This window comes from Peromyscus leucopus, chromosome 1, assembly GCF_004664715.2.
Source record: "Peromyscus leucopus breed LL Stock chromosome 1, UCI_PerLeu_2.1, whole genome shotgun sequence".
NCBI lineage: Eukaryota > Metazoa > Chordata > Mammalia > Rodentia > Cricetidae > Peromyscus > Peromyscus leucopus.
The window spans coordinates 8,661,908-8,806,086 of NC_051063.1; the positions used below are offsets into that span (position 1 = coordinate 8,661,908).

General features: G+C 39.1%; 1 protein-coding gene across 1 annotated transcript; it reads right to left on the reverse strand.

Annotated features, from left to right (window-relative positions):
- Positions 1-6,199: 6,199 nt before the first annotated feature.
- LOC114696894 (amyloid-like protein 2) lies at positions 6,200-80,275 on the reverse strand. The gene is given in 8 exon segments (XM_028874849.2): positions 6,200-6,393; positions 6,630-6,811; positions 13,640-13,706; positions 63,118-63,694; positions 63,697-64,455; positions 64,457-64,566; positions 64,569-64,614; positions 80,207-80,275. Coding segments are annotated over 8 exon segments (2,004 nt in total).
- Between the last annotated feature and the right edge of the window lie 63,904 nt (positions 80,276-144,179).

The window sequence follows — 144,179 nt, forward strand, 5'->3', positions numbered from 1 at the left end:
TTAACCAAAAATATAACATATAATCAAAATGTCAAAAGACTACATCTTACTTAAAAGATACATTATTAGTCATCATCATTCTATGAGAATAAGGCTCAGAAGGGAGCAATCCTTATGTCTAAAAAAGGGAGGACAAGGTGAAGAAAATCAAATCAACCTAGGATAGTATACGTGTGTCATGGACATGTATGTGTGTTTGTGTGTGTCTTGGACATGTATGTGTGTTTGTGGTGTCTGTGGATATATATATATATATATATATATATATATATATATACATATATATATGTATGTATGTATGTTTAGGACATGTATGTGTGTTTGTGCTTGGTTGGGTGGGCAGAATATAACATGATTAGTGCTTTCCTTGACTTATGATGTGAAAGTTTGGGTCTGTTGAGGAGCAAATGTCAGATGTCAAGATGGGATTAGAAGGTCAGTAGATTTGTGGGTCCAGGGTTAACAGAAGGTGAGGATAGAGAGGTTAAGATGGTTGAGAGAGACATCTGTGAGACTATGACACAGGTCTGCTACCTAAAAGCCCAACCTTCAAAGAGGGAATGGAAGATGTCAGGATGAGGAGCACCATGCTCTTAGAATCACTTAATTCCAGAAGCTGTTCCACCAAGCAACTCCCTGAGCCAGAGATGCTGAGTTTTGAGTTTCAGTGAAGCAAGCTTTCCTTCCTACCTCAAGAGTTAGCTTACTATACCCCCTCCAAAACTGCACCAAGCACAAGGGAAGTGATATAGTCCACATGTGGTACCTGGCTGCTAGTGAAACATAGTATGATGATCAATACTTGTCAACTTGACTGGATCTAGAATCCCTGGAGACAAATTCCTGGGCATATCTATGAGGGAGTTTCTAGATTGGGTTAATTGAGGTGGGAGGATCCACCCTAATTGTGTTTAGCATAATTCCAGGGACTGGGTTCTGGAATGAATAAAACCTAGAAAGAAGCTGAGCACCAGGATTCTTCACTTTGTTTCCTGACTGCAGAGGCAGGGTGATGAAATGTCTCACACTCCTGAGATGGTGCCTTCCCCACTGTGAAAACTGTAAGCCAAAATACACCATTTCTTAAACCAAACCAAAACAAAAATTGTGTGTGTGTGTGTGTGTGTGTGTGTGTGTCTGTGCCTGAGAGACTTTTATGTATACCACCTGCATAGAGTTGGCTAATAAAGCCAGAAGAGGGTGTCAGAATCCAACTTATAGGCAATTGTGAGGCACTTGATGGGTTTCTAGGAACTGTACTCAGATCCTCTAGAAGAGCAGTCATTGCTGTTATCTCCTGATCCATCTCTCCAGCCCCTTTCTACACCTTTTGTTTTGTACTTTGTCACAGCTGAAAGGAAACCAATACAGAAAGCTGGTACCAGGAGCCAGAGGTTGCTCTGACCCACCTGATGCCATGGTCTTGAAGTCTTCAGAGCTGGTTTGCAGGGGAATGTGGACAGTTTAGGAACTTAGGGCTGGAAAAGCCCTAGAATGCTATAAGCAGACATTAACAAGCTGTTCCAGTTGGAGTTTGGAAGAGAATGCCAAGAGAAACATGGATAGTGAACTGAATAAAAGGTAAGAGGAGTTACTGATTTATTATTGTGTGAGAAAGTGCATGATGCCGGGGCTTGCGAAGGTGCACACATGGAGGTCAGAGGACAACAAAATTGTGAAGTCGGTTCTCTCTTTCTACCTTTATGTGGGTTCTGGGGATCAAACTTATATCAACCACTTGTGTGGAAGGGATCTTTAACACTGATCCACCTTGGTGGTCCAAATAAACTTTTTTTTAAAATAAAGATTACATTAAAATAGTAACCAAATACAACATAGTACACACAACCAGTAACATAGTCATTGACTTTCATGATCATGTATTATGAGTATGCTTGTACCGCCATCACTACAAATACGCAAGAGCTGTGCTGCGATATCACAGTGGCCTTGGCACCAATAGGCAACTCTGCTATAGTTTTATGGGACTATAATCATATACATAATCTGTCCTTGACCAAACTGTGTGTATTATATGATTGTATATCTACACACACACACACACACACACACACACACACACACACACACACGTATGCTTGGTACTGTTTTGCATATAACATATTAGCTATATGTATTCATTATAGAAAAGTAAAGAGATATGATTTTTGAGCAACAACGTACGTTCAATTATATTATTAGCAAAAGTATAGCTCCACACTTTCTGTTCTTATAAAACTGAATTCAGCTCCCAGCAAGGTGGTGGAGGCATAGCCCTTTAAACTCAGCATTTGTGGGCACAGAGACAGGAGGATTTCTGAATCTGAGGCCAGATTGGTCTACATGGAGAGTTCCAGGAAAGCCAGGGCTATGCTGCAGAGAAACCTTGTCTCAAAAAACCAAAGGGGAAAAAGGGTACTATTTTATTCTTCAAGGTTTCATGCTATAAATAAAATATGAGATCAAGATGGGAAGTAGAGGCCAGAAAATAAATGACAAACTACTTGGCTGCTGGAATAAGGTAATTTTACTTTTTACTTTGTATAGTACTCAAAATCACCTTTTACAACCACTAATTCAGACTGTAATGCCATCTATGTGCTGTGTGATGAAGACGTCCCTCTGTTGCTGCACCTCTTGGCTTGTGTCCTGCTGTCATCATCCAGCCAATATGACGATGACATTTTGACACTGCATTGTGACACAGTGACCTAGTGCTTAAAGCATCATGGAAGGACAAGTTGGGGACGACATGTGGCACATTAGGAAGCAGGGAAGTGGTTCATTACTGTGTAGAGAGAAAGGCTGCTCGGGAATTCTTATTGACAGTACTAGAGAGTCTGCAACTGATTGATCATGAGATCAGTAACAAATACTTCTAACTGGTGACTCAGCTTTTCTTGCTATAAAATGGAAATTATTCCATATATGTAATAATTTCATCCCACAGTGGTTATTAAACTCTGGACCAACAGAAGTCGTGGAAGCACACTTGGAAGAACAAAACTGCATGCTGATCACAAGTGACTCACTGGCTTGCTCCCTCCTATGCCCTGTCCTAAAGGTCTTCATGATAGTTGAGTCAAGCTATATCTAACTCGGTATAGTCCTACACATGCTGTTCAGCCGCAAATCCCATCCAACAAATCTCAATTTTGAGAATAATAATTTGTTGGTTCTGGTAAGTCAGGTTCTTGGGGAGAACATGTTCCAGACCCCAAAGGAAGAAATATCTTGTAAAGTCATGCCTTTCTCAGGTACCTGCTGGTCAACTCTATGGTGTATTTTGTATATTCAGCTTCTCCACATATAAAACACAGTCACAGACTTTCTTGACTTGAAGTCCATGTCTTCTCAGGTCATCTTGATCAGGACCATTTTGGAGCCAATTTTTTTTTCAGGAAGCAAATGGTCTCCCTAGAATAAAGCTTGTCTGGCAAGAAAATGGCATCTATTCTGCATTGGGTGGCAGGGCAGAATCTTGCACTGTGTGACAGGTGTGAGTAATGTAATGAGCCTAGGGGATGACTACAGCAGGAATTTTGCAATCAGACCATAAGGGGGTGGAGAAACATGCTTGCTTACCACCTCAGCCAGGGGAACTTATTGTGATTTGTATTTTTTTAGCCTTGTTTATTTTCTCAGCTATCTCAAGAGTATACTGATAAGTATTGTCACCAAAGAGGGTAAGATGGGATTAAGTACCAGGAAAAACCATTAAAATGAATGAATGGGATAAAATTCATAACTATTCCTGAAGCTCAGATATTTCCTGTCCAAAATAAATGAAGACTAAGATCAGTCAAGGCCATGATTCCTCCCTGGGCCCCAGTGTTGGCCAACTACACCAAGAGAGGCTGTGACGAGATGAATGACAGATGTCTCAGGAACTTGTTGTTTTTAGCATGTAAACCTCACCTAGTTATTTTTAATGGCATTCTGTGCATATTTCCTTTTCTTTTTTTCAGACAAAATCTTATATAGCTAATGTTGGCCTAGACTGCACCATTGCTGTGGGATGGTATGTATGTCAAATTACTCTGATTGGTCAATAAATAAAACACTGATTGGCCAGTGGCTAGGCAGGAAGTATAGGCGGGACTAACAGAGAGGAGAAAAGAAAGAACAGGAAGGCAGAAGGAGCCAATGACAAACAGCATGTGAAGATGCCTGTAAGCCATGAGCCACGTGGCAAGGTATAGATTTATGGAAATGGATTAATTTAAGCTATAAGAACAGTTAGCAAGAAGCCTGCCTGCCACGGCTATACAGTTTGTAAGGAATATAAGTCTCTGTGTTTACTTGGTTGGGTCTGAGCGGCTGTGGAACTGGCAGGTGACAGAGATTTGTCCTGACTGTGGGCAAGGCAGGAAAACTCTAGCTACAAACCATATAGGCATTCTGGCCTTGAACATATAGGCTTCACCTGCTTCTGCTTCCAGGAGCTAAGACAGAGGCCTGTGCCACCACACCAGCCTCAGCACACAGCACTCCTTTTTAACCTTCACAACAAAAACAAAAAGAGGAGGAAAATGCACTTAGACTCTCACAGGAAAACCCGGCAAAAAAGAGTTCTTGATGAAGAAATGGTAGTTACCATAGAATCTGACTCTCAACTTTCTATTCCCCAATTAATTAGCTTATGTCTCAAAGATCTTACCTCGGAAAAATTAATTACTAATGAAATATTCAAAAGAACAAAATCAGTTCTGCTGGTAAACACTATACATTCCAGGATAGGAATATGCTCATTAACGTTTTTGTATGTATTTATTTTTATATTTGAATTTTAAAATAATAAGATAATGTAAAGTAGAATATTAAAATAATGAGAAGTCATTAATTTCTCACCAAGAATTAATAAACAGATGTTAACATTTGCTAGATGCATTGCTCCTGAGCCCCAAAGAAAAGAAAAAAGAAAGAAAGATCAAGAAATATCCCTGCCTATTTCTGTTTCCTCCCGACCTCTCTCCTTCCCTCCTGAGTGGAGAACGTTTCCTACTTGGTGAATTTCATTCCTAGTCAATGGAATTGCACACACATTGTTGCAGCAAAACCCAGCCCAGGAAACACCATGTTTCAAGATAGCAGGCCATTTGCTTATGAAATGAAATAAAATTTACTGGTTAAATAACGGTAAATATAGCTGTACTAGTAAATGAAAGCAGAAAAGCAAATTGTGAAACCAAACAAAAACTCATATAAATCTTTGAAACATACATTCAAATAAGATGATGGCTACAAGTACCTAAGATATCATGGTGCAGTTGGTAATTCCCTTATCATGTACTGTGATAGGCATGGCAGAAGATCAAATGCATGTGATTTAAGATCCTGCCCTCAAAGATTAATTAGAGAGTAACAAGGAGAGAGATTAGATACTGCCTCCTAGGATGGCAGCTCACAGTGGCTTATGCTCCCTCGGCAAGTAGTCAGTACTACCTGTACAAATAATTGCTGCAGACCATTGCCTTGGCAGTTAGGGGATGAGATAGTAGGTTTAAGTGAGTGACAGTGTCTTCCAAGTCATCAGGAGCCTGGAGGCAGAGCTGGATCAGAACCTGTGCTTGCCTGCTGTATTCGGCCCTCTCCCTCTGACTATGCTAACTGATCTCTGTTCCGGGTCCTGGGAAAGAAGAAAGGCTGTAAAAATAAGTAAACCTAAGAACTCAAGATAACACTTTGGGGACAGAAAAGAGACGGGCTGGGAGTTGAGGTGAGAGATGGCTGTAAGGGGGAGCAATTGATGTTAGGGATAAGCAAGAGTGTTCTAGATTTTCATCACTGTGGTGCTTGCTTATCGAAGCTCATAGAATTGTGTATTAAAACACGTGAACTTCATTGCATGGAAGTAAAATCAATTGCAATAAGCCTGATTTTAAAAACAAAGAAAACATGGTTAAAAGCCCCCCACCCCCAGAACACCTCATTCTCCAGCTCACTGCGGCCTCATGTGTTCCTACTTAAAAGCTAGGAAGGAGGAAGGAGGACTTGGGGTGCGGGTGCGGCCACGACTCAAAACAAAAGAAAATCGCATATTTCTGCTGCAGTTTCTTTTCTAAATGGAGAAGGCTGGACCTGTGGGCTTCATTCCTATCTTTCTGCTTCAGGAGGAAAGGAGAGGTAACTGACACACCCTGCTGTGTCATCCAGGAAGTCCTTCCTGCTCCTGGCCTGTGGGCCTCAGGTGTCCACTCTAAGTGTGCAGCAGGGGTGGGTGCTCCCTGTCAGCAGCCATCCAGGAGGCACACAAGTTGCGCCAGCCTCTGAGCCTGCCTCTTCCACAGCCCACAGTCTGCACACAGGCAGCTATAAGCCACTCTTGTTTGTTGCCTAAGGATTTCAGCTCACGGCTTGCAAAGCCTGGCAGCTTAGATCCTTTGATTATTCCTGGCACAGAGGCAGGAAGACAACGTGGGGTGCAGTTTATCCAAGGCGGTGGGGCTGTCTACACAGAACCTCGCTATCCGCTGTGTAGCAGGGAAGATTTTGTCTTCAGTCCTTGAAAGCTGCATTTCTCTATAACATGGGGCTGAGGATGTGTAGCGATTTCTGAGTCCATCACAGAGCCCGGCAGCACAAGACTTTAACAAGATTAGAAGATGGTTTTACCTGTCTGGCCTCACCAAACGCTTCGCGTAGCTCTTGTACTCCCTCAAGGGAATTAGTTGCAATTGGCAAGCTGGGAAGTATTTGATTTAGACTAATCTCACTTGCCAAGGTGGAGAGCCTCGTCACTCTGACAGGCTGACTTAGTCCACACTGCCCTTCTTGCTCCAGGAACGTGGGAGAGGCTTCTGGTTTATAGCTTTTGATGGGTAAGAAAACGGGTCATTATCATTTTTTCATGAGACCCATAAAAGGCATGCAGTAAAGTGGACAGAAGAGCCATGACAGGGTGGTGACCCCGGGAGCTCACTCTCAGCAGGGCCACCCGCAGAAAGTAAATCTTCAAGAGCTTGTTGTAGGTGGCATTCATCCTTCCAGGATTCTCTTGAAGTTAGGAAAGGCCAGTGTGTTAGGTCCAGCTGGAAAAACAAATCCATTAGATTTTCAAATGTTTTGTTTGTCACAACGTGGGAAACAGCAGCAATTGGCACACACACACACACATACACACACACCACACACACACACACACACACACACACACACACACACACACACGCTTAACAACACAAAACTTCCTTTAATTAATTGCAAATGAGTGAGGTGAGGTTTTATGAGCCATTCCTATATTAAAGTGGTGGGAAATAAACCTTGGTGAGAAATTAAACTATAGATGTAAGATCCAACATAGTGCTCTTCAAATTTGAGGGTGCAACTATATCCTTTGCAGACTTGTTAGGATGCAGATTCCTATCTAGAAGGGGGAAAGGTACCCCAGCTGGCCTCAGGAAACACTATGAGAAGCCAGATCCTGAATAATAGAAAAATGAAAACTCGGTTGGAAACCTAAGGGTCTGAGTCACATAGATCATTAAGCTGACAGATACTCACAGCCAATTCCTATTTATATTTTTGTTACTACCAAGCATCAAATTTCTCTCCCCTTGGCTTGTGTGGTGATGCACGGATAGCTTCCAAGCTGCAAGGCACAGTACCCAACCCAGTCTTGGCTGGTCCTTGACTTTTCATCTTCCCTGAGATGTCTGTTGTACTTCATGGTTATGAGGTTAGTTTGACAATGACATTACCTGTCTAAATGCATGCACAGTTGAATCATCATTTTTCTTTCCAGAAAACCAGCCTGGCCCTTTCCAGGTTTGCACATTTTTGCCTCAACTGAAATCCTCATTTTTTTTGTTTGTTTGTTTTTCAAGAAAATGCCATAAAAACAGTCCTTTAGAACTCTGACCTGTATATAATTTGAGCGTGTATTACTCATTTAAAGTCACTGATGTGCTCTATTAAAGAAATCACAATGCTAAAGTCACCAATCTGTTGTTTATTTGGTTTAAAAGAGACAGGCTATGAAAACAGATAAGTCTAAAAATTTAAAAAATATTGTATATAATTGTTAATAGGTACTATTTCTAGGCATAATTATATATTTTAAATCTAGAGATGAGGAGGTGTTTCCTGAAATCTGGAGCAACAACTGGGCCCTTTTTAGTGGCTTAAACACACATAATTAGCAGTTTAATTTCCTCTGTGGCTAAGTTAGCCGTAAGATTTCATTTAATAATAAGCACAATTTTATAGCCCCAAGTAAGTGCCTGAGCCAGCTTCAGCTCAGCACTGCCCTCTGCTGGTCCTCAGCTGACTCATGCCACCCTGCTCAGGGCAAAAGCATCTTACTTGCAAATTACAATTGGGCTGCATAAAAATTAATTGCAAGAGAAATGTAGAAATATAATTCACTTAAAACTCTCTAATGAGGCTTTTATTTTTAACTGAACAAAACCAAAAAAAGTCAGAAAGTATGTTCCTAGTTGCCTTTCCTCCAGTCTCTCATGCAGCCATTATCATATTAGCCTCAAAGCAGGTGTCTCCTCCCTGCTCAGCACAATATAGATGATACTCAATATTTCCATTCATGGAATGTCCCCCAAATAACTGCTTTTCAAAACAGCAGTTGTTACCCCTTAAGTAACCTAAGCATGGCTTGTCTTACATTTGGCCAGTCCAACTTGGCTTTACTTCTCAGTCTCTTTATTTGATTATTTTTAACACAGTAATGAAATTTCCTCTATGCCCAGACTGCAGTCACTTTTTGTTAGCACCAATGAGGGCTGACTACAGAAATAAAGATGTGTCCTGAAGACTCCTGCTAACAAGCTGACAAACGTCAAAGCTGCTATGTTCTTCCAGCTTTCTCTTTTCATCAGAAGGGGGAGGATTGGCCATTACTTCAGCCCTTCCATTCTACATTCCAAAAGAGAAATATGCTGTCATCATATTGTAGCAAATAACTGTCTGAAATGGGAGTCAGAAGAATTCACTAGGGCTTAAATATAGCAAACGCTCCCATTGGAAATGCAAGCAGGCTGAAAATCCAAGTGGCTATGCTGTTTGGTGCACTGAGCTCTGTTGGCAGTGTCCTCTCTGTGGCCTGCCAGTTACCTCAGACAAGACTGGCAGGCTCAAAGGCCATGGATAAGGAATTATTGCCATCAAAGCTTTTTAAACCATAATGTATCAAGTTTTGACTTGGGTTAAAACTAGGGTTCAAATGTCAGCTCTCTGTAGCTGAAGATCAAATACATCTCTTCTACTTCCTAATTCTTGTCTACTTAAGGTGATAATATGACTCATGTAGCATTGCATGAGGTTTAAACTGGATACCTTGTGAAAACACTTGGAGCCAGGCACCTTACATAGTGTGGCTCCTGAACTGGATACACAGCCAGATTCAAGGTATGACACAACAGGAGAAAGAGGAAAGGGATTGTTGCTAGGAGCCTGGTTCCTTAGTTGCATCACTATCAAGGGCCCTGGAAAAGACACTTTAATTTGGTTAAACCTCAGTTCTTTCACCTACAAAAGAATATTGGCAATTCCTGCTCACAGCACTATGGGAACTATAGGAGAAAGGGTATCAACATAGAGCTTTGTATAGCAAATGCGCCTAAACAGTGCATGCTAATAGGGGAAGAGAGCTGATATGGCGATGACCCATTTGAAGTGTTGAATTTATCATTTTGGCTGCCCTATGTCCTTGCACACTACATAGCTAATCATGATTGCTCTTTTTTAGTTCACCATAAGTTTAAGGTTGATAGTGGTACTACTATGGGAAAAATAGTTGATCTGAAGTTCTAGAAAATAGCTAGCATCTTGTCTGTGGAGCTTCCATAGGCTTTGTGTGCACTAGTTAAGAAAGAACTTTGACAGCTGGCTTATGGAATTCATGGGCTGCACAAAGATGACCTTGACTAGTATCACTTCATAGAGGGCACCAATGCCACTAAACTAAAGCCATATTCTAAGTGCATCATTTCTGACATTTTTTGTCATCTAGTACCAGTACTATTTGAGGAACAATTAAGAAACCTCCTGAGTGGAAATATATTGCTTTGCCTGGCTCTAACCTACCCAGAAGAAAAACAAGATGTAAAGACAGGTTTCAGAAAAGCTTCAAAAAAGCCCAAGCAGGTTGCTGATCTGTGCTGCCTGGGTTTGAAACAATTAAGAAACAAATATGAGCCAGATGTGATGGGACATGCCTGTAGCTAGAGTTTTCCTGCCTTGCCCGCAGTCAGGACAAATCTCTGTCACCTGCCAGTCCCACAGCCGCTCAGACCCAACCAAGTAAACACAGAGACTTATATTGCTTACAAACTGTGTGGCCATGGCAGGCTTCTTGTTAACTGTTCTCATAGCTTAAATTAATCCATTTCCATAAATCTATACCTTGCCATGGGGCTCGTGGCTTACAGGCATCTTCACTTGCTGCTTGTCGTGGTGGCGGCTGGCAGTGTCTCCCTCCACCTTCCTGTTCTTTCTTTTCTCCTCTCTGTTAGTCCCGCCTATACTTCCTGCCTAGCCACTGGCCAATCAGTGTTTTATTTATTGACCAATCAGAGTAATTTGACATACAGACCATCCCACAGCACATGCCTATATTCTCAGCTGTACTCAAGGCTGAGGAGGACTAAGTCCATAAGTTCAAGGCCAGCTTGGATAACATAGTAAGATCATTGTGCCTTAAAGAAAAGCCAAGAGAAACACACAGAGCATAAAGGGAGATCAAGGGTCAAATAGCTTTGTGATTGTCAAGATGAACTGAATAAGGTGTGATTCCAGAGCATTTTCTGGTCCTCTGGTTCAGAAACAGTCAGATACTCACAGGACAGAGCTGGACCATCCTGGAGCCTACTATACCAGGAATGCTTGCTTCAAAAAAGAGAAGGATGCTTGCTCTGCTTCTAGGCAGATGCAGGGGGAGAGTTGGTGACTTAAGACTTTGTTGGCAGCTTCTAGAACTCTTTCTTTTCAGATAATTTCTCCTCCTTCTGATTGGAACAATGAAGTAAGAGACAGAGTTGTAGACAGTACTACTCCCAAGGCAGAGCCTTGGATGAGCCAAGACTTTCTCCAGAGGCCCGGTGGAGCCTGGGGCCTTCATCCTGGGATTAGTAATTCAACACATAAAACAAAATATGTAGATTTGCAAAGGAAATACTTCATATTTAAATATAGGTATCAACATAATTAAAATTTTAAATATAGCAATGCACGTTTCTTTCGACTTTTTAATATTAGCTTCTGGTTAACATGCAAAGAAATGGGCTTCACTGTGACATTTTCATACATAGGTATCATTCTGCTTTCTTCCTGTTTGCTCTTCCCCTTCAATTGCCTCCTTTGTCACCAAGAATGAGACAAGGGTGCCTACTTTTTTTAATTCTCACTCAACATAGTACTTCAAATCTTAACTAGAGCAGTAAGACATTAGAAAAAATAAAAAGGATAAAAATAGCAAAGGAGAGTCAAATTATCCCTACTTACAGAAGACATGATTTTATACTTGAAAGACCTTAATAACTTCTCCAGAAAATTCTTAGATCTGATGAACATTTTCAGCAAAGTAGAAGAACACAAAATCAACATGCAAAAAATCAGTAGCTCTTCTATATTCTAATCACAAACTTACCAAGAAAGAAGTCAAGAAAAAAAAATCACATTTACAATAGCTTTGAAATATAAAATACCTAGAAATAAATCTAACCAAAGAATGAAATTCCTGTTCAATGAAAACTTTTAAACCTAAAGAAATAAATTGAAAAACACACTAGAAGTGTTCATTAATTCGTATCTGGCTCTGAAAAAAAAGAAATTCAAAATGGGTCAAAGACTTTAAAGTAATATCCCCAAATGCCAGAAGAAAATAAATACGATGTGTAAAAGTAATAATTAATGAAGAGTCATGAACTTGAAAGGGAATGTGGAAGACACAAGAGGAATTGAAGAGGGCAGAGGGAAGGGTGGAGATAATGCAAATACAGTATTAATATATGAAATTCTCAAACATAGAAAATTTAAATTAACAATAAATTGATAGTTCCAGGAAAATGGATGAAACTAAAGATCATTACATTGAGTGAGATAAGATAGACTTAACAAATATTACACACCCTGATGTCAACATATGCAGCAGAATCTAGATTTAAATGGTGTGTGTGTGTGTGTGTGTGTGTGTGTGTGTATGAAGAAAGCAGAAAGAGAATTACGAGAGCTGGAGAGATAGCTCAGAGTTTAAGAGCATTGATTGTTCTTCCAGAGGTCCTGAGTTTAATTCCCGGCAACCACATGGTGACTCACAACCACCGGTAATGAGACCTGGTGCCCTCTTCTGGTGTGCAGGCAAACATGCAGACAGAACACTACATACATAATAAATAAATAAATCTTTAAAAAAAAAAAGAGAATTATGAAAGATGAGGAAGGGGATCATCAAGAGAAGAATATGATCATATGATTTCTGTTCATCTGTTTATCTGCAGTATTTCAATTTATTGATTTGCATATATTAAACCATCTTTGCATCTCTGTGATGAAACAAACATGATGATAGTGTATGAACTTAATCTATTAAATTCAATTTTAAATATTTTATTGAGACCTTTCATATCTATGTTGATTATGGAAATTCATTTATCATTTTTTTTCTGTTGTTGTGTTGTATCATTATCCTTTTTGGTTTTTAGTCTTCCAATATTTGTGTAGTTTCTGTTGCTATGATTTAGCATTTGTTTTATAGGGTGGAGGAATCTAAATGTTCAATACATATGTATTTACAACTATATCTTATTGATGAGTTGTTCCCTTTACTAGTGTGTAGAGACCTTCTTTATCTATAATAACTAATTTTGGCTGAAGTCTGTTTTATCAGATATCAAAATATTCATGTTAACTTGCTTTGTTTTCCATTTACTTGATAAAATGACTTGTATCGTTTGATTCCATCAGTGGTGTCTTTGCCAGTGTGGTATGTTTCTCAGAAGTAACAGATTATTGGATATAGTTTCTCTTATTTATTTATTTATTTATTTATTTATTTATTTATTTATCCTCTCATACAACACATCCTGACTGCAGCTTTCCCTCTTTCTACTCCTCCCAGTGTCCCCACTTTTCTATTCCCCCAGATCCACTGACCTCCCATTTTCCTTCAGAAAAGAGCAGGTCTCCCAGGGATACCAACCAAACATGACATAACAAGATGCAATAAGACTAGACACAAACCCTCATATCAAGATTCGAAAAGTCAACCCAGTAGGAGGGAAAGGATCCCAAGAGCAGGCAAAAGAGTCAGAGACACCCCTGTTCCCACTATTAGGAGTCCCACAAAAACCCATGCTAAACAAACACAAAGTATATGCAGAAGACCTAGTACAGACTCATGCAGGTTCTGTGATTGCCAATTTAGTTTCTCCGAGCCCCTCTGAACTCTGTTTAGTTGGTTCCATGGGCATGTGCTCCTGATGTCCTGAACCCCTCTGGCTCCCCCTCTTAATTCAGTCAGCTGGTCTGAGTCTTTTTATGGTGTGCTGAGCTTATATTTAGGTTATTATTGAAAGAAGTTTGCTGATTCCTGTAATTTTACTGATTGATTTTCTGGTTAGTTATACTGTGGTATGCTCTCTATCCCCAACATAATATTTTTATTGATTATTTGGGAATTTCATACAATGAACCCTGGTCACACTCACTTTCCATTCTTCCCAGGTTCATCCTCCCATCCTTGCTCCCTCTCCCTGCAAAACAAAAAACAAAACAACAACAACAACAAATAAACCACACCAAGTCCAATTCATGTTGCCTGTATACTCATGTTGCCTGTATACTCACTGAAGCATGCTCAAACTTCCAATGGCCAGACCCTTAAGGATAATTGACTCCCCCTCCACAAACCATCAATGGTGAAGAGCTACACTTCAGCATCATTAACACAATTTTTAAGGACTCTCTTCAGTAGCTTTCTGTCTGAACTGTTTCTGTTTTGGGGAGGGGAGTCACAGAAGTCTTCTATGTCTCTCATTTTCAGTTATGAGTCTGCAGTCATTTGACATCCCTGCCAAAGAAGCTTCCTTGCTCATAGCAGTCAGTCACAGCACAGATCATGGGCTTCCACGTGGTTTCTAGAGGCAGCACACACCTTTCTCCTTATTGCTATCAGAGGTTTGATAGTTTGCTGTGCTGGACATGATGGAGTCACTCTTAACTTTCTTTTGTTCATCTATCTGTTCCTCTCAGGAAATTCATTCTTTCCTGTGTTCTTGCAATTGAGACTGTCTTTCTTCCTCCTCTGTGTGATGTATTCCTTTAAGAAATTTCTGTAGTGTTTGCTAGGTGGCCATTAATTACCTCATTTTGTTCATATCTTGAAATGTCACATTTCTCTATCAATTTTAAACGCAAGTTTTGTTGGGTATAACTACCACTGTTGGTAGTTATTTACTTCCAGGGCTTGAAATATATCATTCCATGCTTTCCTGGCTTGCTAATCGATGATCTGATGTTTGTTCAATGATCTTGCCTTTGTAAGTGAGTTTGTATTTTTTTTTATTTTAGCTTTTAATATTGTGTAATCACTTTGTATTTTTAACAAATTGCTTTCAATAATTCAGAGGGAGGTTCATTTCTGGACATGTCTATTAGAGATTTTTAATGCCCCTTTATTTGATTTCCAGTTCTTACTCTGTATTTTGAAGTTTTTCTGCTGTTATTGCATTGAACAGATTCTCTGTGCCTTTAGTTTTTATCTTAGCTCCTTATCTTACTTTGTGGATTCTTGGATTTGGTGCCATGACCTTACCCCAGAGTTTTGGATGTTTTTGTTATGCTAAATTAAGTTTCTCTGGTACTGATGCTTGGCTGTAGTATTGCCTCAGCTTAGCCCTTCACACCTGATGTTCTTTCTCATATTTGAATCTGTTGGCAATACTCTCTGTTAGGCTTCTTATTCAAGTTACTGAGTTTCCATTTATAACAACTCTGCATTTTTTTCATATGTATCATGTTTATTTATTCATTGCCTCTGTCTATATGTGACCCTTTCTTTTATTGTTGGGATTCCTCCCTATGCCCTGGGTTGATTTCTTTATGCAATTTACTTATTTGTTAGTATCTCCTTTGAGATGGTTGATGGTTTCTTGCTAGCAAATCTTTGAAATCTTGTCTGGCCTTACCCATTTCCTTATCTTTGTCTTCAGTAGCTGGAAGTTGTGATCTTTGTAAGGGTCATACCACCTTGCTTTTCCATGATTTTTATGTTTCTCTGTTGTGGTTTGTGCATCTGTTCATTTGGCCATTTCTTCCAGTTTTATTTGTGAATCTCTTTGTTGTGAATAATCTACTCTAGAAGGTTCAATGATTAGTACCTCTTGGGAAGGAGAAAATAAACTAATTATAACAGCCATAGTACCAAATCAAGCAAGGTATGGAAATACAATTACAATAAGTTAAAGCCTGTGATACATCACCAATTACCATAAAACAGAACATGGAAAATTTAATATATAGTGTGAAAAATTCTTCAATATACTGAGGGAATGGAAACAAATGAAGGGAGAGAGGGAGAGGAAAAATAGAAGAGAAGCAAGGTTAAATTAGCAAAAAGGGGGAAAGTGGAGAAAAATATGACCAAGGTGAGAAAAAGGGGGATTAGAAAAATTAAAGACAAAATTTTAAAAGAATAAACAACAATAAGGAAGATGTCCTAATCATGAGAAAATTCATAACCAAAAGTAGATTAGGAGACTTTTAAAAATTACAACATGAAAAATTTAAAAGCCACTGAGTCGCTGTTACTGCTCAGATTCTCCATCAAGTCACTGGGCCATCCATAAACGCTTTGGCTGCCTGGTGCCTTCAGGTAAACACTTTGGCCCTTCTGTAGCTTGCAGATGAGGAATCAGCAAGGACTGTAGAATAGCTTGTTCTGGCCTCTTCAGACATCAGGCACATATATGTCGCATAGACATACATGCAGGCAAAACACCCATTCATATTAAAATAAAAATAAGAAAGAAGTAAAATAAAAAAAAACATTATAAACTAAAAATAAATGCTAAAGGTATAGTAAGAGGAGAAAAAGGGAGCACAAGGATGAAAAAGCATAAAGGCAGGAACAAAGATAAGGAAAGGGAGGGACAAGGAAAGAGAAGACAAAGGAAGACAAGGCACAGGAAGAAGACAGAGACAAAGCACTAGACCTCTTTTTGAGGTGCTACTCGTGTTCTGACACACAGACTGGGGGAGGGGTTGGCAGTCAAGCTAGTGGACTCCTGACTTTGCTGTGACTCATGCTAGCAGTGGACATGCACTAGACCAGTGCCTTGTGTCTACCAGAGCCATCCTCATTTCAGTAGCTTCTCTTCTTGGCTCCCAGATGCTTGTGCTGGCCACAGTTGGCTTTGTCCTGTGTAGTCTGGCAGGCCCCCTCCCCTCCCCGAGACTCCTTACATCATATTCCCTGGAGTGGCTGGGTGCTGTCTCCCAAGTATGTTGAGAGGAGGGGAAGCCCTAGCACTGAGGGCTGTGAAGGCAGAGAACTGCCTCTCTACTTTGACAGCTCACTAAGCATTGGTCACCCCGCTGGACGGATCCATCTGTGAATACTTCTCTATCCGATAGCAGTGAATCGTAGCTGGCTCCAGACACTGGTCTACCTGCTGACCTCCAGCTCAGGGTTATCAAACTCCAGAATTACCTCAGATGACATGGCCCGATATCAGGTTCCCTTTACTATGCACTCTACTGTCCCAGCTGAGCCTTCTGCCTTCAGCTCTTTGAGACTTGTTTATGTGGCCCTTCCCCTGTCTACAGCTGTCTCTTACTTCATTCTTAGGACTGAAGAAGGTTGAATTCAGGCTTGGACCTACTCCCCGCTCTCAGGCCCTATAGGGCAGCTCAGTTTTAAACAATGAGCTCTTCTTTAGATGGCACTTGGCCACAGCCCTGTGAGCTGGGAGAACTCTTCCACTTGCTGACCCAGATGACCTGCTGTCTCCCCAATAGATTTGAGGCATGTGGGACCTGTGGGCTTGTTCTGAGGGAAAGACTGCCACTTTCTTTTCACTAGGGCAACCTGGCTTCCTTTTGATGAGGTTTCTGTTTACTGTCTGCCCCCAGGGAGCTACCTTTAATCTTGTCCCTGCTCTGCCTGGTGTTTCTCTTCACTTGTCAACTGCCCAAACCCTTCTTTTGTGGATCCCGAAAGTAAGCACTTCCTCCCTTTACAACAGAATACTTTCTCTTATCCAGACACTGCACCATCTTCTCTAAAAGTGCTTCAAACAAACAAACAGAAAACAAACAAACAAATGCAGTAACAACCACAACTAGCAACCCGCCACGTATTTACCATAATTTCAAGACAGCAATGATGTTTTACCATAACTGCAACCCCCCAAATGTGATCCGAGAATACCTCTCTGTTCAGTTGGAGAACAGGCAAGTTCTGGGTCCCTGCCCATGCTCAAAACACAAATACTAAACTTTGGCTAGAGGTTAGTGAAAATAAACATGTAATTTGTTCCCAATTCAAACTTGTGAATATCTAATATGTTAGTCTATTCAGTCTGCCACAAGAAAAATACCAAAGATTAGATGGTTTATGAACAGCAGGAATTACCTCCTCACACTCAGAGACTAACTAGAACAGGACAGTGATGAGTGAATTGTGGAGTGGGGACCACTTCCTGGTGGCTCACAGATAGCAGTGACCTTCGGTTTTCACCTGGCGAAATCGGTGAGTGATCTCTCTGAAGTCTATAAGGACTCCACACTCATGATTTGGTACCACCCAGAGACCCCAGCTACTAATACTATCAAACTAGGGGTTAAGGTTTCAACATACATATTTGTTGAACATCTAGGTTTAAGAACATCTAAGAAACCCTTAAGACCAGGAATCTTCACATTAGAATATGAAAGAGAATTACCCACAAATCTTGTTAAAACACAGACTTCTGGGACTCATCTCCAGTGTCTGAATTAGGAGGTCTAGGTGGGGCCAGAAAAAAAAAAAAAGTACATTTTGTACAAGTTACCAGTGCTGATGCTGCTGTTAGGTCAACTTTGAGCAAATTATTCTGGAAGAAAGTTTTTCCCTAAAACTAGGGAATCCTGGCATCAGGTATCATTCAGCAGCTAGGGGTGCTCCTTTCTAGAATGCCAGACTTGCTTAACCTCCCTCAAACCATCCCCACACAATTAGTTAGCATAATCACACACCAAGCTAACTTTGGATTCAGTATTCCATACTGTTCTCTTCCATATTCTTGTCTATGTTCTTCTTATATGCTTGGAGATCTAGGAGAATTTGTCTTTTGAACAATTCCTTTCCCAATCTCAAGTAATTCAAACTGAGTTATTTCAACTATTTTCAGCCTATTGTAAACTTCGACATAAAGCTTGAAGTGAGATGTAGGAGGATAAGTTGACGATTCTAGTGCAGAATCCAGTCATTTTCATCAGGTGAGAGAGGTGCCCTCTAATGTTTAGCTATATGATGTCCTGTCACATCAGCATCACCCACTGAGCACCCCTATCCTTTCCTATCCCAAACATGTTTGAGGAACAAGGAAATTACCTCACTGTTATTGATAAGGTGACACCCTGTTGACAACCCCTTCCAAATGAAGAAGCAAAGGTTAGCTTTCCTCCCCAGGGGCTGCTAAGAAAGACTCATACAAGATTCATGACAGCATTGCCCTTTTTTCTCCTCCATTTTTCCTCCTTTGGGCTTCTGGTAACGCCCTCCTGAGTACAATCGTGAAATGTGCTCATTTGCTTTGACTTGCTTATAAGAATGCCATGGGGCTGGGGATTCAGCTCAGTGGTAGAGCGCTTGCCTAGCAAACACAAGACCCTGGGTTCGGTCCTCAGCTCTGGGGAAAAACAGACTTAATTAAAAAAAAATAAGAATGCCATGGAAAATGAGATCAGCATCAGAGCTGTATTGAGGTCCAGGCTGATCACAATTTCACCCTCCTTTGTCACCTTGGACTGTTGATCCATTACAGGAAGGAATGAAATTAGTTTATGCCATCTGATCTTTGGGAAGCTGTTGAAGTAGCAACTCAGGATCTTTTTGGTCACAGAAGGCTGAAAATTGATAGATGATTTCCTCAAGTACCTTTCCAGGCCTTGCAGTAAGACACAGAGCTTTAGAATCACCAAGGGTAATTCCTTTCTTCTTTATTACATTTTGCAGTTCGTTTGTTTGTGCCAGTTTTCAGAGGTTTGCTTTGTGTTCTACAAACTTTTATAACATGGTGGAAAACTCAGTTATCCTCAGCCACTTCTTGTCCCCAATGCACAAACGTCAAAATGTTACAAGATATGTGAGCCCTACCTTTTTACATGTCTTTCCACATGTTCGCATTTTTTTTATTTTAATACCTTAGTTTAGATCTTTGCTGTCTCTCTCTATATATTTTCTTAATAGACAATGACTGATCTTCTTTCCATAAAATTCTTTTTAACTCAGTGTGTCCACTAAACAACAGCAAAATAGAAAAAAAAAGTGTGAGTAAGCAAACAAACAAATAAAACCCCCAAAGAAAATTCACAAATCAAAACATGAACGGAACTAGAATTAAAACAAAACAAAACAAAAAAACCATATGTTTATAAAGTGAGGACATGAATGCTCCAAGGTATGGTTGAGAGGAGAACAGCCAAAGGTACCTGAAAGAGTCTAGAAAAGGGAGAAAAAGTAGTAGACTGAACATGGCCAGCAGACTGAGTAGGGCCATGGCAGGCAGAGTGGGGTCAGTGAGAAAGGAAGTGAAAAGAGAGAGGTCAAAAAGGAGACAGGGTCAAGGGAGAAGATGACAGAGAGACAGGGGAGGGTGTAGGAGAGAGAGAGAGAGAGAGAGAGAGAGAGAGAGAGAGAGAGAGAGAGAGAGAGAAGAGAGCGAGCGAGCAAAAGGCAGAGGACCACAGAAGACAGAACAAAAAGAGAAGGGACCAAGAAAGTGCAAGGCCAGTAGAGTGGAGTTACACCAGAGTGAGCAGCTGAGGGAAGGGAAGCCCTTGAGCTGGAGAAGTCTAAGTTAAGGGGTATGGTGAGAAGAGCTGAGAAGAGTGAGTGACAGGTATGGAATGAGCTAGGAGCAGCCCCCATTTCCCTCCAGTATGCTGTGGTATGCTAATAGGCACTACAGATAGCCATTTGTTTCTTTTGGATCTGACACTAGCAAGGACTCAAAATCAGTCACATGACCAGTCACATGACCACATTGTAAGTTTCCCTTGTCCCCCTTGTGGCTATTGGGTAAGAAGAAAACTTGCCCTCAACATCCAATCCGTGGCTTCTCACCAGCATTCCATCAATTGTCTTCCCATTCACAAAGATAGACTAGTGCCCAGATACTTATTTTTACAAGTCTTTAGTACAAAAACAACAAATAAAACAAAGTACTAGGAGCTATTCTACTGGATTCCCTGGCCTAGTGACTCTCCAATGCTTGCAAACCAAGCTAGATAAATTATGTACTTTGGCCCAATCAGCTGAACCTATTCATTCCATTTTTAAAGATTTACTCATTTAGAAGTCTCTCTTAAGACAGGAATTCTTGTTGCCACAGCTCTGTGCCATTACTGGGTTCTGTTTAATTTGATGGGACTGACGGATGGTGGGGAGATAGGCACTGGCTGAGGACCAGTGAAAATACACAATAAATTTCAGTTGCTCCACAATTTCACTCTAGATTCATTCGAGGACTTGGGCTTTGGCATTTGATCTATGGAACATGACATTTAATGAACACAAGAAAAATCTAGGTCAGTGAGCTAGAATAGAGGTTGAACATGGCCTCTTTCTGCCTGCCAATTTAGGAGTGGCAGCGGCTGCCGTCTGCCCAATGTGCTGTAGCCATACGTGTCTCAGCTAGTCTGACTGCAGATGGTGTGCCCGGTTTGGCTGTTGAGGTCAGCTCAGGGTAAAGAGATCTCATGACACAAGTTCATACTCAGAATCTAACTACTGCACAGCACTGGCTCCCACAGACTCAGATGGAAATTGGTTAAACAGGTGCATGTCAAAGTTGGTATTAAGCAGCTTAGCCCTTTGTTTAATGAGCGGGTGACCTCATTTTATATTGCCTCATTAATCCTTTCAGATTTTAACATGGTTCTACTTTGAATGTGATGAAGGCGAAGGTCGCTATGAACACGATAAACACAAACCCCATCCCATAAGGGCTGGAAGAAGGAAGCCTCAGAGATGCCAAGGGCCTACAGCCAGGCCAACTCTTCATTAAACTTCATCTTGCCATCTCCTTGCCACTGCTGCCATAAACACCCTGTTTAGCAGCAAGCTGGGAGGGGAATTCTCAGTGGGGCCCGGCCTGCATCCAAGGGAATGGCCTTGGGCTATTTGGTCCTGAGTCCTTTCCTTCCCTTCTGGCTCTGTTTCACTTAGAAATGCACAGAACTGCTTTTATTCCCAGTAGTGACCCCACAAGCTACAGCTGCAGACTTTTGTCCTGTTCCTCTTAGGCCCCCTAACCTGCTTAAGTCCCCTTTCCTCGGGGTCCCTGTTGCACCCTCAGTTTGAAGAATCTTTGGATCCTCTCTCAAGAACTCAGGCACAAAGTAACCAATCAAGGGCTTCGCAAAGGTGTTCAGCACTCTGTGACTCGGGTGAGAGGGAGAAAAGAATGGCCAAAAGCAAACACGAGCTTATGGGCTGCCTGTCATGCCAGCCTTCTGCTATGCCACAGCCCCGCTGTGGACCCTAGCCCTTCGGACATCCACTCGACACGGCTCAGCTCCAGGCTGCTTGGGTCTTTGCGGCACTCTCTCCAGGTGCAAGCTGGGAGGTGCCATTAAGTCATTTTCCTATTGCCTTTCAGAGCAGCTTTGAATTATAAATAACCAAGCGCTCTAGAGCAGCCCTAGTGCTTGCTGGAAGGTTGTTTGCATCCCAGCCTCTGTCCCGATTCCCCTATGGTGACTTTCCCTTTTAGAAAGCCCACAGGTTGCCAGGTGCCCCTCTCCTGCTGCCAGTGCCCAGGCATTAGCACTTAGTGTAAGGGAAACCCATGGCCTCCCCTCTCCTTTTCTAACAGAAACGGCATAGATAAAGAATGACAGGCTAATCTATTGCATATACTTATTGTGCGGGTGCCGTTTTACATCACTGGTCTTTGAAAATGTAACTGTATCACTTTGGGCAAACGACTAGAATAGCATGTAGCTGTGGTGGAAACAAGATGAGGACTGAGTGACAGTAGCTGTGAGAGAGACAGGAAGACCATCTCTGTGTGAACTGCCCATTTGCTCATTGGTTAACTATCAGCTGGGCACAGCTGGTCTCATGCACGGTGTATTATTTACAGTCACCACAAGTCAGAGTTTCATCTTTATCCAATGAAGAAAAAAATGGAGGGTTAGGGCAATTAAATTATTTGACCAAAGGCCCATGGCAGGCAAGTAGGACTTCTGTCTTAGTCCACTGTCAAAGCCTCATTTCATGCTTCTCACATGACAAAGAATTTCACATGACAAAGAAAGTCAGGAGGGTTTAAACTTTAAATTCTTAAAAAAAATTTTTTAAAGGAGCCTCACATCTTAAATTTCATGGGAAAGCTGTGGAGCCAATAATCTTCTAAATGTGAAGTAGCAAGGCTGACTTCTCTAGCAGATGAAGGGCTTTTCCACCGACATGACATTCTAAAAATAGAACATTTACTGTTCTCTCAGCTACATCATAAGGATATTTACTTCCCATCTCGCTTCTTGTAAGTCTAGAGGTGTTGTTGGTAATATAAAGAAGGCAACACTCCTGGGGTTCACATGAGCTTAAAGCTCCATTTCTTTCTTCCTCACAATACGGTTTTCACTGTAGAAAGAACTGAGTTCATTTCCTTGGCTTCATGGATTTGGAAATCTGGGAAGCGGGTCATTGGTAAAACAGAAAAGAAAGAAAAAACATTTGAACATTTTTAGGATCTCTGTGACCTTGAAAATATCATCTTCCACATTTTAACCAGATACAAGTACATGAGTACAAGAACAGAGCAGTAACTGAGGTACTAGCTAAGACTTCTTAATCATGCACAGTCCATGGACTGTTGTGCAATATTACATCACCTTAGTGTAAGATAGACTTATGGATCTCTAAGTCTTGATAAGATGGTCAGTTCCCAGAGAAGTTAGGAACCATAGACCCTCTTATGTTTGAAGAAGAAAAACTGACATGAAAACATTTCCCCAAGCTTGCCTTAACAATAAGCATATTGATCACGTGATTGCTCATTTGATTTTGTTATGAAAGACATCTAAAAGTATTATATGGAAAGGAAATAACCAGAACATATCAAACATGTTTGTCAATTAATGTTTGTTGTGTGCAGGCTTTCTTTTAAGTGGCATATATTTGTTTCCATGGGGTCCTGACAAAAAAGTCATGAACTGTTGCATCATTATCCCTACTGTTCCAGAATATACAGTTATGCAAGGCTTAAAAGGGGGGGGGAGTAGATTCTGAGAAGTACAATTTCATCATACTTTGGACACCAGGGTGCCTTAGACACACTTCCATAGTATACACTAGTCACACTATGTGGCCTCCTGATTCGATCAGCAGACAGGGCAAATATCTTGGATGGGCTGCTGCTAGTGTAACTTACAACACTATTTTATAGCAAGCATTCTTTTACACATAGGAATATAATCTAAATTAATAGGAGTATAGTACAGTATATAGGCACATGACATAGTCAGTTCTCATCATTTTTGAGTGACTGCATGCCATGTACTTTGAGTATAACTGGCAATGCTCCAGGTGTGTATACACCAATCTCACCACAAACACATGAGTAATGGTTGTCTATGACATATGATGGCTTAAGACATAATTAGGTAATGGGAATTTTCGCCTTCATTATATTCTCATGGGACCACTGCTGTGTATATGTATGTTCCATTGTTGACCTAAATGCCATTATGTGGCTCTTGACTATGTATTACATGCAACTGAATTCTGCATAATTAGGTCCATTACTTAAGTGAGAGGGGTTCAGGAACAAGATCAAACCAGGGCTAATCTCCAGATATTTGGCCTTCAGGTGTCTACAGATCAGAATATGAATTTAGGGCCATGTATCATGTGGAGAAGGTTGATCTGCTGAACTGAAGGTAGTGAATTACCTTTTTTTTTTTCTTCCTTGTGTGGCACCAATAAGAGTGCTACTATCTCAGACATCATTGACCTATCCCTTGGGGCCCCAGGCTCTATGAATAGCTGCCAACTTCTTCCCAAGTAGTTGTTTGCTTGCTTGCTCTACTGGGTAGAGTCTTTCTGATCCTACTATGATCTTAGGATGACTGAACCATCCCTGGAATCCAGAGTTTCCCAGTACCTCTTCTTTTCAATAGATCATGATAAGAACCTAGATCTTTGATTTCATGAAACCTGACTGAGAAGACAATGTCTGAGTTGGCAGACATGGGCAATGGAGCCCTATCTGTGTGTGGCCTACTCTCTCCTTAGAAGAGCCAACAGTCCCTCATGCCCTTTCCTTGGTATATAATTACACATGATATGAACATGGACACATCTCAGAGGCAGGTGGTTTACTTGAGGTCTAGGGTTATCTGACCCTACCAGTGTCTTTTCTCTCTGAAGTCACCTGTGTCTAACTCCATGTTATACTACAATAGTATTAAGAAGAGAGCTCAATTTAACCCCACCCACAATCACAAAAGAAACTTTTAACATCAGTTTATGCATTTTAGATTTTGATAACAGTCTCCTTAAAATCCCTTTTTGAAGTGTTTGTGTGCTAATTCCCCAAGGCATGAGAGAATTACCCATGACACACTCACATCCAAGAGTAAGTACTACACTGAGAACCTTCAAAGAACTGGCAAGGTGTCTTCTAATCAGGGCTGTGCTATGGTCATCAATAGGTAGAAAAACCCTGAGAAATGCAGTCACATAGGATTTCCAGCATCATTTTGCCATGGTATCTGTCCTCTTTTTCTCCTGGTTTTGTCCCCCCACACTCATGGCATTATACTCATGAGATGCTTTCTTCCAATTTCTTTTCCCACAAGTTCGTGTTATGTCTTGTTACACATAATAATGTTTGATGCAACTTGTCTTGGGTGCTCTCTTACTCAAGCCAATTAATAGTAACACCCAGAACTGCCTGGGTAAAATCCTGGATGTAGAGCTGTAATTTGATAACCAGCAAATGACAAAGGGAGAGATAACTTCATGAAATGTGAGAATGTTCTATTTGTTTTCCCTGCTACTGATTACCTGGTCAGGAAAGCTGTACATGAATCTTTCATTTGAAGACATTTTAAATAGCTGTGTTTTATGCCTCTGGTATTAACAAGATCTACAACAAGATGAAATGTATAGCTCCTGGTTCATAATTATGAGGAGTTTTAATTTCAAGTTGACAACACCATGGCATTTGATGAAGCATGAGGTCTATCTAATAGTGGGGCCCTGTGTGATTGGACAAGTCACATGCTGGTGAAGCTGGCCCTATGTCTGCACCTCAGGCACACAGATTGCTCTCAGGCTTGGAATCATATGCAGGGGTGTTCTTGTCTTTAGAAAATGTACCCTGCATGATGGTGCACATTTCTGATGATGGCTTATCTTGCCAGACACAAGAGGGAGAAGAGGAACGTCATTATAGCTGCATTCAGGGATATTTCAATCGGTGCTGATTGCTACTTCTCCTTAAAGCACAGCAATTTGCTGCGCAGATTCTGTAGTGGCAAGAACAGCACCCACTGCTATTTCCTACCTCTGTCTACCTCCCTCTCCTCCCTGCAACAGTGCTTTTATTCCTTTCCTTCTGTTTTGGATTGGCACATAACGCTCGGGGCAAAAGATTGCCTCCCTTACATTTTTACATCCCTGCTTTTATTCTGAAATGAATCTCCTGGCTTCATTTTCTTTTATTGGTCTTCTGTACAATGACAGCAGCAGCGTACTGCCCAATTAATTGGTAGAATTTATGAACTCCAAGAACTGACCTCTTTTCTTTGAGCTGTGAGGTATGCGTGCATTGATGTGTGTGTGTGTGTGTCTTTATGTACAACTCCATCCAAACAGATTTTGTAAGCTACAAATGAACTAGAACAAAGTCATTTGCTACATAAACACATGGCTTTGCAATTTGCTGAAATTTCCAAAAGTGCAGTGTGCATAAAACAGAAAAAAAAGAAAGAAAATGGAAACAAAAGAGACCTTGCAGACCAAATATTTTCCTCTTCAGATTGAAATAATGGATTCAGATTTCCAGTTTCAAAACAAGTTAAGTAAAAGTGCTTTACATCCTAAAATTCTGTCCATGAATGGGGTTCCAGGTCCTCTCAGAATTGACAACATTTTAACAGCAGCTGGCACCAGACGCCTTGCACTGCACTGCCTTTGATGCAGCAACCCTGCCTCTGGATATCTAAAAAAGAAATTACCCAATTAAGATGTAATGGGTCTCCAGCCTTCCCAGGCTGGGAATGAGAGGAGACATATTTACAGTCACAGCACACAATAATTTTATCCAGTTACATCAAATCAGCATGGCTATGTTAGCCCTATCCTGATGAAGAGAGCTGCATATGCGCATGAAGACAAGGAACAGGAATAAGGGCCAGATAGAACCTAGGGCTGGGGAGATTTAGGGAGATGTTCATTAGACACAGGTTTAGGGTAAAGAGGTCTGGGGTGGAGTGGTGATGTAGAGAGTCTACCCAAGCTCATAATCACCTGCCCCCAAGACAGGTGATTCTGCTACAAAAGTAATGTAGTTCTAAGGGGGAGCATCTTCTAGGCCACAGAACAGATATTTTCAAGCAAAATTAATGCATACTAAATTTAAGAGATTAAAATGTTTGGGATGATTCTCAGGTACTTGCTTCTACTCACTTTTAATTTTAATGCACTTTCCTGGAGAAATCCATTTCTTTTTCAAAACATGAGTACTCTTCATGTATATAAATGCTAAAGGACTCTGGTGCTACTGAGGCTGGGCTTTCTATTGCTCCAAAGAGCAGGCATGATGTGGGCATGTGGGCAGGTGTGTAGGCAGAGTTTTTCATCAGGACCACCTGTGGTGGTATTGTGTTCCCCAAAATATTGTGCACCCTAATAAACTTATCTGGGGTCAGAGAACAGGACAGCCACAATATTAAACATAGAGGATAGGCAGTGGTAGCACACACCTTTAATCCCAGCATTCCAGAGGCAGAAATCCCTCTGGATCTCTTTAAGTTCAAGGCCACATTGGAAACAGCCAGGTATGGTGACACACGCCTTTAATCCCAAGAAGTGAGCCTTTAATCCAGGGAGTGATGCCAAAAACAGAAAGATATATAAGGCGTGGAGACCAGAAACTAGAAGCATTTGGCTGGTTAAGCGTTTAGCTGGTTAAGCTTCAGGCTTTCGAGAAGCAGTTCAGCTGAGAGCCATTGGGATGAAGACACAGAAGCTTCCAGTCTGAGGAAACAGGATCAGCTGAGGAACTAGCAAGGTGAGGTTGGCTGTGGCTTGTTCTGCTTCTCTTACCTTCCAGCATTCACCCCAATAACTGGCCTTGGGTTTGATTCATTAATAAGACTATTTAAGATTCGTGCAACAACCACCGGTCAGCTCTGTCCTGCATCTGCTCCCAAATAACCATATAGAGACTCTTATTAATCGTGAAAGCTCAGCCAATAGCTTAGACTTATTTTTAGCTAGCTGTTATAACTTAAATTAACCCATTTCTATTAATCTATGTGCTGCCCCAAGGCTTGTTTACTTCATCTATATACTTTCCATGCTGCTTCTTCTGTGTCTGGCTAGCAGCTCCTCAGACTCTGCCCTTCTTCTTCCCAGCATTCTATCTGCCCTGAAAATCCTGCCTAACTACTGGCCTTTTAGCTAATTTTTGTTGTTGTTTTGTTTTTCATTAAACCAATCACAATGACATGTATTCACACAGTATAAAGGAATATTCCATACAGGTGGGCTGAAGATTTCAGGTCCTCTTCTCTCCTTACTTTTCTTATTCACCTGCCTTAAGAGGATTGCAGAACTGGTAACTAGAAGGAACTTGAAGTCTCCTGTACACAGGAGATTTTCAGTCTTTTACATTTGGTAAGAACAAGAGCAAACATTACTGAGAATGCAAAGCATCCTCTAATCTATGTCCTATGCCCCCTACCTTGTTCAGGAAACAGAGAAGGTCCCCCTCTGCCAAGATGGACAGAAGCAAAAAGCCTCTGAAATGTAGAGGGAGAAAAGAAGTTTGCTCTGGGGACTGAGCCTCGCTGGAGCAGGAATGTGTCTGCTGCAGGTAGATGTCAGGGAGAGACGGGTTCAGCCTAGCAGACGCTGCCTCACCAGCACAGCCCACAGTGGCAGGGAGTTGGGGAGGGTGTTGACTCCTGTCTGACTGCCTTGCAAGCCTACATTTTAAAATTAAAATTTTCTGAATCTTCTCTGTCCAATGAGAAGCCGCATTAGTCACATGTGACTGTCAGTGGAAGGTATACACCAGGTTACAGAGGTTTACTTTGAAAGAGAGAGAGATAACGTGGTTGACATCAATTACAAGTTGACATCTTAATATTTCCAGTAAATTGGGTAAATAAGATGAGTTTATAAAATTAATTACACCTTTAAAAATGTTCTAATGAGGTTATAAGGGAAAAAAAAAACTTGAATGCACACATAGCTTGCGTTATTTCTCTTGAACAGTATTTCCCTCTAAATATTTCAGTCTCTAAAGTATGTGAACAAGGAAAAACTAGGAAGAGGTGTTCTCTCTATGTGTATAATTATTTGATCTTGCTGTAGCAATTGCCCCCACACCTCTCATTCAATTACACCAACCCGGAAAGAAATGACACGTTCTAGAAAGGACTATCTACAGTTGTCAGTTCCTCTGTGTCCTGTAATCCTGCAAAGGAAATATATTTACAAGGCACTGACACCAGGCAGCTAGCTCTCTCATCTTTCTTAAAATATGGGGGAGGAACTGGTTCTGTGACTGAGTACAAAATGAGAGCTCCTCTCCTTCACCACCTTCCAAGCAGGTAGTATCGTGTGCCAGGCTATTTATGGAGGGAGGACAGAGCAGAAACAGGAGAAAGGAGAAAAAGAGAAAGAAAAAAAGACCTCTGTCTCTAAAGTCCTTGATTTCTTTGGGAACACAAAGAGCAGAACAAAGCATTCCATGTCAGTGTGTGTTCATTTTCTAAACCCTCTCAAAGCTCTTACTAAAGATAAAACTTGATGCTATTAGTAAATATCCTCTTGAATGTGTTCATTTTCATCATGTATAAAGCCAGGGAAAGGTGTGTCCTCAGCTTCCAAAGCTTCCTCAGCATTCTTTCAATGCTTCTGTGACTTTAGATTTATTTCCATTTAGGAATGGGGAAACTGACCTTCTTCTCGTGCTATCACAGAACACAAAGTTATGGCCCAGCAGGGACTGGGCTCCATTCCCAAGACTATGGCCAGGCAAGATGTGACCTCTGCTCACTCCAGCTTAGCACTTGGTTGTTCTCTCTCAAAGCTACTTAGAGGCATTTGTCCCCCAAATTCTTGAAGAGGCATCAGAACACTTTTGGGAGCGAGCACTGACATGACTATGGCACTGTCACGTGAAATCAGCTGGGTTTACTCCTGGAAATGGATGCAATGTGGATTAGGGCCACCATGTCATGTTGTGAACCAACTGAGGTCCTACAGCAGGTCACTGGGCTGTTTCCACAAGAGCTGATGTTCCAGATCTGAGATAGGCTGAGAATCATCATTTCTTACTAGTTTTTTGATGGTTTCTGTTGCTACTGGTTCAGGTGCCACAGTGTGGCGTCAGAGTTCACTACAGGTCAGAGTCATAAAAACAGAGGGCATATAAATGCAGGAGTAAGAGCAGTTCTATAGAAGCTGCATGTTTAGAAGTTGAGCATTTAATCAAAGGGATCAATGAGTCTGTGGGATATAGAGAATTTAAAAAACAGAGGAAGTTAAAGACTGTGGGGAGGAAAGGGAGGAGAGAGGAGAGAGAGAGAGAGAGAGAGAGAGAGAGAGAGAGAGAGAGAGAGAGAAAGAGAGAGAGAGAGAGAGAGAGAGAGTTAAAACAAAGAACCTTTAACAGCCGGTTTTCCAGAGAAGAGTGACAGAGTGAATCGATACCAGTCTCCTGTTGTATACATATTAAGAATCATCAAACAATAAAAAGGTCATTAGTTAGCTATTTAAATGTTTGCAGTGTTTCCACGATAAAGGGCAATGATTGTTGATCATCATGGTTGAAGTCATTTAAAAATGTCTAAATACACAATTACCCAAATTGGCAATGTGGGCGGAATCTTGTGCCTACCCATGCTGTGACCAAGCAGTAGGACTTCACAACAGCCTTTATAAAATTCTGAGAGAGAGCCAGGATGTTCAGGGGAAGCAATTAACTAGAGAGACTTTTCCCATGACATAAATTCTAATAAAGTGGATCACCTGCTGCCCCCAACCCAGCAGAGGAAGGGAGTTTCTCATTCTACTGAAATGTCCTCGGCGATCTCCATTTCTTCTGTATACTCTCATTATCTTTATGTGATCCCAAGTTTAAAAAAAAAGTCACAGGATTATGAGTGTTATGTGGCAATGGTCAAAATTTAAATTACCCCAAACACATTATCAAAAACTTTTGCTTAAGAAAAAATCACTCCCTTGTTTCAAATGCAGGACAAATGAACATTTCAAACAAATGGGTTTTTGAGGCATTAAGTTGTTCAGTATGAGACAGTGAAACCGTTTGGTAATTACAAAGCAGCTTGCCACTGGGGAGAGTGATTTCCCACAAAGAAGAGAGCAAGAGTCAGTTAGAGAGGCAAGACTCTGCAATGGCTGGCTGTGGGCAGGGAAGCAAGGTGGTACCTTCATACTCACTGCCCACATGTGCTCTTGCACAGCCTCAGCAGGATTTTGGAATGAGGCTCTTTCTGCCCTGCTCAGTTAAAAGTTGGAAGGAGTGCAGCAGTAGAAAGCTATGGCTAGCACTTTTTTTTATATGAGCAAAATTTATAGAGTAATGTATCTACTTTTAGCATGACTATTGTTAAACTTGAAGATCAAGCGAAGTGACACCAAGTATATTGCTTTATCAATTGGATTCGTTCGAATGAAAAATGCTGATCGGGCCCTGTCTATCCCTTGGGTGCCAAAACCCTACTTCAACTCTTGAATGGCCGATACATAAAAGTCAAATTCATTATAATTTGTAGCTTTTTTTTCTCGAAGAAGCACAGGCTTCTCAGTACATCAATATCAACTCTTAAATCCACATCGAATGGAGAGGGTACAGCACAGTAATTCAATCTCTTTACACTTAATATGGTCAGGAAGGGAGAATGAAAACAGCCTCTTGTAAAATGATGGAAAAAACAGGATGCAATCACTCTGATGGAGCAGTGCAAAGGAGTCATTTTACACCAGCCGTTACCAGGGCAACAAAATACAGTGAGCCCTATACATCTAACAGGTGACATTTTAGCTAAGAAATTGCTTCTTTGGTATTTTTTCTGTCTATGAAAAACAATGTTACTGGCGTTTTCACTTGTCATGTACTATAGGGCAACATGTTCCTGCTGACAGACCCATAATGGAAAAATAGAGCAGTTAAATAGTATTTGAGTCTAACTTTTTGGATATATGCTAATATGCCCCTTACAGGGGCTTCAGAGACTTTCAAGGGATGAAAATCTTTTCATATAATCGTGAAAGTAAATTGGGATTTAGATAAGGAAAAAATACTTAACACTGGTTCTAAAGTATGGCATGAAATCCTAAACACACTTTAAAGAAAAAGATCATTATTACCATTTCATATCTTAAGATCCACTTCTGTGAAAACTTTGTATTATATCTATATGTTCTTAAGGGGGAACAAAACCAGCAGTAGTGATTCACACCTGTAATAGTAACACCTGAGATGCCAAGTCAGGAGGATTGCTGTGAGTTCAGAGTTAGTCTGGACTATATACTAAGTTCCAGGCCAGCACAAGTTATAGAATGAGATCCTGTCTCAGAAAAACAAAAAGTAAGCAAACAAAAACACACAACACATCAGAGTGGTATTTTATTTCTAGTTTACTTCAGCAGTAATCTAGCATTGAAAAAAACATGTAAGAAATAAAGTTTTTTTTTCTTTCTTTCTTTCTTTTTTTTTTGGTTTTTCGAGACAGGGTTTCTCTGTGTAGCTTTGTGCCTCCCCTGGAACTCACTTGTAGCCAGCTGCCTCGAACTCACAGAGATTCACCTGCTCTGCTCCTCCGAGTCTGGATTAAAGGCGTGCACCACCACCGCCCGGCCTTTTTTTTTTTTTTTTCTTAAGAAACCTTGTTAGGAAACACCAAAATAAGGAAAAAGATCAGATATAATAAGGAGAATCTCAGAGAAAGAGAAAAGTACAAAGAAGCACACATGTGTTTGCACTTGTATGTTCATGTGTGTCTAGATAGAGAGGTGAAATAGGACGCCAATAAAATGGCTTTTAAAATAGCACTCTGGGTTCTTCCCTGCCCCTTCTTTTGGTCATACTTCTAGCCCACCTCCATTCCTTTGTGACTCCCCATCAACTGCAGAACCACTCTCTACCCACAGCTGCCACACTTGGCTGAGACTCAGGGACCCTACAGCCACTACATGTGGCTGGAACTCAGAGCTGCTCTACCAGGGACCTCTCAGCCTCCACATTTGACTAGGGCCCAGATTATGAGAACAGCAACCAAAGAAAGGAATACTCACCAATAAAGGCAAGATCAGATATCTATATCCAAAAAAACATACGTCATACCTCAGTTGAGAATACCCTAGCAAAGAAAGCATAAGCATGACTAATCAGACAATATGTCTCCTCCAGAAGCCAGCAACTCTATTGTAATAGGCCTGGAGAAAAACTACTTAGATGGACCTTAAAGTAGCAATTATGAATGTATTCAAGGATCTTAAATAAAATATGAAAAATGCCATTACGATGAGTCTGAAAACACAGTTGAATGAAATAATGTAAACAATTCAAGACGTGAAAGTAGAATTTAACAAAGAAATAGAATCACTAAAGGAAAGACAAACTGACAGACATGAACTTAAAATGAAAAACTCAGAAATTCAAGCAGAAAGCACAGAGCTTAGTCACACCAACAGATCAACTGAAGTAGAAGAGAGAACTTCAGGTCTTGAAGGCAAGCTAGAAGAAACTGTTAGTCAAAGAAAAAAAAATTCAGGCACAAAGTATCCAGGAAACCTGGGACACTATGAAAAGACCAAACTTAAAAATAATGAGTATAGAGGAAAGAGAAGAAACCCAGGTCAATGGCATATAAAATATTTTTTAACAAAATCATAGAAGAAAAATTCTCCAATCTAAAGGAAAAGATGCTTGTCAAAGGTGTGAGGCTGGCCTGAAGCTAAGAAGTATGCCTAAAACCCCTGGATTTTCTGAGAGTGGCAGGAGTTTGGCTCCCCCACCTTTCCAGGCAGACCCCAGCAGTTAGGCTTCCCTAATGTGAAGATGTACCACAATGCATGTAGCAACTTATAAGTTCATGCTTCTCCAAGGCTACAGAGACTGGCTCCTTCATATCTGACTGCTGAAACATCCCAAGCTGGACTTCCTACATGATCTTATAAGATTCCTTCTCCTGGCCGCTGTAGCCTCTGAGTAGACAAATGAAGCATTCTTGATGTTCTTTCCCCAATCAATGACATACCACCATATGGACCCAACGGGCCATTCTTCTTAGGGTATAAATGTCCCTTGCTCACTCCCAATAAATGAGCTGTCCACTGACACAGCCAACCAGGTGTCTTTTTAAAGTCATACTATTGGTAGCTGCTCAGGATCTGCCTTTGGCCCTGCCCTGCTGGGCCCGGTTTCACCTCCTAGGGTCATGCCCTGGACAAAGGTGGACTTGAGTCAGGCATCAAGGTACAAGAGACATACAGAACCCCAAACAGAGAGGGCCAGAAAGGAAGCTCCCCAGGATATATAGTAATCAAAACGCTAAATGTATAGAACAAAGAAAGGATACTAAAGCTTTAAGGGGAAAAGACCAAGTTACATATAAATATAGGCTCATTATAATAATACCTGATTTTTCAGTGGAGACTCTGAAAGTGAGAAAGACCTGAATGGATGTTCTACAAACTCTGAGAGACCACGAATGCCAACCCAGACTACTATACCCAACAAAACTATCAATCACAATTGATGAGAAATAAAAACATTTGATGATTAAAAACAAACTAAAGCATTTCTGTCCACCAATCCAGCTCTTCAGAAGCCACTAAAAGGAAAACTTCAGTCTGAAGAGCTTAATTACACCAACGTTGATTCAAAGATTAAATAATCCCAAAACAATTAATAAAATCATCACAACAAAATAACAGGAATTAATAATCAATATGTAATAATAATTCTCATTAACTGATGAATGGATAATGAAAATGTGGTATATTTATGTAGTGGAATATATTCAGCTGTTAGGGAAAATGGAATTTTGAAATTTATAGGTAAATGAATGGAACTTTCCTGTGGTAACCAGAGACAGAAAGACAAACACTGAATGTTTTATATGTGGATAGAAACTTTTTTTATTATTATTTTATTTTATTTTACAATACTATTCAGTTCTACATAATAGCCACAGATTCCTTTGTTCTCACCCTTCCTGCCCCCTCCCCTTTCCCCCAGCCCACCCCCCATTCCCACCTCCTCCAGAGCAAGGCCTCCCCTGAGGACTGAGATCAACCTGATAGACTCAGTTCAGGCAGGTCCAGTCCCCTCCTCCCAGATTGAGCCAAGCGTCCCTGCATAAGTCCCAGGTTTCAAACAGCTAACTCATGCAATGAGCCCAGGACCTGGTACCACTGCCTAGATGCCTCCCAAACAGATCAAGCCAATCAACTTTACTATTCAGAGGGCCTGATCCAGTCGGGGCCCCTCAGCCTTTGATTCATAGTTCATGTGTTTCCATTCGATTGGCTATTTGTCCCTGTGCTTTATCCAACCTTGGTTTCAACAATTCTTGCTCATATAAATCCTCCTCTTTCTCGCTAATTAGACTCCCGGTGCTCCAGCCAGGGCCTAGCTGTGGATGTCTGCATCCAGATTCCTCAGTCCTTGGATGGGGTTTCTGGCACAACTATTAGGGTGTTTGGCCATCCCATCACCAGAGTAGGTCAGTCCCAGCTGTCTCTCGACCATTGCCAGCAGTCTTTTGTGGGGGTATCTTTGTGGATTTCTGTGGGCCTCTTTAGCTCTTTGTTTCTTCTTTTATTCATGTGGTCTTCATTTACCATGGTCTCCTATTCCTTGTTCTCCCTCTCTGTTTTTGATCCAGCTGGGATCTCCCACTCTCTTTCCCTTGACCCTCGCCCTTCATTGCTCCCACTTATGTCCAGGTTGTTTATGTAGATCTGAGCCGTTTCTCCATCATTGGGCGATCCTCATGTCTTTCTTGGCGTCCTGTTTTCCAGGTAGCCTCACTGGTGATGTGAGTAGCAGTCCAGTCAGTGGATGGAAACTTTTAAGCTTTATGTGTGCATGTTTCAATTAGAATAACCACAAAGTTTAAGTAACTAGTAATGGACCAGAGTGGGAGAAGGGGATCTTCCAATGAAGAGGAAATAGAATATAGTGTTATAAAGAGAAAAAGTGGAAATTAGATTTGGAGGATTGAATGGGGAGGGAATGAGAGATCATGGTAAAGGAGGGAATATGGAGAGGGGCAACTAACACTGAAGGTTTTTCAAAAAGCCGTATGAAAACATACTACTGTAGAAACTTCCTAAAATGTATACATATATGAAAAGAGTTTGAATTTAATTGGACTCAATTTAATTGGAGACAATGCCCAATTAGATATTTTATGCCAAAAAGTAAAAACCTCCAGTGCAAGGAATGTTGTATCTTCAGGACTTATTGGACATTTCAGACCCCATCCCCAATATCACAGGCTAATGCCAAGGGTATTGGTTACCTTCTATAAGCAACAGTAAGGCCACTATTGCTGAAGACACCATATTTATGTCATCAAGTATGGAGAAATTGACCTGGTGCCCAGCTAGAAGCACTACCTCTACTGACTGGCATTCATGGTGCTGGAAGTTACTATGTGCACTACTAGAGGAGAAAAACAATCATCAGCTACACACCCTGTGATTTATAACAACTACCTGCCTGCAAGATATACAGGTGTCATAATGGCACAAATGTTAGAGGACTAAGCGACAACTTTATGATTGGATTTAAGACTGACACCATGAGAGGCAACCCATACACAGCACTGCTGAAGTGGCCAAGATCTTGAGACTAGATAGGTTATGAGCCTCACTAGAAGACCTACTACTCTTATTCTGCTAAATGAACATAGCAAAAAATGACTTCTAGGCTGGGCAGTGGTGGCACACGTCTTTAATCCCAGCACTTGGAGGCAGAGGCAGGGGGATCTCTGTGATTTCCAGGCCAGCCTGGTCTCCAAAGAGAGTTCCAGGAAAGACGCAAAGCTACACAGAGAAACCCTGTCTCAAAAAAAAAAAAAAAAAAAAAAAAATGACTTCTAACAACATACTGCTATACCCATAGATCAGCACATTGCTCAGCCCTCATTAGAAAAGCTTCTTCTTGCAATAAATGGTAACTAACAGAGACATGTACTGGAAAAAGTGCAGACAGGGAAAACATTTAGAGCACTCAGTCCTAAATGGGATGTTTTGATCAAACCCTAACCTCAAGACTCAGGGGTCTGTGCAGAAGAGGAAGAAAAAAGGAAAGAAAGGAAGGAAAGAAAAAAAGGAAGGAAGGAAGGAAAGAAGAAAGGAAGGAAGAAAAAGAAAGAAGGAAAGAAAAAATTATAAAAACCAGAGGTGATGGATGACTCCAAAGAAACAGTACATCCAGGTACAACAGGACTGATGCATATATGAACTCACAGAGACTGTGACATTACACACAAGACCTGCACAAGGTCAAACTAGACATAATCCCAAGATAGAACAAGGCAAATGTACACAGAGTCTCACCCCTAGACAAGAAACTATTTGCAATTGAAAACTGCTAGAAAGGTAAAATTAGGTTTCTACAATAGAGTGCCACTGGGTATATCAACCGCTCTAGAATAGGCCTCATGCCCAGGAGTAGCAAGATAATACAAAGCAGATTCAATGTTTTTTGTGTGCTCTTTGTTTTGATATTTTTAATCTTATTGTGTTATCTTAATTTGTTGATTTTTTTTTTGAGAGAGAGAAAGAACATGATATTTGGTGTGTAGGGAGATTGAAAAGATCTAGAAAGAGGAAAATATGATCAAAATACATTGTGTGAAAAAATATAAAGAATGAAAAAATTAGCAAATGAAAATAGTTCTCCAATTTCAAATGCATAATAAATCAAATTATCTGGATTTCTAGCACCTTTGTCCTATAAAAGTAAATGTTAAAAAAATCAAGGTAGAAATAGTTAGCAAATTAACCCGAATCAAATTGGAAAAAGAAAAAAGGTTTTCTCTTGTAATTTATGCTAATCAATAAAAAGGAGAAAAGAACCAAATGATGGAGTGGCAAAATGCCAGAGACAAAGTGAAAGTCTAGGAAATTGTGATCTGATGGAAGGCTAAAAACAAAACAAAAACCCACATGCCAAACATCTCTCCTACAAAGTGAAATGTCTTAGATAAAATGAATATATGCATGCTAACATTTGTATATCTGAAAAACAAGAGAAGAGAAAGTAAATGGATTCAATCATGTATTATAAAGTTATAATTACACACAGAGAGAGAAAGAGAAAGAGAACTCACCCAAGAAACACACAATAACAAATGAGAATGGCTATAATAAGGCTTAATTAGACAAAACAACAAATTTCTTTTTGAGACCAGAAATAATTAGATACAGCTAGAAGAAGAAATTAGACAGCTTTGTGCTGTTTCCATGTTGTGTTTCCCTCGTCCTCTGGGACGTCCTTTGCCACCTCTGTGCTTTGATTTGCAGTGACTCACCTCACACAGGAAATCTTCTCAGTATATTGAGATGTGCCATGCCATCTGGAGACACATTCTGTGACCCTTGCCCAGAGTGGGGGTTCTAAGAGGACCAGGAGGTGGTAGCATGCATGGATCAGAGTGTGTGTAGCTTAGCAGTGTGTTTAGAACCACAGTGTGAAAGCTAGGATTGATAAGCACTTGAGAAGCTAAAGAATTAAAATATTTAGAAATTTAAAATGTTAAAGAGTATGTAAGGACAAATGAAAGGTAGTTTTCCTTCAGAACTGTAAGCAGGTTGGAAGATGGGTGTTTGTGTTTCCTTAAGTTTAACTGTCTGCCATTGACTCTTTGATCAGTGTACTCGATTTAGAACCATTGGGTAGTTTCAAATTTGAGCTTAAAAATGTGAGGGATTTCATAAAGAAAAAAAAAACCCACAAAGTAATCTAAATAATAGCATAAAGCTGTCCTGAGAAAAAACTTCTTAATCAGAACTTTGGAGCAAATACAAATGCTAAAATAGCTCCTAACACATAACAGAAAAACTCAAATGTATTAAATTAAAAATTTGCAAGCAGATTTTCATGTTAGCACAGACCTTGGCATCTCTTGCTTCTCATCCAATAGTGTCTCTTAGATTGAAGTGAACATGATTTTTATTTCAAATAGTACTATCATATCCACAATATCCCATTACCTGGATAGATTGCCATTGTTTATATGATTGACACTTAGGCTAACTTTCTTACATTTCTCCTACTAAGAATAAAATTCTGACTGGATATGAGCTTGATCAATTTACTTTGATTTTTGATAGCAAGCAGAAGCTATCAGCATCAGGGAGTTAAACCTGCCAGCACTTTCCACGGGGACTCACACCTTGGTTCTGAGAAGCTCTCAACATTTCTGCAACTATGATATGAACTCACAGCTTTTCCATCTCAGTTTTGCTTTAGTTCCTGATTCTTCCCCATCTGTAACTTGTCTATAAATCATTATGTACTCAGTAAGGTATACATTTAGAAAACGAATTTTAGAAAATAAATATAAAATTAGTTTTCTTTCTTTTTGATTGTTTTTTCCATGTCCTTTTCTGTTTTTCATTTTTTGGTTGGTGTTTGTGAGATGGTGTCACTATGTAGGCCAGAGTAGTCTGAAAGTGTCAATCCTCCTCTTTGTAACTCCTGAGAGCTAGGGTCACAGGTGTGAGCCACCACACCCAAAGTGAATCATAACAAATTCTTCTGATAATTGATTTATTAAACAATTAGTTTTTCTATTGGTTTTGATGTCACTGCATTAGATGGTAGTGCAGTATAAGATATTTTCTAAACAAAACAGCTATACTCAGTACAGTCACCAACATATTAAATGCATCAGTGGGAAGAAATCTCAGAGTGAGAAGACCCGTTTTCTTTTATATGCTGAGCTGAAACCCCTACTGAATCAGAACATAAAGATCACGCATTTAGGTGTTCTTTTCTTTCTTTCTTTTTCTTTTGTTTCTTTGTTTCTTTGTTTCTTTCTTTCTTTCTTTTTTTTTTTGGTGTTTTCCTGAAAAAACATTAATTTCACAAATCTCAGTTTAGGTTTATTTGTGAAGTCTGGTGGGCTGCAGTCTGCCTTATGTTTATTTTTAAACCTTTGAAAATGTAATTCATTCATAATTCTTTCAGGTTCTTCATAATTATAGATTAAACATTAATCACATATTTTAAGTAAAATGATGTAGAAAATAAGTATAAAATACCTGCATTAACTCTTTGATGAGATGTAGATTAATATGACCACTGCTAACTGGGATAAGCCACCAACACTTCCAGTGTAGGGAGAATAGTGCTGCTTGATTATGATTCTTAAGTGTGTCTGAAATGGAATGTGTGAGAGTGAAATGCACAGCCATCAGAAGCAAGAATACGCAAAGAGAAGGTGGGTACTCAGGGAAAAATAATTCAGCGCCTAAAAACCATTAACGTTTAGGAATGGGTTTTCTGACTTTTCATTTTCAGAGAGGAGAAGGCAGCAATGTTCGTGAGGGGAAATGAAAGCAGAAATATGTAACCTTTAGTCTGGACTCAGAAATATATGAAATAGGCCCTCCATATACAAGCTCCACATCTGTGGATTCAAACAATCAAGGACTGTAAATATTTCTAAAATTCTAGAATGTTCCAAAGGGTAAACTTCCCCTTGCTTGACACTGAATGTTCATGAATGGAGGCATGGGACACCCTACAAAAGGCTCACCATTTTCAGACTCTTACTGTCTCAACATTACACAGTATAACTGTAATTTCCATAGCTTGCACATTATATAGTGTAAGTAACACAGGGATGATTAAAGCATATAAAAGATGTAAATTATAGGCATATATAGTTTCATTTATATAAGATACTTGAGTATTAGCTAATTTTTGTATCCACAGGAGGTCTTGAAGCTCATGCCCCACAGATAAAATGAAGACAGCTGTACAAATAAAATATGTGCCAGTAAAAAATATGCTTTCATGTTGACAATTTAATTCCAGTAAAATATGTGAAGGATACAAGTTTTACTTTTCAATTTGATAACAATATATAACTATATACTTTTATATAGTCATACTAATGAGTAAAAAGAACAAGGAACAATTATTTAAAATTTGATCAAATTTTCATCCCTTTCTGTCCATTTCCGCTATTTCAACAAGTCCTTCCACAACAGATTCTGAGTGAGATAGTCAGCTCTGATGACTGTCCCTGTCACTTGTTCTGGTATGCTAATGAAGTGATCATATGATTGGCAGATCAGCCACTACCCCATGTATTCTACGGACTGTAGTGTAATTTCTTTAATACTCTGTTCCTTTATCTCCTGGTTATGCAGAAAGGCTTCTCAAGCCCAAGTGCTTATCCTTATTCTTGCACTGCTATTCTGAAAACTCAAACTCATGGAAAACTATTGATTGGATATATGTTATCTTTCTAAGTTATCTAATAGTGTGTTGGAAATAAACATGAGCAAAGAAAGAAAAAAAAAGAGCCTTGAAAAATACGTTGAACTCCAATGACAAGGAAAATGAAAAAGAAAATCCAAGTCACTTTTAAAATTCACTGACATTTGTAAGATTAATAAAATGGTTTGAAGTATAATTGGAAAGAAACAAACCAAATTAAGACAAGCAAGTCTCTCATCCAGGAAGGCCAGGCACCTGCAAAATAAGGTTGTCTCTAGAACAACCAAGTCCCTCTTTTTCTTCCAATGACAGAAAACACAAAGAACTCAAGGGAGTGTAGCTTCAAAAGTGTCATGTCCTAATTCTGATTGAGGGAGAGCTCAAATTGGATAAGAGAACAATCGAGATGAAATATACATGGGTGACTGATTGCCTTCAGTACTAGAATATATACAAGAATTATCTTGAGTACTCAAGGTCTTTACACTCTCCCTTTTCTAGTTCTTGTCAAACTAGTACAAGCAGCACACCATGTATCTGTCTGTTTGTACTGCTTTGCTTTTTCTACACACACACAAAAAAAAACTAAAAAAAAAAAACCCACAAAAAAACAAACAAACAAACAAACAAACAAAACACCAATAGACCAAGAACAAAGTGAGCTTGCTTTTCTGGACTGAGAACTGACTACCAAACTTTGCCAAGGCAAGATAGGACAGTCCTTCAAAATTCCCTGCCTCTTGAAAATGTCTATCAGATATACTAGACCTATAAGCAAAAGATGGATGTCCCAGCATTGCAGAGGAATGTTGTGTAATTGTTCAGGCAGCCAGATGTCCTTGTTGTTAGGTAATATTACATCCTTCTGGGGTCTTTGATGGAGTTAAAGACTAAATAATTAGATTTATAGTTTTTCTTAGTTATGATTAAAAAGTAAATTAGGTATAAAAGTTTAGACTTACAAAAATAAGATAGATAATAGAATTATTTTCTCTAAACTTGCCCAATACAAATGGTCTGGGTATTGTAACTGTAATTTTTACTTGATAACTGTTTTTGTTGTATATAATTTTACTATGTTAAAGTTAAAACCTTCCTTTTTAATTAGACATTAAAAGGGTATAATTCTGTGCAATAATATTTTTGCACATTATGAATATTTATTGCTCTCATTGGTTTTAAAAAAGGTCTAAATGGCAAATAGCTAGACACATAGAAGTTAGGCAGGACTTGTGGACAAAAAGAGAGCACAGAGATGAAGAAGGGCAGAGTCATCAGTCATATGCCGAGGAAGCAGAAGATGTACATGCCATTCTGAAAAAAGGTACCACCACATGGTAGACAGTTGATAAGAAATATGGGTTAATTTGAGTTGTAAGAGCTAGTTAGTAACAAACCTGAACTGTCAGCTGAGCATTTATAATTAATAAAATGTCTCAGTGTTGGTTACTGGGGAGCCAGTGGTTCCAATGAAAAATCCACCTACAGTAGAATGTAGATTTTTATTGCAATTACTAGCAAAATTAAAATATCCCACCTTTGGGAACTTTGAGCAAACCTTTAAGTTGTTTACTATTTATTTCACTTAACACTCTGCCAACAGGAAAATAAATGTAAATGGAGGCTATTGGGAAGAGATGAGCATTCATTTACTTAAATAATTTCTATTATCTAAGAAAATAGAAAATAATAATGGATAGAATTTCCAGACTTCATCTTTTCATAAAAATAATGATAAAAAATATTGGCATGTTTTATGAATCAATTTCTCAGGACTCTGAAAACAAAATTATATAGTAATGTATCCTAGTTTATTGCTCTGATGAACACCATGACCAAAGGCATCTTGGGGTGGAAAAGGGTTATTTCATCTTATACATCAGAGTTGATCATGAAGGGAAGTCAGAACAGGTGAATCAAAAAAGAACCCTGGAGGCAGGAGCTGACTCAAAGGCCATGGAGGAATGCTGCTTTTTTATTTGTTCCCCATGGCTTCCTCAGCTTGCTTTCCTATACATCCCAGGACTACATTCCCAGGGATGAAACTGCCCACAGAGGGCTAGGACCAGCCACACCAATCACTAATCAGGTAAGTGCCCACACAAACTTACCTACAGGCCAATGTGATTGAGGCAAGCTCTCACTTGAGGTCATTCTTCCAAGATGACTCTAGCTTGTGTCAAGTTGACAAAATAATAACCAGCATACAGTGAAAGAATAATTTATTTAAGAAAAGTAGTTAAACATCAGTAAGAAGAGGAATTTTTGTTCCATTTCCTCTTGCTATCATCCTGTCCTCTTATAGACTATATGGACATATATTACAACCCATACTCCTTGCATCTGTTATGAGGTAGCAGATGCTACCTGAGTCAATGGACAGCTGTGCAAACAAAACAGAGACTAATCAAGAAGCTTGGGAAGAAAGGCAGAGGAATGAGAAAGTTTGAGGAATAAAAGCTTGGGAAAACTCTGATCTAAAACTTAGGAGCTAGAAGCCACAGGCAGGTCCAGGCCATTCATATCCTCCATAAGTATCTGCCAGAGCCATAAAGCTCTCACATCTGGCTGCCTTACGGTCTCTACTTAAACAAAAATGATGGATAACTAGCTCTTTGGTGAATGCTGAAGACATTCCCTAAAGCACACAGAGCTTCCTTTTGAGAATGGGATCATTTGCTTTGTTTGCTTTGTTTCCTCAAAAGCATTTAAGGAAATTAACTTCTTTTGGGGGTATGCGTGAGAATAATCAAAACTTATTTTATACGTGTACACAATTGTCAAAAAATAAAATTAAACAATATTTTAAGAGAGGTCATGAAAAACTCAGATGTCTTTGTTAACAGGTAGTGTGACCCTGCCATTTACCTTTATTGAAAACCCATAATTTCAAGGATATTGCTGTGTTCCTCTCAAATTAGAGTTCCATATTGCATACTATTACTGCTCTGTGAGTTCGAGGCCAGCCTGAGGGCTACAGAATGAGTTCCAAGAAAGGCTCCAAAGCTACACAGAGAAACCCTGTCTCAAAAAACAAAAACAAAAAATGTATGTATGTACGTACAACAAAACTCTAATAAGATAGAAGAAACAAACACCTTTTTGTTTAATCTGTAATCAGGGAACCTGGCTTAAATTTGTATCTACATGTTCTAATTTGGTTCCTTTTACTTTGATAAACACTGCACTAAAGCAAGTTGAGGAGAAAAGAGCTGACTTCATCTGACAAAGCATAATCCATCTTCAAAGGAAGCCAGAGGAGGAACTCAAAGATAAAGACAAAAGCTGGAGAAGAGACCATAAAGGATCACTGCATACTGGTTTGTTCAATCAGATTTCTTGTCCAGAAGCAGGCCAACTTGCCTATGGATGGCTTTGCTCCCAGTGGGATGGATCCTCCTAAATCAATTATCAATTATAGAAATTCCATACAGACATGACAACAGGCTAATCTGATGAAATCGATTATTTAACCAAGGTGTCTCTAGGTTTATGTACAGTTGATATGTCAAGCTAACTACAACACTGCATGACAGTGATAGTATGCAATATGGAAATTACCTTCTAAGCCAGTAGTTCTCAACCTTCCTAATGCTATGAACCTTTAATGCAGTTCCTGATGCTATGCTGACCCTCAAATATAAATTATTTCATTGCTATTTCATAATTATAATTTTGCTACTGTTGTGAATTGCATTGTAAATATCTGATATGCTAGATATCTGATACATGACCCCCAAAGGTGTCACAATCCACAGCTTGAGAACCACTGTCTAAGCTCTTGCTTGCTAAGCTGGTGGAATGGATACTCCAGTGGTTATGAACAACCAAGGCAACAGCATTTTACAAAATACTCCTCTATAGTTATTAAACAAAATGGTTACAATGTATAATAAGGCCAATTCCATGGGTGTAAATAAAATTTTCAGAGTTTCACATCAATTTGTTAAAAATGTGTATTGTAAATAAAATTTTTGAGGCATGACAAGAGGTAAGAAAATGTGACTTCTATATAGAAAAAGGCTATCAGTAGAAGCCAGACCTCAAAGATTAGCACATGAATTTACCTGGCAAAGATTTGAAATCTGCTATTTTAAAACATGTTCAGAGTTGAGGAAACCATGTCCACAGAACTAGAGATGCAGAGAACTGATACTGGAAACAAAGTTGTCAAAAGGAGCCAAGCAAAGGCTCTAGACTACATTTTCTAAATGAGGGAATGTTTCAGATATTCAACATGAAAGTTACACTCATTAATACCCTACTAGTCTCAACAAAAAAGTGTTTCAAAAGTCTAAGTTTTGCTGAGGAGCTTCAGTTTTATCATTGTCGATGTCTGTGCTAATGAAGCTCCACTAATGATTGTTGTTTTCATTTCTGGGTCATAGTTGTTAATTTTTGTGTCCACTGTCCTTTGGATTTTTCTGTAAACTGAATATCTGAGCCACTTTCTCATTTTAGCTTTTGTGTTTTTCTGATTTTTCCCTGTTGTTCTATATAAGAGCTCTTGCTACATCCAATCATTTTCATGATTTACATTGTGCAAGTTTATTCTCCCTCTGTTCTTCACATTTTAATCATAAGACAGTTTCATTTATGTTACAGAAGTTTTAAATGATAACTTGGTCAAATTTCTCATTTTTCTAATATAATTTGTATATTTTGAAACTCACTTGAAAATCCTTCATGAACTCAAGTTCACAGTCACAATTGGTAGTTCTAAAGTTTCTTTTATATATACATCTTTTTAAAACAAACAACTTCACTGACATCTTTAAACAAGAATACACTTAGTAAATTAGCCTTCTAACCATGTTATCCATATTGTCTACCTGCTTGTGTGGTAGCTTGAATGTAATTGGCCCCCATAATGTCATAGGGAGTAGCACTGTTAGAGAGCATGGCTTTCTTGGAGTGGGTATGTCTTTGTTGGAGGAAGTTTGTCACTGTAGGAGTTTGAGGTTTCCTATGCTCAGGATACCACCCATTGTCTCAGTCGACTTCCAGTTGCCTGCAAGATGTAGGAGTCTCAGCTACTCCTCTGTCCACATCTCCTTGCATGCCACCATGCTCCCCATCATGACGATAATGGACTGAAACTCTGAAACTGTAAACAAGTCATCCCAATTAAATGTTTTACTTTATGAGGGTTGCCATGGTCATGGTATCTCCTCACAGCAATAGAAGTCCTAAGACAGTTTGATATCATTTTATGTGCTCTTTTGGGTTTCTATAAGAGGAATATTAAACTTCTCTATTGTTGGGAATTTATTTTCTCAATTTGATCAGTCATTTCTTTGAATAGTTCGTGTCCCATGGAAATGTATGTATTAGTTAATTTGTTATTCTTGAATGAGGTACTTTTGCATAGAGTTCGGTGGTTTTACTTTATCACCAGTATACATTTGGGAGTACTGTGACCCTACCCACCCACTTTTGGTTAAGATTTGATTGATACATTTTGGCTTCTTTGGTTTCATTCTCTTATGTGATTTATTTTTATGTGCATTTGTATGTATGTGTGTTTTAATGAGCAGCTGTTTGCTAATTATGCTCCAGAAACTCTCTTGCATGACTTACAAGTATTTACCAAATTTGCATTAACCTTTAAATGTACTTTTAAGTGGCATATAGGTTAAATTCTGTACAGTGCTGGCACCCAAAGTTCGTGGTACAAATTCATGAAAAAGCTACTTGCCGCAGCGGCCTTGTGCACCCCTGCTCAGACCAGAGCTACCCTCAGCCAGTTGCAGTGAGGCACACTGGTTGGATTTGCTGAAGGAGGCAGAGGCGGGAGGATCCCGAGTTTGAGGGCGGCCTAGGAAGCTTGCTAAGGAGAAGCTTCGGCTAGGGCCCAGGCACAAAAGGTGGCAGCGGGACCATGGAGGCAGCAGCTGCTGCTCCGAGTTGCTGGCTTCTTCTCATCGTGTTGGTGACTGCAATGATGCTGCTACCTGGTACAAAGGGTTTACCACTGCTTGTTCAGAGAAGAATTGCCCGGACCATCGTGTTACAAGAAAGCTTCGGCAAAGGTCAGTTTGGAAAAGTTTGGCAAGACAAATGGTGGGGAGAAATTGCTGTGAAAATTTTCTCTTCTAAGGAAGAATATTCATGGTTCTAAGAGACAGACATTTATCAGACTGTGATTGTTCCAAACCACAGAGGAGGCACAAAAACAACAACAACAAAAAAGTCTTCAGGGAACCATGGCCAAGCCTAACAGCAACTTTGAAATCTTCAAAAGGATGACAGTAGCCCACAATGATGATTCCACATGGACTATGGCAAAGGCTTTAAGCTGATAAACACCACCAAAAGATGGACTTTGGAATACAAACTACTCAGGACAATTTTGAGATGGCTAGCTGAGATGATCCAGCCTGACAGACTACTTGAACAAGGACTTGAAACAAGCCCTGCATTTTCTCATTATGCAGCGACTGGACAAATGACCCAGGACTTGACAATTAACCCCAACATTTTCTTTTTAGGATCCCCTAAAGATGTCTTCACCCTCAGAAAGCGGGAAGTAATTTTAAGAAAACAACGCCCACATTCCCAAGAGGTGAGATGGGAGGTTTTTGGTTGTTTAATGAGTTTTGTACATTGTCATTGTTTATGACAGTTGGTTACAAGTTGTTAATTGTTAATGGTCAGGAAAAAAGCTGAACAAGGAGATTAGATTCAGAGTTTTTGTTTTTTTTTTTAAAAAAGAAATGAGATAGATCATTGAGTCTATTCTGAGAAAAAAGATAAAGAAATAGGATAAATGGGTAGATCACTGAATCTACACTAAAAAGAAAAAGGGGGAGATATAAAAATGACAAAAGGTAGATTACTGAATCTATTATGAAAAGAAAAAATACTTTTAAAAAGGAACTACTTGTTTTAAATAAGATAAGTAATGAAAATATTTTGTCTGAATTTGTCAGATGTTACTGGACTGGACATTGTTATATACTAATGGAGTTTTTTTATCTGAATCTGTCAAATGTTAATGGACTAGACATTGTTAATGTAATCTTGACTGCGTATATTGTATATACTTATTGGATATAATTTTTCTTGTATTAGTTATAAGTTTTTTTTTAAATTTTAGACAAAAAAGGGGAAATGAGGTGGTATTGTGTTCCCCGATCTATTGTGCACCATAATAAACTTATCTGGGGTCAGAGACAGAGCAGCCACAATATTAAACATAGAGGATAGGCAATGGTAGCACACGCCTTTAATCCTAGCATTCCAGAGGCAAAAATCCATGTGTTCAAGGATACAGCCAAGCATGGTGACTCACGCCTTTAATCCCAGGGAGTGAGGCAGAAAGCAGAAAGGTATATAATGCATGAAAACCAGAAACTAGAAGCATTTGGCTGGTTAAGCATTTGGCTGGTTAAGCTTTTAGCTGGTTAAGCAGCAGTTCAGCTGAGAGCCATTGGGATGAGGACACAGAAGCTTCCAGTCTGAGGAAACAAGACCAGCTGAGAAGTTGGCTAGGTAAGGTTAGCTGTGGCTTGTTCTGTCCCTCTGATCTTCCAGTGTTTACCCCAATAACTGGCCTCAGGTTTGATTTTATTAATAAGAACTTCTAAGTTTTATGCTACAACAGCATATTTTATTTTCATTCTCCAAAGATACACATAGAAGAATTACAAGCTGAAGGTTACACCCATGTTCATGTTTACTTAAAGAATGCCAAAGAGTTCTCCATTGTGCATTCCACCACTGCTGCAGGAGAGTGCCTGTTTCTCTGTAACCCGTGGACAAAGGATGTACTTTTCCCATAGAGTATCTTTCGTTGGTAGCAACTGTTCTGTTTTATTAATGAAACTTTAATTACTATTTGATTTTCTACTTAAGTATATTTCCTTTTCATATTTTTGAAAGTTCAATTTTGTCCTGAGCTGCAGAAGCTCTTTATGTACAAAGATACTAATTCTTTGTTGGCTGTCTGTGTGCCAACAATTTCTCTTTTTGTTTTGCTGAGGCAAAACAAGTTTTAGCATCTTACTGTGAGTAGACTTTGACTTAATTTTCTTCAAGTTATTTGGGCTTAATTGAAACTTTTCTTTGTTGCAATATTATAAAAATATCCATTTCCCCCTTAAACTGTCTTCATTTTTACATGATGCCTTTGATGCAAATATCATTGACTTATGCTGGTCTTAAAATTCCAATTTTAAGTTAATTTTCCTTTTGCTATCAGTTTTGTCAGCACTAGTTGTTGATTACTAGGTTCATGCCTATGAATTTTCAGTGCACTCCTCTCACACATCAAGAGCTTCTATTTGTGTGAGGCTTTGTCTGCTTAAGTTAATTCTATAAGTATGTCAGTCCCTAGTCCAATGCCACCACATTATAGTTAAACAGTGTTCTAATAAGCCTAATACCTGAACAATTATATTTATTTGTCATTACTATTTTTGTTTAATATAGGTCCTTTGCATGAGTATTCAAATTTTATAATTAACTTGCCAATCTTATAAAATGATGCATGGATTGGACTGAAATTTTTAATAAAATTGCAAATAACATATATTTCTAAGACAACAGCCTTTAATCTATGAGTATAATATGTTAATTCATAAAGTCTTGGTTAATGTTATCATTTTCTCCATAAAGGTGCTACAGTTTTGCAGGATTTATACTGATATTTTTGCATTTTTATATTACTGTAACTTGTTTATATTTTAAATCTTAATTTTCTGTCTTCTCGTGGTATATAAAACTCAACAGCTGATTCAATAGCACTATCATATCTAGATTATTGTTTTCATTAGTTCTGTGTAGTCTTTTGCATTCACTATGAGGATTTTTTCTGTTGCATTTATGTTTACATCTTGTTTCATCTTTCTGTGTTTATGGGAACTCCATTTTAGTCTTGGTTAGAACCAATCATCTTATATAATCAAAACACAAGACATTCATATATGGAAATACCACCCTAAAATAATAAATGTGAACAATTTGTAATAATTAAAATTTTCTTTTTTTGAAATTCTTTCTCATGTAGTCTGGGCTCATTAGATGACCTGAGAAGATTTCAAATTTCTGATCCTCCTGTCTCCATCTCCTACATGTTAAGAATGTAGATATGTACAATCACACCTGGCTCTTCATTAATATGTTTAAAAATAATAAACATCTTGTGTGTTCCTTATTTGAGATGAATTTTCTCAAGTTTAGTCATTTAATATATTTGTTACATATTTTTGATAATTATTCTTCCTGTGGTGGTTTGAATAAGATTGACCCCCGTAAGCTCAATCACTTCAATACTTGATCCAGTTGGTGGAACTGTTTGGGAAGAATTAGGAGGTGTTGCTTTGCTGTAGAAGGTGTGTCACTAGGGGTCGGCCTTGAAGTGTTAATAACTCATGCCAGGCCCAGTCTTTTTCTCTCGCCTGCTGTCTGCAGAACAGGATGTAAAGCTCTCAGCTACTGCTCCAGTGACATGCCTTTCTGCTTCCAGCCATGATGGTTATGGAGTAACCCTCTGAAACTGTAAAAAACAAAACAAAACAAATTAAATTATTAAAGAGTTGTCTTTACTTGTGGTGCCTCTTCATAGCAATGACTAAGTAACTCAGGCACTTGCTCAGATTAAATGTATTTTTTACTTTCCTAAAATTTATTTTAAAATACAGTGAATAAATGTTATATTTTGTCAACTGCCTTTTCTACGTTGACTTATACATCAAATGACTTGTCTCCTTTCTTTTATTAATGCAGTAAATTATATCAGTATTTCAAATGGTTGGTCAATTGAGCAGTGAAGTTTTAAAAACAGCTTAATTATTTTTCTAGTATATTATAATTCTTTTGCTATCTACACTTAGGTCCTTGGTTTCCCTTTCTTCTACTTTCTTGTTTGCAATTCAGGTTTGTGAGCCTCATTTACATATTAACATGGGAGATATTTCCTTTCTTGAGACAGGTTCTATCATTTTGGGATTGTCACTTCCTCAGATATTGCCAGAACATCCAAAGATTTTAGCAGGGCAGAAGTGTGGGATGCACATATTCAAAAGCACTCATTGCATTTATTTAGGGGTTCTGAGACTAATCATTTTGTCCAGTTCTCTGGAAACTATTTACAGCCAAGTAATATTTCAGGTAATTGATCATTTCATCTCATTTTACATATTTGTCAGTATAAACTTTTAATATTAATTATTCTTTGTTCCATAGCATTACTATTACTAATATCATTTCTTTACATTCTGCTTTCTTGTATCTCCTACTAACTGCTTTTTTTTAAAAAAGCATTTTGAATTGAGTAATTATCTCAGATTTTAATCTTTCTTCTTTTCAAATAAAATGCTTCATGGCTTTGACTGTATTTACAAGTACCACGTTTTTGCTCCATGGTAGTTATCTGGCATTAATCAGCATTAAATGCTTCTAATCTGAGGCAAGAGAAACATGACTCTAAATCCAGCCTGGGGCACAGAGTAATACTCTTTCTAAAATTCTACTTTCCACTGTAGTTTATTTTGACTAATTGTTCTCTAAAATATGATTGTAAATGTTTAAATATTGCCAGTTTTTTTCATCTTTGGTCAATATGTATTGGTATCCCATACAGACCTCTTTAATTTAGTCAACCTCTTCTGCCATATACTCTATTTTTTCTTGATTTTGTTTAGCTGTATTAAATTTTTATAAATTATGGGTCTGGAACAGGCTTGTTTTCCTTTTGCCCTTTTCATGTTCTCAGATTTCATTTCTTTTCAAACTTTTATTTAGATAACTTTTTTTCCATTTATTTTTACATACCAACCACAGTCCCCCCAGCCCCCTCTTCTCCCCTCCTGATCTGCATTCAGAAAGGGGCAGGCTTCTCATGGGCTTGAACAATTGAACAAAGCATGGCACATCAAATTTTGGCAGGACTCAACTCCTTACCATTGTTTCAAGGCTGGACGAGGTAATCCAGCAAGGGGGACAGGTTATCAAAAGCCAGCTAAGCACCAGGGGCAGGTTCTGATCTCACTGCTAAAAGCTTTACAAAGAGACCAAGCTACACAACTGTCACACACATGCAGAGGGCCTAGGTCGGTCCCATGAAGGCACCCTAACTGTTGGTCCAGAGTCTATAAGCTTCCACCAGTTCGAGTCAGCTGTCTCTGTGGGTTCCCCTGTCATGACCTCCCTGGCTCATACAATCTCTCCTCTCTTTCTTCGACAAGACTCCTGGAGCTCAGCCCAGTGCTTGGCTGTGGATCTCTGCATCTGCTTCCATCAGTTACTGAATAGAGAATCTCTATTGACAATTAATGTAGTCACCAATCTGATTACACCACTGGTCAGTTCAGGCACCCTCTCCACTATTGCTAAAAGCCTTAGCTAGGGTCATTTTTGTAGATTCCTGGGGGTTTCCCTGGTACCAAGTTTCTTCCTGTTCCCAAAATGCCCCCTCTCATCAAGACATCTCTTTTCTTACTCTCTCCCTCCATCCTGCTTCCAATTGGCTTCCTGCATCCAGCTGGTCCAACCTACTCTCTCAATTCCCATCCCTCCATCCTTCCCACCCATGTCGCTAGTTTACCCAGAGGATCTCTTCTATTTCCCCTTCCCAGAGAAATCCATGCATCCCTCTTTGGGCACTCCTTGTTATCTAGCCTTTCTGGGGCTGAGGATTGTAGGTTGGTTATCCTATACTTTACTCCTAATATCCACTTATGAGTGAGTACATACCATGTTTGTCTTTCTGGGTTTGGGTTACCCCACTCAGAATGATTTTTTTTCTAGTTCCATCGAAGTCCTCTTATATACAAATGATAAGCAGGCTGGGAAAGAAATCAGAGAAACCTTTACACCCTTTACAATAGCCACAAATAATATAAAATACCTTGGGGTAACTCTAACCAAACAAGTACGAGACCTGTATGACAAGAAATTTAAGTCTTTAAAGAAAGAAATTGAGGAAGATATCAGAAAGTGGAAAGATCTCTCATGCTCTTGGATAGGGAGGATTAACACAGTTAAAATGGTACTCTTACCAAAATCGATATATAGAGTCAATGCAATCCCCATCAAAATCCCAAGACAATTCTTTACAGACCTCAAAAGAACAATACCCAACTTCATATTGGAAAATAGAAACCCAGGCTAGCTAAAACAATCATGTACAATAAAGGAACTTCCAGAGGCATCACCAACTCTGACTTCAAGCTATACTATAGAACTATAGTAATAAAATCAGCTTGGTATTGGTATAAAAACAGACATGTGGATTAATGGAATTGAATTGAAGGCCTTGATATAAATCTACATATCTATGAACACCTGATTTTTTGACAAAGAAGCCAAAATTATATGGAAAAAAGAAGGCATCTTCAACAAAGTGTGCTGGCATAACTGGATGTCAACATGTAGGAGAATGCAAATAGACCCATATCTATCACCCTGCACGAATCTTAAGTCCAAGTGAATCAAAGACCTCAACGTAAATCCAGTTACACTGAGCCTGATAGAAGAAAAAATGGGAAGTATTCTTGAACACATTGGCATAGGAGACCACTTCCTGAATGTAATACTAGTAGCACAGACGCTGTGGTTGACAATTAATAAGTGGGACCTCCTGAAACTGAAAAGCTTCTGTAAGGCCAAGGACACAGCCAATGAGACAAAACAACAGCCTACAGAATGGGAAAAGATCTTCACCAACCCCACATCTGACAGAGGACTGATCTCCAAAATATATAAAGAATTCAAGAAACTAGACATCAAAATATCAAAGAATCTAATTAAAAAATGGGATGCAAATGTAAACAGAGAATTCTCAACAGAAGAATGTCAAATGGCCAAAAGACATTTAAGGAATTGCTCAACATCCTTAATCATCAGGGAAATGCAAATCAAAATGACTCTGAGGTATCATCTTACACCTGTCAGAATGGCTAAGATCAAAAACACTGATGACAACTTATGTTGGAGAGGATATGCAGTAAGGGGAACACTCCTCCACTGCTGGTGGTAATGCAAACTTGTACAGCCACTTTGGAAATCAATTGGGTGGTTTTTCAGAAAATTAGGAATCAATCTACCTTAAGACCCAGTTATACCAATCTTGGACATATACCCAAAGGATGCTCAATCATACCACAAGGACACTTGCTCAACTATATTCATAGTAGCATTATTCATAATAGCCAGAACCTGGAAACAACCTAGATGTCCCTCAATTGAAGAATGGATAAAGATAATGTGGTACATCTGCACAATGGAGTAGTACTCGGCTGTAAAAAAGCAACAACCTCATGAAATTTGCAGCCAAATGGATGGAACCAGAAAAAATTCATACATTTCTTCAAATAATATGTCATAAAACCCTTCTTTATCATCTATCTAGGCATCTATCTACCTATACATCCATCTACCCATACATGCAAGCACAATCCATTCTATCACACATACATATATTCTTCTGGCCTGTGGTCCTGGCCTGAAGCTTAGAAGGGGTGGAAGCACACCTAAAACCCGGGATTTTCTCGTCCTGAGAGCAGCAGACATTTGGCTGCCCTTTCCCCACATGTGCCTAGGAGCCAGCAGACCCAAGTAGTTAAATTTCTCTGAGTATGGGCGTGCCCCCATGCATGTTGAAACTGATAAGCTCATGGGGCATCAAGGTACAGTGACTGGTTGCTGCTTGTCTGACTGCTAACATATCCATGCTGGACTTCCTATATGACCTTATAAGGTTCCTTCCACTGGCTCCTGTTCCCCATGAGCACACAAATGAAGAGCCCTTGATGTTCTTGCCCCAACCAATGACATACCACCAGATGAACTAGGAAAAGAAAAGGGGGAAGTGTTGTGGGATGGTCTGTATGTCAAATTACTCTGATTGGTCAATAAATAAAACACTGACTGGCCAGTGCTAGGCAGGAAGTATAGGTGGGACTAACAGAGAGGAGAAAAGAAAGAACAGGAAGGCAGAAGGAGTCACTGCCAGCCACCGCCAGGACAAGCAGCATGCGAAGATTCCGGTAAGCCACGAACCACGTGGCAAGGTATAGATTTATGGAAATGGATTAATTTAAGCTATAAGAACAGTTAGCAAGAAAGCCTGCCATGGCCATACAGTTTATAAGCAATATAAGTCTCTCTGTTTACTTGGTTGGGTCTGAGCGGCTGTGGGACTGGTGGGTGACAGTGATTTGTCCTGACTGCAGGAAAGACAGGAAAACTCTAGCTACATGAATCCAACCAGACATTTTTCCTAGGGTATAAATGTTCCTTGCACCCTCTGAATAAATGAGCCATCCACTGACACAGTCTCCCTGGTCATTTTTTTTTTTTTGCCTATCATGCTTGCTGTTGCTCTGGATCCATCTCTGATCCCACCCATGCCATACTTGGCTCAGTTTCTCCTTCTCCTAGTCGGGCTGTGCTCAATAAGTCTCACCATGCCAGAACCAAGTGGGGCTCAAGGTCAGTACTGGCCAATTTGGAAACATCATTTTTTTTAGGGAATTGCTCTATATTGATCATTAAATTGGCATTTGTAGATTCATTTCTAAATTTTTCTTATCTCTGTTATATTCTTATGCTTTTTTCAACTTGTCTTTTGGTAATTATTTTATTTATATATTTGTCTTTAGTTTTTTTTTATTTTAATGTCTCCTGTAGGTGAGAGATGGACAAGACATGTTTGCTCTCTCAAAATTAATCTTAGATACTTTAACATACACACTTAATTTATCATATACTGGTTAGTCAATATGCTCAAATATGAGGACCTTGGGTTTTTCTTCAACTGCTCCAATGCTTTGTCTGATGTTTCAGTTCCACATTTAGTAACTCTTAGTTTGCTCAATATTATTTTTGTGTAGTTAAAAGTCTATTGTATTTCTCCATGTTTATGTTGCCTACTGGACTGGGGCACATGGACTTTAGTGTAGTGGAATGATGTATAGCACCAGAGTGAGGTGACTCATAGCTCACTTTGATCCTTATCATATTTCCTCTTTCTTTTGTTTACTAAGAAATGCTAATAATGTCTATTAGATGTTCACTACACATTCTTCACACACATTGATATGTCTAGGTATATTTTCATGATGCAAGTCCTTCTCTGTTCCACCAGCCAGTTCCAAAATCATGACATGGAAACTTCTTATTAATTGTGAAACTTCAGCTAGTAGCTTAGGCTTGTTTCTAACTAGCTCTTATAACTTAAATTAACCCATTTCTATTAATTTACTGTCTGCTTTGTGGCTTTATTACTTTTACTCTGTAGTGTCCATGCTGCTTTCCTGCTTCCTCCATACCTGGCCAGTGGCTCTGCCTTTCTTCTTCCCAGTACTCTTTCTGCCCTGAAAAATCCTTCCTAGCTATTGGCTGTCCAGCTTTTTATTAAACTAATAAGAGTGACACATATTCACAGTGTACAAAAAGATAATTCCACAACATTTGTCTTTTGTTTTCTCTGTTTTCTGGCTAATTTCCCAAGAGCTGTAGTCCTGTCCACGATTTTTTTGCTCAGTTATGTTTAACCTGCTGTTAAAACTTCTCATTAAAATCTTATTTGATGAAATCTGATATTTTATTTCTAAACATAATGTCGGTACTTTTTATCCACAGCATCCTTATATTACTGTTCTGATCCTCTTGGTATAGAATGAATCCTTTTCATGTATATTTTCATTATAGACTTTATTATGTGATGTTCTTAGGAATCTAATATTTCTATTTTTTAGTTTAAAATTTTAAAAAATGTCTTATGATATTTAATAGTGAGGTCAGCGTTAATAGGGTCACAACAAATATGAATTTTTGAAGTATGAAATATGTTAGAATGTAGGCTTTCAGAACAGTGATACGTTTATTTTTTCTGGATGACCCGTGGCTACTACAGACTATTTGTCTATTATGTTATAGAATAGCTTATGATTTTAATCTCAAATCATGTGACAATAACCCTTCATTATAAAGTTATATGGGAGGTATCAACACCCCTTATGTGGGACCATGGTGTAACAGATAAAAAACTTCCCTCCTTTCTCCTAAGAACACATTCATCCAAAAGCCAGTGTGGTTCTACATTTGAATTCTTCATCCCCTCTGATGAGACTGTCATTTCCCATTCTGTCCGGCCCATCACTACAACTACAGAAATCATGCCTTACTCTTCTCCATTGCTTTAGAAACAATTGCCCTTCCCTCAGGTTCTGTTCCCATTTCTTTTATTTTTAGTCCCTAAAGACATTCCTATTTGAGATTTTAATTATACTTTTTAAGAAATGTTTGCTATATTTATCTATAACACGTGGCTTTTAGACTGTAGTTTTTATATTATCTAGAATTATCTTTAAATACATAAAATTATTGTTTTAGTAAACATTAATTAATTTTGTAAGCATTTCCTTAAGTTTGTGCCTATTGTTGCAATTTACATGCTGTTTCTTTTCTCTTAGACATTCCTTACAGTGCATAATCATTATTTCAAGACTGTTGAAGGTCTGCAGGAAATCTAATTTAGTAGGTCATTATACTAACTTAATTCTTGAATGTCAGTTTAGCTGCATATTTAATTTTGACTTCACTGTTTATTTTTCTCCAATACTTTGCTTTGAACAAGTTGCTTCATTATTTTCTGACATCTATTGTTACTAAAAACCTATCCTTGTTGAAATTGTCACTTTACTACTAATTGAAAAAGAAAAATTAAGATATGAAGCTGTATTCTTAATGGAACCCCAAGTTTCTAAAAAGCATTTGTACAAGATTTCTTCACTATCTAACACCTAACTTCTGACAACAAGAATTCAGATAGGGAGGGGATGCCCTTTCTTAGAAACCACTAAGCTCCCAGAATCCAAATTGCAAGTAGTGTGTCACATACATCACTTTGGAAATTTAACTTAATAATATTATGCCAAGAGCAAGAAGTTTTCATTGCTAGATTTCATATTAAAAATGAAAGCAATATACAAGTTCAAACTTTTAATAAAATACTATTCACGTTTTTTGAAAAACATGCACATGTTTTTAAAGAATTACAACTTATAGGTAAAGTCCATTTTATGCTGTTTTAATAAAGTACCAAACAATTTATCATTTACTTATTTTTTTTGATTATGTGCATGTGAGTGTAGGCATGTACACGTGAATGTGGGTGGCTGTGGAGGCCAGAGGGGCCAGATCCTGGAGCTGGAATTATAAGTGGCTGTGAGTCACCCCAGGTGGGTATGCACTCAGGTCCTCTGCAAGAGCAGCACGTGCTCTTAACCATGGAGTCATCTCTCCAGTCCCCAAGCAATTTATTATGAGGAAATAAAGCTGAGGAACAATCAACTGTTTGTTGCTGTACATCTCTGCAGTTTTAAGAGTGTTTGGATCTGAGTATTTCCTTCTTGTTTTAAAAAAGAGTTCAAATTATTGATAATGAAGAGGTATTACATTTTTGATTAAAACTCAAAATCTACATGCATAATAACCCTTTATACTAGCTAGTTTTGGATAGAGTGTTGATTGTTTTTAATTTTGACAATGGACAGACAGCTTCTCTGCAATTTTTTTCTCTCATCCAAATAAATGCAGCCTGCATTAGTACCTTGTTGGTATTTCTGTCAATGGTTGAAGTAAATGGTCCACTTTGAGCACTCTTTATACAAATAGGGTACTGAGACCAGATGTTAATGACAGCTATCTTTCTCAGTCACTCTTTACCTTAGGATTTTTGGGGGTGGGGCAGGGAGCTCTAACTGATTGTAGAGCTCAATGATTCAGCTAGACTGACTAGGATCAAGCCATAGGGATCTAGCATGGGGATCACCAGTGTGCATCATCACGTCCACCTTTTTATGTGAATGCTACGATTCCAGTTTAGGGCCCTGTGCTTGTCCAGCAAGTACTTTACCAGCAGAGGTACCTTACCAGGCCTGGACTTGTTATTTTTTTTTTTTTTTTTTCTTTTTTCTTTCCCAGACAGGTTTTTTCTGTGTAACAGTCCTGGCTGTCCTGGAACTCACTTTGTAGACCAGGCTAGCCTCGAACTCACAGAGATCCACCTCCCAAATGCTGGGATTAAAGGCTTGCACCACCACTGCCTGGCCTCCGGATCTGTTCTTTATTCTTCCTCTTACTTAACATTTGTATTACTGTTTACATTTAATTCCTTATTGTTCGTGTTGTTCAAATTCTTTTCTCTCCTAACTATGACTGTCCTGTCTATTCAGGCTTCCTTGTCTCTAGAAGTCTTACCTGAGCCACTCTCACTCCCAGGTAATCAATTTTTCTAGGTCTTCCCAGTCATTTCCAATTTTTATTTTCACCCACTTTCTCACTTCTATCATTATAGAATGGCATATTATAAAGGAGACCAAATTATCAACCTCTTTAAAATTAAGTACCTTTAACAAACTAAAGACAACAAGACTTCCTATTTCTGCATTTAAAACTCAGTGCATCTCACATTCGGGGAGCACGCTATCTTTAGTAGGAAACCCACATGAGTGTGGTGAAGCTTTCGTTACTGTTAACATTATGAAACTTTCTGTTCTTTTTGCCAAGGTGAATTGATGTAATCCAGGATTTTGTTCTTTTCAATAGAAGACTAGCAACTTTATGAGAAGCCTTAAGGAAAATGGTGTGTGTGTGTGTGTGGGGGGGGTCTTGTATAACAAGTACAGCTTGAGTAAGTGATATTTTTACATGAGAATTTCTGGCTCAATATAAGAAAGAATATTTTACAGCTCCAAACAGCAATCTGAAATCCTTCAAACTGATGTAAATGCTTTTGAATTTTAGAACTTCCTTTTGAAACTAGGAAACAGTTAATTTTGATATATCATTTTTGAAAATAGAATTATCCTGGGAGAATATTACACAGTTATATCCTCATGAACATAAATCTGAAGACTATCTCTTATTTTTAAAAACTGTACATTGTTTTGATGCCAGTAATAGGATTAGTGATGCCAAATCTGGATTTGTGTTTGGCTGTGAAGTTAATTACCATATGTAATTAGTTTTTCAGGTGGTCCTTTAGAGGTGGTTTTAATACCTATCTTGCTTCTCCATAGCATCAATGTGAGGGTGAAAATCAAGTAATGTATATACATTGTAAGCTTCCAAGCACTGCACTTATCTATGACTAAACCCAGAAAAGACATCATTGCTTATGAAATTTTATGTAATGAAAAGATACTCTCTCTGTCCTCAACTCTTTCTCCTTGAATAATAAGGCTTTTGCACTCATTGGCTCCCATCCTCATTAATGCAGACACAGAGCATTTCAAGTCATGGTAGTGAGTTCTATTGGGCAATGCTATTCTAGAAAATTCTCCTAAGAAGGTAGACCTGAAATCTTACAAGCTTGGGAGGCTGAGACAGGAAAATGGTGAGGGCAAGACCTTCCTGGGTGATAGAGTAAGTTTAATGGTGGCCCGCGCAACTTAGTGAGACTCTTGTCTCAAAATTATAAAACCACACCAAAATGAAACAAAAATACTGAAAAATCAATACAAAGAAGATAAGGAAGCAAAGACTGGACACAGAGTACATGCCAAGCATGCACGGGTCCTACATACAATCCTAAACACTGGAAAACAAACGACAAAGATCCCATCAAAGAAATGCCAAAGAGAAACAAGGCGATTTAAAACTAGGTTAGCATAAGTGAGCAAACCGTTCTCTCCGAAAAAATGACAATTAAATTTGCTGTGCGATGATTTAAGAAATTGTGAAATAGGCAGGTTGCACTGGTTATTGCCAATCACTTGGGCAACATTATCTGTCAGTCTCAGCTGCTTTTGCCATGAAATGTTAGATGTTGCCACCAAATATACAACATGATACTGTGCAGTGTCATAAGTCAGCTAAAACACTTGTAAACATATGTCATGTCAGTCATTAAGGAAAAGGTATAATTACACTTTTAAATGTGGTGAAGCATTTTGAAAGTGGTGTATAATTTTCCAGAACAGGGACCTTTGTGAACATATCCCTCTCTGAGTGCTTTCGCAGCCTGACATCTTCAGGTTTGTTCAAATCAGAGCCCCACTGTGAACACGCCAGCTGCAGACAAAGGAAGTAATTTGTTGGTTAGGGTGCATTTCATTGAGAGAAGCAAGCAGAAGGAGTGATATCAGCACAGAGTCACAGAGACAGACCACTCGAGACAGTGGAGTACACTGCCAGGTTAGAACAAGCAGCCGAAAATGGCAACTTCTGATAATATTAAAGGAACACATCTTTAATCATTGATCATAACCAATGAAATCCAGGCACGAATGAGGCTTTATTCCATAAAAAGCTGATATCTTTGCATTCTTGAGTCATCAAGATATCAAACACATCACGATTCAGCATGCACACTTTTTAATTGCTTGTTCAGCTCAGCCTCCCACTACTTGAGTGCTTGCCCTGGTTCTCAACCTTCCTAATGCTGAGATACAGTTCCTCATGTTGTGGTGACCCCCCCCATCCATACATTATTTTTGTTGTTACTTCACAACTGTAGTTTTGCTACTGTTATGAATCATAATGCAAATAGTTTTGGAGAGAGAGGTTTGCCAAAGGGGTCTTGGCCCACAGGCTGAGAACCATTGCTCTAAGGCAGCTACCCAGCCCTCTCCATTCTTCTCATCTGTGCACCACAGAGCTCTAATCACAAGGCAGAGCTGCAGGCTCACTCCTCACATTGCCGCTTCACACTGCATCTCTTTTGACACACAGTGGTTTCATAGTGAGCATGCTCTACGAATAAATAATATGAAGAGGCTAAATTTATTTCTCTTTCCTCTGTCAAATCATTTCTTGGAGGCCCTGTGCTTTGGACTTTTGCAATGTAGTGTAGACTTTCTGGTGTCTACTTTAGCATCTCATATTTTTTCCTATTTGACAAACTTGGTTGAATCAAATACAGCAAGCAGCACAGTGAAATCATACAGAAATATTAAAAAAATACAGAATTTTTACTCAATGTTTATTTCATCATAATATAAAATATGCAATGCTATTGGTATGAAAAGTCTGAATTTCTGGTCAGTATTATGTTTGTTTACATAATTAATTGTTTGGAGCATCCTGTTTTTCCATAATTCAGTTACCTGAATAGGTCTATACTAGCCATTAAAAAACACATAATTATTTTAGTTTTTTTTCTTCTTATTTTTCAGCATAAGAAATTAATCAAAGGCCAGTGTTATCTTAAGACCAGAAATCAAATAAACCAAAGCCCTGCTTCTGCTTTCAGTGTTAGTCAGACCCACTCTGTCTGAAGTGTGTATGTATAGACTTGTAAACCCTCCGGTGACTTTTGAGGTTAAGCAGCAGCTGTACATTTTCCTTTCTTTTATTTTGTCCTTCCCTGTCTCCTTTTGTTTTGGTTGCAAGGGCTTGTAAACTTTATATTGTCTAATCCTTTCACTTACTTGTTAATTCACTCAGTCAGAATACCATCATCTTTTAATAGGAGATTTTGTTTTGTTTTGTTTGAGATAGAGTTTCTCTGTGTAGCCCTGGCTGTCCTGGAACTCACTCTGTAGACCAGGCTGGCCTCAAACTCAGAGATCTGCCTGCCTCTGCCCCCGCTCCAGTACTGGGATTAAAGGTGTGTGCCACCACCACCAGCATAATCCATTCATATTGACTATGGAAACTATTCAGATATTAACCATAAGTCTGCTTCTCTTGTCCTTTCTCAATAGGCATTTCCTACTAACCTGTATACTGTCCTTTTCACAGTCACAACCCCCTCAGCCTGTGCTGCTTGGCCTATAGAATTCATATCTCTCTAGACCTACTAGATGACTACTGAAATATCCATGTTCTTATGGCACAGCTTTTTGATATTATTTAATTATTTTGATTCTTGCATGAATTTTCATCAATATTAAGCCATTTTACTTAATGTGTCAACTCACAGCTTTATTTTACAGTTAACAGTGGGTCAATTTCAGTACATTTGTGCTCTCCACTAGATAGTTTTCTTCTTCTTAAGATCTATTTTATTTCATTTTGTGCGTATTCATGTTTTCCCGCATATATGTATGTGCACCATGTGTGTCTCTGGTACCCGAGAAGAACAGAAGAGGATATCAGAGCTTCATGGATCTGGAGTTACCAGTAGTTAGTTGTAAGCTGGCATGTGGGTGCTGGGAACCAAACCTGGATCTGGCAATGGCAGCAAGTGCTCTTAACTGTGGAACCATCTCTCCAGCCAGAGATAGCCAGAGATTCCATAATGTCTGTAGATGTAACCAACCGTCTTGCTCTACCATTCCAGATCCTTCATTCTCAGACAGAGATGGGAAGGGGTGGAAAGGATAGAACGGCGGGATCTCCTCACTCTCCTCAGAGCTCACCCGGACATCTACAGGGCTCTCTGAGATGGAGCAGGTGAACTGGTCCATATCTGCTCGCTGTTCCTGAAGGAGCTCATCGATTTCCTCCTGGATTTCTTGAGCCACATAAGGAACTTTGTACAATAGAGAAAGGCTTTGGTTCCTTCTTTCTTCAATTACATGGAGGTGTGTCATCACCTGGGATTTCATCTGGGCAGCCTTTTCTGGGTCAACAGCCAACACGTGCTGGTAATGACGAATGGTATGTAGGCGATCTTTATTCTCAGCACGGACGTAATGACGCAGAGCTTGCAGAATACTATGTGGCCGAGGTGGGTCAGGCTGCAGAGCAGCCAGGTAATTCTCCAGAGCTATCCGCCGGCGGTCATTCAGCATGGCTTCCACTCGGGCCAAGTGAGTTACCACAAGCTGCTGCTTCTCGCTGGCTGCTTCCTTCTCTAAAGCTTTAACTATAGCTTGGAAGTGCTGAATGAGTGCTGAATGAGGGTCTGTCTCTCTGCTTTGGGGAGGTTCTTGGCTTGAAGCTCTGCCTCTTCCCATTCCTTCTTTACCCTATCCATTTGATTGCAATGCCGAATTTCCAGTTGTTCCTTAGCCTTCTGAAAGCGGGCGTGCTCGTTATCATCCGCTGAGGTCTCAAAATACACATCAACATCATTGGTTGGCAGGGGAGTTGGGGGAACTTTCACATCGTGAGCAATGTACTTGTCTGAAATAGTGCCATCGCTGCTGGGTTCAGTTGGGTTCTCCTCATTGTAGTCGTCTCCTTTAAAAGAGTCATAGTAGTAATCACGGTCTTCCACCACTTCCCCTTCCTCCTCATCCTCATCCTCCTCATCTGCAGCTGCTTCTGTGAAGTCTTCCAAATCTGCTTCAGTAGGAGATTCACTTTTATCAAGATCATAGTCTTCCTCTTCCTCCTCCTCCTCCTCTTCCTCCTCCTCTTTGGACATAGTAGAGTCAGAGTCAACAATCTTTGTCTGAGGGCAGCACACATACTCGGTACTGTGGAACTGGTCTACCCCACAAGGCAGCAGCATGCCGTAGCTATATAAGGTCATCCCCTCAGTCAGACATGCCTCCTTGACTACGGTGTGCCAACGCTGGTGCTTCTCACACACCTCCATCCGCTCTCGGTGGAAAAACTGGCAGTTTTCTGGAACCAGCAGAACATCACTAATGAACTCACCCACAAGACACTTGAATGGAATGACGATGTGACTCTTGCATTGTTTTTTTGTCCCTTCGGCACCAGCCATCAATACTGACTGGCTGGTTTGCTTCCATCACATTTGTGATCTGCAGCTCTGGATAGATCTCCTGGCAGTACTGAAGAACTTCTTCCTTGTTCCAAGGCAGCTCTTGGTACCTGTTGGGTCAGGCTCCCATTTCCCAGTCTAGATTCCATAATGTCAGGTCATTTCTCCCGGAGTTCTCTCATGTTCTTCTGAGAACAGATTACACTTTTTCTTAATTTGCCTTAGGTTTCATTGTTAATTTTATTTCCCTAAAGTTTGGGGGATTTCCTTGATTTCTTCTTTGTCCTATTTGCTGTTCTGAAGTGCTCATGACTTTTAAGCACACACTTGTCTTCCTGTTCTGAATTCTTGGTGTATTGGTAGGAATGACGTAAGGCTCTGCCTACTTCTTTTATTATTAAGGCAAGGCCACTGAAGCCTCCCTACACTCTTGGCTTTGAACCATGACTCTGCTAGTTTAAAAAGATAGGAGAAAATTGCTATAATTTTTTGAAAGAAAATTTAGAAGATGAAGATTAATTTTTAATTAGATTTAAAATGATGTAACTCAGGGATTTAAGATTATGTTAATTTTCTGTTATATTTTATGGAGTAGTATCTACCTGGAAAAATTCAAAAGAGAGTTTATTGCACATATAAATTTTAATCAGATGAAATCAACTAACCGATTGAGTAAAATAGTGATAAAATGTGTCCTGGAAATCAGGATGCCATAAAATGGAATCCAAAGGAGGAAAAGATGCCAAAGCTGCAGAATGTTTTGGGCCTTGAATGTGGGTGTGAAATGAACTCAGTGCTTCTTTTTCCCAGAGGTGTTGGGTGTTATTAAAGGATGCACCACATATAAGTCTCCTGTGACCTTGTTCATGCGGCTGACATTTTAATGGCAAAAAATGGCAATCTTTTCTGAAGAAATATCTGAGTAGGAAATTGTGAGGGGTACAGACTACTTAAGGAAGATCGTGAGGGTTAGAATTTGACTTGCATTTGGAGCAGTGGGCCAGGGACTGTAGACCTATCAACTGTGTGTGAACCCATTCAGTACAGGCTATCATTTATACTACATGTTGGTGTCCCTGGCTGGATAGGTGGAGAGAGCTCCCTCTATTGGTTGCTTGTGTGAATTGCCTTGTTAAGTACCCTTGCAGCAGTCAGCCTCACGCTCTGATCTCATGGTTGGGTGTTGAGAAAGGAAGGGACAGAAACAAAGAAAAACAAAACAAAACAACAACAACCCCATGCAGAAACAAAAAGCTACAGTACAGTCTTCACTCTGTGGACAAAAATTTAGAAGGGCCCGTACTTTTGCAAGTGCTATTCCCCTGGCCTTATTTGCTATATGATTACTTCCCAAAATTTCAAAGCTCTGCCTGGTGCCTTCTGCATACTCATCCTACTCGCTTCTGAACATGGAAAGATAGATGTGTCTATAAGAATTCTGGTCAGAAACCTCTGGGTTTTGTATCTAACCGCTTCCACACTTAACTCACACCTTTTCCTACATGGTCATTTATGAAACAGCCTGAGAGTATGTTCATAATGAAAGTACTCCCCGCTAACACTTGGAACATCTCCATGAATATGTAGCTTTTCCCAAAAAGTGCACAAAGCTGGATGTAACTTAGTTGTGAGTCTTTACCTGAAATAGTTTTTAGGGTTCCCTAGAGGAACAGAGCTGATGGAATGATTACTTATGATAAAGGGATTTATTAGATTGGGTTGCATGATAGGGGATAAGTAGTTCAGCAATAGTTGTCTGCATGCCAGAGAGGCTAACTCAGTACCCATTTAGTCCAAACATCTGGGTGCCTCAGTTTACCAAACATTTCCCTAAAAACCTGGAGGATTTCTGGTAGGAGTAGTCTACTTTTGGGCATTCTACCAACAATCCTGAACTTTGGAGGAATGTCCTCCAAAGGTCCATGAGTCAAGGTTTCAGCCCTAGGATGGCTTTGGCCCCAGAGTGAACCTGTTCACAGGTGTTGGGACCTTTGGGAGATAGGGCCTATTGGGGAGTCTGTCACTCACTGGAATGTATCCTGGAAGAGCATGATAAGAACCAGCTGCCCTCCTCATTCCGGTCCTTCCTGGATCATAATGGAAGCAGTTTGCTCCGCCACATGCCCCTCCCACAAGTTACCAACCTTGCCAGAGTCCAAAGCAACTGGCTGCATGATTTTGGACTAAAACCTCCAGAATTGTTAACAAACATGAACTTCTTTTTTCTTTACAAGTTAATTACATAAAGTATTTCATTAAAGTACTGGATAGTACAAGTTTATATTTTTTTTCTTAATTATAATTCTGTGCTTATAAGGATTTAGTCATGACCTTCATTAATCTCTTATGTACAAAGCTTTAAAAACTGTTAGGAATATAACAGATGCTGACAAATATGATTACCACAAACAATCAAGTCACTCTTTATACTTACTATTTTTCTAACTTTACAATTATTTGTCCCTAAAGGCAGTTACTATTTGTAACTAATCTTTCAGTGCTACTTATAATGCTCAAAATTAGATATTTGTTAAATAACATATTGATATTTGTTCTTCATTGGCAAATATTCATGGATTTTATTCGTTGAAGTAAACAAGAAAAATGTTTAAAGGAGATCTTTTTGTTCATCAGGCCTTGAGGTAATGGCACACTCTAAGTAACGAAGGTCACCCTTTGGCATTAGCTCTGGTATTAGCTGGGCATACACCCCTGACCTTGCTGATCTTTTCCGTTTCTCATACTATATCTCATTCATTTTTGGACTTGTTTAATATCACTCGTATCTTCTCCCTGCTCTTGTCTCATTCTTTGCATTTAGTATTACTCTCTTTTCTCGCTAGAATTTTCCTGGTTTTCAAAACACAGATTTTTGTAGACCAGCTTTAATTTTTCTACAGTTCCTACAGTTTCAGCTCTGGACTCTGCTCAACACTCTGTTTTTCCCAATTCTGCTTTGTGCAGAGGACTTTCAACCAGCATCTAATGGTCCAAAGTGACTGATAAACTTGGTACAACCCTTCAATATCTTTTAAGGATACACATGCTTTGTTTATTTCACAGACGCATAAGAGGATATACAATATACATTGGGCAAAATAATCTATAAATTCTAAATCCAGAGTTACACAGTCTTAACAGTATTTTCAAGATGACCCCAATCTATTTCTGGTAACCTGTCTATCTCAAAACCTAATGAATATAGGTTACCTTGAGCAAGAGACACATAAAGATAAAATTATTTTAAGGATGTAAAATACTTTTAGTTGTGTGTGGGGGGGTGTGTGTGTGGGGCTAAGGGCATCTGAGCAGCAGTGCCCATGGAGGCCAGAGGCATTGGATCTCCTGGAGCTAAAGTTACAGGTGATTGTGTGGTACCTAATGTGGGAACTGAACTCCAGTCCTCTATAAGAACATTACAGACTCTTAATTGGTGAGGCATTTCTCCAGTCCAAAGAATACAAATTTTAGTCTTTCGATGAAATTCTCTGTTTAGTTTAGTATATGTATTTTTGCTACATGGAAAGACTAACACCAGGCAAGGTAGTAGTGACAATCACAAAAACTGAGAGAAGATTTTTTAAAAAAAGCCATTTATGTTAATGGGAGAAAATTTAAAACTCTGACAGGAAGATTTTGTACAGTATATGAAATCTCTTACTGGGTCACCGGAAGGATCTGTTGAAAATAAGGAATTCACAGCTTTCCTGCTGACATGGGGGGAAAGAAAACTTCAAAGGAAACCTTGAAGAAATGATTTTTTAAAGCAGGACAGTTGAGGCTTGACCCAGTAATAGGTTTTGAAAGGGTGTTTGATATCTCTGTGGTAAGTCAGGCTGTCCCACAGACAAGCTCCTAACCTGAGTACAAGCAGGCTAGAGGCACCTTAATAACAATATTGATTGACTATAAACAAAGACAGGCACACGAAGCCAGGAGAGCAGAGAAAAAATGTATTTTGGGGAAAGATTATTATCCACATTTGGGATGACTAATACCACAGACTTAGAAATTCATTTTACAACAAACATTTTTGAGATCCTTCAATGTGTCCAGTACCAGATAAAAGGTACACTTCTAATCCTCTAGGCATCTGCAGACTGCTTTGTGTGTTTTAGGCAGTTTGGCAGAGGAGGGAGGAATCCATGACCTCTATACACAAGCTTAAATCTGCCACTTTGGTATTACCAGTAAGCCACATTCCATTTAATAATACTGGGAAAGGAACTGTACTACACAGATTGGCTCTCAATATGTTTCCGTCACAACATAGCTCAATGACTTAAGAAGGCTCATGCAAGTCACTTTCTTGAGATTTAATTTCCTCTGGACTACATATGGGACACCATTACAGTGGTAGTATTGAGAGGAAAGAAAACAGTAAACAAAATAAATTTTGAGTCAGCTTCTAGTTCTAAAATTTAAATTCTCTTGAGATTTGATATAAAGTACAACATTCTGATTAGACTTCCAGAGATCTAGGTAAACAGATTTTTTTTTTTTTTTTTGCAAAAATTGTTTTGTATCATGTCTGTTGGGGCCTTTCAGAATCAATTATTTATATTGCTGGCTTGCAGTCTTTGAGAGGATTCTCCATCTGGTCTGTAGTATGCAGAAGAAGCACCACATCCCCAAGCATCATAGTAGGTGAGCTTTTGGGAGCAAGTTAGCTACATCTTAAAGAGGCAACCATATACACACATCATAGGCTCTGGACTTCATAATCATCTACCAATCAAGTAACACTGCTCAAAGCAGGAAGAATTCTAGAACTGAAGGGATGAAAGAATAGATAACTCAATTTTACAATCTAATGAGAAGACAAAAGCATCCAACAACAAAGAGTATTATTATAAATCACAGCTCCACATCTGTGTTTGGTCATGGTTGTGGCAACTGTTATGTGCCAGCTTTAATCAGCTTCATTCAAGTACAGCTTGCTGGTGTGCCACTGTGGGCCTGTGGACTTCCACATGCATGAGTCAGAGCTTCATGGACACTAGTGAGAACCTGCTGGGCACTCACTCATGGAACTATGCCCCTGGAACGCTCACACCTGGGCATGAGAATACATTCGTTCCCTAGTTTATCTTCGTAGATGCTTTAATTTGCATCTATTTAGGTACCTTGGAAGTTTCCACCAAATTAAAAACAGTTATTATATTTGTTTTCCTTCTCTACTCTGCTCCTGCTCCTTATTCCTGTGCTTTAAAAACATTCCTACAAAAACTATCTCCTATGTGTTTTTATCTCAGGGTCTAATTTCTAGAGACACCCAGGGCACTATAACTTATACAAAGCCTGACTTATTCTGGCCTGTATAAAAGCTGTTGCTTCTGTACTCTTATCTACTGGCATACTCTTCCTAGCAGAGCAAAATGCATGAAGAGGTGGGATAGTGTGAAGTGTTAACTGGAAGAGAGATTTCCGAATTGTTTGTGAATACATTGTTGAAGCTGTGCTTCATATTTCAAAATCCACATGAATGTTGCCTTCTTCACAATACCTACATGTATGTTTTAGTATACAATGCTTGATTTGTAATTCGCCACAATGTCTAGACTCCTACAGAAGTGCTCTGCTTAACCTCCCTGTTTCTGGTATTGTCACTATATAAGTGACACTTTCCATTCTAATATGCAAACTTGGTCACAACAAGCTTTGGCTTAAAACTTTGAACGAGGCTGACTGCTGAAGTTTCTATCAAGTTCGGACTCACCAGCCCACTTTGAAGCCCTGCATAAGTTGGCCTGTGTTTACCTCCGAAAGGCTATGTGTCCTGGATGCTTCGCTGTCACGAATGTTCCCCAAACCCTCTTAATCTCTGTGTTTTCTTGACTCAAGCTCTCATTCTCTTGACTCAGTCTGGAGTTTTCTCCACTACTCTTTAACCTGTCCATATAAGAGTTCTTTAGTGTTTGGTGCCTTCCAGGGAATCTGGGCTCATGCCTATCCATGTGTTCCAGCTGCTTCTTAATCTTTCTTCACCACTGCACAGTTCTTTTCCTCTTGCTTTTCCTGTCAATCTCGTTCTTTCTTGGAAGACAAACACATGGAGGAGATTACCTCTCTGCTCCTTGTCCAGTATCTTGCCCAGGTAAAGATGATGAAGTTGGGGTCCTTAGGGTCATTACTGTTCCTGGCACCTGCCAGCCTGCCACTCTGTAAGATCTTTCAGTTCTGGATTCTCCAGCTGTATATTGTGGAAGATAATATCCTCATTATAAGATGATTAAAAACAAATAAGTCATGTGGCTTAGCACAATGACCCATAGAATGTGTTTGATAAATGACAGCTACTGTACTATAATTACTGCTACAATTATTAAGATTCTAATAATAATTTTGATGTTATTAGGCATTCAATATATAAGTATCAATGACTGTATAAATACAAAACAAATGGAAATATTTCATATCTTTTGTTTGTTAATGAGCCAAGTATTTGTCATTGCCTATCAATTTCTTGGAAAAGCAGAGCTGAACTGAAGCTAATGATACATACAAGATTAAGCAGCATCTAGAAAAATTTTCTTCATTGTTTTACTGTCACAAATAAATGTATGTATGTGGATTCAACTGACTTTTGTTCTTTAGTGGATTTTTTATAATTATATAATTAGGATAATAACAAGAGTATGTCTTCAACTGAATGAGACTTAGCTCCTCTGGAAGGCTCCTCACATCTTAATCCTTAGAACCCATAGATATGCTATTTTGCATAGCAAAAAGGATTTTTTGACAATATGATTAAATTAGGGAATCTTAAAATGGGAAGATTAGCCTGTATTATTCAGGTGGGTTCAATATAACCACAGGGCTTTCAGCAGTGGCATCAGGAGGCTGAGTCAGAGAGGGATGATGTAATGATGGAGACAGGGCTAAAAGTACAATATAACTTGGGACCATGAGTCAGAATGAGGTGGCCCCAAAAACTGAAACAGGCAGGGAACAGATTCTCAGGGAGCCTCCAGATGGAATGAACCCCACTAGAACCCTGAAAGACAACGGAATACTCAGCCCTCTAGAACTCTCCATGATGATTCTCTATTGTTTGAAGCATTATGTATTGATTGTGGTGATTTGTTACAGCTGTACCTAGAAAAAGACAGCTTTGTTGACATACACTGAAATATTGCTGACAAGTGGCTTTAGCACACTATTTTGGGGATGGAAAGATTGCCAAGCCTTAACTGACACTTAAGAGATGATCTTTTCTTCTGTAAAAAGAGATGAAGACACTCTGGAGATACACTTTCATCTTCTGCTGGCTATTTAAATGGGGGTGGGGACCAGCCTTTCCTACTGGAGACTCCAGCACATCCATATCTACTTTTCTCTTTAATGATGTTGTTTTAAACATGTGGCTCTGTAATGTATTTATCTATGTGCTATAATTAGCCTTCACTCATTACTTCTCCTTTCTTGAAGTGTCTGGCTTTTTGCATTTCCATACCTCTTAGGTGATCTGAAAATAGTCCTCTCAATATCATTTAAAATTTCTCTCAGTTTCTATTGACTTTCAAAGATATTTAGGAAGAAGAGGCATCTTACCTTTATTAAGACTTCTTATTCATGAATAATGTTATATTTCAGACCAATCTGTCTTATGTGAATTACCAGTAGAGTGTCATCTCTTCCAATGAGTTCTGTAGACTTAGCATTTGATTGAGTTCTAGAAAAGGCATTTTTGCTCTGATGAATGGATGCTTCAACCCACTGCCATACTGTCTTCTCATCTTATTTTGTTGTCACAGGAACTTATGCTTGATCTTTGTCCTGTTTTGGCCTCACACCTTCCAGGTTTTACATTTTATGCTCATGAGAACTACATGGGGTGTGCATAATTTTCTTTATGTTGCCTGAATTATTTTTTTTTTCTGGAATAGCATTTTATTTGTCTTGTGTAGTCTATTTCTTTCTTCTTTGTGTGATTTTATTCCCAAAGAAAATTTTTGATGCTTTCCTTTGTTGGAAGAGTAGGAGAGGAGGAAGAGGGAGGACCAGAAGGAAAGGGAGAATGGGGGATAAGGATAAGGAGAAGCAGCAGCAGCAGCAGCAGCAGCATCTTGGAAAGGCAATGGCTCAACTGGTAATAGTGCTTGCCACCAAGCCTGACAACTTAGTTTAATCCATGGAAACCACATAACAGAAGGAGAGAACTCTCTGCTGCCAGTTGTCCTATGATCTCCACACATGTACTGTGGCATGTGTAGGGACACAATAAAAGTAAAGAAAGTCTTATGAAGAAATAATAAACAGTATGGGACAGGTGGACACTCAACAAAACACCAAGGTCATTCAATGAGAAGAGTGAAAGAAAGATCAGGTCCTTAAATGGTGGTCAGCCAATCCTTAAGTCCTGTACAATGTGAAGCAACACACCCCAAATCTTAGTCTATCTTCTACTTTGCCCAGTACTTACTGAAATCCCAGGCAGTCCTTACTATGTTCTTATTCTCCTTTGTTTTGTACCAAAATAAACAACAATCTTATTTATTTAACCTGGATGGAGAAATCATCTGCTCTCTCCTGAGAGAAACCAGATTTCTTTCTCCTGAGAGAAACCAAACAGCTGTGAGTTCTTGGGCATCTATTGAAAGTCTCCCATTGCACCGTGGGAAACCTCATTGTTTGAGAAGAAATGATTACATGCCAGCTGATGCAGTTCTACTTGAGTGGTAAACACCCTTGACTAAGTAGACAGCTGCAGTTGTGTGATGTACCAATGGCTCTCAGCCTTTGACTGTCTCTGTGTATTCCACAGTCATGCTCTGTCTTTGACTCTCAGCACTTGCCACGACTGTGCTCATCAGGGAAAGGTCTGTACAATACATGTCTTCTTCCACATTAGAAGGACAACATGCATTTTGAAGAAGATGCCATGGAGTTGATATTTTAAGAAGTAATTGATTTGAAGGAGAAAAATAATTTTAGTTTTAAATTGTTATTTTGAGTCTCTGTTACCCTACTGAAATTGATAGCAAGGCAAAATAAAACTGTGCAAGGATACCATGGCTAATATATGTAAAAGAATAATCTCACTGATAAATGTGAGGTGCACAGTTGTGTATGTTGTATATATGTATATATGCACATATTTACATTTATGCACATATGTAATAAATACATATGAAGGAAAATAGGAAATATTAATAATGATTAGGCCTAGGTATGAATGTGTGGAAATTGTTTGCATATGTATTTTAACTTTAGAATACCTAACCTCATAATTAATGAATTTAAAATACCCATAATTACATTAAAATTTCAATGCACATAAAATTTGAATGAGAATCATTCCCAATTATATAAGAACATGGGTGGTAGAATGAACGCTATGCATTAAACACATGGAACACAACACGCCACACCAGCTGGCAATGTGTAAGAGGCTGTGGCATGCCATGGTGGCACGCAGGATCTAAAGCAGCAGTCAGGCACACATCCTTTCCTTCCTGCTTCCATGCTTCCTGATTCCGTCTGCTGCCTGCTTTTCTGCAGTCATAGCCAATGACATGCTTGGGATAGGATCGGAACTCTTTTCAACTGGAGCTGCCCATATGTTCATTATAGAAAATGTGTTTGCATTTTCACTGCAGCACACCGCATATACTGACGCTGCCTGACTGTGAATTCATAGCTGGAAGAGAGGAGGGACTGGCAGATGAAGTGAAAGAAAGTTGGTAAGAAGTCGAACTCTGGTCTGAGAGTTTTGGAGTTTCATTGGCCGGTGGGAGCTCTTCTCTTTAGCTTGGGTCTCATGGCAGAATGCTTGAGTTATTGATTTTCCTCCCTTCAAGCTCTTTCCACATAGACATACTTATGATTCCATCAGCTATAACAGCATATGAACTTTCACAACACATTCCTACATGCAACAAATGTGTTTAATCTCCAGTTGGTTGAAGTCTGACTTTAAGATGGTTTTCTTTTTCCCAAGCCCTGATTCTGTTAATTCCTATTTCATGGGTCCATCTACAGTTAACAGCCCTGATGTGTTCTGATTTAACTGTGCATTATGTAGTCAGAGGGAAGGATGGAGAGATGGGTGAATAGATGGATGGAGAATAGATAGATGTACGAATGGACAGACGGGCAGAGAAAAAGAAATAACTCAATGTTTTTCTTGCTTTTGGCTGTTCTTAAAACTTCTACTGGAGAACAAGTAATGACATCTAGCACACAGAAGTTGAGGAAATTTTGTTTGTTGAATCTTATTGTGATTCATCCAATTGACAGCTGTCTGGAATGTTGTATCACCTTGTCTTCATAAAGTCTATGACTTTTGTAAGATTTATTACTTCTATTATTTTGGGGCGGGGGGAAATGCCATATTATAATCAAGTTTATTTTATCATTGACTACCTATGATTTTCAGTTGCCCACTGCATGAGTTTGCTAGAATAGCCAAGATTGTACATCAGTTTGGGAGACTTAAGACAACAGAATTGTATTTTCTCATGGTTCTGAGTTCAGCAGGAACATATTCCTTCAGAAGAAAAGAATTCCTCCTTGCCTTCTCCCAGTTCTCCAGATTTACCCGAGGCTTTTGTATTCCTGGGTTTGCAGATATGTCTTTGCAGATCTTGCCTTTGTCTTCACATGTCTATCTTCCCTCTGGAAATGACCTTGTCTTTCATGGCCTTCTTATAAGGATACCAATTTTGGATTTCAGCTCACTTTAATACGTATGATGTCACACAAATTAATTATGTGTGAAAATACCTGTTTGCCAATAAGGTCCTTTTGATATGCCCTGAAGGCCTAAATATTTTTTGGGAAGACACTATTAAATTCCCTATGCCTACTTAGAAATAAATATATTTATCTGGTGTGTGTGCTTCTATTTTGAGATATTCAGAGAAAATGCACTGAATGTATTTAAGATTTAAAAAAAAATACTAAATCCTTTTTCTAACTAAGAAGGTATTTTCTCTATTCTCATTTTTTCTACCTGCAGACTGAATTTCTCCATTGTTTGTTAATTGTGAAGGAAGGACCTAGAGCAGCTGTTCTTAATCTGTATGTCATGACCCCACTGGGGTCATATATCAGATATCCTGTATATCAGTTATTTATATTATGATTCCTAACAGTGGAAAAATTATAGTTATAAAGTAGTAATGAAATAATTTTATGGTTGGGAGTCATCACAACATGAAGAACTGTCTTTAATGGTTGCAGCATTAGGCAGGTTGAGAACCACTGAGCTGGAGTGTTTCCAAGAGTACTCCCTTTTACTCCAATTGTTTCAAAAATAAGAAGTGAGGATGGACTCAGGCAAGAGCTCAGAACCTAGAGACATGTTTCCCCCCTGTGTGCTCCTATGTGAAGTCTAGACTCATCGGGTGCTGGCTATGACTATCAGCTGTGCTGAGTGTCCCCCTTTCTTCTTGCTCCTCTCTTTGCTCTTGCTTCCATAAGCAATGCATCCCTTCATGACTCTTCCTTATTATCAATATCCCACAGGTCATTCAATGACTGAATTGAAAGACTTCTTCCAGGCCTCCACCAGTCTTCTCTCCTCTTCTCTCCTCTCCTCTCCTCTCCTCTCCTCTCCTCTCCTCTTCTCTTCTCTTCTTTCCTCCATCTTCTTATAGTAGGGGTCAGTTCTTTGGATTATTTCCCAACCCCACTGTACATTCATATGTTACTTCAGCATTTATTTAGCTTGGCTTACAGTTTGGTAAGCTGGGAATAAGAATTAGTGTCTGTATGTATGATGCTCAGCACAAAGTAAGTCAATGCATTTATGTTCTCTATTGTAATCTCTATTGTTTTTGTCCTACGATTATTTGTAAATACCCACATATGCTTCTAGGAATTATCGAAGGCCAGGAATTGTACTCTCTCCATCCTTGCATGCCACTTAGTGTTAAGAATGTGCTTAACAAATAGATGTGATCATTAAATGTTTATAGTTTTAATAGAGAAAGGAAAACTTCAGAGTCTGTCTTAAATCTTACCCAATATGACACATTTGTGCCTGTTTTTTATTGGAGTCATAGAAGAAAACTTTTTACCCTTTATATATTTCATCAAGCACATACTCATCAAACATGGTGCTTTTGTGTTTTTATGAATTAATAGTAGAATAAAATAATTGTAATTCTCATTATAGTACAATTTTTATTTGTTAGATACTTGATACTTACTAGAAACTCATGTTGTTATCTCAGTTTCTACTCTTCTTAGAACCATGCAAAAAAGTTGTTGATAGTTTTCCAAGTTTATAGAAAAGAATATGAAGCTGAGATAGGCAAATCCAGCTACAACATGGAATGCCACAGTTATAACTCAGGACAAGCCAGGCTATGCTGTATCAAAAGCTCTTAATATTCCTTTTTCATTGTGTTGTCTTCTTTCCTTTGGTTATTATATTATTATTTTTTTAAAATGAGCACTAGGGAGAATTATCTACTATGATTCCAATACCTCCTTTCACCTGCTGTGTTCATTGAATATTATCTTCTACCCTTCTCTACTAACATGTCTCTCCATACCATGTACTTAATTTTTTCACCATCACAAAGTCTTTCCTATTTCATAACCATCCTATTGTTACTGAGCTTAGCTCCTTATCTCCCCTCAGCTTCCTACTTCTTATAGTAGTGGTTTTCATTCTTCCTAATTCTTTGACACTTTTATACAGTTCCTCATGTTGTAGTGAACCCCAGCCATAAAATTATTTTATTGGTACTTCATAACTGTAATTTTGCTACTGTTATGAATTGTAATGTTAATATCTGTGTTTACCTGATTGTCTTAGGCAATCCCCGTGAAAGGGTCATTCAACCCCCTGTTGTGACCCACAAGTTGAGAACTGCTGACATGGTCTCCATCAAATGAATTCAGGAAAGACATAGAATGTAGTATTGAAGACAGAGTTTATCTCACATAACAGGAGGCATTTTCAAAGGTGAGAGTGGGCAATGACCAAAGGCACCATCACATTGGAAACCATTCACAATGGCAAAAGTAACATGCACAGGAAAACACTCAGGGGAAAAAAGGACAGTGACCAAGGGAGCCATTGCAGAGGCAATCATTCTTGTCTTGCAAGTGAACACTGTGCCAAAGGGATTATGTTCAGAAAAACAGTGTTATAGGGCAAGAGTAGACATGTGGGTAGACCACTGTGCCTGCCTATAGCTTCTAGACACTATTTTCTAAAGTTTCTTGAGACAAGTTTCCTGGGGGTGTCTTCCTTCCTTCCTTCCTTCCTTCCTTCCTTCCTTCCTTCCTTCCTTCCTTCCTTCCTTCGTTTCTTTCTTTCTTTCTTTCTTTCTTTCTTTCTTTCTTTCTTTCTTTCTTTCTTTCTTTCTTTTAATTAAAAGATTTTCTATTCATTTTACATATCAACCGCAGATTCCCCTGTCCTTCCTCCTCTCACCCCCTCCAGCCTTCCCCCCCCACCTCCTCTAAGGCAAGGTCTCCCCTGGGGAGTCAACAGAGCCTGGTAGATTCATCTGAGGCAGGTCCAAGTCCCTCCTCTCTGTACCAAGGCTGTGCAAAGTGTCTCACCATAGGCACTAGGCTCCAAAAAGCTGGCTCATGCACTAGGGACAGGTCCCAGTCCCACTGCCTGGGGACCCCTAAACAGTTTGAGCTAAACAACTGTCTCACTTACCCAGAGGACCTAGTCCAGTACTATGGGGGCTCCTCGGTAATTGGTCCATGGTTCATGTATTTTCACTAGTTTGGCTAGTTGTCTCTGTACTTTTTCCAATCATGGTCTTGCTATCTCTTGCTCATAGAATCCCTCCTCTCTCTCATCGATTGGACTCCTGCAACTCCACCTAGGACCCGGCAGTGGATCTCTGCATCTGCTTCCATCAGTCAGTAGATAAGGGTTCTATGATGACAATTAGGATATTCAGCCATCCGATCACCAGAGTATCCACACCCACTTTGATTAACTCCCAAGAGAGCATATAATAGTAGGCTTTTGGGGTTGTTTTCCCAGAAAGCCTCTTGCAGGGTAATAATCTGATAATGTTAACAGTTCAGAAAGCTACTTCTCCATCCGGGGCCAGAGATACCACTCAGATTCTATATCTTTGACTGAAAAGCATGCCACAATAGATTTAAAAAGATTAAACAAAAACATGAATCTATAAAATTAGACCTGCTATAGCAGGAGGAAACAGCTTTGCCTTAATGGACCTCAACGAGGCCCTGCTACCTCCTATCCTTATGGTACTTCAAATTTTAAAGAGAGGCAATTACAGGTGCTTCCTCCCTTCTTTTACGATATGTTGTTTTCACTGGTAAAGTTAGTGTGTTCCCAGGGACACAGGAGGTAAGACTATGGGGGAGTCCATCCTCCTGGATAACCTTCAAGCCTACTAATAACCACATAGCTACCAATCATCCTACCCTGTGGTGGTTGTCAGCAGGTTTCCTTTCACTGAGTGATAGGCAGGGCTTATGCATTGTTGTCGGATGCTTTCTGGGGAGATGTGAAGCAATACCTGTTCATCAAGGGAGGGCACCCTTGGGGTCATTCACATGAGAATTAGTATGGGCTGACTTCCAGGAACAGGTGACTTAAAAGCCTCTGCATCCGACTGCTGTATCATTCAAATCCCATCCTCAGTTAGCTTCCATCTCTTATATACTCCAGCAGTCCCTAAGACAGCATGAAGCGGGGAGGCAGAAGAAAGTGGTAGCTGGAGTCTTAGATGTGGGTCTGGTGACCCTTTTCCAATCTCTTCTGTAAGTGTTACCAGCCCCTTTACTATCATCAGAGACCAGACTTAGCTTTCACTGCCTTGTCCTTATTTCCCTGTCATGGATGGAGGCTGAGATGTTCCGTGGGCAACTCAGCAATCTCTGCTCCAAAATGGCCAATGGTCATGTCAGGCCCCAAAGAAATCACTTCAGGACAAGATCAATCAAATAGACTCTGGCATATTTTTCATACCTCATGTGTACTGACCGACCTAACTCAATTTCTCCTCTTGGAAAAGGGAATTCAGGAGGAAAAATAAGAGGAAAACACAGCCATAGGTAAGGACAAAATGGTTTTGTGTTCCGAGTTCAAGAAGGCTTGATTTTTTCCCCACAGGACGTAGAAGTACTTTTTCATCTTAAATAGGCCCACAAACCAGCTCATCTGGCACATATTCACACAAAGAAGGAGAGAATGCTGAGATATAGCTGTGCCTTGCCCTTAGTTATTCGATGTGTGTAAAACAGTTGTTTTCAGACTCTGTCTTGTCCTGAATGACTCCATTTTGTGAGCAGCCTTTGCTCCATTCTGAGGATGGAGGTGTTTGGGTTGTCATGTGAACAGCACCTTCTGTCCAGGACCAGCCACACAGCACAGAAAGATAGGTGACTTATCCCCAATTATAGAAAAAGTACCATCCTATGGATTTGTCAGGGTGAATCTGGACTGCAGGGGCACATGGGTGTATTAAAAAATGCATCAGGAAAATGAGAACTGACTGGACATGCAGGACTGAGAAAATGATGTAATTTCCTCATCTGGGCCCTATAAGGAAGAGGACACCTAACACTGTGATGGCCTATAGACCTAACATCCTATTGTTGGGTATGTGCATCAAGGGTTGGACAGGGAAAGAACTCCTGGCTACTCATAGGGCTCCAGCGTTAAGCTTACTACTGCTGTTGATGAAGCCTACTTGACTTGCTGTCTGCATGTCTTCTAGTTCACCAACTGGACCAGACATCCATTCATATACCCATCAACCCATCTGACTCCAGTACCATCCTTCACTTCATCCAGCTCCTGCAACCCCGACTCTGAAGCCAATTCAGTAGCCGCCATAGCTGCTGCACCTACAGCTCCATTCTTGATTTGGTTTGATGACATTTCTATCAATTCCTCTGCTCCTCAGGACTGTTGAAACCTCTTTGTGATGCATAATGTATGATCTGGGGGGGGGTGAGTAACAGAAATTAATATGAGTAAATAACCTATGCTTGCCTCAGCCAGGACTATCAAGAAAGGTGGAAGTATCTGGCAAACTGCTGCCAGTGAAAACACTTATCTTGTAGATTTCTTGTTACTCAGTAAATCTGACATTGTGGAAAGAGATAAGCATGGTCAACATGTTCACTATGTTTCTTTGGTTCATAACAGAGAAGCAGGGAAGGGGAGAAGAGGGAGAGGAAGACAGGTGGGAGTGGGAAAAGAAAAAGATGAGATGAGATGAGATACAAGGGTAAAGTTCCCAATAAAGCTTAAAGGAGAGGGGAATTTGGGCATCTGCTCTAAAATTAAATAGGAATGGAAGTTGTTAGGCTTCCCAGCAGGCTTTTCTCTCCAGGAACCTGATGAATTGTTATTCTGTGGCTCATACTCACTGCCATGAAAAAAATCCTCTAAGACTGTGCTCTTCATATTTTTTCTTTTTCCCATATTGAGTGTGAACTGAAGTTCCCAGAAAAAAAGCCACATCTGTGTTAATTATTTTCTAAGACTGGGGGCTGGAGAGATGGTTCAGCACTTAGGAACACTTGTTGCTTTGCCTGAAGACCTAAGTTAGCTTTCCAGCTTCCAACAGCAGGTGCCACAACCTCCTGTAACTCCAGGTCCAGGGACATCTGATGTCTCTGTCCCAGAAGGCATCTGCACTTATGTGCACATACCCAAATGCAGATATATATCATAATTAATTTTCTTTGAAAATCTTAAAAATAAGACTTTATAAGGCTAGTTGATTGATTCAAATCTATGATTATGGAATATAGCAAGCCTGGAACCATATTATCTTGGGCTGTCTTTTCCCATTCATTGGTATTTATTACTCTCCTTCATATCTGACCTAACACCCTTATAACACTTTGGCTTCCACCAACCCAAAGGCTAAAAGAGACAGATAACAGATTTCCTTGCTATGTTACCTGGTCTACCTGATGCTCCCATCAATATATTTTAAAAACACTTTGACTTATGACAGTCTATGTACTGCTGCTACAAAAACTGTATGAAATTATTACAGTGTTGATATGGTATTCCTTATGATTGTAATCCATATTTCTGGGCTATGGTCACTTATATTTGGCTCCAGAATAAAGTATCTCTTATTCCCTTTGAGATGAGAGCTGTGCCTTGCTTAGACATGAGCATAGCTAGATCTTAGGTTTAGGAGATGTTTAAAGACAATCCTGTTTTCAGGCTTGATAAATTTATATTTCCAGAAAATGGCAAAAGAAAACAACACAATTAAAAATGATAGAAAAATTCTCAAACATATCAATCACTAAAGATATTACTTCCCCCAGACATCTCTATATGATCAAAAAACAAAACAAAACAAAAGAAACTAATCATGAAAACCAACAAGGATGGAGACAACATGATTTTTTTCATAACTTTGCATCTGGGTAAAATTACTTCTAGCCATAAAAATATGATAAAATGAATAGTTACATCCTAGCACTAATTTATTGTCCCTTATTTTTACATTTTAATGTTTTCTTGTTGTCAGGGTTAATACTTATTCCATTTTCATTTCATGTCCATCAAATACTTTCATGACTGTAATTCTTTCTGTAGCAATGATTACCTAGTGTACTGGTACCCCTCCCACTCCTCTTTAGCCTAATAGAGTTTATATATTATATACCCATTTCAAATGTATAGCCCACTATCCTTTAGCATGTTCACAGACTTATTCAATAATTATCAGTATCTAGTTTTAAAATATTTTGTCTTCTAAAGAAGCCTGGCATCCTAAAATCACTGTCCATCAAACTCTCCAGCCATTGGTGATCACTTGGCTTCTCTCTGTAATTAGTGGGAGGCATTTGAGTGAGAAGGGAAATGAAGGGAATCAATGTAGGATTGCTACTACAGTGTCCTCTTGAGATTTACTAGAATAAAGTCCCCCAAGAGAGACATAGGATCTGGTTTAAAACATTCTTCAGAGCCACCAAAAGGCTACAGAGGCAGCATATTTAGTCACAAGCTTCTGTTAGTAATCAGCTTAGCTTCTTTGGGAGGGGTATTCTATCCTGGTGTTTCTGCCCATGGGTAGGAGAAAGTCTTCAGGAACTGTTGTAAATTCACTATGTCAGAAACATAGATGGACATATTTCTGTATTTTCAGTCTTATATTTTATTGAGTAATAATGCATTTACAAACAACATCAAGTTTTCTTTGACTGCAATTTGCCAAGTAGTTCCAATTTCTTTGATAGATAGCTATTGGAAAACATGATTTTTTTCTTTTCCTTTTAGTATTAATAACTAATGTTAACTCTTAGACCACCACATTATACTATCTCTCCTCCCTTCCTCCCCCCTCTTTCTCTCTCTCTCTCTCTCTGTATGTGTGTGTGTTTGTGCTTGTGTGTGTATGTGTTATGTGTGTATGTGTGTGTATGTGGTGTGTGTGTGTGTGTGTGTGTGTGTGTGTGTGTGTGTGTGTGTGTGTAAACTATCTACAGCAGAGTTCGAGGAGTTGAAAGAGGCCTTATTAGACACAGAGCAGATAGCTGATACAGATGCAGGGATAGTTACTGAAGTTAGACAAGCTATTAACAAGCACAGCTGGAAAGCTGCTGGAGGCTGGGTTGCAGGACCACAATGATGAGTTAGGCATTAGGGTTGAGCTGAGCTCCAGAGATGATGCACAGAACCAGGTCTAGATGGATAGATACAGGGATGGAGAGGAGGATGGCAATTCAAGTAAGTACTCATTAGTGGGGAGTGAACTGAGCTAAGTCCTTGTCAGTCACTTGATAAACCATGTGGTCAGATGACAAGTTGGAGGGGGCTATTGTCACTCTTTCTGAGGTTCATGCGAGGGTGTCCTCCTCTTCTGAGGTCCATATGAGGGTGCTGCATCCTTCTTCAATCTAGTGAGTTTGGTGTTTAGGGTCCCGATTTATTGATGTGGTTTTAATATGCTTGTTTGTTCATTTGTTTCAATGTTTCTTTGTGTGTTTATAGGTAGTGTGATGGCTAATCTTGGTTGTCAACCTGACTGTATCTAGAATCAACTAAAACACAAGTCACTGGGTACTCCTTTGAGGGCTTTTTTAAAAATCAGATTTTTTGAAGTTGGAACACCCACCTTAAATATGAGCAGTTTCTTCAGGTGGTAGCCCAGAAAAAAAGGACATCGAAGAAAGAAAATGTGCCCTTTTCCTGCTTGCCCTTGCTTTCACTGACAAGTTCATCTATTCTGTTGCTGAAGCATTTCACCACCCATATTACAACTAAATTCTCTGGATTTCCAAGGCAGACTGAAGACCAGTAGCCTTCAAGAATTCTTCAGTTCTTCAGTGCCATATTGGGAGTATGGAGACATCCACCCTTGAGAATTGAGTCACTGGTGGGTTCTCAGCTTCTCCAGTATGAAATAGGCATTATTAGACTACTTGGACCATATCTTATAGACCAGTCTAATAAATCCAATATAAATACATACTTATATTTAAATATATGCATTCATCCTACTAGTTTTGTTCCTTTAGAAAGCCCTAACTAACACAGGGAACTTTTACTTTTACGAATGAGTTAGTTATCAGCCTGTGCCTCATGGATGGTGTTGGGACAATGGTGGTGTCATCCTGCACAGTGAGCTGCAGCGTCCTCCAGCCTCTGCATTTGCATTCAAAACTGAGACAAATGCTGCTTTTCTGTGGAGTCACACAGAGGAAGGAGCATCACACAAGCCACTCTTTTACACAGTGTGTAATAACTTGGAGAAGGGCACAGGCTGATGACCACATATGAAGAGGCAGATCTGAGCAAATGGAAGTAGGATGTCTAGGAAGCACCAATAAGTCACGGATCCATAGACACTTTAATATCTGGAAGCTTTTTTTTTTTTTTTTAAACCATTTTTCCCTGTCTGTAAAACATTTTTGATCTCTCTGCCTTTATCTTAATTTTGGAACTTTAGTTTTTTGGAAAACATGTATTATTTCCTTTTTGCAGTACTGCCTTATTTTCTCGGAAATAACCCTTCTAGCTTAGTCCTCTCTTTGGTCTGCATGTGCTCTCACTATGACCAGTTGAAATCCTTTCAATTTCTGCCATGTGGTTACACTCCCCCACTGATGCATGACATTTTTTTTCTTTTAAAACTGCTTCTCTTTGGTTACTTCAGTCAATTTTCTTAGGAAAAATTTGCCAGCCAGGATATAAGGAGCCAATTTCCTTAGACATTCTCAATAGTTGAATTATGACTGATTAATTACTCAGTAGTTCAAAGTAATTTGCAAATAAATACAGAGTGTACTAAGCCAAAAAAGTTTTTTCCAAACTTTGAAATGCAATGAAAACTATGGATATGGTACAAGTATAACTTAACTATCCAAGCTAAAACAAAACAATTAAAAACAGATATTAGTTTCAGTAATATATTTAACCCAATATATAAAAATTTTATCTCAGTATATAAGTGATATAAAATTATTAATCTGATAGCTTATATTCTTTTTCATACTAATTCTTCAGTATTGGGGGAACATTTTGAATTTATAGAAAATTTCAGTTCATCTTGGCCACTTTTAATAGCCATATGTGGCCAGTAGCTATTATTTTATACCACACAGCCTTGTGTAAGAGAAAACTCATTTTTTTTTGTGGTGAATACTGCTAATTATCTCTATTAAATGTTCTTTATTTCCTTGTTTGTGACAGTTGAATCCTAGTATCAGAGGGGAGATGTGATAATATACTCAAATCCCAGTTTGCCTGGTGATAGGACCGCTCATGAGACAGTCTCGCCAATGAGGACCCCAAATCAGAAAAGTACGCAGGATTTCAGGGTATGACTTTCCTCAAATGATATCTCATTATTTGCTCTCTGTTGCTTTCTTCTGCCTTCTTAGAATGTAGACATGACATAGGACCTAAGTGACTTCGCTACACTCTGATGAATGGACAGAGAGAGCCACTCTAGTACTGATAGCTGAGGACAGAGAGAGTGCGGACAGTGACATAGAGCTGATGCACTAACCATGGCTGCCTGGATTTCACTCTGTAACGGTAAGCTCTTGATTGACAAGTCCACTGTGGTTCCACAATGCAGAGTATGAATCTTGGTTGATAATTTCGTTTCAAATTTCATTCTATCATTTCAAGAAAATAGACTTTCCCTCAATAACTAGGGTTATTTTTTTCTTTTTAATCAGTGAAACACTGAAAATTCTTACTAGGTTAACATTTGTTAGCAAACATGCCATACACAGGAACAAAAATAAGGAAAATAGAAAGATGTATGCTTTTGTCATTGTCACACAGATGGCCCTACAAAGGATGAGCACTCTGCACTGTGAACAAACGTGTTTAGGTCACAGCAGTGACCATCTTTGATGAGTTGTTGCTATGACAGAAAACTGCATCCTGACAGTGTGCTAAGAGCTTCTGTCTTTGGACAATCCGGGAAGCATCTCTCTCTAACTCAGTTTCCTCATCTATAACACAGAAGATGGAGTTGTAGAATCCCAAGATTTTTTGTGTGTTTCTGTTTTTGTTTTTGTTTTGCTTTAGAATCCTACAACTCTATGCAAGAGTTCCAGGAGGCAGAATTCATACCCTGTCTTTCCCCCCTTTGGGACTTTAAGGCTGAGCTTGTTTAAACCATTGATTTGCATTCTAGCAGTGATATCTCTTAAGCATCCACCACTTGGAGCTCTGGCAAACTCCTTCTACTGCAGAATGCATCCTTTTACATTGCTCAACCTCTTCAATACTGCATAAAACACCTTCATCAAATTTCAAGAGAAAAAGATTTCAGAAAGTCAGATTTAGTACCTACATTCTGTTTTTAAAGGCTCTAAGAAATTATTTCCAGTGAGATAAGAAAACAAGAATGATTGATATGATTTAACACTATTATGTGTATTTGTTTGGAAATGCTTATTTCTTTAGTCCCATTTATTTTATTAAGCATAATTGAAAAACCCTACCTCGTTCCATTTGATCTTAAAAATATCTCTGAGCCTCTTTCCAATTCTGAAAACTCTTGGCTAAATATTGGTGCTATTTTCATCTTATAGTAGCTGGCAACCTCACATTTTTGCAAAGTTCAAGAGGAGCAGAAGTTTGGTTTCCAAATGCATTACCCTGTCAGCAGCCTTCAGTGAGCTTGAAGCAGACAATGGCAGGCAAATGTCTGCAACCCAAGTGCCTTTTCCACATAGAGAGCAGACATGGGTTAAGACTAGCTTCCTGCCTCCCCTTTTAGATGGTACTATCAAAGAGGAGATGGTACATTCTTCTAAGCCTGCCTCTTCCATCTAGAAGAATAAGGCTTCTATTAGACCTCTGCTTTTTAAGCACTCTATATTTTAAAACTATTACTATCAAAAGCATGTATTCTACCTTATGAAATGCCTGCAAAAAAATGAGCAGCTTTGTCTAAGGATTAAGAATGCAGGGGTTTGTTTGTTTTCTAATGAGAGACAGGAAAAAGGGTGGGTTTGGATCCGAGGGGAGGTGGGAGGAACTGGGAGGAGTAGAGGGAGGGGAAGCTATAATCAGGATACACTATATGAGAAAAAAATCTATTTCAATAAAAGGGAAAAATACAAGGATCTTGCAAAGAAATCTGTTGGTTAGGAAAACAGTTACATACACTAAGCCTGATTTTCCATGGTTGTATATTGTAATAAACATCTCTAGCATGATGATGATGTCAGATAACCCATGTAGAGCCCTTAGGTGCCATTGGCACATAGTTAGCATCTAATAGCTTTGTTATAATATTAATTGTAAATATCATTGTCATTGTTACTTCAAGTAGTACCAGTGCTCACAGACCTGATGTTAGAAATCAGTTTTTCATGGTGCCAGCATCAAATACCTCCTCTCTGCCATTACATAAATGAGGTGAAGTTGTCCTAAATATTTTGAAGTGCTAAAAATGGAGTCCAGTACTTCATGCCTACTAGGCAAGTCATCTAGCTCGGAGAAGAAGCTTCTCTGGCCCAAGATACATTTGAATTGAGTAGTTTTTAGTTTCCCTAAAATAACTCTACCCAAGATTTGAGAACAAGGATACAGTCCTTACATTTTCAATGCATGTGGCTAGGCCTAATGTATAAATTCTCATTTTCATTAATTACTTATGATTAACTAGTAGCAGAAGCTTGACCAGAGTCAGCTTGACAGGAGCAAAGTCATTCTAAAGAGGTGGCTTGAGCTCCTTCTTTTTGGCTATCAGACTATTGAGACAATGGATCTCAAAAAGTTGGAATTACCTAGGAATCTCCTGACATGAGAAAGACAAGACTAAAGCCCGGGCCCATCAGAATGGGAGCTTATTTCCCAGGCAGAGATTGCTATTTCTGAGTACATGTCAAGCTACCTTGCGGGGGAACCTGGAGGATAGAATGGAGCACACATTGGCCAGGATCACTTGGTTAGGCACACTTCTTGCCTTCTACTTTAACCTAACCCTAATATTAGGATCCTGAAGATGGGCTTGAAGGGTCACTGGACATCTTTGCCAATGTGGCTACATTGAATAAATCTCCTTTCTTTGCTTTTAACTGTTACTCCTCAGTTTAAATGGCCCATTCAAGATAGATGGCCAAGTGTAGCTTTTCAGGGCCATCAAGACTGAGGCTTGGACCCTAATAACTCTGGGAATAGTAGGACTTTCTGGCATTTTATTATACTGTCTTCCACTTAAAAAAGAGAGAAAGAGCCAAATCTTACTCCTAATGTTTAGGTGTGAAGTGGAACTTTCTCATTGTCTTAACACTAAGACAAATTCTGTAGACAAAGAGAATGTTTCATTCTGAGGACAAATAAAACCCTAAACACAGTCTTGAAGTGCTTGTTAAAAGCAGCAAATGCAAGCTGGGCAACAGTGGTGCATGCTTTTAATTCCAACAGTTGGGAGGCAGAGGCAGGCAGATCTTTCTTAGTTTGAGGCCAACCTGGTCTACAAAGCAAGTTCCAAGACACCCAGGGTTACAGAGAAACAGTGTCTCAAAAAACCAAAAAGAAATAAAAATGCATGTTCATTGCTGATTACACCCCCAAGTTAACATGAGGCATATACAGAGAACTTGGAGCCACAGAGTAAGAGGACTCCCAGGAGGTGGTGGGTGAGAGAGAGTTGCTTATAGAGATGACAGTATCAAGAAGGTAAGAGTGGCATCTTCAGGCCCACTGTTGTGCCTGTAAACACTGCATTTGCTATGCTACCCTCTGTTCCTGTGTAAGAGAAAGAGGGAAGTCACGGCGGTTACATTGACATGTGAATGAAAAGGCAGACTCAACTCTAAAAATCAGCTGCAGAACATCCTCAGGAAAGCAGATCAAAGCAGACCAGGGTCTGCAATGCCTTATGTGATGCCTCAGAACATTAGCATGCAAAAGTCATGTTGCTAAAGAGGCAGACTTAATCAACCAGTACCTCCTCCCCCAACCCCCACTGAAATTGGCTCCTTACACTAATGTTGCCTCAGAGGTTGTCCAGGTTATCTGATAGTAACCTGTGTCTCATGATGATCCTAAAACAAATACTCCTGTATGGAAATTTATGATGGCAATGATACATGTGACTTGTGAAGTTGTATGCAGTACTACAGGTAATAGCCAGAGCATATACCCAAAAGCCCATACTATGCAAATGAGACCAAAATCTATATTGTGGTAACATAAAAGCCTCAACTAGTAGATAGGATGACTCCTTGGTCTGTCTTCTCTTGGAAGTACGTTCTTCTTGCTTTGCTAGCTATCTGTCTATGTCCAATTCTTTGTTCTGGTACACAAGAACCTGGGACTCCTTCAGAGTTGTCATCCAAGTCTCAATATCCATTATCAGGACCTGTTAAAGAAGGGCCAATTTGCACAGTCCAGGCAGCAGCTTCAGGCCAGGATACTAAGTAAAGACAACATGCAGTAAGTAGAAAGATTTCAACCTTTTATTTAAGATCCAATATCTCTACCCTATTTTAAGAGATATAGACTAAAGGTAAGGAAGACACTAGGCAGACCAAGGTCACGGGAAAAGACAAACTTGAACTGGATATAAAAGATAAGTATTAAGACTAGAGTGCAAGTGTTTCTAGCTTGCTTTCTATTGCTGGGATAAAATGATATGACCAAAAACAGCCTGGGGAAGAAGGTGGTTATTTCATTTTACAGCCTTCAGGTAACATTCAGTTACTAAATCAAGCCAGGGAAGAAACTCAAGGCAGGAACCTGGGGGCAGGAACTAAAGCAGAAGCCATGGAGGAACACAGTTTACTGCCTTGTTCCTCATGGTTTTCTCAGCTTGCTTTTTTTTTTTTAGTATAATCCAGGACTACTTGCCCAGGAAAGGGTAAGCAAAGTGAGCTGTGCCAGTTACATGTTACATATCAATCATTAATCAAGGAAATGCCCCAAGACTTGCCTATAGGCCAATCTGATGGAGGCATTTCTCAGGAGGTTTTACATTACTTCCCTGTTAAAGATGCCAAGATGACTTTTCTAATACTAAGAGTTACAGGTTCTGTGAGGAACATATGCCAGATGCTGTCAAGTGGTTTGCAAAGAAAGGTCAAAGAACAAACAGGAAGCACTGACCAAAGACAATGATGAGTCTCTTCTAATCCCTCCTGGGAAATGAAGGTAGCTCAGGGCACCAGTGACAAGCACAACATCCTCAACATCCTCCAGGAGGAAAATGATGGGAGAAAGTCGTGAAGATAAGTACTTGAATAGGTGAGCCAGTCAAACTCAGCTGTTGCATTCACTGTGTGTGGTGCCATTGAGAATGAGAAGAGGGGATACCCAGCAGAGAGCCCCACCCAGGCCTCTTGTTCTCCCACCCAGGCTGCCTCCCATGAAAAGGACTTCCCTCACACAGCTCTTTAAATTAACAAAGCACTCCAGTGAACCACTGCCTTGCCAAGAAATGTTTAGTTGGGAGAAAATTCTGTGTAACGAGGTGTCAAAACAACCATTAACGATGTTTCTAAGAGCATTATCTCAACACTGCAGGGAGTCGGCACAGTGCAGAGAAAATACAGGACTGGGAATCTAAGGCTTGCATTCTGGTCAGAGTTCCACAAGGAGCTTGAGAAAGGAGCCTGGCATTTGGCTTCAGATTGAGATTCAAATTTTGGCTTTAGCATTTAGCAGTTGTATGACCTAAAGCACAATTCATAACCTCTTTAATACTTGATTTCTTCATGCATAAAATGGGGAAATGCCACCTACTTCCCAGGATCGCTGAGAGAAATAATGAGATCCCACGGAGGCCTGGGAATGTGTTTGGAACCCAACGGGTCCAATAACGAGTTTTATCAAGCCATCAGCTCCTTTTTGGCTCTGCTGACCTTAGAGAAAGCTGTTGATGATGGAATACAACGTATTTTAGAAAAACTCTTTGGAGTGAAAGCTACTTTAAAATACTTTTTCTTGTTCTTTCTGAGTGATATTTCTTCGAACTGTGGTGCTATGGAGTGAAGATGAGATATAAAATTTTCTGTTGTCTTAGAAAGTACTTTCTAATCTGCAGAATCAATTTTGCTTTGGGCTCTTTAAAACTAGTTACTTTTATTGATATTTTATAGACATTGTATTTATTTTCTTAATTATAGAAGACACGCACAGTTATTGTAGACTATGTGGGGAGTTTTGCAAAGTACTTTTTTTTCAATTATTTCTAACCAAGACTATTTTGAAGAATTGTATTTATGTATGTAACTCTATATAATTTATTTTATAGTTAATATGGCAAAATGGAATTTTTTTGAGTAACTGAAATCTAGCTGAACATCTTACTCACTGGACAATCAAAAAAAGGCATGGTAATTCACTGATATATAGAAAATGTAAAGGTAAACTCTGTGGATGATTGGTTAAGAATGGTTCCCATAGGCTCATATAGTTGAATGTTTAGTCACTAGGGAGTTGAACTCTTTGATAGGATTAGAAAGATTAGGAGGTATGGTCTTCTTGGAGGAAGTGTGTCACTAGGGGGTGGGAGTTTCAAAAGCTCAGTCTTTCCCATCCACCTCCTCTCTCTCTGCCTGTGGATCAGAATGTGACTTTCAGCTGCTGCTCCACCACAATGCCTGCCCTCATGCTCCCTGCCACGATGACAATGGACTAAACTTCTAAAACTGTAAGCAAGGCAATTAAATACATTCTGTTATATGGGTTACCTTAGTCATGGGTCTCTGTAGATGTAATTCTGAATGGTTTCATTAAATAAGAAACACAGAGTCAAATGCAGAGTTAAAAGTCCAAGAGGTGAGAGCAGCAGCCAAGAGCTAAGACCAAGACTGTCTTCTTACCCCTCGCTGTCGCTGTTGTCCTTCCCCTCAGAGAGAGACCTACTTACTGTGTGTCTATCTTTTTATTGACTTTCTGTTCTGCCTTCTCATTGGTTGTAAACCCAACCACATGACCTCCTCATCACTGCCTGTCTATACAGACCTCCAGGTCTCTATGGTTAATATTGAGATTAAAGGCATGTGTCTCCAATCTGGCTATGTCTTTGAACACACAGACTCTGCCTGCCATGTGAGTGTATTAAGGGCATGTGCTACCACTGGCAGACTTCTGCTAAATAGCTTGCTATTAGCTCTGACCCCCAGGTAACTTTATTTATTAACATACAAATAAAATCACATTTCAGCACAAATAAAATATCACCATAGGTCTCTCTTCACAGTAATAGAACAGTCACTAAGACAGACTCTTAAATCTATCTGCTATGAACTCTATCCAAGCTACAGAAGACAAGGTAAACAGTCTGTATTCCTTTGATAGACTATAAGAACATTGCCTGACTACTGCAAACACTAACTTCTGTCTTTAGATGTAGTGTTCTGAATGTTTCCCAATTGTGGCAGCCTACTGTATGTACTACCAAGAGTCCCAGGGGCCATCAGCCACTTCCTTTTCTTGATTTTAGATGCCAGGTTCTTTCCCATGTCACTGAATGAAGCAACCTTTTCTTTCAGTGTTTTTTGTTTGTTTATTTATTTATTATGTATAATTAGAAAAGATTTTTCAACATCTAGATTATGAAGAAATCCATAGATGCTTTCTTATAAAGATAATTATATGTCTTTCAAAGATCTTCTGAAGATTTTGTCACACAACTCGTCTATTTCATGCTAACTTTATTTCTAAAAATTATATTACTTTAGGATTTGCCTTCCATTGTATCATCTAGATGTTTATAGTTTATATATATTAACTTTTTTTTTTTTTTTATATTCTTTTGTGATTTGCCTATTGTTTGTGTTAACTTTGTTGCTTATTATTCTCAATTTTCCAGGTGCTCTGTCATACCATGTGCAAATATAGACACTTACCATATTTTAGTTCTTCATACCTTTAATATATATTAGCAGGGCTATCTAAGTGTCTTTTCTTGATAGTAAGAAAAAAATAATTTCTACTGTTTCTGCCTAAGTTAGATGCTGATTTTAGAACTGATAAATTGGCACACACACAAACACACACACAATCCAACCCACAGACCAATCTTAACTGTATCTTCTTCCCTCCACCTTTGCTTTAAATAGAAAAAAACATTCTTTTCTCATACAGTATATTCTGATTATATTCCACTCCTTCCAAGCCTCCCAGTTCCTACCCACTTCCCCTCTCCTCTGAATCCATCCCCTTTCTGTCTCTCACTAGAAAAGAACAGGTCTCTAAGAGATAACAACTGAACATGGCAAAATGAAATATAATAAGATTAAAAAAAAAAGAACGATCATATTGAAGTTGGACACAGCAACCTAATAGTAGAGAAAGAGCCCCAAGAGCAGGCACAAGAGTCAGAGACCCACTTGTTTTCAACAGTCAGGAGTTCCATATACATACTAAGATAATAGCTATAATATATATTTATGCAGAGGAACTGGTACAGACCCATGTAGGCTCTATGATTGCTGTTTCAGTCATATGTTGATATGCACTTTGCTTAGTTGATTCTGAGGTCCTTGTTCTCTTCGTATCCTCCATCCCCTCTGGCTCTTACCATCTTTCTACCTCACCTTCTTTAGGGATTCCTGAGCTCTGAAGGGAGAGATTTGATAGAGACCTCCAATTTAGATTCTTTCTCCACATAATGTCTGGCTGTGGGTCTCTGCATCTGTTCCTATCTACTGCCACAGGAAGCCTTTCTGATGATGACTGGATAAGGGACTGATCTATGAGTATAGCAGGAGATCATTAGGAATCATTTTATGGATTATTATTATTTTTTAAACCAATAGTGTTTAGTTTTATCCTAGATCTCTGGGCTATCTAGTCTCTGGTTCTTGGTTATCCAAGCAGTGTCCAGTGTGGGTTTCTTCTCATGGAGTGGGTCTTGGGTCAAACCAGACATTAGTTGGTTATTCCCTCAAATTCTGCACTACCATTGCCCTAGCATATTTTACAGGAAGACAGATTGTAGGTCAAAGGTTTTGTGGATAGAGACTGGTGTCCCTGTTTCTCTTTCCAGTAGCCTAAAGAGTACCTTCCCTCACCAAAGAGATGAGAATGTAGGGTTGAGGCTCCGTATAGGCACCAGCTTTACTTCTTCATGTTCAATAAGTTGTGTGGGTGTTGTACTCAGCAATGGGGTCCCACTATCAGTTTGCCGAGAGCAGCCTTTTGTCTTATCAACAGCCTTTTGTCTTATCCACTTATACGTATCATATTCATCTTTCTGGATCTGGGTTACCACTCAAGATGATTTTTTTTTCTAGATGATTGCACATTTCATGATACCTTTTTTTAACTGCTGAGTAATACTCCATTGTGTAAAGGTACCACATTTTCTTTATCCATTCTTCTGTTGAGGGACATCTAGGTTGTTTTCAATTTCTGGCTATTGTGAATAGAGCAGCAATGAATATGGTTGCACAAGTGCCTTTGTGGTAGGGTGGAGCATCCTTTACATATATTTAGATGTATATTAATGCAAAGAAATGAAAGTGAAATACTGTCAAATAAAATTCAACACACATTGAAAAATAATGTAGTGTGGGCAGGTGAACTTTTTATAGAAATGCAGGCATGGTTCATATACAGGAATATCTATGGGATATTTATATTCAAGTCTTAAAAATGGAATCATATAAATATTTCTCTAGATGATCATAGAAAATTGATAAAATTCAATATTTTTCTAATAAAAGTCTTTTTTTTTTTTTTTTTTGGTTTTTCGAGACAGGGTTTCTCTGTGTAGCTTTGCGCCTTTCCTGGAGCTCACTTGGTAGCCAGGCTGGCTGACTCACAGAGATCTGCCTGCCTCTGCCTTCCAAGTGCTGGGATTAAAGGCGTGCGCCACCACGCCTTGCCTAATAAAAGTCTTTAAATAAAATTTTAGTTCATGTATTTATACTTGTAATTATTTTTATGTATATGTAGATAAAAAGAATGCTACATAGATAAGGAAACTGGATAATATTATTCCTCACTGGAGAAATGCCATGGATAACTTTCTAAGGTCAAGAATGACAATTTAGCAATGAGTTAAACCATTGGCAATGGCGACAAACACAGACTGTCACTGAATGCAAGAAAAAATGAGCCTAAGGCATTGAGGTGAAAGTATTTACCAGACCAGAATGGATGTAAATGTTTTAGCAAAGAACAGACACCATAGAGAGCAAATGAGCAGATGAATTCTGAGATGGGGAGGAAGGGGAAAATGAAGTGGGAGGAAGAGGAGAGAGAGAGAGAGAGAGAACCCAGAGAAGAAATGAAATAATTAGGTCTGTCTGTCTGTAGCAGTTAAGAAAAATTACCTGGCACTGTCTCCTGGGCCATTCATGTGAGTTATATTAAAATAGAGATGTGGTGCACATCTCACTTTCTTTTGCTGTAGTAAATATTATGACATTATTTGCTCTTTCTGAGACTTGTGGCTTGATGAGGCACTGAGGGCCATTAAGAGTTAGGTTCTAATTGTGTCTCCCAGTAATATCAGAAACTATACTCATAAAGTCTTACCTATGTGAGTATCAAAGCATTCGCTGAACAAGGCTAGTACCAATGAACATGCTAAACTGGAAAGAGAAAAGCACTGAGGTCTCAAGCCTACACAAAGCAATTCAGGAAATCTGAAAATGGGAAAGGTGGTCTTCCCCAGGACAGAGCACACCAACTGGTTGTCTAGCACCAAAATGGTCAACCTTGAAAACACACATACAAGTAACATTATACAGATTGAACAGGTTATATTTATGAATAGATGGATATAAATGTATATCTATGCAATAACAATTAGTGAAAAAGAGGCCATGAATTTGCAGGAGAGCAGAGAAGTATATGGGAGGGTTTGGAGAGACAAAGGGGAAGGGAGAAAAGTTGTAATTAAATTATAATCTCAAAATAAAATAAAAATTAAAAAAAAGAATTAAACTTTAGTTGTTTTCATGAAGCATCACAAATTGCTGGGTCAGGCTCTGAAAACTTGGTATCTGATTGTTAAAGAATGAGAGAATTTGTATTTTACTTCTTTTTCACTTTTTGTTTTTGGTCTTTGTCATTAAGCCTGAACATTTTGGACTTGTTCAAACATACACAACTCTGACTGTTTCAGTTATAGACTGGCTATGGATCAGAACAGAGTAAGGCCAGTTTAAAATTGGATTTGTTGTAAAACAAAGTGATATTTCAACCACCCTCTGATCTGAGTGACGTTTTACTTGAGATTTATCCCCAGGCCCATCTACCTGTATAGATCATCTACCTGAAAATTCAGGCTTGCAGACATGATCACTAAAGTTCCAGAGTCAGCAGCTGTAGGATGCTTCCATGGAATTTCTGTCCTAACTGGCATTCTATGGATGGACATAGTTTCAAACACTATGTGTGTGTGTGTGTGTGTGTGTGTGTGTGTGTGAGAGTGAGAGAGAGGTGAGAGAGAGAGAGAGAGAGAGAGAGAGAGAGAGAGAGAGAGAGAGAGAGAGAGAGAGAATGTGTGCACAAATGAGTATGTGTAGGCCAGAGGTCAATACTAGCCTGCTCTCCACCTTATTTTCTGAGACAAGAGTTTCTCACTGAACTTGGAGAGGCCATTTCAGCTAGATGGGCTGACCCCTGAGCTCCAGGGATCCATGTGTCTCTTTTTTCCAGACTCTGGGATTTCAGACACACACCATCACATGTGGACTTTTACATGTGTTTGGGATCTGAATTAAGATCCTCATGGTTGTGTAGCAAGCACTTTACCAAGTGGAACATCTCCCTAGACCCAGACACTATTGATTTTATAAACTTTTATACTTATTTATTTACCATCTTGTGTAAGAATGGATTTATAATGGTTTACTTGGAAATTTAAAAGGTAGAAAGATATATTTAAAGTAAATTGAGAAGCAGAGGCAGAAGGATTGGAATTCAAAGTCATCCTCAGCTACATAATATACCAATACCTAAAATTACATTCATATCTATGTAGATGAAGCAAACAAAAACTGTAAACATTGGATATCAATTGATGAAAGGAGAAAAAGGCTTTCCCTTTGCTTCTGGAAGCTCGGATCCTGTTGAAGGGCAGAGAAGAGATGGAGCATCTGAGAATGTAATCTGTAAATGATGGAAGTAGCATGATATGAAAGGCAATAGAGTTCCTTTCCTAGATCATGATGTTGCCACTCTCACTCTCAGCTGATGTGGATGGAATGCAAGGGAGATTCCATGATTTCCTCAACACACCCAGATCTAGAAGGCTGGAGCCACATTACTAACTAGACTAATTCTCAGGTTCAGTTAATACTGCTGGGAAAATTGTTTTAATGTCTTTCCTCATCTGTCTCCACCTCCTACCTTTTCTTGATGATATAATATCTTCCTCCTAAGAGCACTGTTCTCAGTTACAGTCAATCAAATATAAGTGAAGCTATGGGGAGTGCGGACATAGGTAAAATGAATTAAACACCCAGGGCAGTACCTTTCTCCCAGCAAGCATTTTGTGTTCTTCCTTCTTCTCTCTACCTAGCTACAGTGATGCCAGAAGTAAACATTAAATAAAACATGGATTGATTATGAGTTTGCATTATTAATAAATTAAGATTGAAAATGCAATTGTGAACATTTTCAAAACAGAGGATTTCTAGTAATGAATTTTCAAATGCCATTCTCATGACAGGGTTGTAAGACCACAGACTGACAGAATGAGTGGGGTTGGAGTTTCTCATAGTGAGAAAGGGTTAGTAGATTTGACAGAACCCAGGGCAAGGGGGAGACCTAAGGAACTATGAATCCTAAGGGCAAAAACAAGGCAGATCATGGTTAGGGAAAGGGTCACAGGGAAAGAATGGATAACGAAGAAACCATAGTTCTGCTCTGTATGGCTCATGTGGGGTCATTAGTTTTAAAAACAAAGGCTGTCTCTCATCAAGACACATACTTTCAGTTGTCAAGATGCCTCCTACCTCTTTTTCATTGATTTCTATTTCATGTCATACTCCAGTGTCATTTCAATCAGATGTGCTGAAGTTAAGCAAGATGCACATTTTAGAGTCAGCAGCTCTTGGTGGTAAAACATGATCAAATGGTCAAAGGCAAGCCATTATTTGCATCAGGGTGATTCCAGGAGCCCTGCTTAACCTACCTCTCTCCTACCTAAATGTAATCTCTGTTTGCCTCCTTTTTAAAAAAGGTACAAGTTGCAGTTGGGTGCTAGGAGCCTTATGCAAAGTCACAGGAGATACTTTGCAGAGAATAGGAAAGAGGACAAATCTCTCTGACTGACTGAGCTGTCTTAGCCCATGGGTAACTTCTTCAGGCTAGAGTATTTTCACACACCAGCTTTCTCACTCAAGGATCTCAGAGAACATTCAAGTAAGAAGGTTCACCATACTGGGGGATCCTAGTGGGGCAATTTATTATGGGAAATAGGTTATCAGGAGTTAGCAAACCAAAGCCCAACATAGAGATGAAGTAACACAGATTAACTGTTATAGGAAGCAACTCCCCCTTGATAGCTGGAGGAGTAGGACAGCGTTACCAGAGTCCAGGGCATAGCCTCCAGACCTGCAGGGTAAGCTGAAAACTGGGACGAAGGCTGTTGGTGGATACATGCCCGAAGCAGAGAGATGACAAGGAATCTTGACAAGGAATCCAGCCTCCAGCTAGTACCCCAGCTTGCCCCTAAGGAGCCAGAAACTAGCTGATAACTGAGTGCCACAGTTTTCATGCATCTGAAGTATACCAGGTCCCACAAACACACAGGAGAGGGCTGAAACATCAGTTCAGTTTTCCAAGGTATTCTCTTTTGTTTACTTGTTTTGATTTATAAGATGGTCTTTATGGGCACAATGTCAGCATGATATTACCATCTCACTTTAAAAGTTTCCCTTTCACAGAAGTGAAACCATTGAAGACCATTCTACCTAGATAGGTGGTTTCTTTCAGTGCCAATTTAAAATCATTTTCATAAATATATATGTATTTGAAACCAGGGAAGAAAAGAAAAGGGAAGTGAGTAGAGTGCTACACAAACCAGAAATCCATTACAATGTACTTTGCAAATACTGTAGGTAATTAAAGACTTTTAAAGGCAGCTACGGTATTATTTACTTGACAGTAGAACTCTTATCGGCTATTATGTAAATACACATTGAGCACATTTTAAAAGTGCATGCTATTTACTGTTCATAAGTGTTGTTAATATGTATTTCATTTAACCCTAAGGAGCCATTTCAGTCTCTTGTGTGAATTTACATTTATGAATGTTTTTATAAAATGCATATTATTTACCCAATAGGCAGCTTTGCCATAAGAAATGCTAGAGCTGATTGCCAATTTAACTTCACGTGAGATTCTGTGCATTGTTGCTTAGGTTGGCTCTCATGGCTGGGCATCCATAAATAGTCTTTCCTTTCAGAATCCTGCAAGCTGAGACCTATGAACTGTTCCAGTGAAGGAATTTTCTAGACTATTTTGTTAATTCTGGGGATTTTAGTATTGTGGAAAAAGAGACTAGGATATGTCCCAGAAGATTAAATAAAAATTCCACCAGTGAAGCTGGTAGTCTATAAACTATATGTGTGCAATTGCCTTGATCTGAAGTCAACATTCACAAAATAAATATGAACAAGCTGTATTTAAGAATGAACTTCCCTTTCCTTTTTCCTTCCTTCCTTCTTTTCTTTCTAACAGGATGGAATCTTTTCTGTTTTAGTTACTTTCATTGAGACATCAATATGCCCTCCCCCACATTCAATATGGAGAATTTACAAGGCGAATAAAGATTCCTGCCAATAGGCACACCATATGCAGATTTACAAATGGAATCTGTTTCATGACTTCTGCACCTTGCCGTCAGATGAGAGACATAATTAGAGATCAGGGGGAAATTATAGAGAACAGACTAGTAAGGAGGACGTCTTCAAGTTCTTCCAGGATGTAAGCCCCATTCCTTTCACTGACTGAAGTGCTACATTCTGATACCTAACCTAGAGGGGCACACTCAAAGCTTGGAATTTTATTTCATTAAGCCTATTACATGACATGAGATTTAAATCTCAGTATCCCAGACAAGGGCCAGTCAATGACTAGACATGGGAGGCCATTGCTCAATATGGGTGGTTGATCCATGGGACCTGTCGAAGCTTCACCACTGAACTCAGCTTTGATGGCTGATTTCAAGGAATTTTGAACAGGAAGAAAAAGATTATTGGAAGTCTTTGGATCAATTTGTTTTGTGGTGGAAGTGACTGTTGGGCCCCTCATCATCAGATTTACAGAGCAAAGTGAGACTGGATTGAGGAAGAGGAGAAATTAAAAATGTGTATGGGCATAAACATTCGAATTTCTGAATTGAGCCAGTATTTACAAATGAGCATAACCAGAGGAATTCCTAAGATTACTCTTTAATCCTCCCAAATCATTGGCCTATGTGAATTTCACTTATGGTCACAGAAGAATAACAATCACTCCCAATGACTAGAAGTTAAGGGAATGTTAAGGCATAAGCCTGAAACTATACTTTAAAAAAGTTTACTTATGGACCGTTTTATCACATTGGTCCAACATGATCTCTAAGCATCTAATCTGGCTTTACTGGGCACAGTCAGCAGAAAAGAGATGGCCCAGTCTAGTACACCTCTAATAGTCTGCCTCTAGTGTATACACTATGTCCACTAGCAAAAAGACACTAGAGATACCATATTTATAAAATGGTTTTAGAAGGAAATGCCAGGTTGGTCCAGGGTACTGTTGGAAATAAATATTGGATATACGGATCTGTAGATCTATGGTTGATTAAAGCTGGTTACAAGCCAGTCCTCAGCCCAATTGTTTGTCCAATGACAAAGACTCTAGTGGGTTATGTTAATGGTGACTTCTCTCACAGAACCATACTTTGTCCATTTAGTACCATTTTGTACTCCAAATCACTAGGAAAATTTGGTGGTGAGTCCACTTTAGCAATTCAGTCTCTTTTGTTTCCTGACTTCTACTAGTTGACTCTTCTGAAATTTTCAGGGACTACAGAAGTCTAGACTCTGATTCCAATGCAAAACACACAACCATTGGCAAAAACACTTAAAATGTCCAATACTTTAATGATCTTAAGCAGACATAGCAAGCAAGCCACCTCACTGGGAAGATATGAGCCTCAGGTGAATAGTAAGTGAGAGATACCTTTAAATGCTATGAGGTAAAATGCAAAGTAATTGATTGAGCTGCAATAGAAATCTACATGCAATGCGGACCCAATACTGATCACAATCCAACATCAAAGTGCTGTCACTACTGGGTGCAAATGTGGTACTTACTTCAGTGACAGTCTATTTCTCATAATTCTAATTCATGTTTCTACTTCTCAACATCTAGTGCTCACTCTTTTATATACAAGGGACTCCTACAGTAACCAACTTTTGATTTCAACTATAGCAAGCAGTTGTCAGGCTCTGCATTAACTGATTTGTGTGCCATTTCAGAGTTCCATTAGTTTAATGATTTGATTATTCATTTACCTTTTCCTCACAAAACCTTAAATTTGGATTGTTTTGAAAAAGAAAATTAAAATGGATTATACACTACTCAATTAATTCTTTATAATATATTTTATGAGTACTGTGTAACAAGAGAGGTAATTGTCCTAGTATTTCCTCATCTTCCTCCTCTCAACTTCTAAAAGTATAAAAAAGAAAAAGATGTACTCTTCCAGCCACACTCATGTATAGTCAGATGACCCCTCCCTGACCATAGACAGCACAAGCTGTGACTTGTGGATAAACATTTGCTATCTTAATGAAAGGGCTCAGAGATGCTGGTCCAGGGCTGGTCCAGGGCTGCCACTTTTCTTCCTGTGAGATGCTGCGGTTATCAGATGGCTGTAAGGTTAAACACGCTGATGAGAAGCTGAGGCATGGTTGTACCTCAGAACCATCACACCAGTCCCTGACTTTCTACTTCCAGACTTTGTTATGTGACTAGAAAACCAACTTGCATTTATTTCAGTCATGAGTGGGTAGGTTTTCAGTAATTTGAGCTGGGGAAAAAGAGCCAACTGACCCCTGCCAGCATGATTTTTTCCTAGTGCTGGAATCTGAACCCTCCTCAGAGCCCCTGCCATGCTACCATCCTTCTGACTAACCATGGCTTTAATAACTTCTCTAATAAACTCCTTAGTTGTTAGTTACCAAAAATACTGATGTCACAGAAAACATGAAAAAATTAACACACATCATCTACAGGAATTATCAGGTCATAGGTAAAAAGATATTGTTAGGGAATCCTAATCATAAATTAGGAAAGTTGCTTCAGTGATAATTTTTACTGGGATCATCATAAACATGCTGCACTTCTCTTCTCTCATGGCTATAGAAAGTGTGATTTGGCTCCTTGATAGAGATGACACTTCAACCATAATGCAGTAGCATCAGCTCATTTTCCAGAACACTGAAAATTACTTTTGGATTAAACCTTATAAAAATAGCTGCTTGTAGCCTGGGTCTGGCCATATAAATGACTCAACATCTTACATAGTACCACCTTCATGAGTGGAAGGTATGTCTTGGCCCTGGCAGTAGCTATCTCTAACATAAAACACACCCTTGGAATATATTTGAAAATTTTATTGATTTACATTTTGAATAAAAAAGAATTTTAAATCATTGAGTTTTCTGAAAATCTCTACTATCATATTAAAATTTAACAAAACGTTAATTACACATTGGGACCTCAAAGCAATGTAATGCCAATGTACTGAACTGGCATATCACAGATCTTTAATATATGATTAATTAGAATGTGATAATTGGACATGAATTTATGCATGTAAAACTACATACATATGCTCACATAAATGTGCATGTATGTCATATACAACTCACTTGGTATTTGCCATGCACTCGGTCATTTTTATTTTCAGACTACATTGTAATTTCTTCAAAATAAGAATTTAAAAATTGTTTTAAGCTCATTAAATGTCAGTGATAATGACACCATCTTAGATGAGACACTTGATAGCATTTTAGGGCCTATTATTTTTTATTAAAATATAATAAATATTATTAAAGTTTTAAAATCTGTCTGAAATGTCAAAAATAATGCATTTCCCTTCATTCTCTGTAATTTCTGATTGAATTCAAACTTTTAAATAAATCTTCCAATATCTAATGTATCATATTATCAAAGCACAAAAAACCATTATATGATTATAAGAACCTCAGAACTCACTGTCTTCAAATTTAATGGACTCCCAAAGCTTTTTTCCCCCTGCAAAGACTGTTTTTAAGACATTTCACAGTATTTTATACATTATAAATGGATTCCATTCTTGGCTTAGTAATTCACCTAATGGACAATGGATACAAAAAGCTGTAACTCCAGGGACATTAAATTGGTTCTAAACTCTGAAAATTACAGCTTTTACAAAAAGAAGAAAATACTAAAAACATGTCTAATGCAACACTGCATCTAATTTCCTACTACCTCCAGACTGTGTCTAAAAGCTCCTAAACTTCTTAATGACACAATATGTTAAAATTGCCTTCCTTTATATTTAGATCCCAGAAAGATCTCACCCACTTTATAACCCCAAGGAGAGCATACCAGCAAAGAGGGTTTCTGTGCATGTGCTGCAGACACGGGAAAGAATCAGAATCCTAAGAGATGGAGGCTTCTCATACTGAGCCAAGACACTAATACCCTTGTGTAGCATCCTTTTCACTTATCAAGGGAATTATGAACCCAAATTTCCACTTGAAGAGGTAATAAATGGTATTTCAGTAAGGAGATGGAAGATACAGTTTTCCTAGACATACCTATGATTAACTGTAAGTCCAAAGAGCAGCCTTCAATTTCATAGACCCTTATCCTTCAGAGGACATGTGCAATTCTCTCTGGAACTAAAGAAATATATTCAAGTAGTGGGAGAAGTAAAGTTATTTAATTGAACTGTAAACACAGAATCCTTCATATTTCTTTAATTCATATATAATAAAATATGTTCAATATCTGAATGTGAAGAAACATCATGGAGTAATTGTCTGAGGCCTGTGAGCTATTTTAAATTCTTAAGAGACTCTTTCTTATTCCTGTTACCACTCCCTTGTCTTTAAGAAATAAGTGGTCCAGAAATACTACTATATCACAGGTCCTTGGTTTAATTCTTTTCCCCTTATTTCTACATTTATATGAGATTGGGAATTTTCTTTCTTCAAGTAATGGTGTTCTTGAGAATTTTGCCATGTCTTTGCAAATGGTTAACACAAGCCAGAGAGTGTCTTATATGCACCTCTGATAACACAGATGTAAATCCACCTGGTTGTATTTAGAAAGGTACTTCTTGATTTGTGATTTTACTTACCCAGCTTAAATTGCCAATAGACCAAAGAGGTTTTCCCACCATTCAGAGAATTTATGTTTCTTTTAAATTATAACCTCCTGACCATCTAGATAAATAAACTCTACTTAACATTATTATTTCAAATCTAACCTATTATAAGAGAAATTTATTTAAAGGAAGTCATTTTGCTACCTAGATTTTAAGTATTTTTCCCTGTAATACAACAATCATATATTCTTCATCTTTTTAATGCTAAAGGAAAAATCATCTTGCTCATGCTTAAATCATAGCTTCTCTATTAATTTCCACCTACTCTTTATTAAAGGCCACATGCCACCTTCCAACTCTCAAAGACAGCACTTGATTTTAATGAGGAATTAAATGTTTTTTTTTTTTTTTTTTTTTTTTTTTTTGCTAGAGGGTTAGGTACCCTCTTCCTCTTTTGGTTTAGTTTGCAAGGTTTCCCATAAATAGATTAGTTCATCTTGCTTCTTAAATCTTCTTGGACACTCTTCATCCTCAGTCATGTACACCACACCTTCACATCATGTGAGGTGGCTGAGGTTAGTATTTCCCACCATTTTTGTAAGAAATATTTGTGTGAAAATAAATCTTCATTTCTCTGTGTTCTGGGGTGCCCTTTCTCCCCTTTCTTTATTGCTTATCATCTACCATCCCCCTGGATTCTTTTGAGTGTGAGCACTTAAAATCATGTCACTCTCTCACCACTGTCCCCTCATTTCCACAGAAAAAAAAATCCTGTGAATTTTGGCCTACGGACACCGTTCCTGTTACTTTACAAATCTAGAGTGTCAACTGAATTCATTGCAAAGTTGTAATGGGTCCATGTTGTTAACCCTTTACTTTCCTCTGTTCTGTATAATATTTTTGTCATTTAGTCATTGCTCTTTAACTCTGAGAATTAGGACTTGAGTTACAAAAGTGCTCAAGTCCTGCCCTCCCCAAACCTAGGGAGAAAGTATCATTTGAATCCAGGCAGACTGGCAGGCTGATTTTGAAGTCTTTGCAGTGTGACAGACTTCTTGCTTAGTCTGCCCAAGATGTGCTGAAGGGTTTCCAAAGACCCTAGTTTCACCTTCCTTTTATCTCCACACACATGCTGACCTGACTTTCTGCAAGACAATTCATTAAAGGAGATAAGACTCAATTCTCCTGCCTCCATCTACCCCACACACCTCATCAGATAATCTCCCTTCCCAGAACTCACATTCCATATATCTGTCTGTGACACCCTACTCTAACTTCACTGCCTTGCATACTCCTGCCTGTAATGCACACTCCTTGAATACACTTGATCATAAATATCATCTCTTCTGTGGAATCTTCTGGAAATGGCTCAGCAAAATTAACCTCTCCCTTCCCTGAGTTGTCTGGGAATTTTGCTCTGTGCTCTGGAAAGGCTGAATCTGCTCTTTCCCTGAATTCTGAACATGCCTGGGTATAGTATCACATCTAGATCTTTCTCATCTCTCCAGTGCTTCCTATTTAATGTTGATAAATAACAAGTGTTAGTCAACTCTTCTCCTTATTCTTCATTTTCCAGAGGACACTTTATTCTGTAAATAGAAATCATATAACTGAAGATATTATTGAGGGATCATTAAGAAAAATACTAATTTTCAATCAGACCAAGCTCCTCCTTAGGGGCACTACTACATGCCTTTTTCCAAAGGCCCCTCCACTAAGTAGCTGATCACCCTGTAGCTACCAACTCATATCAAGAGATTCCCAGACTGTGTCCTGAGGACCATTGGTGACCCTGACGCCCAAGGATCTGGGGTTGAGACTGCTTTCCTTGTCATACCAGCCTGTTCCCCTTCTTCATTCTTGTTCAAGAGCATGGAGTGGAGTCTTCATGCTTGATGTACAATGATACTGTCAGTCATGGGCTCCACGTGTGCTTGTGTTTCCTGTACTTAGCCATTTCTTCAGTTTTCATTTCCAATACAGTAAATATTAAATATTACACATAAAGAAAATTCTTTGCAGTCTTCAAAAATTTTAATAATATTAGAGACTTTTAGGATGGATATTTTGAGACCACTGAGCCAGTAGCATGCCAGGGTGGTGGACCCTGGAGCACTGGCAAGGCAAAGAGGGTAGGAAGAAGGAAAGCCCTCAGGAGCCCATGTACACTTTCATTGTATAAGTTTCATTTTTATCATACTTGAACAATGCCACCAAAAATCTTTCTGAAAAGCGGTGTTGATTTTTTTTAACCCAGAATTTTGTAGTACTTCATGGTTAATCCCAACATCTGCCTAGGTATCAAAGTAGGTAGATATGTACAATATTTGTTCCACATTAAAAAAAAATAAAGACACATATACATTTTAATTTTTCAATATCTTAGAAGATATTGTGTATAGTTTGTTATTTCTATCTTGGTTTTTGAAATTATGCTGATTACTTCCAGAGTCCTTGAAATAGATAGTGCCTGTTTTGGATGCCACATGCAAGTCATAAGGATTAAAACTTTCTCTTATTTATTTAAATGTACAAACATTCCTCAAAATAATATACACTTTAGTCAGCTCCCTAGAATTCTATATTTATGTGTTTAAAAATGAATTATGCTATCCTTGTGTTTTTGTATTTTCTTAAATGTAGTAATGAAAATATGTATGAAAAATCTATTCTAGGATGAGCCTTTATGCCTTCTTTCTAATAATCCAGATTTAGCATTTATGAGTTTTCTTATGTAATTTCTTCTTTCACGAAGGCATACACAAAAAGCAGTGCTAAGAGATTTCTAGTTATTTCTACTTTCTAAAAATACCATGCATACATTTATCTTGGCTAATCTTGCCACGTGTGGCTTCAAATAGATTATGTTATAACATGTTCTCTGGCATAAAAGTCTTTATGAGTTTTGACTAAGATATTAAACTCATACAGAAATGAAGGTACTTATGAAGGAGACTTTGCTTCTCCTTAAAGTGATGCATTGTAAAATTCAGCCTACATCCAAAGATGATACGGTGGAATGCAACAAAATAACACAGAATTGGAGTACTTAAAGTTCAATATCGACTGACATTTCAGGGACCCTTCAAGTGCCGTGTCTTGATTTTTAGCACAAAAGTAAGACAAATTTCCCATGATTATTATTCTTGTGGAAATAACTGATGTTTAATGAGGATGTAGCTAGCAAGGAGAGGAGAGGGATACAAATCTCAAAATCTGATCATGAAGTCACATTGAGCTAAGCTCTGTCAAGTGCAAGCTCCGGGAATTACACCTGATTCTCAAACTCACTGCCAGGCTGCACTACTCCACACACTGCAGCTGCCCTTTAGGGCTCTGCCCAGCCCCCATAGACACCCTGTTGTTTCTCACATTCTCTTGTAATTTGAAGAGATAAATGGTGCCAGCTGGCTTCACTTTAACTCAAGGCAGGATGATATTCAGCTCTTTGAAAACTTGCTATACACCTTACAAGTCTTGCCAGGGGGAAGGAAGAGCAAAGAGTATTGTGTGTTCGCATTCAATTCAGATATGGAGGGACACAGAGGAAAGGAAGTAACCCCAAATGAAGTTACTGGTGCAGCCTTCTTTGGGGATTTAACAGACAGATAAAAAGCAATTCTTGCAAAATTACAAAGAAAGCACCTGGAGTTGGATTAAAGTTTACACAAACGTGGTAGAACAAGGACTTGATGTGTTTGGAGAATATTGACATCAGTACTTCTTTCATAGATCATTCTTATTTAGTAGCTAAGAGGATCAATTAGGGACAGAATATGGCAGTGGGATAGAATTCCAGGAAACACTTAAGTGGCTTTTCTTATAGGAAAACCTGTGTTGAAATAAACGATGGGTACAGTCAGAACGCTGTGCTGAACCGTTACTTCTCTTGTTTCTCTGTTGAGTAGATCAAGTCTCCCTGTCACATGACAGACACACAAAAGAGCCCTCTCCCCTTCACTGTAGCAATGTTAGCTGGAGTTTCCCATGCATTTATGTGACTTTTGATGTTGCCTTTCTCCTTTCTACGCAGATTTCATGATAATTTTTACTTATCTTTGTATCCTAGGTGCCTGACACACAAGAGATCCTTAAGTAAACATTTAGCACATAACTTTCATGCTCTCCAGCTCATTCCATTGACTGTGTTCAGTACATTCTTTTTTTCTATAATCATGTATCCAACCAATATTTGCCAAGAGTCAACTTTGTCCTAAGTCTCAGCCTCACACATTCAAGTCAACTCTCTAATAACAATAACAGCCAGATAATGGTATCTATGAAAGAAAGCTCAAGGCCAGCATGGTCTACATAGTGAGTCCCTGCCCCAGAGGCAAAAATCACACACTGAACAGATGCCAACAATAAAAATCATAGTTAAAATACTCTTTCTCGTGGGAATTTACTATGTAGTAAGCATCGTGATAAATACTTTAACTATGAAAGCTATTTCATCCCCAGAAGATGAGAATGTTGTAATTTGTGTAATGTTCAGTAGACCACATGTCTAGAACTAGATTTAGAATGTAGCTCTGGTTTCCAAACCTTCAGGGTTTTTTTTCCCCAGCACATTATTGGTTTTGTTCTAAATGGCCCGTTTCTTTTCATAGTAGTTATGTACATATTTAAACCTGCTTTGTATGATAGATATTGGTCTGGTCTCATTTTCTTAAGTTTTTCACTCAGTAGAGGGTTTTAAGAACTATCCGTGGTACTGAAACAAACACATCAATTCTGTTGCATTACTGTAGTCAACAGTATATATTTAGCATAATCTTAACTGCAATGTCAATGACGACCCTTTTCTGATACCCATCCCTCCTTCTTCCTTTAATACTAAGAGACAGCAGAGATAAATGATGTTTAGCTAAAAATCACATTTCCCAGAGTCACTTGAAGCCAGGTGTGGCTGTGTGACCCATGTTCTGAATAATGAGATACAAGTGTGGGAAATGTGCCTTAGCCATAAGTGTAATGTTCACTCCACCTTTCCTAATGCCTCTGCCTCCTACCTGCTGTCAGAAGAATCATTTGGACCTAAAGACAGAAGCATGTTGAAATGTCAAATAATCAAAACAGTCATGAACACATAGAACTGCCAGGGAGCCTTGAACCACTGCTAACACTCAGACTGCATATTGAGTGAGGAACATTTTTTGCCTTGCTCTGACCATTATTATTTTGCCTTCTTTGGAGTAGTTTTGCAGTTCAGCAAGTCTATGTGCTTATCCTTTCTGTTAGTGCAAGACAAGAGTTTCTTTTACTACCAGCCTTGGCACAAGCAAAGCTTCACAAACACCTTCCCAGCATTCCTCTGTCATTCACAGGGATCCACTGAGACATTGTCTAAAAAAGGTACTCAAGAGAGGGAGTGTGGAGTCATGGTTTATAATCTTATGTCATTCATCAAAAACTGCTGTTTTTTTTTCCTGTAGAATAAGATTTTGCTCCACCACACACACACCTAGTCTCTCTGTCTTTGTCTGTCTGTCCGTCTCTCTCTCTCTCTCTCTCTCTCTCTCTCTCTCTCTCTCTCTCTCTCTCTCTCTCTCTCTCTCTCTCTCTCTCTCTCTGTGTGTGTGTGTGCATGTGCGTGCACGTGTGTGTGTGTGTGTGTGTGTGTGTGTGTGTGTGTGTGTGTATCAACCTATAGCCTTGGCAACAATGTGAGTTGTTTGGGGTTGCTATGGGGACCCCTTTGGCAAACAACTCCATTAGAGGTAACCCAATCCCAGTATGGAAACTTCATTTGATGACAAGTGTCAGCCAGTTGAGGTTCTGGCTCCCCTGTTATTTGGCAATTTTATTTAGATGGCTTTCATATGTGTGTATGTTTTATGAAGCTTCTACTGCTTAGGTTTCCATATTACCCTTCAAGACCCTTATATTTAGCTGTGTCTCCCCATATTCCCTCCTTCATTCCCCTCTCACCTCCCCATCAACACTTGATCCTCCCATTCTACATCCCAACCATTCAGCCTTAGCTTTCTATCTTCTGTTTCCATTTACTAGGGAGACCTATTTACCCCCTGCCACTCCAGTCCCATATCCTATACCTAACTTCAGTGGTCCTACAGATTGTAGCGTGGTTATCATTGACTTAACAACAAATATCTAGTTATAAATTAATACATAATATTTGCCTTCTGGGTCTGGGTTACCTTATTGAGGATGATTTCTTTTCTAGTTTCCATTCATTTACTAGCACATTTCATGATTTATTTTTTAATGGCTGAGTAGTACTCCATTGGGTAAATGTATATTTTCTGTATCCATTCAAGTATTAAGGGACATCTAGGCTGTCTCCAATTTCTGGCTATTATGAATAGAACAGCAATTACCATTGTTGAGTAAGTATCTCTGTGGTAGGGTGAAGCATCCTCTGGATATATGCCCAAGAGTGGTATATATTCAGGTAGATCAATTCTCATCTTCCAGAAGAACCACCACACTGACTTCTATAGTGGCTGTACGAGTTTGCACTCACATCAACAATGGATGAGTGTACCTTTCACTCCACATCCTCACCAGCATGAACTGTCATTTGTTCTATTGATCCTAGCTATTCTGACAGGTGTAAGAATCTCGAAGTAGTTTTTAGTTGCGCTTCCCTGAGGACTAGGGATGTTGAACATTTCTCTAAGTGTTTTTCAGCCATTTGAGTTTTCTCTATTGAATTATCTGTTATATCTGTACATCATTTTTAAATTGGGTTATTTGTTAATAAATTGTTTTTTGAATTATTTATACACATTAGCTATTATCCCCCTCTCAGATATGTAATTGGTAAGAATCTCTTCTCATTCTATAGGCTGTCACTTTGTCCAATCAATGGAAATCTTTTCCATATAGAAACTTTTCAGTTTCATGAAGTCCCATTTATTAATTGTTGATCTTAGTATCTGGGCTAATGGTGTTCTGCTTAAAAAATCTTTTCTGTGCCAATGAATTCAAGGCTACTCCCCATTTTATATTCTACCAGGTTTAGGGCTTCTGATTTGGTGTTGATGTCTTTGATTCATTTGGAGCTTAATTTTGTTCTGGGTGATGAGTATGATTCTATTTGGATTATTCTACATTCATGCATCTAGTTTGATCAGCACCATTTGTTGAAGATGGTGTCTTTTTTCCAGTTTATATTTCTGGTTTCTTTATCAAAAGTCAGGTGCCCATAGGTAGATTTAGGCCTGAATATTTGATTCAATTTCATTGCTCAGTGTATCTGTTTTTAATGCCAAAACCATAAGGCTTTTATTACTATAGCACTGTAGTACAACTTGAAATTGGAGGTAATGATACATCCCACAGTTCTTTTATTTTTTAAGCTATCCTGTTTTTTGTTAATTTGTTTTCCATATGAAACTGAGAATTGTCCTGTTGAGGTCTATGAAGAATTGCGTTAGAATTTTGATGGGGATTGCACTGAATCTGTAGATTGCTTTTGGTAGGATGGACATTTTTAATATGTTGATTCTTCCTATCCATGAACCTGGGAGATCTTTCCATCTTCTGATATCTTCTTCAAATTCTTTCTTCAAAGATTTAAAGTTTTTGTTATATAAGTCTTCCACTTGCTTCGTTAGAGTTACCCCAAGATATTTTATGTTATTTAAGCCTATTGTAAAACGTGTTATTTCCCTGATTTCTTTCTTAGTCCATTTGCCATTTGTATACAGAAAGGCTACAATTTATTGGGTTAATTTTGTTAATCTATTTACTTTACTGAATGAGTTTACCTTATGTAGGAGTGGAATTTTTAGGATCATTTATGTATATTATCATATCATCTTCAAATAAAGATACTTTGACTTCTTCCATTCCAATTTTATCCCCTTGATATACTGATCTTATCTTTGTTCAGGGGGTATTTTGTTCCTTGATTTGGGTTGTTCTCTCTGGTTCTTAGGAGGATATGGTGGCTTTGTGTTGCCTGGTAGATAGTTCTTCAGAGATGTTTATATGTGTGGCCACTGGGGGTTCTGTGTAAAATGTGTCTCTAGGTATTGGAGGCTAAAACTAAGGAAGGGAATGGGTTAGGGAGGGGTTTAGGGGGTTCACAGAAGGGAGGAAAACAAGGTGTTCTACCAGGATCACTTAGTTCTCTGGGGATGGGGGCAAAGAATGAGGAGAGGCCACAGCATGCAGTCTGCTTCAGAGCTGGAGATGGGACTGAGAAATTGGGTTTGGAGTAGAAGAATGAGAGGTGGAGATCTGCAGTTGGCCTACTTGTTTCTTTGGCTGGAGTGGGCTATGAGTTCTCGGGGAATGCCTGCTGGAGTTGGGGGCTAGGATAAAGTGATGTGTGGTGATATTTTATTTGTGCAAATAAAGCTTGCCTGGGGATCAAAGGAAAAAGCCAGCCACTATATTAAACATAGAGGTCAGGCAGTGGTAGCACACACCTTTAATCCTAGCATTCAGATGGCAGAGATACATCCAGATCTTTGTGAGTTCAAGGCCACACTGGGAACAAAGCCAGGTATGGTGGCACACACCTTTAATCCCAGCTTTAGTTAACCATAGAGGTCTGGAGGTCTGTACAGACAGACAGGAAGATAGAGCTGAGCAGAAAGAGGCAGTGATGTAGCTGGGCAGAGAGAGGAAATCAGATGGCATTACACAGAAAGGTATATAGGCATGAGTATACAGGGAGTAGCTCACTTGGGCTGAGGATTTCCTAGAGGTAAGAACTTGTGACTTGGCTTGTTCTATTCCTCTGATCTCTCAGTTTTCACCCAAATTTCTGGCTCCAGTTTTTTTGTTAAATTAATAAGACCTTTTAAGATGTGTGTTACAGTGATGAATAGAAGGAAGGGAGTTTGGAAGGGAAGACCTGTGTGACCCAGCAGGGATGGGGCCAGGAGGGAGTGGGGGCTTTATCAAGTGGTCTGCTATGGGGCTGGGAATGAGACTGGGGAAATGGATTTGGAGAACAGTGGGGAGAGGTGAAGACCTACAGTTAGGCTACCTGCTTTCCTAGCTGGAATGGTTGTTGCTCGAACCCTCAATGGTTTTATAATAATAACCCAGAGCTAGATATTGGCATAAATGCTGAAAGATCAGAGAGTCAAAGGAACAAGCCACTGCCACTTCTCACCTCACCAACTCCTCAGCGGACCTCTGAATCCTCTGATTGAATGTCTCTGAGTCCTCAGCTGAAAGAGCTCTAGTTCTTGTCTCTTCATGCCTTATATGCCTTTCTCTGGCCAGCCATTTCACTTCCTTCCTAGTGCTGAGATTAATGGCATGTATGCTTACCAAATACTAGTAGCAAAGGTGTGAGATCTCAAGTGTTGGGATTAAAGGTGTGTGATTCTCAAGTACTGGGATTAAAGGTGTGTGCTACCACTGCCTGGCTCTGTTTCTCTCCTAGACTGAATCAATCTCATCTAGTCCAGGGTGGCTTTGAACTCACAGAGATCCAGATGGATCTCTGCCTCCTGAGTGCTATGATTAAAAGTGTGTGCCACCACTGCCTGGTCTATAAATTTAATCTAGTGGCTGGCTCTGTCCTCTGATCCCTAGGCAAGCTTTATTTGATACACAATATATCACAACAAATGAGGTTTTGTTCTCAGTATAAGTGTGTTTCTTTCCTCTAAAATTCTCAGTCTGTCACCTTCTTCTAGTCTACAGTTTTAGCAACCTTAACCACTGCTTAGTTTAAGTCCTTTCATGAGAAAGAAAAGGGATAAAGTTAAGAAGTTTTTGCCGGGCGGTGGTGGTGCACGCCTTTAATCCCAGCACTCAGGAGGCAGAGCCAGGAGGATCTGTGTGAGTTCGAGGCCAGCCTGGTCTACAAAGTGAGTTCCAGGAAAGGCGGAAAGCTACACAGAGAAACCCTGTCTTGAAAAACCAAAAATAAAAAATAAAAAAAGAAAGAAAGAAAGAAAAGAAGAAGTTCTTACCCAGTTGGGGAATATTTTGCCTCCTGTTGAATTTCAGGTGTGCATCTTTTCTTAACAATTTATTTATTTATTTATTTATTTATTTATTTATTTATTTATTTATTCATTGTGTATAGTCTAGATCTTTTATTTATTTTTTGTGGGAAGTCATGAAATGTGCTCCAGCTGCTCTTGGTAGTTCTCACAAAGTGTGTTTCTCTAGGTGGGGAAAGAGGGCACTTTAGTTGAACCCAGGTGCCTTTCTCTTTGGCTCCCCCTGCCTTTTTTTTTTTTTCTTTTCAATGATCATTTTCCTTTCCATTTTTAGGAAGCCATCTCTGCTCTTAGAGTTCTCAATGTGGACAATCTGCACATTCATTCTCTTGGCAAGAATCTTGCCCTTACTTGCCTGTTTATGATGATGTTCACAACATGCTGAGTGATATTGTAGATGCTTCCAGTTGTGCTTGATAATACTAACAGGTGCTCCTTTTTCAGCAGTGTCCATTTCATCGATAGCTTCAATATCATCCTTCTTGTAAACTCACATGTGTGGCCAACAGAGTGACTCTCTATTTCCTAAAAGGTCCGGGGAACATAAAGTGGGTGCCTCTCCTATTTCTCTGTGTTTATCATTTTGGCAGGTTACTGGAAAATGGTTGTGACAGCTGGTGATATGCATCTTTTAGTGAAAAAAATACATAAAATTTTACTTACTGGTAATTGAGTTTTGTAATCCTTGATAATCTTATGACTTATCTTTATGCTCAGATACCCATATTATTTTGTAGTCTTGGGTTAAAAATTTGGCTCAGTTTCCAGTGTGATTTAACTGAAGGAAGCATCATTGCATGATGAATGTGACTTTGGGATCAAACTAACAAACCACCCCTGCCTTTGCTACCACAGAGACGGGGCATTTATACAAGTCTCTTTCCCGCATCCATCTTTATTTTTCTCTGTATTCATAAAATAGGTAGACCAAAACAATATCTAGAACATTTGCATGCATGCTTTGCTAAGTCCCAAACATTATGCTAAGTTCTGGTGACAAGAAGATTAATGTGGTGTAGCTTGTTCCCTAAATAGGCTTATTATCTAGGGATAAATGTAGCAACCCAAACACATAATTCAGTGCTGTATTCTGTGAGATGCTGAATGTACCCTCCTTGTGTGCCTTTCAGTCTCAGTTCTGGCTCTTGTCATTGCAGAGCAAAGTGTTCTTTATGAACATACTGCTGACTCCATAGAACATGTAGAATATTGTGTCTTAAGTTAGCATGTACCACACAGTTCACCTAGAACCACTTAATAATCAGGTGGATAAGGCAGCCCACTCACTAGGGTTATCATATACAATATCATCTCAAAGTAAGAGATGTAATTTAGTTCAGAAATGGTGGGATAGAACACATGATGCTAAGACCCATCAGTCCTTCTATATACTATATCACTCAAAAGAGAAAATCCACAATGAATCAATAATGAAGTACAGGTTAAGGAGAACAATGTGTGTTGCTGGTTCTGTCTTTCAAATGCTCAATGTCTGCTTTTCAAAGCTAAGCATTTGAATCCAAAAATGAAAGTCCACATGTGCAAAATGTGCAGAGTGTAAGAGCAGTGAGACTGACAATTTAAAAATGCCCAAGAGAAGTCAAAACGCATTTCCTTTCAGTGAAAACATGGAAGCAACCAACTTAATAAGGAAAAGAAAACTTTTGTATGCTGAAGTTACCAAGATGTTCCGAGATAAAATACATTCACATGACTTTTGTTTCAGTATATAATTATGACCTCTATATTATTATTACCAATTTTTAGACTATTTCCCAATTTATGAAGTCAACTTTGACATAGTTACATCTGCATAAGAACTTACAGTAACTAGATAGTTAGATACTGTCCATGGTTTCACGTATGCACAGGGTATCCTAGGATACATTCCCCACAGGTAAACTATAATCACTGTACTCAGAATTTAGACTCAGCTCCTCCCAAACTGGCTGATTTTCTTAGGGAAAAAAACTGTTCTTTCTGTTGGCTCACTTTCCTGTTCTAAATTGAGTGGTAAAGAAGACTAAGAGTAAGTTGACTCTTATAAAGGTATCTGGAACAATGACATGTAAAGATTTGTCATATACCTGATCCATAGAACAGTACTTGAGTCATTCAGTAAAGATAGTATTATTTTTGTTTTGTTCCTGTTTCAAAGGGTCATTTAAATTTAAGTAGATGCTGCAAAGACAAGACCACACTAAACACTCTTATATTCCCAGTATATCAATACAAATAATAAGTAGGCTCCTCTATGAGGCCCTGGTCAAGGCCAACTATGAGCTGATATCATCCTCTGTATTAAAATAAATATCTTCCTTATAGTTGCAAATCCTTTGTCATTATGGGTCTGGATTAAGAGGACATTTTCTCTTGTTAATAACTTTTGTTCCCAACATCTTTTAAGCTTCACCTATTATGTTTCTGCTGCAGCATTGCATCTTCCCACATCTTAACATTCTAACCTACCTGAGGCTGCCTGAACTTCTCATGGCGAGCTTCTTCTCCTCCAAGCCTTTGCATAGCTGCTCTGTCTTGTTGGAACACATGCAGAAATGACTCCAAAGCTCCACCTGAGCTCTAAAGGGCCAGTTCTGTGTGTTCAGCTCTCTCATCTTTGAGATGAGCCATCTCTCAAGGAGAAAACCAATTTTGCCTCAAAACATGTCATTCTGGAATCATGACAGATATAATTGAACAAACTGAACATTAACCAGAAACATTCTGAGACATTCTAAGTGCTGAACAGTATTCATCAGATGGTAAACAGCTGTTGTGCTGTCTCATGGGTGTCCCCCAACAGTTGCCTTTAAGAACTCCTTTTCACTGCATGGTGAAAGCTGGCCTGGCCATAGATTTTAGAAGCCAACCCTAGAAGTCCTGCTCAAGTCCATTTTAACTCTCAAAGATGCCACTAGTTGCTAAAATAGTTTTGAGATCTTTTTTTTTTTTCAGGCAGGCAAGCATAAGAGACAAGTTAGTACCCTGAGACCCTATTTGGCTTGTGGTTATGCACATTGTCTCCCTCTAAGCAGCTTACTTCCTTCACATGTGCATAGTATGTATATACACCCCTCTCCAAAACAATGCACCTTGAAACCTTCTAAACCCCTCACCCCTCCAGGTGCATCAGGCTACACGCACTTACGTTTCTGAACAATACAATTTCCCTCCCCAGTAACATTCAAATTTGGACAAATTCTATTCAGATATCTCCTGATGTATCCAACTTTGAAGAATAGAATAGCTAATCTGACCTGAAGTGGGTATTGGTGAATGCACAGTAAGGCAAAATTGTGTCCTCCAGCAAATGTTTAGGGAGAATCTCCTATTTATCATCTTGTGCCTATGCATAATTGAATGAGCATGTGATTAGAATTAGATGCATTATGGGAAGGAAAATGTGCATTAGAAATAAATGAATGTATGACCGAATTCATCAATCAAAATAGAGAACCACCCACACTACACCCCTTAGTAATCAATGTCTCCTTCTCTTGAGCCCTATAAAAGGAAGCATCAAACAATAGTCAGACCCTTGAGTATTTTCACTGCTGTAGCCCACTGTCAAGATTGACAGAATATCACCCTCAAACCTGTACTATTGCTTTGCTCCAAATGAAGTTACTTTGCTTCTTTGAAAATCTGTGTGAGCCCTGTTTTCAATTCTTTGAAAGAGAACCAATGACTTGAAAGCACTTGGCCCAGACCCTGACCACCAGTAACATTTATACAAGTCACTAAATTCACCCAAGTTCTGGAGGAGCAATGGCAGTGATTCTGTGTCAATAATATCATAATAACTGACAAGGAAACAAATCTAAGTGTGACTGAAAATCCAATCTGCACTTAGGAAAAGGATCAATACAGAACTATGCCTTGAACCAAAAGGATCCAAGAGTCCCATGAAAATTGTCATGGAAAGACAACTAAGATTAGGAAAATTGATACTTTAAATGAACCGCCTAAAATGGTTTAATTGAAATCATCAAACAGGATAAATGCCTTTCATTATAAACCTCTTATTTACTGTAACCATTCACATGTGTAGGTGTTGAAACACATTTTGGTTTAGTATTTAATAACTTGTCAAATGCATATTGAGCTTTTGTGGATTTGGATGCATCTAGCATATGCAGGAGAAAATAATTATAGAGAATCTACAATGGGGGCAGTCCCATGGTGGGATTTATTGGCATAATTAAGGCTAGTGATGAAAGATGGGCGGAGGCAAAAAGACACAGATTATGAAGAAGATGCTAAGATACACAATAAAGCCTCTGACTGTGGGAGACATTTACGGGATAATATCATGTCTATTATTGTGTAACATATGAGATGCAAAAAGAAATATGTAACAAACAGAAGAAATAAATAAAATTCAACCATAGCACATATACAGAAAAATGAATCTGTAATGAATGTTCTCAGATCCACATTTGTTTAAATGGAATCAATGTTGGCAGTGGTAGGAAGGCAAGCAAGGTGGTGAATGAAGTAAAAGCATACTTAGATCCTCAAGAAAAAGTGAGGAGTAGTCTGTGAAGGAATGTGACTCAGAGCAAAGTGGCTGCGAATCAAAATGGCTGAGTTTCTGGGATCCTGGTAGTGAAACATTCTATTCAGCAATGAAGGCTATAGAGACCCCTATAGTCCTTTAAGAGACAGACTCCCACAATCACGAGAGTGGATGGAGAGCCACAGATCCACAGATCATTATATTCCCTTTCAGTCAGCAATGAGTGCTGTGGAGATGTAGAAATGGGCCAGCTAATTCTAATCAAGAAACATTAAGCACAAGGTATGTTCTGTTATTAAACAGAGACCAATGATGAGAGACATTATTTTTTAATCAGAGAAGACAATGTATGACCTGGAGGTTTAAAATCACTTTCATGGAGTGATAGTAAACTATCCAGATACATAGAAAATCCTCTGCACCGGGCAGTGGTGGCATACACCTTTAATCCCAGCACTCTGTAGGCAGAGGCAGGCGGATCTCTGTGAGTTCAAGGCCAGTCTGGTCTACAGAGTGAATTCCAGGTAAAGGTTCCAAAGCTACACAGAGAAACACTGTCTTGGAAAATGAAAGAAAAGAAAGAAAGAAAGAAAGAAGGAAAGGAAGGAAGGAAGGAAGGAAGGAAGGAAGGAAGGAAGGAAGGAAGGAAGGAAGGAAGGAAAGAAAAAGCAAGCAAGCAGGCCCTCTGCAAGTCTGGGAAGTCTAAAAAAAATCCTTATTATTGTTCCTATCATAGGAAAAAATCAAGGAGAGTATAGAATCAGGGCTCTCTAGAGGGAAAGAATCAATAAGAAGAACATATATTCAAGGGGGATGTATTAGGTGGGCTTATGCAATACAAGTCTGGGTGGTCCAGCAACAGCTGCCTTCACACTAGAGAGGCTTAGAACCTGGTCAGTGCTCAGTCCACAAGGCACAATGCCTCAGTAGTTCTGATCTGACACTGAAGGTCCAGAGGATTTCTGGAGATTCACAGAATTCAGGACATGATGGAAGGCTGAAACCTGCATTCTGATTCCATTGAAAGATGGCAGGAGCAGCTGGAAACCCAGGGCAGCAGTAACTAATAGGAAAGAATGCATTTACAAGCAGGCAGTCAGAAAGACCAAAAGCTTTTCTCTCTGACTTACATCTGACAGAAGGGACTTTCACATTCAGGGTGGATCTTCCTATTTCAATTAACATAATCAAGAAAATGCCTCACTAGTATTCCCATAAATGAACCTAATCTAGATAATCCTTCACAGATGTGCCCAAAGGCTAATGTAATCTAGATCATCACTTACAGATATGCACAGAAGCTGACCTAATCTAGATAATCCCTCACAGATGTGAGTAGAGGTTAACAAAATCTAGATCATCACTTATAGGTGTGTTAGAGGCTAACATAATCTAGATAATTTTTCACAGATGTACCCAAAGTCTAAATTAATCTAGGTAATTCTCTACGGATGTACTCAGAGTCTAGCCTAATCTAGGTAATTTCTCACAGATGTGCCCAGAGGCTCATAGACATCATCAAGTTAAAAACCAACATTAAACATACAGTGAGTGCCAGCATATTTTTATAACATTTTAAAAATGAAGTACCATCCACAAGAGAAGCTGTCTTTGAACCTGGTCTTTATTCCTGCATTATTAAATGACATTGCTTAGTGTTTCCAGCCTCAAAGTCTCTACCTTCAGACAGATTAGCCTCCACTTTCTGACAAGCCCAGTGGGAAATGGTATTAATCACATGACTAGGTATAGAATGGAAAAAGATTTTCACCAACTCCACATCCTATAGTGGGCTAATACCAAAATATATAAAGAACTCAAGAAACTAGTTATTAAGAAAACTAATAATCTAATTTTAAAATGGGGTACCAATATAAACAGAGAATTCTCAATAGAGGAATCTCAAATGGCTGAGAAACACTTAAAGAAATGTTCAACATCCTTAGCCATCAGGGAAATGCAAATCAAAACTACTTCAAAAATTCTATCTTACACCTGTCAGACTGGCTTTGATCAAAAACACAAGTGACAGCTCATACTGGAGAGGATGTGGAGCAAGAGGAACACTCCTCCATTGTTGGTGGAACGTGTACAACCACTATGAAAATCTATATGGTGGTTCCTCAGAAAACTGGGACCTATCTACCTCAAGACCCAGCTATACCACTCTTGGGCATATACCCAAAGGACACTCTATCCTACCATAAAGACATTTGCTCAACTATGTTCATTGCTGCTCTATTCTTAATAGCTAGAAACAGGAAAGAACCAAAAGGTCCCTCAACTGAAGAATAGATAAAGAAAATGTGGTCCATTTACACAATGGAATATTACTCAGTTGTTAAAAAATGACATCATAAAATTTGCAAGCAAATGAACTAGAAAAAAATCATCCTGAGTGAGTTTAACCCAGACTTAGAAAGACAAATATGGTATGTACTCATTTATAAGTGGATATTAGCTGTTAAGTAAATGATAATCATGCTACAATCCATAGACCCAGAAAGGCTAATTAACATGGGGGCTCTAATGGGGATGTATGGATCTCACTGGAAGGGGAAATAGAATAGATTTTGTGTGTGGATGGGGGAAAGGTGGGAATGGGAATAGGTCATGTAGCTTTAGTTTTCCTGCCTTGCCCACAGTCAGGACAAATCTTTGTCACCCGCCAGTCCCACAGCCGCTCAGACCCAACCAAGTAAACACAGAGACTTATATTGCTTACAAACTGTATGGCCGTGGCAGGCTTCTTGCTAACTGTGCTTATAGCTTAAATTAGTCCATTTCCATAAATCTATACCTTGCCACGTGGCTGGTGGCTTACTGGCATCTTCACATGCTGCTGGTCATGGCGGCGGCTGCTGGCAGTCAGTCCTTCTGCCTTCCTGTCCTTTTATTTCTCCTCTCTGTTAGTCCCGCCTATCCTTCCTGCCTAGCCACAGCCGATCAGGTTTTATTTATTAACCAATCAGAACAACTTGACATACAGACCATCCCCCAGCACAGCCAAGTGCAGACCATCTCAGACACCTGCACTCAGGCCCATGGTCCTAATCATCCTCTATGCGGACCTGCTGGGTAACGCCACAAAGAACCCAAGAAGGGCTCCCACAGGACATACAAAACATCCCACAGCAAGGTCAGGTGCGGTGGGTTGGAGGGAGAGAGAATGGGGAGAGAGAGACGACTAGAATTAGAGGGCATGGCGCGCGGGGGGGGGGGGGGGCAATGTGAAAACCTAGTGCAGTAGAAACTCCCAGGATTCTATGAGGGTGACCCTAGCAAGGACACCTAGTAATGGAGGATACAGGAGCCTCAACTTGCCACCCTCTGTAACCAGGCAACTTTCAGTGGTGGGACTGTGACAGCAACTCAGCCATAAAACCTTTGACCTACAATCTGTCCCACCTGCAAAATGTGCTGGAGCAATGGAGCCACAGACCTTGCTGGAGTGACCAACCAGTGACTGGTCCAACTTGAGGCCAGTGCCACAGGCAGGAGCCCATGCTGGTCAATGCCTGGATGACCAGAAACTGGAGGCTGGATAGCCCAGAGAGCTAGGGTAGAAAAAAATCAATACAATAATTTTTAATGATATTCTACTATACTCATAGATCAGTACCTAGCCCAATCATCACCAGAGAGGCTTCTGCCAGATGCTGATGGGAACAGATGCAGAGATCCACAGCCAAATATTAGCCAGGGAGAGAGACCAAATTGGAGATCCCAATTAGACCCTCTCCTTGGAGCTCAGGGGAATCCCTGAGAAGAGGGGGAGGAAGAATTGTAGGAGCCAGAGGGGTCAAGGACACCAGAACATGGCCCACAGACATCAACTAAGCAGGGTTCGTAGAGACTGAAGAGGCAATTATGGAGCCTGAATGGATCTGCACTAGGTCCTCTGCATATATGTTATGGTCATTAGCTTGGTGTTCTTGTGGGACTCCTAACAGTGGGAGTAGCAGTGTCTCTGACTTTTTCACCTGCTCTTGGGACCCATTTCCTCCTACTGGGTTGCCTTGTCTGGCTTTAATATGAGCTTTTGTGACTAGTCTTATTGTATCTTGTTATGCTGTGTTCAGTTGATATCGCTGGGAGGCCTGCTATTTGCTGAAGAGAAACAGAGCAGGAGTGGATGGGGGGGGGGCGGGTAGAAAGAGTGGAGGGTCAGAAACTGCAGTTAGTATGTACTGAAAACAAACAAACAAACAAATAAAAAAGACATAAGACTGGGTGGGAGGAGACAATATAGAACTTCAGCCTCTTCCTAAGGGATAAGCCAGCATGGGATAAGGAGACTGGGGAACCTAGGCATCTTTGTCTCTAGTGTCTAATTCTGTAACCCAAGTGATGCCTGGCTACTTCAGTTAAAATCAATTAGAACAGAATGCAATTAGAAGGTCAGCTCGTTGGGTCTGGAGAGATGGCTCAGTGGGTTTACATGCTTGCTCCTCTTGCAGAACATCCAGGCTTGATTTCCAGCACCCACATGGTAGCTCTCAAACATTTTCAACTCCAGTTCCAGGTGATCTGACATCTTCTTCTGGCCTCCACAGGCACGGAGTATACACAAGATACACAGACATATGTGTAGGCAGACAAAGCACTCATACACATAAAATAAAAACTAAGTAATCTTTAAAGAAAAAGTCAGCTTGTCATTCACATTGTCAGGTGATCAACAAACAGCCTTAGCCAGTGAGTAAATGTACTGATTGGCACAGACAGAACATTTCCACTTCATCAGAAGTTTCTTTTAACAGCACTGAGGTAGAATTAGGAGTAAGGGGCAATAAACAGAAATAAAAGTGAAAACTAGACAGAAATCAGAAAGGACAGCAGCAGTCATGGAGTAGAGCCCACCTGCGCCTTCAAGACAAGCTGTGTCTTCTGTGGATGCTAGAGCCAAAAAGTGAAAGCTGCCCAAGCTCTGTGGGGCCCAGCAGACCATGAGTGAGTCCTAGACATCAGGCACTGAGGTTTTATGCTGCTGGTTGTTGGGTTTGCTTTGATATGATTACATCTGTGTCTTTATCTTTATGTCTTGGAATAAGAAAGAACTCACCTTTTTTTTAAAAAAAAAATTATTTTACAAGAGTCCACAGTTAAGAGATTTTAAATTTTTAAAGAGAACTTTTTTAAATATTGGAATTTTAAAAGTCTATGAAACTTTTAAAGTTATGATCTGTTTTGTACTATGATGGTAATATTAACAGATCTTGGGGATAAGAAAAGGTTATGGTTGGATGTGATTTGTTTGCGTGTTATGTTGACAAGAGGTTGGTTACACTGATTAGAGACAACTGGGAATCTCAGTTGAGTTATTGCCTCCATCAGATTGGACTATAGGCATGAATGTGGCATTTTCTTGATTAATAATTGATATGCGAGGAACTATCCCACTATGGACCATCCCACACCTGCGGAGGGATTATCCTGGGTTTTATAAGAAAACAATCAGAGCAATGATGCATGTAGCGTTCAGCATGCAACACTCCTCTGCCCCTCCATGGTCTCTGCTTCATTTCTTGCTTCCAGGTTCCTGCTTGACTTCCTGCCTTGACTTCCCTCAGTGAAAGAGTTGGTCATGGAAATGTAAGCTAAATTTGTCCTTTTCTCTCCTAAGCTGGTTTTGGTTAGTATCCTCAGTAGGACAGGAATCAGGGGACAACCAGAATCGAGTAGCTCTTACGGCACAAGCAGGTACTTTGGGGGATGCCCTTCACTCCTAAAAGAGGATTTGAAGCACAGTGGAGCCAGGAGGGAGGTGAGCAGACAAAAAAAGATAAACCCAAGTCCAGTGAACAGAATATTACAGACTGACACTATCCAGATTTCCTGTGGTCTCTACTGTCTCTATTCCCCCACTTTTTTACCGCAATACTCAGTCACCAATCCACAGTTTTAATTAGCATTGCCTTTGTTTTGTTTTTTCGAGACAGGGTTTCTCTGTGTAGCTTTGGAGCCTGTCCTGGCACTCGCTCTGTAGACCAGGCTGGCCTCGAACTCACAGAGATCCACCTGCCTCTGCCTCCCAAGTGCTGGGATTAAAGGTGTGTGCCACCACCGCCCAGCCAGCATTGCCTTTTTAAGGAAGAATATTCTTACAATGCCCAGATACACATCAACTATGTGCCTTTTCTTTTCAGTCATTTACAATTTTAAGATCTCTCCTAGTTTCTGGTGGTGTTAAGGTAATATGCTGAACAGTAAAATGAATAAAAATGTCAAAACATTTTTAAAGTTGAGATTTCAGGCTTTTTCATATTCATAAATGACTCAAAGTATATCTTTGAAATCTGCAATGAATTTTAAATAAAAGCAAATGCTTCTTTTTAAACTGTGACAAATGGAAAGATAAAATAATTCTTAATTGTTATTCTCAATTATCCTTTCTCAGTTACCTAAATACAGGCTTACTATACGGCCATGGTCTTCAGAGTGCTTGTGCTTAGTCCAGAACCTAGCTAAGGTATACTGTGCTGACTAATTTTTTTCAAAAAGTCAGTGACAGTTATGTTTTACTGTGTACATAGTCTTTATATTTCTCTCTATGCAGATGCATTTAGCCACACAAAGATAAATGTGCCTGTCATCATTTTTTTTTTCCTGAATTGTGTGCTGTGATTGACAACAGGGAGCCTGCAAGGAACTATGAAAACCACTTTGCCTGTGTAGTTTAGAACACACCACCAGCTTCTGTGGTGTTTACTCTGAGACTAAGGCTACTCTTCCAAGAAGAACTTGCTTTTGAAATCAACACCAGCTATTGATATGCAACACCTAATTTTACTACTTAACCCAGTATCACTGTGAATCAATTACATTTTATTTATTTTTTAACTTTTAAAGTCATCTGAGTTATGGAAGCTTCAGGACAGATCTTAAATTTTAGGTTTATATCTACCTGGAATATACATCAACTGTGCAGCTGGTGAGAGAGAAAAGGTAGGTGTGCACAATTTTTAAAACCGAGGAGCCTAACTAAGTGATCACAGTGACAGCTGTATCATTTGAATCTTTGGATTGGGAGAGATGTATTAAAAACTATGCATTTTACTGTCCAAGAAGATAGTCTGAACAAAGCCATCATCCACCAAGAATGAGACTTTCTTAGTGTAGAATATAACAAAAACTGTGTGGGGTACTGAAGGGACAACTTTGATAATATGGAATCTCATGTTTTCCTGGTCTTCATTTTCTGTCCTCTCAAATCCCTCTGGGGTTGTTTGTTTATTTATACACGTTTTGATCACTCCACAAGACCAAATTCTTATACACTATATTCTAAAGAGCTTTTTCCACAGCCTTGCCCTAGCCCGTATCTGTGCCCCTCATATTGTGATGATCTAACGGCACTTCAAGTTTGTCAGGTGTCTCTAGAATGTTACAGGGTCCCCACCACCAGCAGGCCATGTCCTGTGTACTCTTCCTCTCATGTGCGGGATGTGCTTTGTGTCTTCTTCTACAAATGGAACCAGGAAAAAGTGAGAAGTTGTCACTTATGATAGTAGACAACAGAAAGATGGAAATGTCCATTTCCTTCTGCGGGTGGTGGTGGTACATGCCCTTAGTCCCAGCACTCAGGAGGCAGAGGCAAGTGGATCTCTATGAGTTCGAGAGCAGTCTGATCTACAGACTTAGTTCCAAGACAGTGGATCTCTGTGAGTTCGAGACCAGTCTGGTCTACAGACTTAGTTCCAAGACAACGCATGCTACACAGAAAGACCTTGTCTCAAACAGTAACAACAAAAGATAGATGGAAACATGCATCTTTCTCTCAGTTCCTTACTTTCCAGCCCACTTTCTCAGAGGGAAGCTAGTCACTGCATTGTGAGTTGCCCAATAGAGAAGGTCTTCGTCAAAAAGCTTTGCCTAGTAAGCTGATAAGAACTGAATTATGCCTACAACCATGTGAACATACTATATACATATTCCTGACCTTCAAAATGTATGAGGTTATAAATACTTGTTTTTCTGTGCTCTGAAACATCAGGTGATTTGTTACATAGACAAGTAAAATAAAAAGCTAATCACACTACAAGGCAATAATCATGTGTACCCTAGGACTTCCACTTTCATCTTTATCTCCTTTCCTCTTTGTTGGACTATAGGCTCTTAAAGACAGAACTCTTCTTTCATGAAATAAAAATTATATCATGTAAAAATGTCTTCTTTTATACAGCCCAGTAAAGCAAAGCCAGTTCAGCCATTATGCATCTAAACTCTTCCTCTGGTCACCATATCTCCATTGCTACCCCTCAAAAAAGTCAGAGATTATGTCACTATGTATCAAGGAAGGGCATAGTGAGACAAATCTGTGAGACTGGGGGACAAAGAGAAAAATTCAGCCAAAACATTAAAGAAGTCTGAGGAAAAAATAGCCAATGGAATTAGTTGATGTGTTTCATTGGTGTTTCCACGGGTATGGGACCAGAAAGGTGTCCTGAAAAATAACAGCAAAGGAAACATAACACAGTAGCAATAAAAACCACAAATTCTTACTTAGACTATGCCTCCTTGATTGTAGAAGCATTCTACAACAACAATAGGCCTTGTTTAATAGTTGTCAGAAAACTTAGTAGCACCATAAGGATTCATAAGTGTTATTTTTTGCTATCATATTTTACCAATGGGAAATTAAGACGCTGATGTCTCTTGTTTGCTATCCTATGTGAGCCACCGATGTGCTATGCTCTTGGGGTACTTTGCACATGGTGACTCAATTATTTATTTGCATCCCCCGTTCTTTTCCAAGTTTAAAAGTAAATCAAGAGTCTTCAAAAGTACATATCTTATTAACATTCAGAGAATACAGCGTGGGCATTCATGCTCCTGAATGCTCCTACTCTAGTTTGTATCTGAAGCCGACACCTAATGATGCAGAATCCTAGTTCACTGGGGAGCACACAGAACAACCAGACCAACTCTTCCAGGGTGTTAGTGTCTCAGACAAGCTTGGACATCTCACGTGGCTAATTGTCTTTGTGCTAGGCATCTCACAGTGGTGAGGTATTCCTTTTTCCTTTGTATGGTTCATTAAATCCAGCACAAATAATGGAGCCCAAAGGCCCCATGCTTTACATAGTGTCAAGAGAATCTGATCACTTTACAGTCCATAAGCTTTGAAGATTTTAAATTAAGGTTGGTCCTGCTGGGGGAAAAATCCCTCCGAAGGAGTCTGATAGCACACTTTGGCTGCAGGACACGTGTGAACACAAAGAACACACTTGTTTTCCACCTTAAAGAGCATCCGGCTGGGGATTTCTGCTGCAATCGCTCCAACATATCACTAAAATACCTATGAAGAAACAGCACAAGATAAAAGTTCACACCTCCCAGAAATGAGGACTGATAGGAAACTTAAATTTCTTAAGTCTGGAAATTCTATCGACTACCCACCTCCAGGTGCTAGAATAAGAAAAATATGCTTGTATCGCCAAGTGCCATACTTTATCAAACACAGAATAAATAGGGCAGGAGATATTTCCCTTCTCCTCACTGCTTCCTGTCAAGGAAAAAACATCAGGTAGACAATTCTGTACTTTTGGAGGTGATGTTGCTACCTCTACCCTAATTCACACACACACACACACACACACACACACACACACACACACACACACACCAATCTTTCTATATCCATCTATCTCAATCTGCTTTCTATTGTGATAAAACACTGTCAAAAGTGATCTTTTGGGGAAGGAAAGGACTTTTTTCACTTACATATCCTGGGCCACAGTCCATTTAGGGAAGACAAGCCAGAAATTCAAGGTAGGAACCTGGAGCTAGGAATTGAATCAGAGACAATGGAGGGATACTGCTTACTGGCTTGCTTTCCATGTCTTGCTCAGTCTGCTTTCTTATACAACCCAGGATCACCTGAATAGGAATGTTACCCTTAGTAGTGGGCTAGGCCCTCCTATATCAATCATTAATCTAGGAAATGCCACCACAGATATACCTACAGGCAAAACTCATGGTCACATTTTTTTTTTTTTCCCTAAATAAGCGTCTCCATTTTCCCAGATGACCCTAGCTTGTATCAAATTGACAAAATCTAGTCAGGACAGTTGACCACTTGGTAAATTGACACACTGATAAATTACTATTAAACTGTAACTTTTTCTATCTCTAAGATCTTATTTCAATATTTAGTGTCAATATGACGATATAAAATATAACTTTGAAAGTCCTACAGTCTTTAAAAATTCACATACTCTAAAAGTTCAGTCTCTTTATCCATCTCTCAAGTATAGGCTCCTATAAAATAAAAAATAAGTTAAATACTTTTGTACTCCAAGAGTGAAGAACTAGGGCACAGTCACAATCAAATAAAAGCAAAACCACCCAGGACCCTCTACCCACAGGTGGCACCACCCACATTGGCCTGGACACTCCATCAATCATTAATCAGGAAAATGCCCTGCAGGCTAATCTTATGGAGGCATCTTCTCAATTAAGGACCCCTCTGCCCAGGTCATGCTAGCTGTGTCAAGTTGACAAAAACCAACCAGGACAAAGTTCTTCAAGCCCCAGTGCATTAGTTAACAGAGGAAAGAGACCACGACTGAGATTTATGGAAATGTTAATAATATCACACTAGTTCCTGAGTGTGGCTATAGCTGAAGTTTAACTCAGCCTAGAATTTTTTACTTATGAGCATCAATATACTTTCATTATTGTTTCTCTTCTTTAAAGATCATTCTATGGATTACCAACCTTATAACTTTGATTACCAAAATGAAGAAAAATTGCCACAAGGAAATAAAGATGCAAGCTAATATTCCTTATGAATATACATGTGAGAATCACTATGCAAAACCTAGCATTTCAAATACATACAGTGTTAAAACACAAGTATCATGGTCAGGTGATTTAGTTCAGAGCTGCAAGGACAGTGCAATCTCAGAACACACTCAATGTGTGATGCCATAGTCACAGAATAAAGGAGTCCCCTACTACATCAGTTCACTAAATGAAAAAAAAATCACTGGGCAAACAACACTCTTTCCTAAATAAATCAGTCAACAAACTTGTAATAGAAGATACTTTCTTTAGGTTAATAAAGGTGTATTTGAAATCCCCACAGTTAACAATGTATACCATGACAAAAGACTGCCAACTTTCCTTTCAATACCAGGAAAAGACAAAATTGTTCATTGGCTGAGCTCTACTCTACAATGTACTGAAAATTCAAGCTAGGGAAATTAAGTAGAACAAAAACTACAGAGGCATCTCAAAGATGGAAGAAGTAAAATCATCTTTATTCAGACATTATTATCACTGTAAAAGCTTATGGAATCCATGTTTAATTACTATTATAACTCATACAAAAGTTCAGATAAGTTACAGCATATAAAGGAAATGTACAAAATAAAATTTATTTCTATAAAGATGTAATTTATAATCTATAAAAGAAATTAAGATAATATTTACAATATGAAAAAGATTAAAATATTTAGAGATAAGATCTAGGCCAGGAGGTGGTGGTGGTGGTGATGGTGGTGGTGGTGGTGGTGGTGGTGGTGGTGGTGGTGCACACCTTTAATCCCAGCACTTGAGAAACAGAGCCAGGTGAATGTGAGTTCAAGGCCAGCCTGGTCTACAGTAATAATATCTACACATTTGTAAAGTATAAAACTTTGTGTGTTTTTGAGACAAGGTCTCACTATATATTATTGGCTGTTTTGGTATTCACTATGTAGATCAGTGTGGCCTCAAACTCACAGAGATGTGCCTATCTCAGTCTCTTGAACAATGCAACTGAAGGTGTATCTCACCATATCAGCTTGAAACATTTTTGATAAAAATGTAAGAAGACATAAATATAGAAATGTATATAATGCTCATAGATTAGAATGGTAATATGGATAAGACAGCAGCATTCTCCAAACAGATTAAAGATTCAATCTTTTCTATCCAAAAATCCTAACTGATTTTTATCCCCAAATGGATACAAGGGACTTTGAAGAACTGGAATAGTTTTGAAAAAGAAACATAAATTAGAGAAGTCACATTTCTCCTAATTCCAGATTTACCAGAGTAAACATTAATCAAATTATAGTGAAACTGAAATACATATCAACATATAGTTCAATGGAATAGAATTAACAGTATATTTAAACCATGTACCTGTGATGAGTGGACTGTAATAAGATTGCCAAGACCACTAACAGTAGAGTCCTTACAGCAAATGGTATTAGTAATGTGGACTGTCTGTGTACAAAGAGTGAATTTGGCTCCTACTTCAAATCACCAAAAAATGTAGGTCAAAATAGATCAAAGTCTTAAACATAAGAATTCAATCTGTAAATCACATTGAAGAAAATTTGGGTGGAAGTCTCTGTTTCTTTAGTGTAACTAATGGTTTTTTTAACTGTGACACCAATGGAACAAGGAACAAATTTTAAAAACAAATATATTGGACATTGTCAAGGTAAATTTGTGTGTGTGTGTGTGTGTGTGTGTGTGTGTGTGTGTGTGTGTGTGTGTTTCAAAGGGCACTTTCAAAAAAGCTGAAAGATACCCCAAGGCATGCAAGAAGATATTTTTAATCTCATGTGTGATATGGATTTAGCACATAGATGATAGAAAACATTCTTAAAATTCAATAGCAAAAATAGAATTAATGGGCTGATAAGCATGTGTTTATTTATCCGTTTATTTATTGATTGATGTGTGTACATGTCACAGTGTGCATGTGGTCATTCCTCTCTTTCCACTATTTGGATCCTGGGGAATCAAACTCAGGTTATCATATTTGGTGGCAAGCACTGTTAACCCCTGAGCCTTCTCACTAGCCCTTAAACAGAGATTTCATTGAAGAATATATACAAATAGTCAATAATCACATGAAAAGGGGCTGAAGGTATTTAGTCCCTGGGGAAATGCAGAGCAAGATCACTCAGAGTTACTACATCATACCCATTGGATGGTAATATTTTAAAATAAAAAAAAAAAACAGCTCTCCTTGATACATTTTCAAGTGTTAAGTGCTGTGGGATGATTTGTATGTCCTGTGGGAGCCCTTCTTGGGTTCTTTGTGGCGTTACCCAGCAGGTCCGTATAGAGGATGATTAGGACCATGGGCCTGAGTGCAGGTGTTTGAGATGGTCTGCACTTGGCTGTGCTGGGGGATGGTCTGTATGTCAAGTTGTTCTGATTGGTTAATAAATAAAACCTGATCGGCCGTGGCTAGGCAGGAAAGATAGGCGGGACTAACAGAGAGGAGAAATAAAAGGACAGAAAGGCAGAAGGAGACGCTGCAGCCGCCGCAATGACCAGAGACACTGCAGCCGCCACCATGACCAGCAGCATGTGAAGACGCCAGCAAGCCACCAGCCATGTGGCAAGGTATAGACTTATGGAAATGAATTAATTTAAGCTATAAGAAGAGTTACCAAGAAGCCTGCCACGGCCATACAGTTTGAAAGCAATATAACTCTCTGTGTTTATTTGGTTGGGTCTGAGCGGCTGTGGGACTGGCGGGTGACAGAGATTTGTCCTGACTGTGGGCAAGGCAGAAAAACCCGAGCTACAGTTAAGTAAGGTTGTGGAGAAATTACATTGCTTGTGTAAATGCAAATTGATGCATTCAAGTGGCAAATATTTTGACCTTTCTTCAAAAAGTTAAGCAGAGTTTATTTCCAAGAGAGCAGAAAACATGTTGCCCAAAATGAATGTTCACAGCATCATTATTCATAGAAGTCAAAAATGTAAACAACTTAGTGGCAATCAATTGATAACTGGGAAAAATAAAGTGTCAATACATGCTACAAAGCAAATGAATCATGGGAGCATTATGTCTTGTGAAAGAAGGCAGTCACATGAAGTCATGAGCTGTATGATTCCATTTCTATGACATGTCTAGAATAGGTGAAATTGTAGAAACAGAAGGTTGATCTGTGGTTGTTACAAGATGAGAGACAAATGCCTAGCACTTTTGTACTTATTCTTTGGGGTAATTAAAACAGTCTAGAAGTAGATAGTGGTGATGGTTGCACCTCACTATGAATAAAAATAAATGCCTGAGTCAGAATTGGTGAGTGACCCACCTGCCAGCAGAGCTGCCCCCTCCCTTGATTCTGTTCCCAGGGACCCTTCCCATGGCTCACACCTTCCTAGCTTGTCACTGGCACCATTGGTGGGCCCTGCTCCCAACTGCAGGCAATTTCTGCCACTGAGACACAGGCCACACTAGTCAGAACCAAAGAGTGACACCGACTGGCTGTGAAGTGGCCCCCTTCCTAGATTCAGTTCCCAAGGACCCTTCCCATGGCCCTCACCTTCTCAGCTTGTTGCTGGCCCCACTGATGGGCCCTGCCCCAAACCCCAGGGGATTTCAGGCACAAGCCATACAAGTAAGAACATGGGCAAGCCACGCCAGCTTGAACAGATGTAGGCCATACCAGTCAGAAGAACAGATGCAGACCACACCAATCAGTTGAACAGAGACCCTTTGTTGGACCAAAGGCTAAGATAACTGCCAGAAGACCAACTCCCAACTTGGACAGAGACTCCCTACTAGAACAGAAATCTAGGCTACAAAGACTAGAAAATCAAGGAGGAAACAGAAACCGAGGAAGAAAATATCCATCCAAAAAAGACAAATTCAGAAATCAGGTACTAAAACTTATCATCCAAACTCAGATGTTTAAACACCAGTGTAAAAATATAATCAACAGCGGGGTGGCCATGGTGCATACCTTTAATTCCATCACTCAGGAGGCAGAGCCAGGTGGTTCTCTGTGAGTTTGAGGTCAACCTGGTCTACAGAGAGAGAGAGAGAGAGAGAGAGAGAGAGAGAGAGAGAGAGAGAGAGAGAGATCCAGGGCAGGCACCAAAACTACACAGAGAAACCCCGTCTCAAAACAAAACAAACAAAACAAAAAACAAAAAAAGATACAATCAACAACAACCAGGGCAATACGGTATCACCAGAGCCCAGACCTGAATATTCCAACACAGCTGAAGCACAAGAAAATGACCTTAAAAACAACTTTATGAAGATGGTAGAAGTCCTTAAAGAAATAAAAAATACCCTAAAGAAATTGAGGAAAAGATAACCAAAAGAGAAAATCACCAAATACTTAAAGAATGCCAAGAAAGCCAAGAAAAAATGAACAGGTAAAGAAAACTATTCATGACATAAAAATCAAAATAGAAGCAATAAAGAAATCACAACCTGAAGAAATTCAGGAAATGGAAAATCTAGGTAACTGAACAGAAACTACAGAATACAAAAGATGGAATAGAGAATCTTGGGTATTGAAGATACAGTAGGAGAAATAGATTCATGGGTCAAAGGAAATGTTAAATCTCAAAAACTCAAAACACAAAGCATTCAGGAAATCTGGGACACCATGAAAAGACCAAACCTAAGAATAATAGGAATAGAAGAAGGAAAAGAATCTCTGCTCAAAAACACAGAAAATACATTTAACAAAATTACAGAAAAAAATTCCCTAACCTAAATAAAGACATGCCTATGAAGGTATAAGATGTTTATAGAACACCAAATACAATGAACCAGAAAAGAATGTTCCCAAGTCACATAATAATCAAAACACTAACCATAAAGAATAAAGAATATAAAAAGCTACAAGAGAAAAAGACCAAGAAACATATAAAGGCAGACCTATATAAGTACACCCAACTGCTCAATGGAGACTCTAAAAGCAAGAAGGTCCTGGGCAGATGACTTACAGACTTAAGAGATCACAGATGCTAGCCCAGACTACTCCACCCAGCAAAATTTTCAATCACCATAGATGGAGAAAACAAAGTATTTCAAGACAAAGTCAAATTTGAACTATCTATCCAAAACTCCAGACCTAGAGAAGATACTAGAAGGGAAACTCCAACCCAAGGAAGTTAACTATGCCCAGGAAAATACAAACAATAGATAATCTCACACCAGCAGAATCCATACTACTATCACCACCACTAGCAACAACATAATAACAAGAGTAAACAATCAGTGGTCATTAATATTTCTCAATATCAATGGCCTGAATTCACTAATTAAAAAAAAAACAAAACACAGGCAAGCTGTGGTGCATGCTTGTGGTGGTGCACACATTTAATCCCAGCACTTAGGAGGCAGAGCCAGGAGGATCTCTATGAGGCCAGCCTGATCTACAGAGCAAGATCTAGGACAGGTACCAAAACTATACAGAGAAACCCTGTCTCAAAAACAAACAAACAAACAAAACCAGGCTAACAGAATGGATATGAAAACAGGATCTATCCTCCTGCTGTATACAAGAAACACACCTCAACATCAAAGATAGACATGAAAGGGTTGGAAAAAGATTTTCCAATTAAATGGACATAACAAGGAAGCTGTTGTAGATATCCTAATATCTAACAAAATAGAGTTCAACACAAAATTAATCAAAGAAGATGGAGAAGGACATTTCATACTCATTAAAAGGAAAAATCCACCAGGATGGCATCTCACTTCTGAATATTTATGCCCCAAATGCAAGGGCACTCACATTTATAAAAGAAACATTACTAAAGCTTAAATCACACATCAAAGTCGTCCATACATTAATAGCAGGAGACTTCAACACCCCTCTATTACCGATGGACAGGTCATCCAGACACTAAACATAGAAATACTGGAGATAACAGACATTGTTATTCAAATTGACCTAATACATCTAGAGAACATTCACCCAAACACACAAAAAAATATACCTTCTTCTCAGCACTTCATGGAACCTTCTTCAAAACTGACTATATACTGGGTCACAAAGCATGTCTCAACAGATACAAAAAAAAAAAAAAATGGAAATAACCCCTTGTATCCTATCAGACCACCATGGATTAAACTTGGATTTCAACAATACCAGAAACAACAGAAAACCTATAAAGTAATGGAAACTGAACAACTTTCTACTGAACTGCCACTGGGTCAGGAGATAAAGAAAGAAATGAAAGACTTCCTAGAATTCAATGAATATGAATGTACAACATACTCAAACTTATGGGACACAATGAAAGGAGCCCTAAGACGGAAGTTCATAGCACTAAGTATCAGCATAAAGAAATTAGAGAATTCTCACACCAATGACTTAACAACACACTTGAAAGCCCAAAACAAAAAGAAGCAAATTCATCCAAGAGGATTAGATGGCAGGAAATAATCAAACTCAGGGCTCAAATCAATAAAACAGAAAAAAAGAGAGCAATACAAGGAATCAATGAATCAAAGATTTGGGTCTTTGGAAAAATCAACAAAACAGACAAACCCTTGTACAAATTAACTAAAAGGCAAAGAGAGACTGTCCAAATTAACAAAGTAAGAAATGAAAAGGGGGACATAACAACAGACACCAAGGAAATCCAAAGAATCATTAGGTCATACTTTAAAAACCTGTACTCCACAAAATTGGAAAATCTAAAAGAAGTAGACAATTTTCTCAATACATACCACTTACTAGAGTTAAAACAAGATCAGAAAAACAATTTAAGTAGACCTATAATCCCCAAGAAAATAGAAGCAGTCATCAAAAGTCTCTCCACGAAAAAGTCCAGTGCCAGATGGTTTTAGTGAAAAATTCTACTAGACCTTCAAAAAAGAGTTAATACCAATACTCCTCAAATTAATTCACACAATAGAAACAGAAAGAACATTGAAAAATTCATTTTATGAGGTTACAGTTACCCTGAAACCTAAACCACACAAAGACTCAACAACTAAAGAGAATTACAGCCCAATTTCCCTTGTGATCATTGAGGCAAAAATACTCAAAGAAACAGAAACTGAATCCAAGAACACATCAAAAAGATCATCCATCAAAATCAAGAGGGCTTCGTCACAAATATAGGGATGGTTCAACATGAAAATATGTCAATGTAATCCACCATATAAACAAACTTAAAGGAAAAAAACATATGATCATCTCATTGGATGCTGAAAGAGTAGAAAAATCTAACATCCCTTCATGATAAAAGTATTGGTGAGATCAGGGATATAAGGAACATACCTAAATATAATAAAGGCAATACACAGCAAGTCCATAGCCAACATCAAATTAAGTGGAGAGAAATTTAAAGCAATTCCATTAAAGTCAGGGACAAGACAAGGCTGTCCATTCTCTCCATATCTATTCAATACAGTACTTGGAGTTTTAGCTAGAGCAATGAGACAACTAAAGGAGATCACTGGGATAAAATTGGAAAGGAAAAAAAGCAAAGTATTGCTATTTACAGATGATATGATAGCATATATAAGCAACTTCAAAAATTCTACCAGGGAACTCCTACAGCTGATAAATACATTCAACCAAGTGGCTGGATACAAAATTAACTAAAAAAAAAAAAAAAAAAACCCAGTAAACCTCCTATATACAAATGATAAACAGCTGATAAAGAATCAGAGAAACAACACCTTCACAATAGCCACAAATAATATCAAATATCTCAGTGTAACTATAACCAAGCAAGTGAAATGCCTGTATGACAAGAACTTCAAGTCTTTGAAGAAAGAAATTGAAGAAGATATCAAAAGTTGGAAAGATCTCCAATGCTCATGGATTGCTAGGATTAACATAGTAAAAAATGGCAATCTTACTGAAATCAATTTACAAATTCAATGCAGTCCCCATCAAACTTCCATCACAATTCTTTACAGCCCTTGAAAGAACAAATTCAGCTTCATATGGAAAACCAAAATAACCAGAATAGCTAAAATAATCCTGTATAATAAAAGAACTTCTGGAGGTATCACCATCCCTGATTTAAAGCTGTACTGTAGAGCAATAGTAATAAAAAGGCACATGGTATTGGTATAAAAAAATCAAACAAGTTCATCAATGGAATCGAATTGAAGACTGAGAACAAAACACATACTCATGGACACTTAATTTTGGACAAGGAAGCCAAAATATACAATGAGGGGGAGAAAAAATTAACAACCAATGGTGCTGGTCTAACTGGGTGTCTATATAAAAACAAATGCAAATAGATCCATATCTATTACCCTGCACAAAACTCAACTCTAAGTGGATAGCAGAACCACACATAAGTCCAAATACCCTGAACCTGACAGAAAAGAAAGTGGGGAATACCAGGGATCCTGCATGGGATTGACCTAGGTCCTCTGCATATGTGTTACAGTTGTGTGACATGGTCTTCTCACAAGAATCCTAACAGTGAGAGCAGGGAATGTCTCTGACTCTGTTGCCTGCTTTTGGGACCCATTCCTCCTACTGGATTGCCTCATCTAGCCTATGTAGAAGAGGAGATGTCTAGTCTCACTGCAACTTGATATACCATGGCTGGCTAATATCCATGAGATGTCTACCCATATCTGAAGGGAAACAGGAGGAGGAGTGGATTTAGAGGAGGGAGATTGGGAGGAGAGGAGGCTGTATTTATGCAGAGTGTCATTCAGAGGTGGATCTACCCAGCGGAACTACTGTCAGCAGCTGACCATCCACTCCTCTGTCACTGTAATAAACTTGAGTTGATCTCAGGCACGACTTTTAAGGTATTTCCTAGAGTTCTCCCATACTGAAGTAAAAGCTGAGTTAATCCTGAGTGGAAGAGAAATATTCCTGGAATTGTAGCTCTAAAGAAACTCTCTTCCCAGAGTACATGACATTTCAGACATGTGTAACATCAGGAAGATAAATTCAGGGTATTCCTCAGTGTCTGAAGCAGCACTGGTGGGAGTGGTGGCTATAACATGACATACCTCAGCCAGGTGGAGGTGGCACATGCCTTTAATCCCAGCACTAGGGAGGCAGAGCTAGGCGGATCTCTGTGAGTTCGAGGCCAGCCTGGGCTACCAAGTGAGCTCCAGGAAAAGCACAAAACTATGCAGAGAAACCCTGTCTCGAAAAACCAAAAAAAAAAAAAAAAAAAAAAAAAAAAAAAAAAAAAAAAAAAAAAAAAAAAAACAAAAAAAAAAACAACAACAACAAAAAACATGACACACCTCAAAGGGGAAAAAGGATGCTGTTGCCCAGCAGTAATCTCCATTAGTTCTTGGTCCAGCTGATCTCTCTCAGTCATAACAAACTAAGATGCTTTAGAGGCAAACAGTGCCTACAAGTGATCTCTGAATAGATATAGTTTTCCTTCTATTAAATCTCTCAAAATGCCATATTTTTCATAAGTTATTTGTATGCTTTTGTTGAGAATGATGCTGAGTTAGGAAATCCTGCTGCTTCCCTGGGTTATTCAGGAATTCTTTCTGAGGTAGTCTTTTTTCCCCCCTCTGGAAGGTAAAGTTTTAGAAACATGTTTGGCTCTGTTGCATGTTTATTGGCATGTTTGATATAATTTAAGTGACTAGAAGTTCTCTCTTGAGTCCTTAAGGCAACAAAAGAAACTGAATTAGAACTGAAAAACTTTTCTCATTTTAGAAAACAGCAATCGGGGGAAAATTTTTGAAAACACATCAGATGCCTGAAAAGATGAAGGTGATGTTCTTTGTGTGCTGTGATTTTCATATACAAGATAGAATTATATAAGGAATTGTAGAGTAGAATAAGTTATAAAGCAGATATCAGAAGATATATGTGATTTGCCCAGCACCATATAGCCAAGAGTGACAAGGTGGAGCTTAAATAAATCTGATGTTTTAAGGTATGTAGACTCCTATAGAAATAGGCTCCTTTATAAGAAAATGCTGCCTCATACATTTCAATGATTGACATCTGAACTATCCTTACCAGAACACTGTATAAATCAGTATCACATGCTATCGCAGACTAATAGTCCCTAGGCATACAAAACATTGCATAAATATGGTAGAGATGAATTTTTGTTTTCATATAACAGTTATTTCTACATCCTTCGTGAGCTGAATGCTAAGCCTCCATCCTTTTTGAAATTAAAGGTATCCTCATTTATGGAGAAATATTAGAGTCACTATAACATTTTAAGTTTTAATTCAATATGCAAAATGAGCACCTTTCAGGTCAACCCATACCTATGATTTGAACCACAGCTATGCATCTCTGTCTTTGGTGTTGCAAAGCCAATTTAGTCAAATATTTGCATGCGGTGAGAGAGCTTCTCCTCTGTGAAGTTACAGAATAGATTGGCTCATTTTACATGCTTCATCCACATGTGAACATTGTTCATTACAGTGCTCTTATAACCTTAGCTAATTGGAGTAAATAGTTCTTAGTTAGATGTGTCTCTTGTGTGGACTCCTGGGATTTCATTTAAAACTGATGAAGAGCTATTGTGAAGTAGTCTCAGGCTGTCCTTGAACAGTAAGTCTTTGATGCTTTCTTGAACAATAAGTTCATAAAACTAGTTTAAAATGCCTTTGTTTCAAATAGAGCTAAGGGAAAAAGCTTAACTATTGGATAAATTCAACCAATAACTCCCCTCCAATTTCATTTGCTGGTCTTTGTGTCTTTTTGTTCCAGTGCATACATGCCTAATTGTCAAGAACTCTCCCTCATTATGTTTGTGAAAAAAAAAAGCTATTTAAAAAAAATGTGGATAGGTAGAATCAACATAGTAAAAATGGCAATCCTACCAAAAGCAATCTACAGATTTAATGCAATCCCCATCAAAATCCCAACACAATTCTTTCACAGACTTGGAAAGAACAAAACTTAACTTTATATGGAAAAAAAAAACTAGGATAGCTAAAATCTTGTATAATAAAGCAAGCTTAAACCTTAAGCTCTACTATAGAGTTATAATAATAAAAAACAGCTTGGTACTGGCATAAAAACTGACATATGGACCAATGGAATCGAATTGAAGACCCTGACATTAACCCACACACCTATGGACATATAATTTTTGACAAAGAAGCCAAAAGTGTACAATGAAAAAAGAAAGCTTCTTCAACAAATGGTGCTGGCATAATTGGATATCAACGTGTAGAAGGCTGCAAATAGATCCATATCTGTCACCGTGCACAAAACTTAAGTCCAAGTGGATCAAAGACCTCAACATAAATCCAGTTACACTGAAGTTGATAGAAGAGAACGTAGGAAGTAGTCTGGGATGCACTGGCACAAGAGACTACTTCCTGAATAAAACACCAGTAGCACAGACACTGAGAGCGACAATTAATAAATGGGACCTCCTGAAACTGAGAAGCTTTTGTAGAGCAAAGGACATGGTCAATAAGACAAAACGATAATCTACAGAATGGAAAAAGATCTTCACCAACCCCACATCTGACAGAGGGTTGATCTCCAAAATATATAAAGAACTCAAAAAGCTAGACTTAAAAATACTGAACAATCCAATTAAAAAATGGGCTACAGAGCTTAACAGAGAATTCTCAACAGAAGAATCTCAAATGTCTGAAAGGTATTTAAGGAATTGCTCTACATCCTCAGTTATCAGTGAAATGCAAATCAAAACAACTCTAAGATACCATCTTACACCTGTCAGAATGGCTAAGATCAAAAACACTGAAGACAGCTTATGTTGGAGAGGATGTGGAGCAAGGGGAACACTCGTCCACTGTTGGTGGGAATGCCAACTTGTACAACCACTCTGGAAATCAGTATGGTGGTTTCTCAGAAAATTGGGAATAAGTCTTCCTCAAGACCCAGTTATACCACTCTTGGGCATATACCCAAGAAATGCTCAGCTTACCACAAGGACACATGCTCAACTATGTTCATATCAGCATTATTCGTAATAGCCAGAACCTGGAAAAAAATCTAGATGCCCCTCAACTGAATAATGGATAAAGAAAATGTGGCACATATACACAATGGAGTATTACTCAGCAGTAAAAAACAATGATATGAAATTTGCAAACAAATGGATGGAACTAGAAAATATCATCTTGAATGAGGTAACCCAGACTCAGAAGGACAAACGTAGCATGTACTCACTCATAAGTGGATACTAGATGTGAAAGAAGGGATGGCCAGACTGCAACCCACAACTCCAGAGAGGCTAGCTAACAGGGAAAGACCCCAGGAGGTACACTTGGATGACCCTGCAAAGGAGAAGTGCATGAGATTTACATGAGCAGACTGGGTGTGTGTGGGGGTAGCAGAAGGCGAGGAGTGGGGGATGAGAACATAGAGAAATGGGATGGTCAACATGAAACAGGGACAGAGTGGGAGGGCAGGGAGGAAGATACCATGATAGATGAGGACATCATGGGAATAGGAAGAGGCAGGGGCGAGGCTCTCAGGAATCCACAAGAATGAAGTCATCTTGATCTGGTGGCAGTGGTCCAGAGGGTACCTGGACTGGTCTACTCTGGTGACCGGTCTAGTAAATAACCTAGGTGTCATCATAGAGCCTTTGTCCAGTGACTGATGGAGGCAGATGCAGACATCCATGGCCAGGCACCAGGCTGAGCTCCGGGAATCCAGTTGATGAGAGAGAGGAGGGATTCTGCAGGCGAGGGACCTCAAGATTATGATGGGAGGATGTGCAGAGATGACCAGCCACACTAGTGGAAGCTCATAAACTGTAGACTGGTGGCTGTGGAGCCCCCATGGGACTGGACTAGGTAGGCCCTCTGGATATGGAAAGCAGTTTTTGGCTTGAACTGTTTGGAGGGCACCCAGGCAGGGGGATCAGGATCTGTCCCTGGTCTATGGGCAGGCTTCTGGGAATCCAGTGCCTGCAGTGTGACACCTTGCACAGTCTTTGTGCAGTGGGAAGGAGCTTGGACCTGCCTAGGCTCAGTGTGCTGGGTTCTGCTGACTCTCCATGGGAGACCTTGATTTTGGGGATGTGGGGATTCGGGATGGCTTGGGAAAGAGGGCTGGGAGGGTGGGGGAGGGAGGAGAAGGGATCTGTGGATGGTATGTGGAGTGAGTAGAAAATTTCTTAATAAAGAAAAAAATTTGAAATAAAAAATGCTGTATTTAAAAAATAAATAAAAATAAAATGCAATTTTTGTGCACTTAGTTTATGTAGATTGTGTTTTAATAAATGAAATCAGACAGTAAACTAAGAGCCTGAGGCAATGATTCAGGAAAGCAAATTGAAAATAGCAGAGTGATACCAGATTCATTCACAGCAAAAGCATAAAGAGTTAGAGAAAGATGTCTTTTGGCTGTTGGGAAAAAAGGAGCCACTTTCTACATCATGGGATAAGCACATATTTCCTGCTACGAGAATACTAAAAGATTCAACAGTGGTGATTTCAGTCCTGTGGGACTTACATTAGCTTTGAAAATAATACTAAAAATGTGTTTAATAAGTGGGAGTGGGAGAGCTTCAAATCAGATAATAAAAGAACTAAAAAGAAGTGCTGAAGGAAACTTTCCACAATCAAGTTGAAAACAACATACAGCCAATAATTCTATGCTCTGATTTTTTCTTTGCAAATCTTAGCTCTATTTGGTGCTATGAATACAATGTATTTCTAATAATACAAGTGTTATTGTTTACATTTTTCTAGGTAAATATTCATAGTAAAACACTGGCATTTGATTTCCCAGTGGCACTTGGTTTTCTGCACACATTCATTCAGCAAATCCACTGGTAAAACGTTTCCAGGGGGCCACTTGTGTGTAAGACAGTTGAGCATTAAAAAGTTATGAATTTACAGAGTCCTTCTTTTTATCTTACAGAAATTGTTTCATTGTTAGGAACCTATTTATTGATTACATTTTGTAATTGTGATATAAAGCAAACACAAGAATATTCTTGGTACAAAATAGCATAAGAATGATCATTTTGAGGTAGGTTTTGACATACACCCATGATCTCAGCTATTTGAGATGCTAAAGCAGGAAGATGACAAATGCAAGACCAGCCTGGGCTACACAGAGAGTTGATGAACAGCCTGAACAGTACCACCACAGCAAGTCTGTCTCAAACCAAATGATAAAAAGAGCTAGGATGTTGAACACTCGTCTGTATGTGTAAAGCCCTGAGTTCAGTCTTCAGTACTACTATAAGTACATAGTTTGGCAAATAAATAAACTATATATTTATATTTTTTAAAGTGACTTAAAGCAAAGTCTTCTTTAGTAGCAGGTAGGAAAGAACAGAATAAAGGTGCAAGGATAGGAATAAGCAAAAACACATTACAGTCGTACCTGTAGGGGAAGCAACATGCTGGGCTTACTGAGGACTCATATTTCTGTGGTCAATTTCCAGCTACTACTGTCTTTCTTGACTTTCTGGAAAGCTTTTCATGAGGTAGCTGGGTGCCACTTCCCTTGTGGGTAGGGTTAGCTGAAGAGCTGAAGGACTGGTGGGGAGATATGCCCATCTCCCTCACCTCTGAGTACTCTACATCACTTCTCACAGTTTTTTCCCGTAGTTTAACTTCAAATGCCTGTCAAGGAAGAGACCCTTTATTGACTGCCTTTTCTTTCCTCTCCTGCTGTTCCATTTTCTTAGTGTTGCTGGGTCTCTCAGACTACCTTGAATCTCATCGTAGGGCTCTTTCTGGAGTAAATGAAATTGTGGCACCATGATTGTTCAAGAATGAATAACAAAAATCAATTGAAAAAGGTGAGGGGCACAGTCCCCACTGTGTGGATATCATGGGTAATGCGGTGGCAAAGGCAGGTTATATATCTACTGCATTCAGATGTTCTATCTACATGTTAGATGAAGGATCATGCAAAA